General features: G+C 46.8%; 6 protein-coding genes, 1 long non-coding RNA gene and 2 pseudogenes across 7 annotated transcripts; 4 read left to right on the top strand and 5 right to left on the bottom strand.

Annotated features, from left to right (window-relative positions):
* Positions 1-982: 982 nt before the first annotated feature.
* Positions 983-6,313, bottom strand: LOC135375545 (uncharacterized; annotated as a pseudogene).
* Positions 6,314-29,492: 23,179 nt separating this feature from the next.
* Positions 29,493-30,560, bottom strand: LOC135375544 (uncharacterized). The gene has a single exon (XM_064608226.1). It carries the CDS (start codon positions 30,558-30,560, stop codon positions 29,493-29,495), a length of 1,068 nt encoding a protein of 355 aa, XP_064464296.1.
* Positions 30,561-52,744: 22,184 nt separating this feature from the next.
* LOC135375543 (uncharacterized) lies at positions 52,745-53,643 on the top strand. Its single transcript, XM_064608225.1, is given in 4 exon segments — positions 52,745-53,045; positions 53,048-53,265; positions 53,267-53,507; positions 53,510-53,643. Coding segments are annotated over 4 exon segments (894 nt in total).
* Positions 53,644-55,258: 1,615 nt separating this feature from the next.
* On the top strand, positions 55,259-56,670 carry LOC135375555 (uncharacterized; annotated as a pseudogene).
* A 2,854-nt stretch (positions 56,671-59,524) lies between these two features.
* On the top strand, positions 59,525-60,241 carry LOC135375542 (uncharacterized). The gene has a single exon (XM_064608224.1). The coding sequence runs from the start codon at positions 59,525-59,527 to the stop codon at positions 60,239-60,241; it is 717 nt and encodes a 238-aa protein (XP_064464294.1).
* Positions 60,242-62,081: 1,840 nt separating this feature from the next.
* LOC135375541 (tigger transposable element-derived protein 6-like) lies at positions 62,082-62,717 on the bottom strand. Its single transcript, XM_064608223.1, has one exon. It carries the CDS (start codon positions 62,715-62,717, stop codon positions 62,082-62,084), a length of 636 nt encoding a protein of 211 aa, XP_064464293.1.
* A 5,122-nt stretch (positions 62,718-67,839) lies between these two features.
* On the top strand, positions 67,840-71,663 carry LOC135375540 (piggyBac transposable element-derived protein 4-like). The gene is given in 3 exon segments (XM_064608222.1): positions 67,840-67,909; positions 71,264-71,533; positions 71,536-71,663. Coding segments are annotated over 3 exon segments (468 nt in total).
* Positions 71,664-76,460: 4,797 nt separating this feature from the next.
* On the bottom strand, positions 76,461-77,642 carry LOC135375539 (zinc finger BED domain-containing protein 4-like). The gene has a single exon (XM_064608220.1). The coding sequence runs from the start codon at positions 77,640-77,642 to the stop codon at positions 76,461-76,463; it is 1,182 nt and encodes a 393-aa protein (XP_064464290.1).
* Positions 77,643-84,735: 7,093 nt separating this feature from the next.
* On the bottom strand, positions 84,736-94,077 carry LOC135375534 (uncharacterized). The gene is made up of 5 exons (XR_010417272.1): positions 93,874-94,077; positions 93,032-93,069; positions 91,412-91,506; positions 88,560-88,698; positions 84,736-85,141 (listed from the first exon to the last, which is right to left on the bottom strand). It is a non-coding gene; the product is annotated as an uncharacterized LOC135375534 (long non-coding RNA).
* Positions 94,078-144,179: the final 50,102 nt, after the last annotated feature.

Below are 144,179 nucleotides of genomic sequence, written 5' to 3'. Positions count from 1 at the left end.
TATGAAGAGGGCTGGGTTTTCACTGCGTCGCCGAACGTCGGTTTGCCAGCGGCTGCCTGCCGACTTCGAGGAGAAGCTGGTGGCCTTTCAACGCTACGTGATTAAGCTTCGTCAGCAGCACGGGTACGTGCTCGGTCAAATAGGTCACGCAGACCAGACGCCCGTCTACTTCGACATGCCCATGAGCACCACAGTTGACTCTGTCGGTTCGAAGGAGGTGAAGGTGCGGACGACGGGCAACGAGAAACAGAGAATCACAGTGATGTTGGCGTGCACAGCGGACGGCAAACGGCTTCCCCCGTATGTCGTTTTCAACAGAAAGACTCTACCGAAGAACGAGCGTTTTCCAGCGGGGATGATCGTTCGCTGTAATGACAAAGGCTGGATGACTGCGGACATGTTCAATGAGTGGCTCCGACTAGTGTGGTTTTGGCGACCCGGTGCGCTGCTAAGCCCCCGCTCTATGCTCGTTGTGGACTCATTCAGGGGCCACACAACTGACACCAGCAAGGCACTGCTTGCCGCCAACAACTCCGACCTTGTTGTTATCCCGGGAGGGATGACATCCCAGCTGCAACCCCTCGACGTTTGCATCAACAAGCCTGTGAAGGACAGGATACGAAAGGCGTACACGGAATGGATGGCCGAGGGGGATCATGAACTCACGCCTACCGGACGGTTGAAACGTGCACCCCTTAGCCTTTTGGCCCAGTGGGTGATGGACGCTTGGAGGGATGTGCCGGACGACATCGTTGTGCGTGCGTTCAAGAAGTGCGCAATATCCAACGCACTGGATGGATCAGAGGATGAATTCCTCTGGGGCGACAGTGACAAGGAAAACAGCTGCCGTGAGTCTGACGATGATGAATAAACAGTTATCATTGTACTGTCAACTTGCTGGTCACGTGTTGCGTATTTTTATCCCTCTTGTACTGCTTTTTATTTTTTTCCAAATTTGCATGTCCTGAAGTGGTGGGTCGTCTTAGATTCGAGAAAATACGGTACATAAGCCTGCACACACAAACACAATTTTGCTGATCAGTTTCTTTGATTTGATGGGGAGAGGCTGCTGCAGGATGCGGTAGGTTTTGATACGATTAATGGCACGCTCGAGGTGGATCCGTACAGATGCAATCCTACGTGTGGAAGTAACATCCTTTTCGCTCAGCTGCTGTTTGCCTGCCAAAGAGAAAAGGTAACCAGTTTTAAAGTAGCCAACAGAAACCAAGCGCAGTTCAGTACATAATGTATTTGGCATGCTTTCTTACCTTTTGTAAACGCAGGCATATTGAGTTTCACACCAGCAACCTGCAAGTGAGCACTAAGGGAACAACCCGTCAGCCATAACTTGATCACCTGGTGAGAAATTGTCCTCTATCCACCAGTTCCTCATGATGTACTTGTCAGACGCTCGGCCTCCGTATGTCTGAGATACGAACATTATCAGTCCATTCGGAGCAATTGCTGTTAGGAATTTCACAGTGTTATGTGCCTTGTAGGCACTGTACGTCTGTGCCCTCGGCATGAGTTTCTTCGGCCGCTGCAGAGTTACCTCGGTGCAGTCAATTATGCAGGTGGTGGCTCCATGCCCGCTTTCCCTGAAACTGGCTGGCATACTTTTCTGTATGTATGAAGCTGGCAACCATTTCACGACGTGCTGCATCACCGTGTGAAGCACATCCATTATGTGAGTGATCGTAATGCTCACGCATGGCACAGACACTTTGAATATTCTGGAGAGGTGTCCAAGTAGCAACCCGAGTCGCAACCTCATGAGAGTCATCAACACTTGGTCTTCCAATGTGAGCTGCTTGCTTTTCTTCTTGTCAACTGTAGCAACAGCACGCAATAGTTGGTGGAAAGCATCGTAGGACAGTCCAGTGTAGAAGTGGATGTTGACTTCTGATAAGTTGTCAACCATAGCTGCTCTCTGGTGGTCACTTCGCAGGGCTGGCTTGGCATATGCGTGGTCTGGATCAAGTGCTCTCTCACAGGGTCCCTGTAATGACAATAACAGCATTTCATTATTTCCATGCAGAGTGACATGTTTGGCCTAAGCACGTGTCTATTCATGCCATGTGTATGAGAGTTCGCTGTAGTAGTAGTCATCTCTTTATCAAAGGTGAGTTACTTTTGTACATTTGCTTTACACACCTCACTCGACACACTGTTGGTGCTTTGGACGTCCTCTGCAAGAGGCAATGCTACTGTGTCCTGCTGGAGAAGGGTTGTTATTACAAGGTGCTAAGAGTACAGCAGTTACCAAACGAATGGACCTTGTGACCACTGGCAAACTTTCAGCTGAGTCAATGTGATATGAACCAGTTAGCTAGTACATATCCCATGCAGATGGCTACTGATTACACTGAATTGAACCCACCTCAGTGCCTTGACCAGAGGCACTAAGAGTAACATTTGCTCCCACTTGGCATTGTGATTCCAAGAATAGTGATGCTTGTGGAGGTACCTGAAGTGGAAAAACGGACACAGTGTGAAGGCTGCAGCAGACAGTGGGCACGCATTTCGTCAGTTAGAAACTATTGCATCCTCTGTACAGAAATCATATGTTGTCTCGCAATTATCTTGTCAGCAGTTAAAGACTGCTGCCCATTTTGCCAAGTGCTTTGTGTGTACCCCCTGCTGTAATATTCTAGAAAGTATTACTGACCTGTCATCCGAACTGTGCACGACACAAAAACACCTAAGGCAACTCGTACGTAGACAGCTGATCAAAACAAACCTCAGCGGTGGTAGGAACTTCCTGGAGCTCCTCAGCTGGCAGTCTGGGTAGTGGTTCCTCTGCTTGTCTCTGCACCGCACCGTACGGCTGTGACTATAATTTGTTTCAGACAAGTAATGGTGTGTTTACTCGGAAAGAAAATTTATAAAAATTGATAGAGACGACTGCTGACCTCCATGTTGCCGCTTTCAGCAGGCTCTCCAGCCTCACGTTCACCTTCCATCGACAGCGACGCATCTGCTGCAGCTTGGCTCACGTCTTCGTCCTTCTGTATGATTGTTATTAACCGGGGTGAGATATTAATGATGAACAGTAGAGTAGGGTAGAGCCTCAAGAGCAAAATTGAAAAATTACACACACCTTTTGCTTCCTTGGTGGCTCGGAGTCCATCCTAAGTAGACAGCGGCGGCCCACCAACACCTAGAAATCGTCAACATGTACGTGTGTATATTGTCATCAGGTAAGGAACCTGCCTAAACTAGAGGCAGGCCAGTATGTCTCCACCACCCGAACTTCAATATTAGCACATACACAAGCAAAAGAACACATACCTTTCTGGGGTATCCCATCTTGACCATGGGCACTGGATTTAGCGGTGTGCACTTTCCGTCCACGAAATGATCGGAGCATACCCGGGCCGCCGATGACGACGGTGAAAAGTCCTTGCGATTGATTGGTACCACCCACTGATGCTGTAGCTGTTTATCTGCAGGAAAACGGTGTAGCACAAACATGCCACAGCCGCACTCTTCCCGCCTAACGTCGTGCTCGGCACAGATTTCTTGAGAGAGGATTTTCCGTTTTCTTTGGTTGTTGGTGCATCCAAAAACAACACAGTGGTGCCCGGACGACCCGTCGTGAGTGTACGGCATCTTAGTTACACACGGGTTATGCGACTTGGCGCGATGAACTTACCGTATTTACTCGAATCTAGGCCGATACTTTTTTCAAAAATATGGGATGTTAAACTGGGGGGTCGGCTTAGATACGAGGATTCGGCGTATCCGGCTCTGACGCCGCCATTGTTGTTTACTCTTTTCACTGCCGCCATCGGGTCGGAGCGCCAGCGCCCCCAACGGTGCCATAAATAATCTCGTGCACGTCGGCGTCTTGCCGGCCAGTTCCGGTTCGCAACACATGGTTTCGACAACGTGCAGAAATGGCTCCAACAATCAAGCGATGCCACTACCCTGCAGCCTTCAAGCGAAAAGTCGTCCTGGCAGCAGAGCAGACATCGAATCTACAAGCCCAGCGGGACTTCGGAGTGGATGAAAAGAATGTGCGACGGTGGAGAAGGCAACGCGAAAAACTGTTCAGCTGCGCTGCATCGAGGATGGCGTTTACCGGACCGCAAAGAGACATCACGATATTGAAACTGAGGTTGCAGAGTTCATCAAGACACAAAGGGCAGCTGCACTTCCCGTGACCACTGAAACCATTCAAGCAAAGGCAAGGGAGATTGCAAAAGCACGAGCTGTGCCCAGTACCGTGTTTAAGGCCAGCAGAGGTTGGCTCCAGCGATTTATGAAACGCTTCGGATTCGCTTTACGACGACGCACATCGGTTTGCCAAAAACTGCCGTCAGACTTCGAGGAGCGGTTAGTCCAGTTCCAGAGGTTCATCATCAAGAAGAGGGAAGAAAAGGGATATCTTCTTGGGCACATCGGCAATGCTGATCAAACTCCCGTTTACTTCGACATGCCGATTGCGTGCACTGTCAACGAAAAGGGTGCCAGGGAGGTCAAGTTGCGGACAGCGGGTTATGAAAAACAGCGTTCGACGGTAATGTTGTGCTGCACAGCTGATGGACGCAAATTGCCGCCGTATATAATTTTCAAGCGAAAGACTCTTCCTGCCAGGGAAGTTTTCCCAAGAAATGTCATTGTGCGTGCGCAGGAAAATGGATGGATGACCAGTGCCATGGTTGAAGAGTGGGTGAGGCTCGTTTGGCAGCGTCGTCCGGGCGCCCTCCTGTGCAAAGACTCGCTTCTCGTCTTGGACTCTTATCGCAGTCACTTAACGGACGGCGTGAAAGCTACGTTGTCTCAGTGCGGAACTGATTTAGCTGTCATTCCTGGAGGAATGACGAGCCAACTGCAACCGTTAGACGTTTGCATCAACAAACCCTTCAAGGACAGGCTACGTAAATATTATACGGACTGGTTGACGGAAGAAGAACACCAGGTGACTCCCACTGGCCGGATCAAGCGTGCTTCTTTGGGACAGTTGGCAAGGTGGGTGGCAGCAGCATGGGAAGACATACCCGCCGAACTCGTGGCACGAGCGTTCCGCAAGTGCTGTATTTCGAACGCGCTCGACGGGACTGAGGACAGTGCTCTTTGGGAAGACGAGAGTGACAAAGACACGAGCGACGATAGCAGTGAAGACAGTGAGTCAGCATAGTTGAGAGCACAATAAATTGTCAGTTACACTCGGCCTGCACTTGAATCTTTTTTTTTTTTTTTTTTCCGCGATAAGATTTTCGGGGGGTCAGCCTAGATTCGAGGGCGGCCTAGAATCGAGTAAATACGGTACTTCAAACAGTTGAAAAGCACACGCACACAAGCAAACGCCATAAGAGATGCGCCAGCTTCACAGCCCGAAAGAAGGAAAGAAGCCTGCTAAGTCCCTGGTTCATGGATATTTTCTCTCTCCCCCGCTGACCCCAATAAAACGGTGTATAGGCGCCTGGTTGACCCTGGTTGACAAAGGAAATTGTGAAGCTGCTATGCCGAAAGATGATGATCCAACCACTCCATCCATCCAGTGGAGTGTCTTATCCATTCTACTGTATCCATGCAGATGCTATTCTGAAGCAGATATGAGTTGCGTGCTTATACCTGAACAAGAAAGATAGAGATCAGAAACGTGAAAAACAAAAATGTTACCTGTCAAAATGCTGCGTATATGCCACAGGTGCGGCGCTATGTTATGCTAAGCGGCAAAATTGAATAGGAACTGACTTACCTGTCATCGAGTGAGTAGCGGAAAAACACAGTATTCGTCCTTCTTGAATTGTTGTCGCACCAAGCAAGCGAAGCGGACCTTCCTTCCACTTATCTACCACTCAATTGACTTGCAGAAGTATCCATGAGGCATCGATAAAAGAGATAGGGCGCAGATTAACTGGTGCATGATGATGAAGGAACGAATAACCAGCTCGGTGTTATTAAATCATTACTGTGTCTGAGAACTCTTCTGCTTGTCTTCGTGTCCCATGTCTCTCGGGTATTCGTTCCTTCACCTTTATCCATGAGGCACCGAGTTTTTCAGAGTCGGTATCGACAACATGTTAGGGAAGGACACTAAAAACCATCCAAAGCGATACCGGCATAAATGCTTTGCTTGCGTCCCTGCTGCACCCAACACATTTCGAAACTTTGCGGCGAGTAGCTCCGGCACCGCCGACACGGTGTCGCCAGCTTGAGCGCGCCAAGGAAAGTTCAAAATTTCAAACCTACCAATGAGCGCTCGCATACCGGGGGAGCGGCCTCAGGAGCCAATGGGCTCGTGACGGTTGAGAACTCGCGCTTCGACGTAAAAATCCTTCGACGTAAAAAAATTCGACGTAAAAATGACATTTCATGACGTTTGATGACGCAAAAAGCTCGCAGCGCCTCACTTTAGTCCGCAAGTGAACTCGCGAGTTTCAACCCCTTGGTAATACCACGTGTTTATGACGTGCAAACATTTTTTTAGAGCCGCAAAGAGGGGGAGCTACGGGGGCCTGGTCAAACCAGTCTCCTGGTGCCGTCTCCCGCTAAGCTGCCCGCGCAACATTTCTCCAGCCGCCGGCTCTAAAGCGAAACGCACCGCCTCGAAAATATTGTCACCACTGGCGTACCAGCTCAGCTGCGCATTATATGTATAAATATTTGGATGCTCATTGGTCTCCAAGAACTGGCGTCAGTTTCCTTCACGCTGATTGGGCGAGAGTCATTTGATTGAGGCGCGCGTATCCAAACGGTCGGTTGAACGGAGGAGAAAGAAAAACGACAGAGGGGATATCGCGTCTGTCCGGCCACGCGTGTTTTCTCGGACTTCGGACTGCAAGCGTTGTGCACGCAGACGCTAGGGGTAGTTTGAGGGTTTTGAATGCTTTAGATTTAGATTGTGGCGAACTGCTAATGTGAGAACGGAATGGCACATCCACCTGATCATCACAACAGCGGGAAGACGAACATGACATGGAATCCCTGCACCTCCAAAGGACGCAGAAATCGTCAGAGAGGAAGTCTGCACTCTTTCCGACGTACTGCAGGTGAACGGTAAGACAAGTTTGATTACTTTTTTGTGACTGAAGGAAGTAATGCAGGTTTATCATGTTAAGTGTATTACGTACAACATTTACGAGTCACTCGGTACGTTAGCGGCGTTTCATTGTGCAGTGCATTGCCGTAGCTTGTACGTTCCGGATATGCCGCTAATCAAATTATGTGTGGTTATGCTAGTTGCTCCTCATGCACGTCACAGCCGTTCATTCACTGTGATCTACGAACATTCGTGACAAATGCGCTTTGGTGTTCAAATACGAAATCAAGATCGATTGCCTAGCAGTGATTTTCGTGCAGAGTTACGGATCAATAGATTTTTTTCTTTTGTTTTAGTTCTCCCGCAGCCATCGGCAACGACGATGCACAAAGCTCAGCATTGACTTCTGAACTGTCCTTCGATGTCGAAGCACCTAAAGCTCCAGTGAAGCCTGTTACAAGACGTAAAAAGATATGTGCTGTAGCTTTTTCGAGGCAGTTCCCCGAGGACAAATAAACTTGATTTGTCATACACCATCGCTTCTTGATTGTCTGCTTTGGGAGAGCATGATCGTTGCTCTACAGCAATCGCCGAAGACAAACAGACGAGGCTTGGGGGTAGGGGGGACGAGAGGAGAGACGAAAAAACAAGAGGAGAGAAGGGGGAGGAGGTTGAGAAAGGAGGTCGGTCTGCGCATGCGCACTGGGCCCCTGCTTTTTTCCCGCGCTGCAGCTCGGAGACGCTGTGAGTGGCTCCTGGAGATCACGTGGTTTGGGCGCCCGCCATTTTCTCTGGACCATTGCGTAAACAGGAGCTTCCGGCGGATGATTTCTCCCGCCAGGAGTGCTGTGTAAGTAGGGTAGAATGTATGGGAGAGCAAGCCAACGTTCACATTGGCAGTGGTTCTAGCGTGTTTATCGCCTTGCTTCTTGCCTTCTTCTTTTTGCACACGTATGAAGCTGGCCCTTAATGAAAAGCGTGAGGTAAGACTTTATTCCTTGCTTTTAGTGCATTAGCGAAATGTATATAGGCGTGGTGTTTAGCTACGAGAATGAATACACGCTTAGTCCTTCGAGCACCCATTTAAAAGAGCTTTATTCTTTCTCCTTTTAGGTAATGGCGTATTGTTGCATTCCACTCTGTCGATCGGACTCCAAGAAGAAGCTGCCCGGGGTGTCTTTGCACGAGATTCCCGCGGATATTGACACACGGGAGCAGTGGCTGAAGCGCGTCAAACGTGATAACTGGGAGCCGAACGCGACGTTTAACTACAGTAAAGTGTGCAGCCGGCATTTCACAAATGCAGATTTTGTGGAAGGTAAATGACGGAGGCTCAAAAAGAGTGCGCTACCTTCAGTGTTTCCGGACTATCCATTGCATCTTCAGCCACGACAAATTTCGAACCGCGGTGATAGCTCTATCAGGAAACGAAAGTTGGCCAATGACACACGCAGCACCATCGATTCAGCAAAAAGAATTAAGCTTGCCCAGAATGTTGTGTTGCCAGAGGAAGAAGTTGAAGTCGACCAGACTCTCAGCATGGACACTGACACTACGGTTGGGCCTGAAGAACGGCTGTCACAAGCTGTAACAGCGGATATGAGCAAAGCACCACAGCAAACACAACGACAGGACTAAGCAACCCAAGTGGACATCCTCAGGAAGAGGGACATCACTGCACTTGAAAGATCAAGATGGAACAGGAAGCTGAGGAACATGAGAAACGCTGCTGCTAACCTTCGTAGGACCGTTGACTCCTATAAGGATGAACTAAGGAAATTGAAAGAAGACGGTCTTTACAAAAGTATTCAATACATCAAAGAAAGGGCAGAAGAGAGCAACCCATCAGCACTGTTTCTCCTGGAACAGGTCAGTAATTTCCAGAAAAGCCGGCCATCCTGGTCGGAGGACACTATTCGTCATTCCGTGATACTCAGGCACCTATCGACAAAGATGTACGAACATCTACGAACAATTGGACTTTTGAAACTACCGTGCAGAAACACTCTAAATAACTACCTGGGGACAACAAGTGGTGAGACCAGCTTCAATAGCCTGACTGAAAGCCGCCTGCTGACAGAAGCCACAAACTATGAGACACCTCAGGCCAGGTCATGCTCGCTTATCTTTGATGAAATGTGCATCAAGCAGAAACTACAATACAACAAGCAGAAGGACTCTTTTGTAGGCCATGTTGACGTGTCTTCGGAAGCAACAGCTGACAATGAAACAGCGTTGGCAAATTCGCTGTTGTGCTTTGTGCTAAATGGTCTCACAGTGTCATTCCGCATCCCAGTCGTATACTATTTTACAAAGGGACTGACCGGAAACCAGTTGTCAGAGCTCATTCCTTTTGTCATCAAAAAGGTCGAAACGACAGGATTCACTGTTCACCAGAGGAACACACGAAACGGATATGTAACAGCGGAAATGAGCAAAGCACCACAGCAAACACAACGACAGGGCAAGATCATGGCACTCTGCACTGAAGATGTACTAAATGCGATTGCTGATGGACAAGCATCGAACATTGATCTGTTCGGTGATGAAACTGAGCAGTACAAGCCTCCGAGACCCTAAGACGAAACTGGTGCGTATCTGCTTCTTCCCTGGGGAAGTGATTCTGACCTCCTGCTTTTGCTCGACCCCCCCCTGATTAAAGAGTTAATTAATTTTAGGTAATTAGTCATCTTGTAGCTGCATGCTTTGTTCAAGGGGATATCAGCCTGGCCATAGAACTTCACTGCGAAACCGGCACTGATTTTGCTCTGCAAGTTTTTAAATAAAAATTCTGTAGTGAACAAAAAATGAACACCTTGTATGTGCAGCATGTGTATCAATTCGCTTTTATATTCTCAGAATGACGACACTGTCCCATTAAAGAGAGCCCAAACGCTGGCTGAGGAGAACGAGGTACTCAGGCGGGAAAATGAGAGCCTGAAAACAAAACTGGAGGCAGGTGAGAAAGCATCCACTAAGCTGCACTCATATCCTGAGGAGGACTTGGATTATTTGGAGCAGTACTGCCTAAATATGCACGTTCACATATTACGCACATATTACACTTCATCTCGACATCGAAATACTGCCGTTACACATTACAGCGTGCCATTACCGAAATTCAGGTTCAGTTCATCGCTTATTACTGGGTCAGCATCTGCACTATATTGTGACGACGATAACGACGACTCATGTCACGCGCATTCTCATTATGACCATTAAATCATTGCCATCGCCAAGCTGTGCTGCCCGTATCATTTGGTGGAGGTGCTGGCTTGCTTCCCCTCAAACACCCTCTACAAGACCATCTACGCAGCAAAACCGGTGCCCCCCTTCGTGTACTATTGCTGTACCTCTGGCCCCAACGCTGCTGTGATCTGAGCTGTGCAGCTGAGAGATCCATGTGAAAAGCAGCAAGTTCTCTGCAAGCGAACATGGTGTTGGCCGTGTAAACCTGGATCAGCTACTTCAGTGTTTCACCGCTGCAGGTCGTCGCTTTCATGAAATCCGCCAATATCAGGAAACATGCAGTTGTGATTCTCGCAGTTGCACGATGGTTCGCCAATCAGTTTGAATCTGTTTGGCAAACTGCTGTTGCCACAAAGGGCAAATGGATCAATCTGTGGTCGCACTACTAAGAGAAATACAGAAAGTCACAGCCAGTAAATGACCAGGTTGGAACCCAGTCCAAATCTACTGCCTCATGTGGCCACAGCTGGAGGGTTGGCAATTCATTGTTGCATGTTGCAAGCAGATGCTGAGCATCTGCAATTGGAACCCTGACCACCAAGCTGATTTTGCTCAGTGTGGGTTAGGAATTATTTATTATTTTGCTTCTGGGGAAGTTGCCAAAACTGGCTCTTTCTTTGGCCCCCATATTGCACTGCACAATGGATCATGCCAGTACTCTATGGCTGCATTCAACAGCTACCACCGGGAATAATCCTCCGGCCCACTGTGAAGAACAGATTACCAAAGAAGGCACAGTTCATGAGCAACAAAGAGCATGCCTGAAGAAGTTATGTTATGGTACAGCAAGCTTGCTTGCACGAAATGGGTAGACACACACACACACACACACACAAAAGTGATAATCTGTACTGCCTTTGGAGTTGAGCCAGAGGATGCCTGCAAACAGTGATGCAAGAAAGAGAAGAAATCCATGGATGTCCCGCACCCCTCAGTAATAAAAAACTACAACAAGAACGGCGAAGAACTGCGACAAGAACTACAGCGGAGTGGATTTAGCTGATCGAATGCTCTCGTTGTACGCTCAAAGAATCCAAACCAAACAGTAGACACTCAGCACAGTGCTACACATGTCGGACCTTGCTGGTGCCAATGGCTGGCTGCAGTACAGGGCAGACAAGAAAAATGCTGGCTGCAAGAGCTCTTCCTTCAGAAGTGTTCATGCGACAAAGGGCATTTCATTTACCATTGAAGGATGACCTTTCAGTAGAGAAAGGTGCCGGAACGTTGGGTGTAGCATGAAAACTTGCCATTGATGTGCACTGTGCAAAGTGTATCTCTGCATAAGGCGGAAGAAATTGCCCTTATATGTTCCATACTTCATTGTTGCAAAACACGTATTTGTGAATGTATTTTACTTTACTTTGTGTGTTGTGTTGCGCATCGGATTCACGTGACATGTCCTTGGATCATTCACAACAAATAATGAATCCGATCCTATGGAGGCTGTGACGTTGTAGAAGTCTTTGATCAGACTCCATTGGTGACATAAAAATTCAAACTACAGAAAAAAGATATGAAGATGAGCCTGATGTCCCTGGAAAGCGTCATGCATTTTGGTGTTCTTTCCATTACACACATTCAAGAGACTTTTTACTTGCATCCTGAGAAACTAAATGATAAGCAAAACGACTCAAACAAGGAAATTCATTCACAGCCTTATTTCAGGAAATACGCATGAATATTCTCAGCATATTTGGATTATTTGGTATTGTCGAAAAGTCATCTACTTTACGACCAAAATATTCAAACATCTTACAAGCAGAGACACAGGACAGAGTTGCATCAAGGGACAAAGTGTACCTGCACAACATGTTGCAGAGTGCCCTGTACATCGTGTGCCCCATCCATCAGTAGTTTGGATGATCGGTGATAAACAAACATCACATTGAGTCTTGTAGAATACAATGGAATTACTGCTCTGGAGAAGGGCCCTTTCAATACCTTGCATATTCTGAATTTCATGAATGGTGAATGAAACTCTCAATTTTTAGAATGGTTGTACTGTTACAAAGCTTAATCACTGAACAAGCAAAAGCTAGTTGACCTCATTTCCTTCATTCTGCATGAAAAGAAAACACAAGAAAGCCATAATTTTCTTTCACAAGGTCAAAATTACTGGGAATTCCGCTCACCACTCTGCTCAACAACTTCATGTGTTCGCTAGTTCTAGTCAAGTATCGTGTTAATGGCTAAACTGACTAAAACTTCTTTTCCTTTCTTCTTCCCCTTTCCAGAAGGCGACACTCCTCCTCTTCCTCCTCCGCATTCGTCTGAGTGTCTCAGTTTTGTTTCATTCTTCGCCAGCTTCTAACGTGATGGCTGAAGAATGCACATGCAACTCCCTGACTTTGCAGCATGAACTGTTTCGTTCATGAGGGTATCTCGTCCTCCACTGCCGTGCCGGAGCCAGCAGATGAGTTCAGTGGCTGTGATGAATTGTGCAACGACGTGACGCGCGGATCGCATGTTGCGAGGAGAGTGGCTTAGATGACTTGAACATCGAGGACTATGCACTTTACGACGGCAATGTTCCAGTAAGAGGTGAAATGAGCGACACTGTAATCGTCGAGAGTGCCCTTGGTAGTAACGTGGAGGGGGAGCATTCTCATATGTTGTGTTAAAGTGATTCAAGATGCTTTCTTGCTCCTAGACGCGAATGCCAAGGAGACTGCTATGGAGGTCTTCCCTGTCAGATCATGTCGAAAAAATAAATGGTTTCGAATTGTTAACAAGCCCAATTACTGTTGGAATGTTTTTGTTTGTTTCATAACGTAGTGCATTGTGGTAACATTGTGAAAACATAGTTTTCACCGTTCACTTAACACAAAACCCTGCTTATCTCAAAAAAGTTTTTCCGGTTTTTACGACTTCGACTTATCGGAGGTTTACTGCATTCCATATTTCTGCGCTAGACGAATAGAACCTATAATTTATATCACACTGATTTGTTCTCCAATAAATATAGGTTGTGTAAGAGCAACTCCCTTGTGAGCCTTTCCCACAGTTCATAATTTCCAAAAAAATTTTCATGCCTAGTCAGGACAAGAGCATATGGGACATCCCTCATATTTGCAACCTACCATTTCTACCAATGACACAGTTTACCCAGCAGTTCCAAAATGAATTCCTACCTCAGAACTATGCTATGCATATGTGAACAAGCTAGGCACTCTACCAGGCACAAGAGGTTCTTGTGGAAGAACTCACTATGTCCTTTTTGATGGGGTGGTTCCCATGGCAGGAGAAAGTGGTACAAAACTGTCATCATAAGAAAAGGAATAGGGTTTGGGAAATCTGGCTGATTTTATTTTATTTTATGTTGAATGGCACAAGAACAATGGAGGACATACCGTGCCATGACAGTGATAAAACATGGAGATAGTTATCTTTCTTGTTGCTTGTAATGTGAGTTCAACGCTTTGGTTTGTTTGTGTATTCTTACACTGGCAAAGCTAACACCCGAATGTGGGCTGCGTTTGTAGTAGAAGGGAGAGTAGTAGTCTGAGGGGCCAAAGCTACGACACTGAAGTGTCAGTGAGGACTGATTTGATTTAGGCTCCCACCACGACCAGCAGGCCATCCTCCAGTACGTGGCCTCGAAGTGAAATGTTGACGTGGCCTTGAATGCCGTCCCTGGTACTTTTAAGGTCAACACAAAACTAGATGGCTTCAGTCAGCTCACTCATATTACCTCATGCAGAGCCGCTACACGTTCCTGCTCAGCTGGATCGTAAGGAAATACGGATACTGCGATGCTTCTTGCGCTCTTCAGGCATCAACAAAACCGATTCGCTGAAAAACAGCAAGTCCTCATCGAGTTGGTTCGTAGCATGTCCGCCCAAGAGAGCCCATGTCGCCCTTTGTTAAGGCCTGATGAGTTCCACGGTAGCGGGAGCGCGGAGTCATGGATGACCGCCTACGAGCAAGCTTGCCAACACAACTTGTGTTGTGTAACCTTCTTGATGTTGCTTGCGATGGCTTCGTCGTATTCCTCCATGTTATGTATACACAAGAGACAGCAGAACAACATTCGAGCTATTCTCAAGGAATCCACTGCAAAGCAAGCTGCCTGAACTCTTAGTCAAGTTCTTCTTGGAAGACCAGAAACCAGAGATGCTACTCCCTGAGATGGTCAGTGAAACTGGCACCTGGCAAAAAACGGTTTCCAAATTTCTAGGACATGGACTGAAATCTCTAGCTTCTCAATTCTCTTTCCCTGCAAAGTTCTGAACTTGTCGAGTGCCTAGAGCCGTTACATGCTGCCGTGGTAAATATGTTCTTGCTAGATTTGTACAAAAATTTGTGACAAAAGGATTTGTACAACTCGATGAACACAATGCCTACACGGTCGTAACATGAAGTGTTATCGAAGATCAGCTAATTTTGTTTCAGTCCAAAGTTTGGCTATCCAGTAATGATTTTATCAGTATTATCAGTTGCGTTTGTGTACAGTATTTTGTACCACCAGGTTTGGGCAAGGTACGTGTGTGATACGCGTTTCTGGTGGAAGACATCTCTATGCAATACATAGTATACACTACAGTGGCTCCATCTATGCCACCCTTTTCAAACTTCTAGAAAGTAATGGCTTGCACATGCCAGTTGAAGTATGCCCACACTCCCTAGGTCAGGGTCCTACCAGACACGTCCAATTAAGTTGTTTTACTATTCATAAATGTCGAATGCATGGACATTTCGTGTGTTGTTGCATTATCTTAAAGGATCGTTGAATTGAACAGTATGGAACAGCAGCGGCTTTGAGGCGAACAGCTTGAACAAAAAAAAATATCAATTATGCATGTGCAACCTGTTGCATATAAGGCTTTAGAAGTTTTGAAAGGGCCAGAATGGCTCTGCTTTCACTTCGTCTTCCGAAGAGAGTTTCTCTCGCTGATGTATTCGTTTCTTTTTTTCTTTTTTTTTCAAAACAATGTTACCGAGAACCTTTGCATTATTTTCTGGTGCTCTAGGAGTTTGAATTAGTACAGCGACGGCAATACTGAATGAGATTGCTGATGGACAAGCATCTGACATCGATCTGTCCGGTGATGAAACTGAGCAGTACAAGCCTCAGAGACCCTAAGATGAAACTGGTGCGTACCTGCTTCTTCTCTGGTGTGATACTTCGTTGGATGAGACTAAAACATGAAAGGCATCCTGTTCTAGACTCTTCAACCGATGATTTACAAGATGAAAGGCCAACAAAGCGCGCAATGCTGCCTATCTGGCGAAAGGTAGACATATTCAGTTCAAGTCTTCTAGCAGTTCCTGATGAGCCTGATGTCTGCTGCGACGACCGTCATGAATAGACTCCAAGGATGTACTTTGGCAAGTACATGGATGACGACCTGTTTGAAATCCTTCAAAATGCAACAGCAGTGCCATACCTCCAGAGAACAGGCAATGTTCTCAGAACATGTGCAGTGGAACTTGCACAGTGCACTTCTTTGGTGCAACATTTCTCAGGAGTGTGCTGGGTACCCCAAGATTCGTATGTACTGTGCAAATGGAACCCATGTCCCAGCCACAGCAAATAAAATACCTGGCGACCTTCCTTTTATGCAACAATCTCAAGGCTGTTATTGGCAGTGGTGTGAAGGAGGAAGTTAGGAGTGATGATCGACTGTGGAAGGTCCGACCCTTCATCCAATCAATCCATAAGGCTTGCCTATTTTTTCCTCGTTCACCAACCGTCAGGATTGAGAAACAAATGACACCTTTCAGAGGGGTGTCAAATCTGCGGCAGTGCGTTTCAGGGAAGCCGCACCGCACAGGTCTCAAAAACTTTGTCTTGGCAAGCCCTTCTGGACTCGTATTTCATTTTGACATCTACCAAGGCAGAAGTCCCCTGCCCAAGACAAGCAGACACTAACATGGGATTTCGTCCTGCAGTTGTCATCCGTCTATGTGAAACAGTGTGTGCTGGAACTGCAGTGTTAAATAAAGCAAAAGAAAGAATAGGACTTCTTCAGCATCTCGCAATACTGCAAGTCGGCTTCACCGCACGTGCTGGAAAAGTTTGGGAAACACTGCCCTTGAAGACAATGACCACAATGAAACATTTTCTCTGAAAATTATATGTACTTTTTGTTCTCCTAAAGTTTAGGTCTCTGTTTAGGTCTTCAGCTGCAGCACATTCAGAGCGCCTATGTTGCAAAGTGCGAGGAAATGTAGATCACCAAAGAGCACAATAAAATTCTGCATGCAGAGTACCCACTTAAAAAGCAGCAGTGTGTAAAGCTTGAGGAGGAGCTGCAGAACTGCAGATTTGGACACAAGAAAATATTGTCTAGTGCATGCACTGGTTGGTAGTGGTTGCAACCAAGCAACAGTATTACACGGGACTGGATGCCGATGTGTTCCAGTTTGTGTGCTCACTCTATGAGAAACACTGAGTAACATCCATTTTGTCTGCTGAAGACGAACTGTTCCTGATAATAATGAGATTAGGAATTGGAAGTGATATCAAGGACCTTTCAATCCGATTTGACATTTGTGAAAGAACAGCAAGCCTTAATTTAATCAAGGCATAGTGTGACTAGCACATGAACTGAAGTTTCTAATCAAATGGCCAGAAAGAGAGGCACTTCTAAGGAACCGTCCAGATGTGTTCCGCAAGCTTTTTCTGGATGTTAAAGTGATAACTGATTACACAGAAGTGTTCACCGATAGACCAACCAGCGTACAAGCATGCGGACAGATGTTCTCAACGTATAAGCATCACTGCACTGTGAAATTCTTAGTTTGCATTACGCCACATGGACAAATCTGCTATGTGTCAAGCTGCTGGGGCGGTAGAGCAAGTGACAAACGGATAACACTGGACTCTGAGCTTCCAGACCTCCTCAGATATGGCGACCAAGTCTTGGCTGACAGCGATTTTACAGTCAGTAAAGAACTCGCTGTTTATGGGATACGAGTGCGGATGCCAGCATTTAACAAGGGAAGAGTGCAGCTGTCACAAGAAGAAACTGAAAGATCAAGACAAATGTCTCGTCTCAGGATACATGTTGAAAGGATCATTGGCAGGATGCAGAAGTATCGCGTCCTCAGGACAGTGCTTCCTATCACGTCGCTGAAAACCGTCGATGAAGCTGTGACAGTGATTGCTGCCCTATGCAACATCCAACTAAAAGTAATGTGAGCAAGATGGTGAGTTTGTCAAGCTGCGACTTAATACCAAGAATGGCACAGGATGTCAAACACAACTGCTCTTCTGAGTAGTATGCATGAAAAAAATGCATGCCACCAATAGGTGACACAAATTGTAAATCTAAATACAAAATGGCGGCAAGTGCACCACTGTGGACATGTCTATTGTTGTGTAATCTGCTCCTTAGCATGCTCTCCAAGAGAGGGAGCCTCGTGGAGCCACACAAGCTCCTCTCACTCTCCACTTTGACTTTTGCTTTCTACGGATGAGCAATGCAGCCCATGCCGCCAACATACTCGCGCTTCTGTAACCATCAATTAGTCAGCATGCTGTAATGCCCCATCTCAACCTCGATCGTCTTGCTAAGGCACAGGAAGGGGACCCTGCAAGTCAGCAGATCCGTCGCTTTCTCAAGTCAGGGTAGCCACACAGCAAATCATGTGTGCCAATAGCATGCCATAAGTACTAGCCGCTACGGAATGAGATATCGGTGTTCAATGAACTGCTAATGAGAGACACTCTGTTCATAATTCCTGATGCACTTCAGCAAGTGATCCTCATATCTTTCCATGAAGGACACGAGGGCATAGTGAAATGTCTTCGCAGAGCACGCGCTTCGTGTTTTTGACCGGGTATAACCAAAGACATTAAGGACACAGTGGAACAGTGTCAACAGTGTGTAGAGGAAAGACAGCAGGGGAATGAAGCTTTGATGCCAACACCATTCCCCGAAAGGCCCTGGCAAAGTGTGGTCATGGATTTGTTATCAGTAGGTGGTAAATGCTAACTCCTCATCACCGACTTATACACGCGCTATTTCGAAGTGGCACTGTTGGAAAACCAACAACCTGACGACAGTTCCGTGCCGAGTTTAAACAATTTGCAAAGGACTGGGGATTCATCCATGAGACATCAAGTCCGCGCTATGCGCAAAGTTTTAGAAAAAAAAGATTTGTGCAATTTGCGCACCCCTACTTTTGCAAGAACAGAAATCGCGGACGCTCCATCGTTCTTCCAACCTGTCCTTCCTCCCTTCATGGGGTTCGTGGGGTTCGCCACGCCCATTGCACGTGCCAACCTTACGGCCAATGACACGGTGCTCTCATTAGTCATCACAGGAACAGCGTTGGGGAGTCCGCGTTGGTGACTTAGGTCACGCAGTTGCTGGTTGTCATTTGATCTTGACTCAGTTGCACAACGTGTCGCTGGCAGTTCCTTCCAAGTTCCGTGATCGGAATGGGCTACGACAATTTTACGGCCAAGTTTAAGTTGCGGGTCAGAGAATCTGCAGAGCAACACGGCAACAGAGCAGCAGCACGGCAGTTTGAAGTCAAGGAAAGCCACGTGCGGTTTTGGTGCAAGCAAAAGGACCGCCTGCTGAGTGCCAAGCCAGGGAAGAAAGCTTTCCGTGGACCAAAGCAAGGCAAGTTCCCAGAAGTTGAGAAGGAGCTGCTAGTCTACATAGAGAAGCTAAGGAACAGTGGATGCGCAGTTTCGGGTGAAATGCTTCAGTTCGAAGCCCGGAAGATCGCCACAGCCAGGGATGTTCCCGTAACAACCTTTAAGGCAAGTAGGGGATGGATCACACGTTTCATGCGACGACATGATCTCAGTATCTGAAGGAGGACCACACTTTGCCAACGACTGCCGACGGACTACGAAGAAAGGTGGTTTCGTTTCACCGTCACGTGATAGAGAAGCGCAAGGCCATGTCGTACTTGTTGTCGCAAATAGGAGACGCTGATCAAACCCCTGTTAACTTTGACATGCCACCGAACTTGACTGTGGATAAGAAAGGGGCCAGAAGTGTGACGCACAGCCGGGTGTGAAAAGCAGCGGTGCACGGTAATGCTGGCTGTGACAGTGGATGGACAAAAACTTCCGCCGTACGTCATATTCAAGAGGAAAACTATGCCCAAAGGACAGTTTCCGAAAAAGGTCCATGTCCGGGTTCAAGAAAAGGGATGAATGGATGAAAGCCTCGTCCAAGATTGGATCAAGACCGTGTGGGGCTCCAGGCCGGGTGCCATGCTGAAGCTTCCGTCGCTTCTAGTCCTCGACAGCTTCAGAGGCCACCTTGTCAAGACAGTGAAGAGTCTGCTTGCAGAGATGAAGACCGACCTTGCAGTTATCCCCGGTGGCCTAATGTCGGTACTTCAACCGCTTGATGTCAGTATTAACAAGCCTTTCAAAGACAATCTGCGCAAACTCTATGTAGAGTGGATGGCATCCTGCGGACCATGCTTAACGCCAACTGGGCGCATTAAGCGGCCGTCGACTGAACAGATGTGCCAGTGGATCTGCGACGCGTGGGACATGGTCTCATTTGACGACGTCGTCTAAATCTTCAAGAAGACTGGTATTTCTAACGACCTCGACGGTACAGAAGACGACATGCTATGGGACGAGAGAGACCCCGATGTCGCCGATGGCTGTGATGTTATTTCTGGCTCGAGCAGCGACGACGAGTTTTAAAGTTACCAAGTAAGACAGGTAATTATTCACCTTAAAGCCCGTCTTTTGTTTTGGCTTATCAGGAACTGATTTTGCACCCGTTCTTCAAGTCGTCTTGAGAAAGTCCTGCTTAATTTGCGCACCCCTAACTTTTGCTCATTTTTTGGAGAAAAAAAGAGCACAAATTATGCGAGTAAATACGGTCACGGATTTTGTGGAGGCAGCAGTCAAGGTCGCAAAAACCAAACTCAAGAAATCTTCCGATCCATACCTTGCCCTGCTGTCATACTGGACAATCCCCCTCAGCAATGGTTTTAGCCCTGCGGAGCTCATGTTCAACCGCCGCCTCAGAACTTCACTTCCAGTGTGCCACAAGCTGTTTTCATACGTGCGAAACCCAGCGGAGGTGAGGGAGAAAGAAGAAAGCTCCAGGCGGTCATGGCAGCACCAGTTTAACAACCGTCATGGTGTAACGACCTTGCCAAAGCTAACTCAAGCACAGAGGGTGTGGATTACTGACATTCGTCATTATAGCACCATTCTGAATGAAGCAGATACACCACGGTCTTACTGGCTCAAGTGTAGCCAAAGCATCTTAAGACGGAACAGGAAGTTTTTAATTACGAGCAACAGAGACCTTCCTGAAGATGTTGCAGCCCCAGCTTTCCAGGGATTTCCAGTACAGCCACCATCAAGCAGCACCAGAAATCCGAGTGGTGGACAGCCAGATGACACAAGCGTTATGCAGCCAGCGGATTGTCGTCATTATACCACCTGTTCTGGAAGACTGGTGAAACCAAGAGAGTGTTCTTGCTGTACTGAACAAAGTGGGGGAGATGTTGTGTAATCTGCTCCTTAGCACGCTCTCCGAGAGAGGGAGCCTCGTGTTGTGTAATCTGCTCCTTAGCGCTCTCCGATAGAGGGAGCCTCATGGAGCCGCACAAGCCCTCTCACTCTCCACTTCGACTTTCGCTTTCTGCTGATGAGCAACGCAGCACTGCACTGCAAGTTTTCTGCACTGCAAGTTTGAGTGAAGACTACTCTGCACAGATATATACTGAACTCTTGCAGTAGCCTCTTTCTCTATTCCCCAAAGAAGGGCAGGAACTGTAGTTGTCTGTTTGTACTTTATGAGTGGGGCAGTAGCTATCTCACTTGCAACGTTGAAAGCAGCGGAGCTACTTTTGCATCTTATAACTTTGTGAAAATTTGACGCAGTTATTCGACCACAGCTCTGTTCATGCCACTGAAGACACGACCTTCGCGATGTAGTTGCAGAAGCAACTGCTTTAGCTTCCTCCTCTGAAATCCTCTGCTCAAGAAGTTGACAAGGAAATGTGCAGCACGTGGCAGAGAGGGCAGTTGCAAGACTATCTGGTCAGGTATTCCCCACATGACATCTTTAACGCGGACGAAACCGCTTTATTTTTCAAACTTCTGCTGAAAGGACAATCACGTACAAGGACGACCATGCAGGCGGCAAGAGGAGCAAGGAACGTGTGACCGTGCTGCTTGGAGCCAATATGAGCGGCACGGAAAAGCTTCCTCTGTTTGTGATTGGGAAGTCGTCGAAGCCACGGTGTTTTAAGAACATTCGCACCCTTCCTGCAGAATAGACATCCAACTCTAAGGCATGGATGACCAGTGACTTGTGTCGCAAGTGATTTGAGGCGCTCAATGCTGTGCGTCTATTTTTCTCTTGTGAAGAGAACGAACAAGGCCCACTGTGTCATGTTCACACGCTCGAACAAAGTTTGTCAGTGATTATGTTCAAGGAAAAGATGCAGAGAATGATCACAAAATTTTTTTTCGAAATAAACTGCCGATTTCGTTATTACCGGCGCTGGGTACGTCTCCATATTCTTGTACATTCGTTAATTCGAACTCAGGTTAATTCCAACTTTTTTTAGTCCTCGTGAAATTCGAATTAACGAGCTTTTACTGTAGCAGCTGTGGCGAACACTGTCTTTTCTTTTTCTAATGCTTTAAAACTAAGCTGTCTGTCTCTATTTAGTCTCAAAACAGAATCATGTGGCATCAAGAACAGAAAACCTTTGGTTTCTAATAAGCAGAATACAGTGTAGTCTATTCCTGAGTGCAGCTTGTATGCGTTGGACAAACACGTCTGTGCCTGATTGAATGGGCTAGGGAACACATGTCCAATATCAAGAAGACGTATGGCTGCTTAGAGCTCGTTGGTCACCTAAAAGAATGTCAAGGCTGCCAACCTTGTTTCGAGGACAAGGCTGTGCATGCATGGGAATCGTCCACCTACCAGAGATTGTTCTGAGAGCCCAAGAAATAGGAAATGTGGTCAGAAAGACCAGAGGACCAGGAAAAACCAGAGGGTTTGTAGGGATAAAAGTTGGAGTTGACCTCAAAACATTCTCTTGCGTGTCCAAGGATCCGTGTTGGTCCATTTTGTGTACGTACCAGCTCCCGTGGCATAGTGGTTAACATGATCGCTTTCCACGGGGAGACTGACAGGTAGGGTTGCCACCAGGCCGGTATTATACCGGCACGGCCGGTTATTTGCTCTCTCTGCCAGTTGCCAGTAGGAAGGTGATACCGGCAGCCTTTTGCCGGTATTTGTGGCTCAACACCTTTCACAGGGGCTTTCACGGGGTTTTCCTTTCAACATTGCACTGCAGCTTGAATAAATCTGGAGCACAGATCACAACTCCATAGTCACCAGTCGTTTTCTTAGTTATTCATTATTATTATTATCATTGCTGTCTTGAGCCAGTACGCTCGTTCTTTCTCTCTCTCTCTTTGTATACTGTCCACCCCTCACTTACGTTCCCTTTCCCGCGAACGTTTCCTCTTTTCCCTCTATTCCACCTCCTCTCCCTCAGCCGGTATTTTTCACTACGAAAGGTGGCAACCCTACTGACAGGTGACGCGGGTACAAATCCTGTCACCGGCTCTGCTGTCTGAGGTTTTCCCTGGGTTTTCTGAAGACATGTGCCTCCTTTTTTTTTTCCTGGCATAACAGCATCAGACACAGAAGGTAGTGAAACAATGTCACCTGACTCAAGTCCATGAGCTTTGTCCCAGAAGGAAGCTGCCAGCACTTTAGGCCATCAGACAGGCTTGATCACGTGACATTTCAATCCCAAATGGAAAGAGCCAGCACAAAACCATAAATGGGCCCTTAGCATGATTATAGCTGTAGGTTATATGGTAACGAGGCATTGTCCTATGCAGTTTAGCCCTTCTGTGTATTTCTGGAAAGCAACACACCACGTACCACCCAGAACCTCTCACAGTGAACGTCTTCTATGACAGTAATACCCTAGTTACACTAGCGCTCTCAACCAGGGTTGAGTCGACCACGGTTGAGTTCAACCGTGGTCGAGAGGGTTACACGGCAGCGCCAACCATGGTTGACTACACAACCATGGTTGAGTTTCGACTGAGCCCCACAACCATGGTTGAGTCAACCGAAAAGCAAGAGAGCCGCCTCCATGGAATCTTCGCAAACACCGCTCGCCGAGCAAAGTAAAAAAAAAAGAACGATTTGTTTGGTCGGAGGCTATGACGAGACATTTGATCAACCTGTAGGAGGACTGCATTTCCGACTTGCGCGGTCAAATGCGGAACGCCCCGCTGTACGATCGCATTGCAACGGCATTGACAGAAGGCAGCCATGGGGCTGTTTTCGCTGGAAGACAGGTTAGATTGAAAATCGAAAACCTGACCAAAGAATACAGGTAAGAAACACCCTGTGTGATTTTCTCTTATTTGCATGCCATAGTACGATTTCCTGCCGTTAACTGTCTCTGTAGGGTTCGTGAAATGCAAAACTTGTTTGGTAATTGCAGGGCCCTAACACGATACGGGACGGGCACAGCGTCAATTGCCTGGCCGTATTTCAGGCAAATACACAGGTTTTTGGGAACATTGCCCATTAAGGACATATCGTTGGTGGAGGAAAGCATCGAGGTAAAGGCCTTGCTTTGTTTTTCTTTGTTTTAAGTTTACTACTATTTGCTATGATTGGTGACATGTAACAATTTGTATTTCCAGCTGCATCTAAGAATTCTTCAGCTACACTACATCGTTTAAACACAGCTACAAAACGTCTACTTCGTTCATCATCAGGAACAGTGAAGTCATGATTGGTGTGCATAACCACAGTTGGAAGCAGAAGCTCTGTGCTGATATGCTGTGTGGAACTCTGCATCTGACTGAACTGCTTCAGGATGATGAGGGGACAGAGAAGTGGGGACTTTTTTATATACTTTGCCATAACACATATTGCAAAGGCATATATCACTACTATTTTGGTATTAGCTCACATGGATAAAGCATGTGTGTGTAAAAGAGAATGTCTTGTGGAGGATAAGAGGTGCAAAATAAAAGGGCAAGAAATGTTTAAAACTTAGCAATAAACATGTGTGTTTGTTAACATAGCAACAATACCTCCTGGAGGATTAAAGAAAAGTAACAGATGGTCATAGTTCTGAACGACTGGCCGAGAATAGGCTGTGTATCATTGTGATTCTTCGACAACTATACCAGGGTACATTTAAGCACAAGCCCATAATTGAAACTTGTGCAGCAGATATGACAAATGATTTAAGTAAAGTAAAGAAGCCCATAGCTTTTGTTCAAGTATATAATCAACAAAATATATTAACATATATTTTTTACATGTTGTTAATGCAGTTTACTACATATTTTTAAGGTTCCTGTCATTCACGAGGCACCAGAAGGTGCGGAGGAAATTGCTTTCGCACTCCAGGATGAGCTCCACCCTACAGGACCGCAGGAGGAACAACAGGAGAATGCAGAGCCTCGTGTAACCCCACCCAGAAAAAAACAAAGAAAAAACCAAACTGTACTGATGCAGCTCCTTGAGCTTGCAAAGTCGGCTCAAAGTAGAGCAGCAAAAGCCGATAAAAAAAGAAAGAAAGCTACACAAAAAAGCGTTGCGCCTCCAGCAGGAGGCGAATTAAATGCAGCGTGATATGCTGCAGGTGATAAGCAGTTATTTTAATTCGTCTGCAACATAAAGTGACAGCCTGCATGGTTTTGTAAATTGTAAGAATCAATAAGAATGTCATTTTGTTGTTCGCATTATTGTCTCGTCTCTGTTGTGTATATTTGTATATAATTTCAGAACATATTGTTAGGATTTTCACCTCATCAGGCGCTTTCTGTTCACATGCAGCATATTTGGCAAGTAGAACTAGTTTGGCGAATCAATCCCAATTTCACAAAACGAGCTGGAGTAAAAGCTACAGTTGGTAATGAAACAAGTATCTCGGTAACAAATTTTCAGCGTTGCGGGATTCTATCATGAATACTACTGATAATCTCACAGCTCATCATGGTGACAACTCGATTGGTTTCAACCATAACTCAAACACATTTCTTCTTCCCTGTGTCTACAATGTGCTCCGTACCATGGTTGGACCAGAATGAGTGCATAGCATACATTGACTGCAGAGAATGGAACTTTCTTGAGAATTCTCTGATTGTGATGTTGACTGCAAAGTGAGGTCATGGCCGGCAGATCGTACTCTGGATTTTGCTAGCTTGGGATGCAAAGTGCCCGATCGAAAAGTTGGTCTGTTCATCAAAGATGTCAGACTTCAAAAAGCATATAAGGTATGCCCAGTAGAGTCATGTTCAGCGTAAGCTGGGTTCTTCTATAGCAACGTTTTTCATTGTTCTTGGTACAAATGCAATGTACCAAATGCCAATTTTTGTTGAAAGTGAGTCTTATCAGGTTAGGTATGACAGAGTAAAATAAATGCACCTTTGTTCCACAGGACACAACAAATACTACTTTCGCGAGAGATATAAATCTTGGAGCTGAAGACTTCGCGTTCGTGATTCATAAAATAGCGTAAATGCAGGCTAGCTGGTGGCAAAACCCATGATGAAACAAGCCTGAGCATGAGCAATACTAACGTACATGTTTGCTCGTGTTTTTGGTGTTGCCCATGCTCGGGCTTGTTTTGTCATGGCTTTGCGTTCTACACTGCATCATGCCAATTAAAATGCAAATGCTGCCCATCTTTGTAGTGGTGGAGGCAGTGGAGTATGGAGTAGCCAGGGCTGAACTCCAAACCTCACCCCACCGAAACATGGCAAATGTTCTATTGAGACCAGAATTTTCCAAAAAGACGACCCAACACCATTTTGACACCAGCAAAAACATCCATGAAAAAAAAAAAAAGCTAAGTTCTCGCACCTCAAAACATGGCAAAATATGCATTTTTCATGTAAGATATGCCACCACATGCAAAATGGATAGAAAGGAGGAGAGCATAAGTGAGACCAAAGCTAATGGTAACTGGTTCGCTCCTGGTAGCGTGGATAACAAATGTTCTGGATACCTGAATTCCGGATAAGGGAAACATGACTGGCCACTTTTCAAACTGACAGTTGTTGAAAAAGCTAGACAGTGTTTGAGCCTCGAAAAAGTTACTTTCCATCATGATAACTTTCCAATTTTACTTCGTCCCTGTATAGCTAGCACCTATGGCATATCTACGGGAACATTTCACAGTGGTTTCCCTTCATATGTGCTCTTTAGCTGAGCTGTCCATCATTCAATTTCATGTTATTCCCAGATCGGTTGTAATTCGGGGTTCCAGTTTTCGGTAGTTACCGAAAAGCACCGATAAACGTACGCCGGTAAAATTTTCTCATGTTCAGTGGAAAAGAATTTTTCACCGATAGCCACCGTAAATGACCTTCTCAGGCTGCTCGGTTTTGCACCAAAGAAGGAAATCACTCAAGCAATTGATGAACTCCACTTCCCACAAAGGCATGAAAGCTGAGAAAATTGTGGAACCTGATGTTGGAAAACTCTGCAGTACTGTATGCTAAGTTGACCTTTCTGTCAGAAACCTCAAGCAGTATTGTTTAAATCATGAAACTGATTGAGTCAGGGTGTACAATAGTAACTGATGTTTTCTACATGCTTGTACTGCGATTGGAAGCGAAACTGCAGACGTGGTGTGAAGCAACACAGTGTTTCGATTTTGGAACCAGAACAACAACCCTTCTAGAGACAATGACGGAGTTACATCGGGGGCAGTGCGTGAGAGCATTCTGTAGATTTTATGACACTGTACGCACAAAGTGGTTCTCTACAAGGGAAAGGAACCTGCCTCTCAGAATGGACATTTCAGATGAATCTTTCTGGTACAAAGTCAGTGTTATTTATCTCACCAACATGTCCGAAGTAGGCGGTAGCGCTGAGCACATTCTTCACCTTTTAAGTGTTGTGTCATCCAGTGACCTACCACAATTCCAGGACGAGCTGGCTGAACATCTTTTGGTGACTGTGACCCCAAAAAGTAATTAACTTTTTTATTGCCGGCTTCTGGGCGGCGCACAAGGAACAGTGGCTAGTGCTATCGGCCGCAGAGTTGGGTTTGCATGTACTTCCGGTATCAAGTGCTCATGTGGAACGCGCGTTCTCACACCTAACATTTTTGCAGCAAAAAGAGCGGTATGCGATGTCTGCCAAGCCTCTTAACATGCACCTGGCTATCTATTACAATAAATTCAGGCCCGAGCCGTTACAACTCTTGTAAAATCTGAAAATAAAGTGCTTTGTTACTGTATGTATAGCTAGCGCCAGTATCTTTTCAAGCCGATTGTCACAGAGTGTCTTGATGTTTAAAGTATTTCCATCGAAAGCCACCGCATCGTGTCGAGCGGAATAACCACAGTTTTTTTTTCACCGTTTCTCTAAAAAAGTAAGCACCGAAAACCGGAAACCCTGGTTGTAATGAAATGCTGGGGCCTGGCCCCTTGGTGGACACACTTCAATGTGAGAGTCGCTGAAGACCCAAAGAAGCGGGGGCCCTAGGCTGCACTGTATATTACTGCATAACTTTATGTAATTAAAACATCTGTGGTCTTTCATATCCTTTATTTTGCATTTTCCTTTAGCTTGATTCATATTTGCTTATCAATGTGTATTTCAAATTTGCTTATCATGAGCAAGCAATGAGTTATGCAGTCCATTATTTTCCAAAACAGAAATGTGTTAGAAAATAAAAGTAATTTCTCTACCCCTGATATGAACAGGGTGTACTCCCATGCTGTCACACGACTGGTGCTTTGAAATACGGTCGCTTTCAACCCCTTTTATCCCGAAGACAATTCGCCATTGTTGTTTTCAAGTTTTCTTTTATGAAAAGTATTATACAGGGTGTCCACGCTAACTGTGAACATATTTTTAAAAAATATATATGTATAACACTTTTTCCAAGATGAAATCAATTGCAATATAGCATATGCTGAAAAGCACTCCCTAGGAGGGCATTAGCAAAGTCCAAAGGCAATGTCTTAATTAACTTTCATTAATTAACTTGTTAATTATAAAAGCGACAACGTTGTCCCAATGAGAACATCTGTTCCTTTCGGTCACCTGATATCGTAGCCGTTTTCAGAACAAAAATCCGTTCGATAGATCGCCCGCAAAAAATTCGTGAAGGAACGCCATTTTTTTCTTTATTTTGTTCATTGTGCATCTTAGCAGACGCGTATTTCCTTGATCCCCAACGTGAGAGGGGAAAGGAGTACAGGGCCGCCTGATGCGTCGAAGATGAGCTTTACTTGCGGAAACAAAACGAAAACAAATGTATCGGGTGACTCTATCAGAACTGGCCTTATCTTGGGTTGCATTTTCTGTTTCCTTTTAATCTTTTTCCAGGACGTGAGAGGCGATAGTGTGCTCTTTCTTCCTCTCACATTGGGGGTGAAGCAAAGACGCGTCTTCTACCAAGCGCAATGAACAAAATAAAGAAAAAAATGGCGTTCCTTCACGAATGTTTTGCGGGCGATCTATCGAACGAATTTTTGTTCTGAAAACGGCTACGATATCAGGTGACCGAAAGGAACAGATGTTCTCATTGGGACAACTTTGTAGCTTTTATCATTAAAAAGTTAATTAATGAAAGTTAATTGAGACATTGCCTTTGGACTTTGCTAATGCCCTCCTAGGGAGTGCCCTTCAGCATATGCTATATTGCAATTGATTTCATCTTGGGAAAAGTGTTATACATATATACATTAAAAATCTGTTCACGCTTAGCGTGGACACCCTATATATGATAACTTTTACTACCAGGAAATGTGACCGCAGTGCAAGAAGCTTACGCACATGCCACGTCAAGTAATTGTGTCAAAATCATTCTGTATAGAGTGTATTCACCACGTCACATGACATAGGTGCATACACTCTATACACAATTACTTTGCCTTGATAAAAGGTCTCACTAGTTGCACAACCTTATGTTGTGCTATTCTCTCGTACTGCCATGCCGGCATTTTAATTGTGTTTCCTTCATAAAATGTGAATGTTTGAGTAGGGTTTGTTCTACGCTGACGTCGTCTTTGGGCAGACATTTGTGGTGGCCCTGAAAGGGCCTTTTTTGAGGGGTGATGAGTAGCCAGATGTCGTGTTCATGAAGAGGTTGCAGTGTAGAGATGCGAGGCAATGGCATCACGCACACGTGCCCCACCTTTGGTGCAGACGGTCGTGGAATGTTGCGGCATTTCCCTGACGCGGTGGTGGTATTCATCCATCCAGCTGCTTTCTACACTGTCGTTCATATCTTCACAGATGTTATTCAGAACGCAGCAAGCTGTAATTACTGTTCCACAGTTCTAAATGTCGCATTCAAGTCCCTTCAGAAGTATCCGGAACCGTGCTTTCACTCTGCCGAAGGCATTTTCAACTATGCGTCTTGCACCTGACAGCCGAGCATTAAAGTTTTGTTTTTCAGTAGAGTCTGCTGCCCTGTCAGGGTATGGCTTCATTAGATGTTGCTGCAGGGGAAATGCTCGGACACAAAGAATGACCGGACCCACTCTGACACCTTGCATAGTCACTGCACATGTCTTGAATAGTTCACTGTTCAGCACAGTTGGCAACCCGGACCTCTGGAAGACGGCCGAGTCGTGGCTTCTCCCCGGTGATCCCACGTTCACATAGATAAACTTGTAGGTGTGATCCATGATGGCAAGGAGGATGACGCTGTACCACCCTTTGTAATTATAGTAATCAGAACCTTGGTCTTTTGGAGGACAAACCTCAATATGGCATCCATCCAAAGCTCCGAACCCTTGAGGGAATCCTGTGACAGCCTCAAACCGAAGTAGGTGCTCCGGAAGTTCCGCCTGTGTTGGGAGCTTCACAAACTTTGCTTCAAGTTTATCCACAATCACAGAGCAGAACTCTCTGTACACAAGGTTCACGAAGGACCTACTGACGCCAAAAAGATTGCCCACAGTCCTGTCTTCCGCAGACGACGACAGCTGATACAGAGCAATTGCGATGCGCTTTCGCAATGGCACGGCCTTCCTCAAGTTCGTGTCGCTCCTTGCCATGGTTTGACAGACCTCAACCAGGTAGCTGAACGTCGCAAGGGTCACACGAAAGTCGTGCTTAAAAAACTCGTCAGGGAGGTCGGGTAGTGTAGTTTCCCACCATGAAGCTGGCCGTCGATAATTCCATAGCTGCTTTTCTCTTGTGCATAGTATCAACGCAGCTGTTGTCAGGACTTGCATCTGTTGTTGCGCTCGCTTTCGCTTTCGACGCTGATGCTTGATCTGGCTGCGGACAGCATCAAGCTCGGCTTGCGTTCGTCGCAGCTGAGATTGGGAGTAGGCGAAAGACAGAAGGAACTTTCTGTCTCTCTCGCGTACACTACTGGCCGGTTTACTTAAAGACATTGCACAACCTTATGTTGTGCTTGTACACAAAGTACACTAGACAGTAGTAGAATAAATATGGACACAAAATATATACAACTTAGTAAGAATGACAATAATTACGCTGCAAAATAGAAGACAGATGAAAGCTGGCACGGCCAAGATCACAGAACACAGATGGATGGATGGATGGAGAGTAGGGGCACCCCTGGCGGGTCTCTTTGTAACGAGGGTCCAGCAAACAGCAAACTGTGTGGACATGCCAATAAGTTTCCTGCATTTCAATTTTAATGACTCAATGCTTTCAATTTTCAATGTTCCTTTTCATTTGCGTCCCTGTCTTTCTGTGGTTCATATTTGGCTTCCGGTTCATGTGGTGGCGCTGGCCTCTTCTCCGTTGACTTTGTTTGATACTTCGAACTGGTTTGAATCGTGTATGTGTAGGTTACAATTGCCTTCGTTGCCCGGTACTACTTCGTAGTTTGTTGTCGTTGAGCTGGGTCCTGTTTGTACTGGGGTATCCTCGTTGCTGCTCTCCTGTTTCTGTCATTCCTCTCTGTTCAGTGTCATCCATCATCTCAAACGGCGTTTCGTTGCTGTCACCTCTGCGTCCTCTCCGCTGGTCGTATAGAAGCCAAGTGCTTCTTCTATAGGGCATGTCCGTTTACCTCCCAGGGCGGCGCAGTCCAGTACAACATGCAGTATGTTCTCCACAGGTCCTTCCTTGCATAACTGGCAGTGAGCATCGATGGGCTCAAACTTGCTCCTCCACTCCCTTGTGCGCAGCACTCCACACCTTGCCTCAAACAGTCTTCCGCTTTCCTGGGAGTTATCGTAGAGCCCAATGACATTTGCTATACGTGTCTTCTCCATCCTCTAGATTTCCAACGCGTTTTTTTCCTCCATGCTTTTTCTCCATGTATCTGTTTCCGTTGCCGCAACTTGTTCTCGAATTTCTTTGTCCGACACTCCAGAATGGGTTGTGTGAAACAGTGTTGTAAACATCATTCTACGATCCGGTTGAAACCGAATGCGTAGAAGACGTAGCAACGAATGCGAATAGCAAAAACATCGAGTTGCATACGAAAGCGTTTCAAGACAGCATAGAAAAGCTTTCTACGGTATTGTACACCTCCGCGAAGTGTTAGAAACAGCAGATTGATTTAATCATCTATTATTCGAAATTCCAACACGTATAGGAGCCTGTCTGGGAACGCTGTCAGCGCTGCCCTCAACTGAACTTGCTGCCGCCCGTGTAACTGATTTCGCTCCACAGTTCACTCGACCGTGGTTGGGCCATTCGACTGCGGTTGACTCGACCGTGGTTGAGAAAGCTAGTGTAACTAGGGTATAAGAGTACTGCATAAATATATATATCAATAACATAAAGTTGCACTTGACATTTCCCATGTTTTGTACTTATTGTTAGTATTAAGCCAGTACTAGGCACAACTGACTTATGAATCATGAACATTGGCACTCATAAGTACATATAATGCTGTGGTTTTCATATGACTCATCTCAATTTTAATAAGTCTGCATTGACTGCTACCAGCTACTGATTGCTACCAGACACTTCCAGTTGTGCCACCAATATCAGAGGCGTCAAACTGGTGGCAAAAGCTGCGTGTCATCAACAAGCAAATTGGGGTACAACAGAATCGAAAGAAACAAATAAATTCTATTCACAACGACACAGAAAGAATGTTTCTCAAAATCGTCAGCTGTGGGAAAGTGATCTGCAATGTCGTATTCTGACTTCTGTTCTGTTGCATATTCCGTAAGAAGTGCACAGCCAGTGGCCACACAGAAAACACTGCAGAACAGATCTACTTCACTGGAACAGAAAGAGTATCTATGCCATCCGTGATGCCATAAGAGGATATATAAACACAACAAAAACAGGTGGGATCAAAAGAATGTTATGATCTCTAACGTCATACAACCTGGAAAATAAAAGTCCGCTTCTGTAAAGAATATTGAAATTCTGTTTAAGTGTCACTGTGAGGTGTGACAATCTTCTCTTCTATTGTTTGATCAGGGCCCACGAAAATATGCCCACTTGTTCACATTTTACGCTCATATTTGTTTGTCCAAGATGGCGCCTGCTACAGGAGTGTGTGCTTTCTGCTCTGAGAAGATAAGTGGCAAAAAGCAGTTCATTCGTTGTTGTAAGTGTTCTCATCAATTTCATGAAGTGTGTTGATGTATTAGCTTCCAAACTTGATAAATTGTGTTCTGGAATGGCTTCGTTCACATGTGATGACTGCTCTGCGCGTGCTGATGATGGTAGGGGCGGTAGGCCTAACGCTGCCGTGCATCCTCGTGGATCTTGCACCGACTGCGACCTTCTTTCCGCTGTGCTAGAGTTGCAAAAACAAGTATCGTTCCTCACGGAGGAAGTTATCACATTGCGCGAAGAAAACCGCAGCCTAAAGAAAATCGTGACAGCAGGCTTTGCGGGTAACACTATCCAAATGAATGGAATGCGCCGTGAAATCGGACATCTTAAACCCAACGTGTGTCCGGTTTCGTCTAGTGTTCCCACCAATGAATGTGTGCTGCCAAAACAACAGCCATCTTACCCTGAAAACATGCCCTCTGTGCCTGATGCCCCTGGCCAAGCCTGGAACGGACAACCATCAGCCATGCGCCCCACCTCAGCTCCCTTGGCTAGCCTGCCGCCATTGCAGCATCCTTCCCCGCCTACCTCAAATGATCCCCCAGCCCTCCATTTCGCAATGAACTCTTTACGCCGTCCAGAACGGAAAGAGGTCACCCGTGGAACTTCAACTGTGTCCCATCTCAAGGCTGTGTCATCCACTGTTGCCAAGAAGAGCAAGGCGCTCTTTGTGACACGCCTTTGTCCCTCTACCTGCCCCAAAGACATAATCTCTTTCTTGCGGGACAATGCCATTGAATTGCGGTATCTACTAAACTGGTAACTCAGAGCCCTGCCTATGCTTCCTTTTACATTTCTTGCCAAGACAGTGATTTTGGAAAATTGATGGACGCGAATCTGTGGCCTGAAGACTGTCTATTCCGTGAATTCATTGGTCCCTTGCGTCCCCATATGATCTTTGCAAGTGATGACGTAGGGCAACGTGTGGCCTCCGCACAATAGTTTGTTTGTGTCTTTCAGGTGAAAATGGGCTCACTTCCGCATAATCAGTTTGACGTTACTCGGTGTAGCGTTTATTATCAGAATGCACGGGGTCTTGGGACAAAAGATGTTGTGTGTTTTAATGAAGTGATTGAATGCTGTTTTGATGTCATATGCTTCACTGAAACATGGTTATGGCCAGGTATACCCAGTTCCTCTTTTTTTCCTTCGTCTCATACTGTTCATAGGTCCGGTCGCTGTCAAACTCGAAATGAGAGGGGTGGTGGTTCACTTATTGCTGTTCGGTCTCATTTCAATGTATCTCGTCGCTCTAATCTGGAACTTGTACCGGAATATGTTTGGCTTGAATGTTGCTTTCGTGATAACGACAGAATCTTAATAGGTGTGTATTATTTTTCTCCAGGTTCTAATGTAACTGTTATTGGAAACTATTTACTCGCAATAGGGCAGAAACTTATGAATGTGAATTCAAAAGTTCTAATTCTTGGTGACTTTAATGCTCCTGGTGTTGACTTCATTAATGACAGAGTGTCACGTAATTGTTCTGCGTTTCATCTGGGAAATGTTCTTCTTGATTTTGCGCGCTTTCATCAAATAGCTGAGTTGAACAACATACCTAACAAGGATGGTAATTTTCTAGACTTGTGTTTTTCAAACTTTGATGTTTCTTTGGAGTGTTCAGTTTCGCCCATTGTTCCGGTTGACACTTACCATCCTCCCATCTCTCTTCTGTTCTTGTGCACGCGTACATTAATTGTCATCTACCCCTCAACTGAACCTGCGTAAGGGAGATTATGTTGGTCTGTATCACCATTTTGCGGAAGAGGGTAGTCACAGAAGAGCCTAGGAAGCCTGTACAGTCAGGGACATGCCGTTAGAGCAGACGACACTGACAACAATGACTTGTGAAGTGCCTGTGTCGTCGACAACGACTGTCACAAATGATCAACGCCAGACTCTGCTAGCCGCTACTACATGTGCACAGATCTCTTCAGGGAAGCAACAATGGTCACTTCCCTTCCAAGATCTTCCCCATCGGCGGAGGAGCTGTTACGTTCCTACACTGTAGCAGAAAAGTGTACGTGTAACACGATCTGCCTGAGTTTTCGTGGAAGACGTTTCGGCACCGGGACGGGCTGCAGATGGGCCTCAGTTCCACGAAGGTGTCGCCTTTCCTTGTTTTGGGGGACCCGTCCGAGAGACATTATTCGCTCCAAGACACTGCCACAGTTTCTCGCACCCAACAAAGGATTCGGGGAATGCTTTCTCATGCCGACTGAAGAGATATAGGCGGAGACCAGAGTGACCCAGGCGTCTTTCTCTCAACCGATGATGAGCAGGCTGGACTGATCGCCGACAGTTCCTCTGTATCATCCAACTCTTTTACTTATGTAAATAGTTAACTTCATTTGCTCGTACCCTGAATTGGCTCATAGTCCTTTCATTGGTGTGTTGCCACGCTACCAAAGACGACACACGCAACCGCATACTGTAAAAGTGGTGAATTTTGCAGTCTTAATCCGCGTATTCGTGTTGGAGCACGTTTCGGGAATATTTCGTGGCACCTTAATTTCACGAATTCGCGTGGAAGCGGAAATTGAGGGATTGGGGAGTTTGGGGCTCAGTACATTGCAGACACTAAACAATGAGAATTAGCCTGTCTCTACATGCTAGCCTCTATATGACGGCTGGCTGATAGAGGCTTACCATGAACTCCAATCGCCTAACAATGGCATACGTGCTGGTTTTGTGAAAGCAGGTATCTGCCATGCCAAGTGATACACTATGCAAATAAACTACTGATGTTGAAGTGGCATTTCAGTTATAGGAATGTTGGACAACAACAAATTTGTGAGAATAACAGTCGTCAAATAAGTCGATTTGGTTTTGTGGAGCTCATAACGTCACGAATTCCAGTGCCCATACTTTTTCATCGCCGCTACCTATATATCCTGGATCCTTAAGTTCGCGGAAAAAGATTGGCCACAAAATTCACAAAAATGAGGTCTTCACAAAAATTTCTACTTTGACAGATTTTGATATTCAATTCGATATTTAAAGTCAAATATTAGCAATATTCGTATTTGATTTGTATATGCTCCGCAAGTCCGTGAGATCAATGCGCATCACGTCACAATGACGGTTCTAGGATGCTCCTGATTGTCTGGAAGAAAGATGTGCGTACTTCATAAAAAAAGAGAAGTGCATTCGATGTACATAGCGCCTCTGGGAGGGCTAAAACAGCTCCGATTTCTGCATCAGAGGGCCCACTTTTCGTTGGGGATGTTCTTGGTTTACCGCCGAAAGACAAACGGAAGTTTAACGCAATATGTTTGCTGAAGTTTGCACTATTCGGCTCTTGTACAAGTTTGTTTGTGTGAGCATCCTGCAAACATTTTTCTTATTGAGTTCAGATTACGATCTCGCTGGGTAGACAACTATATAGGGCAGCACGAGCCCGATACTGCGGCAGTGGCACCCGAATGGACAATGATGAGGTTCGTTCCTGATAAACTGTGAGACTCCACTGTTGTTAATGCATTAGAACTTCTATGGGGCCACTCAAAAGAGCCCATTAAACTGTGACCTACCTGGGCGCTCTTCGTTTTCGCCACAAAGATAGAGCCTTGGTTGTGTAGGGTTGCCACCAGGCCAGCATTATACCGCCAGGGCCGGTTATTTGCTCGCTCTGCTGCTTACCGGTAGAAAGGTGATACCGGCAGCCTTTTGCCAGTATTTGTGGCTCAAGACCTTTTACATGGGCTTTTTCGGGGTTTTCCCTTGAACATTCCACTACAGCTTGAATAAATCTGGAGCACAGACCCAGCTCCGCAGTCACCAGTCCTTTTCTTAGTTATTCATTACATTCTTGTGTTCGGACAGGACAAGAGCAGTGGCTGTGCAAAGCTGTTGATGGTTGTTTGAGTTTGATTTTCGATTTTCTGGCACAACTGTTGATGGTTGTGTCGAGCCAACTAGAACTTAGGCCGTGAGATGTCCGGCTGCAAAGACGACTTTGTCATCATCGATGCGTTTTTCAAAGTGAGTAGCAATCCAATCCGGTTGCTCCAATACAGTCCAATGTGCTGTTCAATCCCGTTTATAGCAATTTCTAACATCAATAATCCAGCCCCACACAGAAACATATGTTTCCTCATATTTGAGTGACGCTCGCTCTTTCCCTCTCTGTGCTCGTCCAGCCCTCACCCACTTGCACTTTCCCACTAGCCTTTCCCTCTATTTCACTTTCTCTCCCTCAGCCGGTATTCTTCACTGCAAAAGGTGGCCACCCTAGCAGTGCACCATGTTTGAACTGTTTCTGTAGCCACCATAAAACACAACACAACAAACAAACACTCCCCTAGCCGCAGAATGCCGTTTGGACCTGCCAGCAGCAGCAACAGTTAATCGCGTTTCCCCACCGTCGACGTAGCCGTGTGTGCTTAAGAAATAAAAAACAGTGACACTACATCCAAATGCAAAAAAGTACAGTCATAAATACCGCAGGTATTTAACACCGACTGTATCGCTCAACAAAATGGAAAACACACTAAATGTATGGCACGTTCCTTACTATTTACCTTTCTATCGTTTGCATGTGGAGCCGACAGTGGCGTTGGCGAATGGGAGCGCGGCACACCGCCACACACGTCATTTTACACCCTCGCCCTCTTCTGCTGCACTGTAACCTATTGGCGGAGCCTACTTTAGCTTTTAAGTTGAGATGAGACAGTAAATTATTGCAGTGTCTGAGAACTTGCCACTATCCACACAGCCTTACTTTTTTTTTCTTGTGGGTGACCTACCAGTACTTATCCCCTAAGGCACATACAGTGCTGACATACATGGGTGTATTTCTGGTAACGTGAGTGACCCATTCTTACATGTGTTACACGTGGTGACCTTTCTTTGTCTTCAGTGGAAACGTCACTTGAGGACTTCATAGTGAATGGAATTTCAGGAGAAATCTGGTTTAACCCGAACTGGTCGGAGGTCAGTTTGGGAGGAATAACTGGGTGGAATCAGGTTTAACCCGAAAAAGTCACTTTCTAAATATAAGCTATCTTGTTGGAATGTCAGTGTTAGTGGCACTGCAACTGATTGCTCCTTACACGTGAAAAAGACATGTCCTTTACGTGCACAACTGGTACAGCTGTCCAATGTTTTTTCATCACCTGTCAGAAGGAAACACTAGCGCCTGCAGAACCATCACAGCGTGCCAACATTCCAGAAGATGAAGTGGGATGAAGCTGAGTGCTATTATGACAAAAATGTGTGAGCACTCATTTGGAAAGATAGGAGTGATGTGCTCATCATCTCCACTTCAAGTAAGTGTTATGTCATCAAAATCCAAAATGTGATAGTTGAAGAGAAGAAAAAAAGGTCTGAACACATAGTGGACAACCAAAACATGGGTTCCTTGAACAAGGCCAACATGCAACTGTTGTTGACGGAGACGAGCAGAAAAACAATCAATTGGAGTAAAATGCATTCTTGGCGTTTACTGGATGTTGCTGTACTGAATGCCTATATCCAGTACAAGCTTTGTCTCTGCGAATATGAGACGACATGTTCTGCAGCATAAAGACAAGATGATGCACATCTCATGCGAAACTCTGCACACCCGTGTTTCAAGGAGCACTACTCTCTCGCAATCTTTTCAAGATGACCGAAAGAGTTCAATACATGTTATGTTACTATAAAAGTAGAAGGGCTAGGGTGCAGGCGACCTGGTACGTGGTAATAGAATGTTCATGATGATGATGATCATGAAGTAAGTTTTACAGGCGTATGAGCAATGACACAACTGAATGGTAACCTGAGACAGGGAAAAGGAACGAAAAGGACATGTTCTCAAACATAGCAATAAAGGGTGGTTGCCGTGTTTGAGAATGGGTTGTCTTTTTCGTCCCTTTTCGCTGCCTTGGGTTACAATTCCACTGTTATGTTACTATCACTACAGTGACCTAGATTAACCTAGCGTTTTTTTTATTCTCAAGGCTACACTCAGTGCGGCGCAAAGCCAATCGTGTGAATGACTGCGGTGACGTTGTCGTTGCCTTGCTTTTAAAGTTATTGCTAAGTTCTGTTTACATTCTTCCTTGCCCGACGTCGGGAAAGCCCGGCAGAGCCCCCATCGCCCGGCAGTGTTGCCGCAATAGCCCTCTCCCGTAATTACAGTAGGGTCACCGCGAGAGAGTTGACCCCCACGTATAGCTGTGTGTGGCTTTCCCGTGTCTGGGGAAGGGGGAATCCTGGCGGTTGAGCAGATCCGGACGTTGTTTTGGACCCTTATGGGCCCCTGCGGTGAAGCAATACACCGCTTTGGCCCCTGCTTCCCATAGACGGGTGGTCCTGGAATGCCCAGCCAGGACTATTCAGCTAGTTGCCATCTACCTCTTCGTGACTTTCTTCTCGTGCTCCTCTCCTTCTCTTCATCTTCTCCTTCACCTTCTTTGGCAGCCTGGGTCAGCCTTGGGCAGTCTTCTCACCCTTCGAAGCTGCACCAGGGTATAGTGCGCACAGATGTGTTGCTGTGGTGAGCGTGCTCCAGCGGTTGGGGTTGGGGATGGCCAACACACCTTCTGAACCGAAATTAAAGTCTTCTCTTCATGTATAAACGCGATCCTAAAAACCTGATCGGCGCCCCAATGGCATCGCACTGACGTATGCACAATCAACTTCCAGACAACCAGGAACAATGGTTCCCAAAGTTCCTTATTATTCACTCAGAGAGCGAGGCACTCCCACTTGCAAAGGTTTCCCCATTTCTTGTCACCAAAACCTTGGAGCAGGTCACTGGGAAATCTTACAATGCAAAAAAGTTGAATACTGGAGATTTACAAGTAGAGATCACCACGAAGCATCACAGCACAGTCCTTCAATCATTGAAGACAATCGGGGAAACACCTGTCAGTATTTCCGCACACCACCCGCTTAATATTCTGAAAGAAGTAATTTCAGTAGAAGAACTGCTATCATGCTCAGATTCTCAAATTGAAGAAGGCTTGAAAGATACAGGGGTTGTCGCGGCTCGACGAATTATGCTTCGTAGAGAAGGAAAAGAGATCCCCACCAGACATGTTGCCCTCTCCTTCAAACTTTGTTGACTTCCATCCAGCTTAAAAGCAGGGTACATCAACTGCCATGTACGACCCTATATCCCAAACCCGAGGCGTTGCTTCAAATGTCAGCCCTTCGGGCACAGTTCTCAGGCTTGCCGAGCTACAAAGCCTGTATGTCCAAAATGTGCCAGCACAGAGTACAGCCAGGAATCTTGCAGCACCAGTGACTTCAAATGTGCAAACTGCCAGGGGCCACACCCTGTATACTCTAGATCATGCCCACACAGGAAGAATGAAAAGGACATACTCAAGATTGAAACTGAACAAAACGTAAACTACACAGCAATGAAGCAAAACTGGAATTTATAAAGAAAGGCTCTTTTGCCGAGGCGGCGCACGAGGGGGGGCACCGCCGTGGCAATCCGTGGAGACCCAAACACCTTGGGCTCCACTCTACACCCCTTCCCTGAAAGGTAACGGCACGAAAGTGTCGTCCCGTGCCGTGGTCCGCCGGCCGGCTGACCCAGGCAAAAATGGGCAAAGCGTCCACAGACGTTGCTGACTCCAACTCAGTTTGGGAAGGGTTAACCTTGACCCACTCCCAAACCCCATCCCAACGCATAGAGGTTGATGACCATGACTGTGCCTTGCAGAAATCGTCGTCGAGCCTCCCATTTTCTGTAACAAGAGCTCTTGCGAGAAGATAAAACTCAGGAAGACTTAGAGGAAAGAGGTCTGCCGAGCTCAGACAACCTCCGCCTAGGGTACTTCCTCCTTAGCTCTCCAATGCACAGTCAACACAAACAGTAACAGCTCTCCAAAGACAGTACAAGTGGTGTTTTCCTCTAGCTCCTTACACCTTTCATGAGCCATAAAAGCCTCCTACACCCGGGGACTTCTTACAAATATTGACAACATCAGTTTGGAGTGGGCAGTGGATGAAGACCCACATGGGAGTGGTCCTAAAGTTTCACCAGATACCCAACACTCTGATAAGAAGTCCTCCCCCTTGGAAATTATCCCAGGCCGACTGGAGCTTGTTTGAAAAATTAGCCAGTCTCCAACTTCGATTTCCTGATGGTAGTGACGTTGACCAACTAAATGAATACATTACAGACACAATCATAAACGCAACCAACAAGTCCATCGCAGAAACATTAGGCCGTCTTCCGAAATGTCCGAAGCCCTGGTAGAACGAGGAATGTAAAAACACCAGAAAGGAACAAAACAGAGCTTGAGGCATATTTAGAAGATATCCAACCCCAACAAACTTACTGATTTTCAAGAAAGCAAGGGCAAAAGCCAAACGGACGAGACGGCAGTCGAAGAAAGTGTCACGGAGAAACTTTTTTCATCCCTAAATTGCAGAACACCAGCGATGTGTAAAAAGGTGTGGGAAAGACTTAAGAAGATAAAAGGTGAATATCCAAACCTCACTGTTCCCCTTCTACACATTAATGGTATTCCATGTCAGAGCTTACAGGAGCAGGCTGACACACTGGACAAACATTTCGAAACTATATCCAGCTCCACCCACTACAGCAGAGAGTTTCTTAAAATAAAGGAAACAGCCGGAAAGCAATGGATTTTAACCACTGGTGATGACGCTACATCATACAACCAACCTTTCAATATTACAGAATTCATGAGGGCATTGTCATGCCTCATGGTCACCGCCCCTGGTACAGATCGTGTGGCGTATAGTATGCTGCAACATCTATCTCCTACGTTGCAAAAGGTATTGCTTAACTTCTACAACATAGTTTGGGCAGCAGGAAGTCTTCCCTCATCTTGGAAGATGGCAACAGTGGTGTCAATCTTAAAACAAGGCAAAGATCCATCTAATCCCATAAGTTAGACCAATTGCACTCACCAGCCGTTTGGGGAAAACTTTCGAACGAATGGTGAACAATAGTCTCACATACTTTCTTGAAGTCAATAACATTTTCATACAGTATCAATGTGGCTTTAGAGTGGGCAGATCTACAGTTCACCATCTTGTCCGACTGGAATCACTTATTTGTGAGGCCTTTGTGAGGAGGCAACATTGCATGTCTGTGTTTTTTTACTTAGAAACAGCTTACGTCAGATGATTGCTTCCATGTTGAGAAAAGCAGGAACCGATGGGAAAGGCACAAGCCCAGGCGTAGCGCAGCGGCAGCGATGCCTGATCTGCAATAGGTTCAAGCACAAGGCCTCTAACTGGCACACAAATGTCATCTGTTGTACAATAGACGATTTCAGAAATTGCATGGATGGCCCACCAGAGAGCGCAGTGTTGCGAAAGCCCCGCTGCACCTTGGGATTTAGTTTTCATGAGTCAGAGAGAAGAAGAAGAGCGTAAACGGTTTCGGTTTTCTCTCTCCTTCACCTCCCGCACCTTCGAGCAACAGGCAGACAAGCACGAATGTAAACCATTTCCCACGACGCATTGCGCAATGAACGTGACTTGTGCGACGGAAGGCCCGCGTGCGGAGCACAAGGGCAATATCTGAAATCGCCTATTGTTGTGCTGCAACGAAGGATGGAACAAAAAATTTGGTATCCACATGCATTCAGGGAGGATATGTTGAGCTCAAGAGCGTGGTAGTTGTGAGCGTGGTAATAGCTGCGTCCTAGGATAAAAGTCCACTGGAGGAGAACAATTTGCCGGTTGTGGAAGGCATTATAGATGGGAAATGCGTGAAAATTATCTGAGATACAGGGTGCAACACTGTTATTGTTAACAAAGCACTGATTGCGCCTGAGCAGCTGATGGGAAAGACGAAGACTGTATTTCTACTTGATGGCAAGGTCAGAATGTTACCTGTTGCCACCATTCACATTCAGTCACCATACAACATCGGGGAGCTTGAGGCAGGGTGCATACATTTGATGTCATACTTGGGAATGTGGACGAGATGAGATGCGTTGATGAACAAGATCCAAACTGGGAAATAGATCCCCAAAATGGAAAAGACACTAGCTCAAAGGAATAAGACAAAGCACAAAGTACAGTAGCCTCAGGTGACGCATGAGTGGACGATGTCGTCCAAGTCACAACCCAGTTTTCAGGTGAATTCATTGTTAGTCATAGTTCTTGCATAGAATGCAGTATTAAAAGGGCAGTACCAATTTCTACTGGAAATAAATTGTAAATAAACAACTAAATCCTCTGCTTCTCAGAATGCACACACAGTGTGTGTGGGAGGGGGGAGAGGAACAATGTTTTCTGGGTGTTTCTCGTAAGTATGACAAATCATTTCATGACCAAAATATATGGGAATGGACTTGGTCATATTAACAAGTTTAGACTGTATACACAGGCACAAAAAGTCGACTTAGAGACTGCAAGGGGAGCCAGACAGTGGTGCTAGTGGAAGTGCAGTGGTGCAGATCAGCTGAAAAATTCAATACAGTCTTCCATGCAAGACTAGATTGTCCATTAAGTAATAGACTGATATTGTTATTATATTAGTGCACTGCAGGCACACTGTCCTCCTTACGTTCTAACAATTCTGTCTTTGCCCCATGGCGCTTACATCCACAATGTTGTTATTGGGTCATAGATAGAATATATTAGATCTGTACGTGGAAGTGCTATCGGCTTAGCTCCTGGTTTGAAGAAATGCAAATGATGCTGATTGAAATTTGCCTTCAGAAAGAGCTGGCGCCACCGCTCGGCTAACTGGCAAAGCACTAACTGGTTGTCAATCATGGCGTCAACTCAAACCATGTGCGTGTTGCCTCCGTTGGTCATAAAGGGTTGTATTGTTGATTGATTCGATGAGTCACTAAAGGGTTAATTGGACATAACCTGAAGTTCATGGACCATCCTGGTTCAACATTTTACCTGGGGGTACTTATCTGTCATCACAAGCTGGAATATGGTTATTACCGATGCCGTGTGCCCAAGTAGAGAGACAACAGTGGACTTCTTCTGCTGTGTGGTCAGTAGTTAGCACGGAAACCGAAAAATAGTCGTACTTATCCCCCTTGCTGTAGTTTGCTTCGCAACTGCTGAACAATCATGATGCTACCATCTTTATCAAACGGCCTTCTGCTCCATCAGTTCATGAAATGTTGCCTGCTCACCCATTTCACCCTTTCAGGCTCATCATCAATGAAAATGGCACTTGGCAAAAGGTCATCTCGTCATACATCAATAATGCCCTAAAATGCATATTCTTACCACACTCCCTTTCCCTCAGGAACTCGGAAGAGCTACTTACTTCCCTAACATCCCGTCACGGCAACAAAGTTTCCCTAATTTCCCTGGATATCAAGGATCTCTACTTCTCGCTTGATTCCTCTCTGCTCCTCACCAGACCCAAAGCTGCCATTGAAATGGACCTGATCGGCTTCCAGACTAATGCTGGCATTCCTGTGTCTTCATTCCTCGAACTAGTTTCCCTGTACTTGGGGCAATTAGGGGCAATTAGGAAGCAAGGAAAAACAGGGAAAATGATGGTACCACTGGGGGGACAAGTGGAGCTGCAAAAATATTATACACACGCGGGCACTGTGTGGGAATGTGATTGTACTGCACGTCAGTCAACGTTTTCTACATACATTTCTTGCTTTGTTCTGTAAATAAATTGCAGTGTCTGTTCAAACCAAAGAGCTGGCGTTTGTCATTTTCCTCCTCTCGAGAGAACGCACAAGTCGCGACAGCACAGAACACGTTCCAGTTCAACAGAGTGGAATTTCCACAAAACTGAAGACCTGCTCCTACGTTATGGTGAAATCGGACGCGAAATCTATGCTGTATAGTGATGACAGTGTTTTATTTTTTATTTTGTTGGTGGAGGAATTTCCTGCATTGTGGAATATTGCAGATGAAATGTGTCACAACGTGCAAATGAAGAAGTAGCTATGGGAGCGAATCACGAAGGAGATGAAAGTGAGATACCCCAGTCTTGGACCCTTCTTTGTTGGTAACTAAATAAGACATTAGTCTCAAATATCGACCATGAAATGCAGTACGAGCAATTTGCATTGATCATCTGAGCCTTGTTGTTGAGAAGTAAAGCACAGCTTGTTGCATGATGTGAAGTTCAATATTCCCAGAGCCTGTGCAATCGTGTATTAAACCTCATGCGGATCTAAAGTTGCTTTCCGTGTAGTCACACTTCGAGAAATGTGTATTAAATTCATTTAAAAGTAAGAGCTTGGCACGTAAATGATGACAACGTGAACATGGTTAGGCACGCATGATATTTCGAACTCTCTTCCTTTACTACAGATGACCTGAAAAAGCTCTTCATGCATAAGAGAATGTACAGGAAAGAGAAGGCGACAAAAACAGTGACAAAAAGTGAACAAGGCGCTGAAGAAGTTACTGAATACTATGTGGGAACATGGAAATTTTGCAGCGCCATTTCATTCCTCACGGCAGGCTGCAGCACAACACTGAGAGACATCAGTGACACATTGGATGATGTACTAACACAGGTAATTTGTAGTGGTATCTTCATACGCTCTGCAAGTAACCGAGCGTTCTGCGCATATCTTCTCTCCCGGTTACTCCACTCGGGAAGCCCCAATGGCTACGGCGGCGCCCTCCCTCTTCCCTCTCACTGCCTCCTCTCATGCGCAGAGATGCACTTGCACACCGTATTGCTATGTAGGAAGGTCCGAGCCTGTCGTTCAAACAAATGCAGTGCTCGAGCAACAAAACTGAGTCACATTGGAATACACACAAGAATTTTGGGAACTGCAGCTCTTTGAAATTTTAGCTGGCATTCTAAAATTTGTACGACAGCTTGCTGTGAACAAAAATAATCAGCCTTACGAAATGTGTCCTTAATAAAATAATTTTCACAAACCAGGATGATGCTACCTTAGCCCCAGCTACGGAGAATCATACAACTGAAAGCAGCCCCTGAACTAACGAAGGAGAAAGCTCTTGTGCCCTGCCAGAGGGTTCATCATCTTCAGTTGAGGGAGGAGCATCTTCATCTATGCAAGCACCAAGTACTCCAAATGTGCGGCAAGTCCGAAAGAGAAAGAGGACTGACGACTCTTTTGCTGAGAGAACAGCAGCGTTACATAAAATAGTCAAGTCAATGAGGCAGCCGGTGCAAGAAGACAGCTGCACAAGCTTTGGCAAAGTCATCGACGATTACTTGCGTAGCATGGATAATGCCGGTAGGCTGAAATGTCAAGCTGCAATATTGAATATCATCTCGGAATTTATTGAATAAAATTGTGTGCACCAGTTCTTGCAATACTTGTCTGAGGTGTCTCAATAATTTTATTTGTACAATTTCATTTTAAGCAGGCTTTTTATTCTCGTTTTTACGCACATGCCTTCTCTATCCATACGTTAATGAAGGCACTTTCATCCTGGTGGGGGATGGTACCCATTCCACACAAATACCGACAAAGTTGATCACGGTAATATGTAGCTCTGGCCGAAGGATGACTTCTGCTGGGGAGAAGGTCAGGAAGGTGTGTCTATGCTTCACTTGATACAGATGCCTAGACTTGACCTTGTGCATTACACAGATAATTGTGGAGCACACACACTGCTTTGACGTATGCCTTTGCTCTATCTGGCTCTGCTTGTAATGTTGTATGGAGAAACCTAAAGCGATTGGATAAGATTCCAAAAGCGCTCTCAACTATGCCCTGGACAACCTAGAGATAATTATGAAATAGTAAACACCATACACACAAGCATGGCGTGCACAAATGAAAACATTGTCACTGAACATCTGGAAGTATCACACAAATGCAGCCATTTGCGCTGTGATGATGTACGTGTAGTTGAAGATGCATTGATCATCGCTCAGGCTTGACCTTCCGTAGGGTTTCATAAGGTGTTCACCCAACGGGAAGGCGTCATCAGCTATGATGACAGGAGGCATATGTAGCTCACGCTGTCCTGGAAGTGGCGCACCTGCTGGAAGATGTGCTTTTCCTTGCCTAATGGCAGATGCCAGTGGCGTCGTCATCCATATACCTTCGTCACTTGACGAACCCTCTGCACCAACGTCGATGTACAGAAACTTGTACTGTGCATCAGTAAGTGCAAAAAGAAAGATGCTGAAGAATTTCTTATAGTTGAAGTACAAGGAACCAGATTTCGCTGGCTTCGTTATCACCAAGTGCTTAGCGTCAAGGGCTCCTATGCAGCCCAGAAATAGCCAAATAGTGTTGAATCTGTCTATTACACAGCGCCACTCCTCCTCCGTTCGTGGAATTTGCAGAAATTCTTTCTGCATTTCATCATAAATTGCCTGACAAATGTGAAAAAGAATGCCATTCACTGTGCTGGAGTCTTACAAGTCTTACCCGTCGCAAGGAATCGCAGCGTTATTGTTAGGCGATCAGCTGATGGAATCGGCCTCCGCATATTCGTTGTCTGTCGCTCGAGGCGATGTTTTACTCTAGATAGGATATCTTTGAATTGCTCCTGACTTAGCCGCATCATCCGTCGGTACTCGTTGGGGTCCTCTACCACAAGCTCCTTGTACAACAGGGAACTAGCGCTGTGGTTTTTTCTTGCCACCCAGCTTTTTGTCCAAAATGCACGTTTTTTCCGCTGTAAAAACTCATCATCATCAGCTACAGCTAAAGCTGCTGCCAAAGTGCAAGGACACCTTTCCCGTTGATTATCCATTTCAGCACAGAGCACGAAATCACAACTTTGTACGCTCACGCACAGCAATAAAAGCGCGGCTGCAGACGGACTTGTCCCCTCCCATCCATCGTCCCGTGTGAATGCTCGGCGGGGACTCTTTCGTCCACGTGATGTCACCGCCCTCTGCGGACTTTTCCCGGGGATGCGTCCCTCGTGTGAACCCACCCTTAAAAGACAAAGTTTCTCAGATCCCTTCCCACAAAGCTGACCTCACCAATTCTCGGCTTGTTGTTCTTCCCTTCTTTCACGCCGTTTCGCACGCCATTGGTAAATCCCTCACTTCCAACGGGATACGCGTCGTCTACACTGTAGAAAGCAAACTGGCCAGCCTGACTAATTTCATAAGCGATTCTCCGAAAGGTTGCACGGTTGAGCATTCCAAACCACTTGTTGACTGTAAACAACACATTGTGCACTCCATCCCCCTAACTTGTGGAAAATCCTATGTAGGCCAAAGCAAACGCTGTGTCAACGAATGTTTACTTGAGCGTTCTAGCGCTGTCAAAAATAAGAGCCAGTCCTCAGAATTAGCCAAACACGTGATCTTCTGCCAAGATTGTGCCCCGTTTTCTCGCGGACCAAGTGTCTTCACACTGTAAGTGATGATGCTAACCACGTCATTCTTGAAGCCGCTGTAATAGGCTCGGACAATGCTTGCGACAGCCAGCTTTCGGTCATCCTCCCTGAGGCCCTTTGTAACCTCCTCTCCCCCTCTTGACTCTTTTTTCTGATCAATAAACGTTTTCATTGCTGGTTCTGAGCCTCGTCCTGTCTACTTCTTCGTGTGTCTTCTCGTTCCCTCAAGCTCAAGGTATGCCACCATCGTGGAACATTTGTTCCCTGTGTATTCTGGCATGAAGTGCACCATACAAGGCAGAGGACAGTGTCAACCATTTCCACCGCGGTTACTAGGCTTGTGACAAAGTATATACAGTCATGTCTGGATTATCCAGACACCTCGGGAGTCGTCCCATTTCGTCCAGATAACAAATTTCCGCATAACTGAATCAAGCAAACTTCCAGGGAAGCCCAAATAATTTGCAAAATCTCTTTATAGCTCCACGAAAGGAAACCAGAAAGAGATCGTTACTTCAAAAATTCATACAAAGTGAGCTGCCTGAATTTACGAGGCACACATGTGACAGAATTTTAATCACAGTAACGCCACCCACTGTGTCACCCTGCTGTTCAAAGAAGGGTAATGTCTCAGAAAGTTGGTCCCGCACACATGTTTTGTTCCTTTATGCAAATGGTTTGGTTAAGGCTAAAAGAGAGGCAGTGGTTTTGGACGGCATGGACATGTGCATGTGAACATTTATTACACACAGTGGATACGGGGCACGTCTTCCTCTTATTGTTTATTATCTCTACTGTGTGCCTGCACACGCCAAAATTGAGTGACCTCTCGAGAAAGGGGAGTTGAACAGTACAAAATGCCCAGGTGAGATGTGACCCTTTTCCGAAATAATGTGAACACATCACACTTCTTAGAACACTATTAGAACAACACTTAGAACACACCACATGCCAGCGACAAGAACATTGACAGTTTTCCAGATTAGCGAATGACCTAGGTCCTGGAGGACTGGTCCCCGTACTTGCTGACCGGGTACGGATAATGAATTCCAAGTCACTGAGACAAAATGCAATGGTAGCAAGTTCGCCCTCGGTAATGTAGCCCAGATAACAAGTTTTCTGGATATCTGAACTCCGGATAAGCAAGACATGACTGTACCTTTTGTCCCTGCAAACTTGCTCGAATGGCATGTTCAATTTTAAACACATGCTCTAAAAAAAGTTGAAGCATGGGAAGTGCTGCCAGGTTGAACATGTGGAGTACACAGCACCCTGTAATGTTCCTTATTCAACGTTTGCAAGGTTCCAAAACTGAGGAATGTGGCACTATACTTGATTACATCTGTTGGGCCCATCAAAAAGGATACTTATACATCCTTTGAAGATACCATGCTTGACACAAAAGCAGTATGAGGAACCCTACATATTTATTGTGAATGGAATATGGCTTGTATGGGTAGAGCAATGTGCCCACTCAAGTAAACCTGCAAAAATTCATGAGGGCTCTTCATTAACATAGCATAACGCGCTAACAAGATCAGCACTTTTTGTGCAAGGCAACTCGACTGATAGCTCTACCAAGAGCATAGTCTTTATTACTTTCTGAGCGTAATCGTTGTCAGTCCGACGAAAGGAGGTGGCAAACCCAGCCCACGGAGTGATAGTGGAAAGAGATAACATGGTCATTGCATCACATCCGGCTTCCGCTGGGATCATGCCTTCCCTTCCCAATTTCAGGAACAGTTGCTTTTTTTAACTATCACTTTGTGTGCTGGGTTGGCAGTTTCTTTTCGTCGGACTGACAACGATTGCACTCAAAACGTCACCAAGCGCTATGCTCTTGGTGCCCCAAAAAAGTATGATGTTCAGCTATTTTTTCCAATGGGATAGCTCCTAAATATCCGTCAATTATCATGAATTTGAGTCCATTCGGCACGCTCTTCACATTAGGGGGTAAAAAAGTGACCTTTACTTGGCAAATTTCAAAGTTCATTTTGCAAAGATTGACATAATTACACTTATATTACAAGACGTTGACATCAGAAGGTGGCAAAAACCTAGTAAGAACAAATGCCATTGACCGCATGATTCTAGGTGGTGTAGTTTTTCTGGGACACGCTGTATGTATGTGTTACATGACGTAAATATTACTTTAATTCTATAATTATGGTATTGTGCTTGTACGTTGTATATTCTGTTTTTCTAAATAAGCTCGTGTAGGCCATCAATGCATAGCGGTACCATAAATTCATCTCTGTTTTTTTAGCAAATGTAGGATCGTACAGCTGTGTGAGATACACGAAACAATGCGTTTCATCTCACATGTGTTGAGCCAGTTCTCTTTAAAGTTGTTATCCACACTTCATAGGCAGCAAATTTCCAGCAGATTTTGTAACACGTACACTTCTAGTTAAGATAATTGAGTATGAGTACCGTACCTCTTTCTCCTGTTCCACCCTAAGAGGTCGCGTTTCCCAAAATTGCTTCGAAAATGGCACTCTTATTATCAAAGATGCCATAATTAGAGTTTCAGGCTAAATCAGGGGGTGTTTATGAACATTTAGCATCAAAAGCTTGCGAGCAGTGACAGTGTGCACAAACATAACCCGGGAGAGAGTCACGACACTCTGCTTCGGTGTCCATAGCTGTCAATACCTCTGTGTGACAGTAAACGCTGTACATGCAGAGAGGTCACTTAGCAAGTACAATTTGATAGTCAGTGACGAACGTCACTCCCTCTCAGAAGAAAGTACAATGTACCTTGTTATGCTAAGTCCCAAAAGTTTTTGGAGTTGTAACCGTGTTCCTCCACACTAAGAGCTAACAGAGAGTATTTTCCGTCTGAAGTAGGGCAATTTGCTTTTACCTCGGAAAAATGCAGAATTCATAGTTCCCTGCTGCGGAGTTCAGGATTTGCCGCAACAGAAAAAGAAGGGCCTCAGTGGTCACTAACATCGCCAGTACATCATCACCTCCTGGAGACGATGTTAGCCGGGCAACGTCAGGAGATGGGATATCCTGCTTACTGACTGAGGAAGGCAACATCCTCTTACTCCCAGCTTCCACTGGATGCTTGGTGAGACGACATAGCGGAGTCGTCATTGCAGGTTACTTGTTTTGCAGGTATTCTTCAAACACCGTAGCTACTGTGCCCAGTCTGAGAATTTGGTGCTTTGCGCCGATGCTAGAGTGAAATACAGAGAACACGCTGTTGAGTAGTATGTCGGAGGCCATGGTTCATTTGTTCTTTCAAAGAGATGCATAAAAAGTACGCAGCTATTAGATTAAATTATTTATGGTTCACACTGCCATCCATGAACTACACCGCATATGAAATATGAAACAATCGCAATGCAGTTACCATGATAGGCAAGCCTGCACCAGCTAGCCTGCATTTACGCTATTCTGGCAATGCAGTTACCTAGGTCAGGACCCCACGATATATTTCCAGCCACTTCTTTCGTAAGGCAGCATTTGAGAGGTACTCGTGGAAAGAAATACGTGGGTCCGACACTGCTTTCTTCGGCTTGCAAAGTTGGACAGTGCAGTACACCATGACGTCTCAAGTCTGACAAACCCAGCACTGAAGACAAACGCCGTCGACCACGCGTGAAAACCAGCCAAAACCAAACGCGGATGACGGCAGTGACGGTATCCGCACGGCATGTGTTGTCTGCCTAGGGGCCCGTATTCAGTGCAACGAACGTGCAGTGGCCGATTGCGCTTGTTTGACCGATCACGGTCAAACAAGCGCACGGAAGCGCACGGAAAGAACTAAAAATGGGATGCAGTACGTAGACTCACCAATAGAAACGCGCGCGGTGCACTGCGCTAAGGGGCCGACGAGGGACACATCACCCATGCGAAGTAATCGTCCAGCGGGCGGCGGAGTGCATACTTTACGCAGGCGGCGACAAAATGTGCTCGACATACATGACATTGTAGCCCCAGTGTCAACGAGTGCTAAGGTGTGGTGTCCATCGACTTGAACGGCAACGTAATTAGGGCAAGGCACATCGGAGCAAAGAACGCGGGGACGGGTTTGCGTCGAAATGGGAACTGCAGCCTGGTCCCCGACAGTATCGCAGGCTGCACAGGTTAGTTTGGGGTCGGAGTCACCAAGGGTGACGACGACCGTCGCCGACGGGGGTAGGGTGACGGCGACCGTGAGCGGCGGCGACCTTCGTCTTGGTCACGTTCGTAGTCATACCGGCGAGGGGCAGCGTAGCGGGTCTGATTCGACTGTGGAGAATAGTCCGGGCGACGACGGCAATACCTCAGGATATGGCCGGGTGAATGGCAGTAGTAGCAAATTGGACTACCGTCCGGAGCGCGCCAAACATCGGTGCGTGCGGGCGCGTCGTAAGGAACGCGGTAGCGCCGGTCAGGTTGGGCCCGAAAGGGCCGGAATGTATCCCGCGGCGGGTTGGGCTGCCGAGGCTGAGACGCGCAAATCGCAGCGTAGGCCTTGACCGATTCGCCGGCTTGTTTGACGGATTGACAGTGGCCGATTGACCTTGTCACTCGCGCAGCATGCCCCAACATGCGGGACGTGTCAACTTTCCATTGAAGGAGTGCGAGAGAAGCGAAGAGGGCCAGCGTCGTTGCTTGAGTTGCATTGCTGCAACGATGCATGTCCTGAATCGATACTTTCTTCATCATATTCCTCCAGTCGTGCCTCCATGGACAACATCGGAATAAAGACGAAAGCAGAAACTCTCGGGACAGTTGTTTGTTGTCGGGACAGTTGTTTGTTCTCGGGAATGTTTTTCCGTGAATGTAAAGGCAGAGGTTGCTTCACGTGCAATAAGAGATGGGCATGAGCAGCTCACACGTTTTTGTGCAATTCTTGGACTACCGCATCCAATGCTCCACAAAACACCTCTGCTTCACAACATTCCTCAGTGACAAGGACAGCAAAGCCCACATGGCAGTTTCAGCAGCTAAAATCTATGGGGAAACCCCTATCATGAAAGAAGACTGCACGAACCACGTGGCGAAGCGACTTAAAACTGCACTCTGTAAACTGAAGGTGCCACTTCCGCGTGGTGAAAAGGTAAAAGACAATGCCATCCACAGACTACAAACATACATTCAGGTTGCTATCACAAGCAACGAGGCAGCATACATGGAATGTTCTGCGCAGTATGAGCCTCCTTCCATTCTTGCTCCACTGATGCAGATAATAACCACAAGTATTGTCCAGAAGGAGCATACTCGTAGTGCAAGCATCAAAGAGCCCAAGCCTCAGGTGAGCCAGCAACAGCTCACACTCCCATCCTAACAAGTTCATAGGCCAAGGCGATACTCCCGACCTACCAGAGGCTCACAGATAAAAAAGCTGCTGTCCAGGTGTGTGCAAGGCAAGACACAGAATGCTGCTGAATCACTAAATAGCAAAATCTGGACACTTTGTCCAAAGACGAGGTTTGCTCCACAAACTGTTGTAGAGACGCCTACTGCAATTGCTGTGTTGCGGTTCAAACGGGGACACACTGAGTTTGAGCAGGTGCTGCAGGAGCTGGGTGTCCTTGCATCTGAGGACCTGATCAGACTGAGCGATGCACGTGACAAAAAGTGCAGAAAAGCATGTCACAAAAACAGACTGCAGAGTCAAGGTTCCATCGCTGCCACAGGGTAAAGAAAGCTCACACTGAGAACACTGCTCGGAGGCAACATGAGGGGCCAACATATGCCGCCTGAGAATTTTAAACCTCGTCACTGTGTAGCAACCAGGACTGCTTACTCACATAATGTTGAAAATTTTGGTCAATTTTCATGTTGTAAACACAAATTTGAAACTTTCATATGCACTTATAATTTTTCTGGCATTTGTGCAACTTCATAATTTGTGCATCGATGTTCTTGCACTTAACCTCTTCAATGTTTTGGATGAGCTACACTTGTCCTCGAAGTCCGCTGCCTCAAATGCCTGGATGAGTGTGACTCTTCCTCGTAAAAATATTTCTCCTGAGATTGCTTTGGACGATCCTGGCTCGTCCATGCAATGTTTTGCTTCCAGAAGGGTAGAGGGCAGCACGGCACAACCCGGAGCGAGCTTCGCACCACCAATTGCAGGCGAAGGAAGGGGGATACGCTGGCAACAAGGATTTTTAAACATGGCGTCCGGCAGCTCCTCCGCTGCACTGCGAGCTACGCATTTGTCGCGAAAAAGAAGTTGTCCTGATATTTCAGAGGACTCGGACAGTGACTCGAGTAATGTGTGCTTGGGAAGTGGCGATGACGACAGCGATTCAGCATCTTTGAGCTCTTCCAGCGAAGAGGATGGCGACGGCGCAGCTGTTTTAGGGAGCAGTCGTCAATGGTGTGTGATAAACAAAGATGTCTCACCGCCTTCACCTAACCCAATTCCCATTCACAGGGTCGCCTGGGAAGCAGGTCGACATTTCCGATGTCAATGAGGTTACAGAGTACTTTGAGGCATTTCTGACGGACGACATCATCGAACGAATAGCAAGTGAGACCAACTGGTACGTGAACCATAAATAAGGCCACCCGTTTTCCGCGATTCCGTGATTCCGCAAAAATGCGCGGAATTGCGACTTGGCCGCAGAATACAAGATTCCGTGTGGAATCCCGCAGAATTCCTCTTTTTTGCCGTAAATTCGATTTCAGCCGGATCGATTTCCCGCGTCCTGCGCCATTTTTTGTCTTAACTTCAGAAAATGAACGCCACAAATGTTCCCGGAATTCAAAACGCGTGCCTGCGCGCGCCCGCGGTGGCAAGGGGCAAGGAGCAACACCGGCGCCGCACGCGGCGCATCGACGGGACTTTACTTTCGTTTCTGCCATCTCGCTCTGTTGTTTTCGAGTGCGAAGTGTGGAAATGTCTAAGCGGTCCCATCTGGAAAACAAAGATGCCAAAGAACGGGTACGTGAGTACAGCACGGAGGACTTTTACGAAGACAGCGGTTTACTTTTCTGCCGGCCTTGCGCGAAAACTATTGACCACCAACGCAAGTCTACGATTGACGACCACATCAGAAGCAGCAGCCACCGGAAAAATGTCGGAAAAGCAAAAGTGGACCCAACGGCGCCTGGATCGGGGCTGCAAAAATGGACCAGACTGCAAACTTTAGAAACCGTTTTAACGGCAAAAGAGGCAAGGGAGGACCTGGTGCACGAATTCTTGGACATGCTTGTGTCGGCCAACATTCCAATAGAAAAGACTGACCATCCGAAAGTGCACACGTTCTTGCAGAAGCGGGTTACAAATGGGGGATCAGTCCCTTTGGCCAAAAATCTTCGGAACAGGCTTCCAGAACTTCACTACCTAACAGCTACTTCCAGAACAGCACTAAAAGGCATGTTCAGCGGTGCCACTGTATCGGTCGTCATCGACGAAACGACCGACGGTCGAGCGAAATCCGTTGTGAACGTACTGTTCGTTAAGGCGTCATCAACTGGCGACTCATTGCAACCAGTCCTTGTGGACGTGATGTTCACAAATGAGGTGAGCGCCGCAGTAATCGGCCGGATCGTCGTCAAGGCACTCACGACGTACGGTGTTGAGTTCGAAGACGTAACTGCGCTTGTCACCGACAGCGCGTCATATATGAAGAAAGCATTTCGCGAATGCATCCAACCACTGTGCTCCAACGCCGTCCACGTGACGTGTGTAGCGCATGGTGTCAATCTGATCGGCGCGACTATGTACAAATCATTTCCCCTCGTGCACAAGTACGTTGGGGAAATGAAGAAGGCTTTTCAACTTTCGAGCAGAAAGCGCGCACTGTTCAAGGCTCATCTGCAAGAATGTGGTGTGGAAAACCCCAGGGTGCCACCAGCCCCTGTGAAAACCAGATGGAATTCATGGATTGAGGCTGTGGAGCTCCACTCTGAGTACTTTGAGCACTACCCCTCTCTTTTGGAAAAAGTACAAGAAAGGTATGGAGATGCTGCTGGAGTAGACAGTTTAGTTTCCATGATGCAAGAAATATATACAGAGCTGAAGTACACCACTCGGTGTATTGCCATTTTTGGCAAAAAGGTGGCCAGCCTGTTGAAGGCTGCAGAAGGTCAGGAAGTGGCTGCACACAAGGTGTACAATGCCTTGTTTGCACTCTGGGGACACCTTAAAGCAGCATCTTTGGAAGATTACGTAGCCCTTATGAGGCAAGAGGGTGTGCAAGATGATGAAGCTGCTTATGTAGGAGAACAAATAAGAAGCAGAATGTGCCAGGCTGCCCTGCCCGCAAAGCACAAGAGCTCTTGCAAAAAAGTCACACCTGGAAATTTTTCAAGAGTATGAGGGCCCTAGACCCGCTGCAACTAAAGTCAATGTCATATGAACTTTGTGACTATGAGAACATCCCGGGTATAGGAAGAGATGCTGGAAACCTAGCAGCTGAGTGGTTGCTGTATATCAATACTGCAGAAAGACTGCAAGTCTTCTGACCGTGACCTGGCCCCATGTGTCTCGAAGCAAGTTGACCCACCGCCACAGCCCTTTGACATCATTGGCTTTTGGGATGGCATGAAAACACTGACGCCGGCACTGGCATCAATTGCAGTCAAGTACCTGTGTGTACCCATAAACTCTGTTGATGCAGAGAGATCATTCAGCAGATATAAGATGATTGTCAGTGATAAACGTCATTCTCTGTCAGATGAGAATACGAAGTACCATCTCATGCTTAGCCACAACAGCTTTTTAATGCTGTAGCTTCTTTCTGTATCTTGGGGGCCCAATAAAGATCTTTCTGTTTGAACTCAACACCGTTGAGCATGTGTCGCAGAAAAACGCAGAATTCACAATCCCCTGCCGCGGAATTCAGGATCTGCCGCAGCAGAAAATGGGTGGCCTTAACCATAAATTGCTCATAACTCCGATAGCGCACTCCCAGGTGACTAAGTGGGCTCCAGTGACGGCAAGTGAAATCAGAGTACAGTCAAAGTCATTTACAATGAACGCCTTTATAACGAAAAGACCGTTACAACGAAAGTTTTTCACGGTCCCGTCAGCGCCCCATAGGGCCCAATGTATATTTCCAACCTTTAGAACGAATTCCTTTACAACAAAACTACCGAAATAACAAAGTTATTTTTCGGTCCGATGGGCAAGGCGCACGACGCATACAACGAAGTTCAGGTGGTGATGAGACGTGTGCACAAGTCACGCCACGGTCCTCGTTTTCGGCATGTGCGCGGTTTTGTGAACGGATTAGCGGAAGACGCGGGCGGAGGTCATGTGCCCTTCTGAGTCACTATTGGAGATGACCGCATATGAATAGCAAAACGAAGAGTCCACAGAGGGTTTTGGAATTTTTACTGCTGGGGTACTGACTGGGCTGAATGGGGCATAACACGTGCTGGAGATGAAAGTTAATCACCCTTTCGGGCATGTTAAAAAGGGGGAGAAGCTGACCGGTGTTCATAAGGCTAGTCTGCCAGAGATCGCCGGTCGTCCGCGATGGCTACAAAGAAAGCGTCCATGACAAGAAAGCAGTTCTCCCTGGCGGAGAAAATGGCCGTTTTGAACGCGGTTGACACCGGAAGAAAGAAATGAGACGTAGCCAGGGAGTTCGGAATCAGCGTATCCACACTGTCAACGTTCCTAAAAGACCGGGCCAAGCTTGAAAGGGAATACGGCAACAGCGGAGGTGCACCATCACGGAAAAGAATTTGCAGTTTTCACAGTCGTAGGGATCGCTCTACCGTGCTTGGCATTCCGAAAACAGAACCTCATAACCCGCGACAATGGCGACACTGCTCATCGGTTCCCCGAAGCGTAACGTAAACAAACCTTTACGACATGTCCATCCTCGTGGTTCGTGATACGCCATGCTCCGGGTAGAACGTAAAGCTCGTGTTCAGAAATTCCGTTGATATATTGATGTGTTGTGAAGGAAGTTGTGAATGGAAGTAGTACACCTAAAGCTTCATTTTGGCGACGACCCTGTGTTCGTTCACGCCACTTCCGTCCACGTCCGTTTACACACATATATAATAGCATCGTGACTAGTGCGGACTATAATATTGATGCACATTCCTTTTTAACAAAGTCACCTTTACAATGAATATTTCCCGCGGCCCCGTGGAGTTCATTGTAAAGGACTTTGACTGTACTCATTGCCCTGCTGCAGCTTCAGGGGGTAATTCAAAAACCTCGTGAATGCTGGTACTGGTCGGAAGACCAACTTTTGTTTACGCCGGCATTTTCAAGTGTGATGTCCTACAACCGCTTCCAAGCCATTATGAGGATGCTGCATTTTGTGGACAATGAGGCTGACGATGACGAGCATCATCCGGCACCCAAGCCAGGCAAGATATGGCCTTTCTATTCCCAGCTTGTGGCCAGATACCGGAATACATACACGCCAGAGAGAGAGATGTATCTATTGATGAAAGTCTGATGTTGTTCAAGGGTCACCCGAGCTGGATTCAATAGATTCCTCTAAAAAGAGCGAGGTTCAGCATCAAATTTTTCTTCTTATGTGAGGCTCAGTCCAGCTACAGTATAACCTCGATAATTCGAACTCACTTAATTTGAAATCCCACTTAATTTGCTATGGTCCTGAGCTCACGCGTTGCAATCTGACCGCACTGTTCAAAGATCACCCGTCCCGCATCCCGCTTAATTTGTATGTTTTCCATGGCCCTCCGCAAGCCCTGACTGCACACAAACCGCGACCCGAATGCTCCCGACTGCTCTACGAGCGAGCGTAAGAACCGCGTGACATAGCAACCAATCACGTGCCGTGCTGCGCCACTTTCCTACCCCCCCCCCCCCCCCCCCCCCCCCCCGATGTTCATTTGCGCCATTGTTGCTCTGCTGCACGCTGGTTCACTGTGCTTTAGTTTCGCTTCATTTCGTGGGTGGTAGTCTCTGTCGACGTGCACGGATTGCTTCATAGTTTGCTCCCTGGCAGCTCGTGTCAAGGACAACATGCCCAAGTACAGGACACCGATGATGAAAGAAAAGGTAGCAATCATCGAGGCTGCAAGATCAACAGCGTGCTCAGGAACGCTTGCCCAGCAGTTCGGTGTTCCGCCCTCCACTCTATGGACTGTTTTAAAGAACAGTGAGAAGATTGTGACTGAGTATGGAAAGACATATTCATCAAAGCGGTCACGTGTACTGATTTCAGCCTTTTCGGAACTCGGAGACAGCCTCGGTCATGTGGCTCAACAAGATGACGGCAGCAAATCTTCCCGTGAATGGAACTATCTTGAGGAACAAGGCACGTGATCTTGCAGATCAACTGGGATGCGAGAACTTCAGCTGCAGCAACGGGTGGTTTTGTAGTTTTAAGACGCGCCACAATCTGACGTACCTTAAAGGGTGTGGGGAAAAGTGGGAGCGTGAATGAAGAAGTCGTAACCAACTGGAGGTCACATACGCTACAGCCACTTTTGGAAGAATACCACCCCGATGACGTTTTCAACTTGGACGAAGCCACACTCTTGTATAAGATGCTTCCAGCTCATACATTTACAGCCACGTCGAAAGCCACATGGGAAAAGCAGAAGAAAGATCGTATATCAGTCTTGTTTGGTGCAACTGCATCTGGTTCAGAGAAGCTGCCTGTTCTAATAATCGGCAAATACGCAAAACCCAGATGTTTCAAGAATGCACGCCTGCCGCAGCAACACCAAAGCCAGGGTAACATCTGCACTCATTGAACAGTACATCAGAGTTATGGACCGAAAGTTCAGTGCAAAGGGTCGCTGCGTCGTCTTCACTGTCAACAACTGTTCTACGCATGGTGCCATTCAGAACCTCCAGGCGATACGAATCGTATTTCTGCCTCCGAACACGACGTCGATTTCGCTGCCAATGGATCAGGGTGTTATTCTACAGACAGGAAAGATCTACAGCAGCCACGTTCTTAGAAGAATGCTCCTGTGTTATGAAAACGGCAAGGACTTGCTGGGAGCCATATCACTGATGGCGTATTCTTGGAAGCTGCTGAAGTCTTCCATGATCGAGCAGTGCTTCCGGCATGCTGGGTTCTTCTCACCAGACACAGCACTGGATTCTACGGAGGGAGTGACCTCGATCGACAGCGGGGAAGATGGCAACTTTTTAAGGCTTTGGGAGCAGGCGAACATGCAGTCTCCTGACGGAGCAGCGAGCTGTGGGAATGACGATGGTGGTGACGAGCCTCCGCGCGTGCCGTCGTTCTCCGAAGTGCTCGGTGCCGTTAGCATTGTGCGCGGCTTTGTGGAAACTAACGGTGCACATGGTGACATGATGGATTTAGTGACCTGTCTTGAAAGAACAGTGGCGTGCGAAGGCAGTTTTCGCACGGGACAGACGAAGATAAGTGACTTCTTTCTGTCTTAGCACCCTTACACTTAGAAGTTCCATCAATAAACTATGTTGGACTTATTTTTTGTCTGGGATCGCTTAATTCGAAAATTTTCTGCCATCCAGGAGACTTCGAATTAACGAGGTTCTACTGTATACAGTAAAATCTCATTCACTCAAACACCCACCATCCAGACCAGTTTGACTTGAGCAGTATTTTCACTTATCAAACAACTGAAAGGTCTGATAAAAATTGGCCCCTAAACAGCTGGCACTTAAGGGGGTACGCGGGGATCAACTCGCGAAAAATGACAAAAAAACGGATTTTTTGGAAATAGCACTTTTGGTGACAAAGATCTGTCTTCTATATAATCCCAGAGTATTTTTGCTCAAATCCGCCTCAAAGAGCCCCAAAACTCGTTTTTTCTCAGGCATGGTAGCAGGCAATATTGGAAAAATGACGAAAAATCATTGTTTTTCAAACAGCCATGTCTCGGGAACGACATCACCGAGCGACGTCATCTTTGCACCAATCGACGGTACTTTTAGCCCTCTTCAAAGTTCCCGCGTATCCGAACTTCTCCAGTGAGAAGCGCTCCGACGAAAAGGGAAAGTTCCAAGGCCCCGAAGCGAGAAATCCGTGCCACATGATTTGTGTGCGCGTTAAGATTGGCCGCTCCTCAGTTGCCCTTGGCATCCGGCTCCTATGGCCGCCGGAGTGTCTGCTCTTTCTCACGAGGGGATTGTGATCGCAACTTTTAGTTCCTATTTCTTGCTGTGTTTTCGAACGTGGACGATTCTTACGATGGACAAATGAGTTTTGAAATGAAAGTACGGCGCCGTCCAGCATTTCGGAAGCCGAAAGCGGAAGCTGTCGACGAGAAAGAAGAAAAAGGCTCCTGCGCCGGAATTCGAAAGCGAGCGCTTTGTTGACGTGTTTAGCGGTGGTGATGTCGTCGAAGCACGACGAAATACTTCTTTTGATGTTATTGTCGAAGCACTATCCAGTACTTCTTCCGATAATATTCTGGAGGCTGTGCCATTCACGAGCTCAGGTTGCACAGTCCAAGTTCATTTGGAGTCAGCGGTGGTGTGCCGCAGGAGTACAAGCGTCGTGGACTTCGGTGTCTGGCACTGAGCCAAAACTTAGGCTAATTCGTGATGATCTCGACCATTGGCATTCCCAAGGTTTTCTCCAAGGGGTTTGCCCAAGTAGAGCCTAGGTGGTTGGGTGGGGGCAAAGCTTGCAGCCCCCCTCTCCCGCGCTCGGTACGCCTATGATCCCAACCCTGAGGAACTGCAGAACCCTACGAGCATCTGTTATGCAAAGCTAACAAGAGCTAACGAGCTAACAACGGCATTGGGCACGAGTTTACTGCCTTGTCAGACTTTTGATCAAAGGCAAAAACAGTCAAAGTGCATCAAACAAAGCGCCAGAATGCAAGCGAACCTGTGCACAAAAGACTACACTGCTGGAGCGTTCTAATTTGCAGTAAAGAGAGCGTGAAACTTTGCGCTTCATTTTCTTAAAAAACTGTTCGCTCTACCTGCTTCGCTTGTGAAACTGATATCTCCGTAACGACTCTGTCTATATTGGTGCGGTCCGTTTTCTTACAATCACTGAACATTCCTACAGGTCGTGATATTCTTATTTTTGCAGGTAAATCAATTTACAATTTGCTATCGTCATACGTTTACAGTGAAACCCGCCTATAACGATATTCACGGTCATCGCGAATTCAATCGTTATACGGGGGACATCGCTACAGGAGGGTTGACCGTGGATAGCGTCACGCTGCGGAAATAGCAAACTGCGCGCCCTCTCACGCGCGATGCAAAAGAGACACGCAACGATAAAGGCTCGGGAAATTGTCTTTTATTGAAAATACGTCGTTATTTTCGATTGCACTTGGCCCTCATTGCAAAGGCGAACAACGTCACGTTCAACTGTGTCTAAGTGGGCGAAATATTGGGCCGGGAGCCCTCGTTTCACAATTAAATTTCGGAGGAAGTCGACAGCAAGGAGCGCGCTTCCACATGTTGTCGTTGACGAGGCGGTTTCATCCTCATCTGACGTGCTGTCTTCATCTGCGTCACGGGATTGTATTTCCTGGACAATTGTATCTTCCGTCACCGGCTCGGTCACCAAGACGTCATTGTCTACGCGGAGGTACTCGTCCAACGACGTGTCTTTCCCTACCAAGTTGGAGTTCCTGGCCTGTTCCCACATGCGTTCAGTGTCGGCGGCAGCAAAGTCTGCGTCGTCGTCATCATCGTTGATGATTGTTTCGAGATTGGGCGGAACGAAACCTCCTTTCAAAAAGAAGTTTCGTATCGTGGAGCGCCGCACCTCATACCACGCTGCACTCAGAAACTGAACAGCCATTGACGCCGTTACTTTCAGTTCCGGGACATGGTCCTGTCCCAGCGCTCTGCTCTGGTCAATGTTGAAGATAATTCTGTCGACCACACGTCGTCTGTAAAACAGCTTCACGTTGGCGATCACGCCCATGTCCATAGGTTGAAGCCCAGCAGTAGTATTCGGCGGCAGAAAAAGAACTTCCACTGACATTAGGTTCGCCTCAACATGGTGTGCCGTACAGTTATCAAGGAGCAATAGAACCTTCCGTTGCTTTCTTCGCATTTCAGCATCGAACTCTTCAAGTCACTCCTTGAAAAGCTCGCGGGTCATCCATGCTTTGGTATTGTTGCGGTACCGCACAGGCATCGCTGCGGCACTTGTAAAGCCACGCGGCCTCTTCGATTTCCCAATGACAAACAGCGTTCTGCGGTCGCTACCGTCCATATTTGCACAAAGGAACACTGTGAGTCGTACCTTCCTGTGTTTTCTACCTGCACAGTCTTCTCCCTTAAGAGCGTGTGTTCCTGAAGGTAGCAGCTGGTAAAACAGTCCACAGCTTCATCACCGTTGTAGATGTCTCTCTCTTCGTATCTATCAAAGATGTCCCGCAGATGCTGGTCCAACCATGCCGCCTTCCCGGCACTGTTCTTCCCGGCACCTTTGTTCTGTGCTGATGGTCCTCGATAATCGCCAGCTTGACACTCAAGTCAATCGCTTTTCGTTTTATTGGCTGAGACGCCATCGTTGACGACGCTACCGGTGATGCGCAAACGCAGGGGCCGGGAGCAGAATGTCACAAATCGCAACTTGCTGGAGTAGAGTGACCGTGGCGACCGGAACAAAAGAGGTCACGTAGTCGCACAAAAGGGGTTCGTGTGCAAAGGGTGCTATGACCTATGACTCAGGGCACAGCCCCGCGGCGTTCCGTTCCTGGTTCTTCCTCTGTCCTACAATTCGCGGAAGGGCATAGCACCCGACAGCGCACGTCATGCAAGAGCGTGCACGCGGGCGGCGGCCATCGTTGGACGAGTACTTGGAACGGCGATCTCTATCGTTACACGAGGGTCAATTGTCCATAGACATAATGTATTTTCTGACGATAAAAATAGAAACGATCGTTTTATTAGGTTTATCGTTGTGCGAGGGATCGTTATGCACGGGTTTGACTAGATGCGTCAGTTGCGACCGCATGCAGAGAAATGAAAACCAGAAATTGTCATAGTGGAAATTGAAAAAGCTAAGAATGTCACAACCTCAACCACACATTTGGGGATACACTCCAAGTTCAAGCTGTCTTCTGTCACATTTTTCAAACTCTGCAGGCCTTTCACAAAATTAAGATTTTGTAATTTGTAAAAATTTGTAAAAAAAAAGTTTTAGAGATGTCACAATATTTTTTCTGGTAAATTCACTTTGAGGGCATTATCAACGATGGTGCAAATTTTCATCATAATCTATTAAGAAACAAAAAAGTTTGTGTTGATCCCCACGTCCCTCCTTAAGGTGGTCGGGCACCCAAACTTTTGAAAAATTTCGAAAAGAAATCGAAAGTTGGATTGATTTCGAAACCGAAACTAGGACGTCTAGGGCACATTTTCGCGCAAAAAGTTTTTGATTGCGCCATATAGAACGGGAGATCCGAGGAATTTCTTAGAATTGGTCACGCCCCTCGTGAACCGAAAGTGTGACCGAAAGCAGGCATTTAAATTATTAAAAACGCAACGAAAAATTCTAAGCGGTATCTCACGCGTTTGGCTACACACCGGGCATCGTCTGGCAACCATTCTGTGATGGTTGGAAATTTCCACGTTGTTCTGTTCGCGCTTCGAAGAAATCGTTCTACAGTTTTCCTTTTCGTTATTCGTTTCGTTTTCAGTGTTTAGATAGTATATTTTTGACTGTGCCTGTGTGAAACTGATGTGCAATGGGCAAGGGTCGCGCGGTGAGAACGAAGAAGCGAAAATTCACTGGCAATCGTTACGTGACTCGCGACAAGGTGCGCAAGCTACAGCATGACGACGACACAGCCCCTTGTGATACCACAGCGAGCTCGTCAAAACTTCGAGGGATACCAGGTCCAGGCAATGTTCCATCAGGCTCAGCACTCTCTGGTTTCCGCTTGCTTGATGTCACGCTTTTGGAGAACGTATTTCAAGCCTTGGCATGTTCGAACTGTGGTGGAATTGGCCTTGAACTTAGTGAAACCACTGTCGAAGGACTGTCCTCAAAAATGTGCCTCACCTGTACGCATTGTGCCGAGGAAACTACTTTCCAGACATCTACAAAGAGTGGAAAGGCTGCTGACGTCAACACGCGATTTGTCTATGCTATGAGACAGATCGGCAAGGGCAGAAGCAGTGCAAGGCGGTTTTGTGCAACGATGAACATGCCGCCACCGCTAAGGAAAAAGTCATATGGATCACATGCGAAGAAGCTCAAAGCCGCTGCAATGCAGGCAGCAGAAGAGTCCATGTTGACGGCTTCCAAAGTTGTCAAATCATTGAAAGGGGTTGATGATGATGGTGTGGCAAAATGCGGGTACTCAGTTGACGGAACATGGCAGAAGCGAGGCTACAGTTCCCCCAATGGCTGCGTTAGCGTCATTTCTATCGAAGCAGGGAAGGTACTTGACGTTGAGGCCATGTCATCATTCTGCCAGGTGTGCCAAAAAATGGAGAAACTACAGAAAAGCTCAGTGGAGTACCTGCTCAAGGATCATGCGTGCTCATCCAACTATAAGGGCTCAGCACCAAACATGGAACCTGTCGGCGTGTACCGAATATTCGAAGGGTCAGTTCAGAATCGAGGACTGCTGTACAATGAATACTACGGTGATGGGGACTCAAAGAGTTTCCTAAAGGTCAAGGACATTTACGAAGGGGAGACTGTGAAGAAGTTCGAGTGCATTGGCCATGTCCAAAAGAGAGTTGGAACAAGACTTCGTAAATTGAAGAAAGCAGTGTCAGGACTAGGAGGAAAAGGAAAGCTGACAGACTCCTTCATCGACAGGCTGCAGAACTACTACGGCATTGCTATTCGGAGCAATCCAAACAATTTGACAGCCATGAAAAGTGCTGAATAGCATCATTTTTTCACTGTTGCTCATCAAAGGAGAAGCCAATGCATGGGCAATGCCCAAGAGGGCGGGACAGCTGGTACCGCGTCCAGAGGAATGCTGCTGAGGGACGACAGGGTCAGTTCAAGGAGAAGGGTGGACTGCCCCAAGACATCGTCAACAAGGTGAAGCCGACATACATGGAGTTGTGTCGGGATGAGCTGCTCTCAAAGTGTCTTCATGGCAAGACACAGAACAACAATGAGTGCTTCAATGGTGTGGTGTGGCAACGGGTACCAAAAAATACTTTTGTTGGGCGTGAAACTATGGAGTTTGGTTTAGCAGATGCTATAGTACAGTTCAACGATGGTTTCAGAGGCCTACTACGTGTGTTTGAACTGCTTGGAATAAGTGCAGGATATTATACGAGCACTGGGTATATGAAGCAAGATGAGGAAAGGATTTCCAAGAGCTTGCGCTGCACGACAACCTCTGCGAAACAAGGCAGGAAGGTGCTTCGGGCAAGACGGAAGAAGAAAATTCAGAAGGACGAGGTGAATGAAGGCCTGACGTACAAGCCTGGGGAGTTTTAGGAGCCTACGGACATCTTCTTATGAGATACTTGTAAATATGTCAGAAAAATCCAATTTTCTCAAATACGCATTTTTTGCTTATTTTCAAGACGGAAAACAGGATATCTCAAAAAGTATCCGCCACACATGCATGATTTTTTGCACACACACTGCCAGGGTACTTGGCTCTGTACTGAACTAGAATGGTGTCATTCTATCGGTAATCTTCTGTTTGGGAGCTTCTTACGTAAGACAACCCCCCATTTTTTTTCACCAAAAAATTTCAAAAAATCACCAAAAATTAGTTTCTTCAGAGAAGTAAGCGATTCTAGGTCATTTCACTTGGCAGGCTTCAATAAAGCAGCATGCCAAATGTCAGCAGCATTGAGGTACTGGTTGTCGTGTTATCACGTACGGGGAAAATGGCATTTTTTCAACGTTTTTGCAGATGTAACAAAAATCGAGTGCAAAAAATTCACAATTTTATGCCTGTAGCTGTGTCAACCCATCAGCAATCAGTCCACGAACTCCAAATATGTTATTACTCTGGGAGGAACACAAAAAAATTACGGCTAGGCTGAACAAATGTTTCGTCCCAGGCGACATTTTTCATCTGTTTAAGTCGAGTTTCACTTCGGATCGGTAACCACCACCTTTCTCGACTATGGATCGCCATGATCGGCCAAGTGCTTCAAGCCAGCCAACACAATCCAATCCAAGTTCGCGTGATCAAGAGTCGACAGGATCAAGACTTGCGTAATTCCAAAACTAGCGCGAGACGCTGTGCGCGGGCTAGGCTGTTCGGCGCCAAAGATGCTAGATGAGGATGCAGTGAAGTGGAAGTCAAGAACTGTGTGTACTGTGCGCACAATGTGATGTTTTGCACGACATGTCATAGTCGACGCTGAGGCAATGCAGGGCAAAGCCTGTCACGCTTGCAAAAAAGCGCGAGCTGATAGCAGCGGTTGAAGCCGGCACAAAATCAAAAGGTGAGATTGCCGCGGACTTCCGGATACCAAAGAGCACGTTGTCCACAATTTTGGTGAAGAAGTCGAAGATTTTGTTAAACGATTTCGACGAAAGCAGGTATTATTTACATTACTGGAATACAGGCCGTGCACGGGACATTGTGGGCGTTCAACTTAAGCCTAATTTTGTTCTTAACTGGCGTTTGACTTAATGAGATTTTAATGTACCACCACCTGGTATATGGAACAGTACCATATACACAGGAAACGGACCTGATCTCAGCTCGCCCTCTGTACCGACTGACCAAGAGTACGCCATGAGCACAAAGGTTGTGCTGAAATTCATGGATCCACTCCTAGACAAGGGGTATTGCCTGACTATTGACAATTTCTATACGTCCCCCACAGTAGTCGACATCCACATTGCTCGACACACCGACGTGTATGGAACCGTGCAATCAAACTGGAAAGACCTCCCAGACTCCTTCAAGTCTCCCAAGATAAAAAAGGGAGAGATTCAGGCCATCAAGAAAGGAATGGCCATCGCTCTCCAGTGGAAGGACAAAAAGGCGGTCACAGTGATGAGCACAGTGCACACAGCGACAATGGAAACGCTGCAAGACAGGCGAGGAAAAGATGTCATAAAACCAACTATAGTATGTGGCTACGACCACACTATGGGTGGCGTCGATAAGGCAGACCAGATGATGTCGAGCTATCCTGTCGCACGGAAGCGACAGAAAATACCGTATTTTCTCGAATCTAAGGACCTCGCGATTCTAAGGACCCGCCCCCCCCAAGTTTGGCCCACACCTCAGAATCGACCTCAGAATTCATCCTCAGAAGCGACCATATCACTGAGTGGAGGCTTTCTGCAGCGTTTTGGGTTTTCTTCCCTTGACACCTCTCGAGAAGCTGTGGATCAGACAAGCGCTGGTATATCGGCAGGACTGCCTCGGCAACATGACGTGCCAGCCGGTACTTGTGTGGCAGCTGAGGCTGGCCTCCTTCTTCAGCTACTCTGTGCCTACACCAGCTCGTGGGACCTGGTGGGCACAACTCATGATGAGGATCTTCATCTGTAGACGTAACGTGATAGTAGGTTGCCATGACGGCTCGCTGCATGTCATCTACTTCTTCGTTGTTTCGCAGTGCCAATCCATAGTAATTTGTTAGCTTTTTTATCAAGTCCTGGGTGAGGCCACCACGTCCCCCGAGGGGTTTGTCTTTTTTGCTCTTTGTAACAAGTGTGCGAAGTGCAGAACCCATGCGCTTTTGGACATGGTTCACACAGTCTTCTTTCTTCAATGCATGAAGCCGTATGTTTTGTCCTCGCACAGAGCCAAGAACGTCCTGCTGTCCCCGTCACACACGATACTTGTGTATCGTAGGTCGTTCTTTGCGAGAGAGCGCCTGAACATTTGGAGGGCGGCCTCTGCTTCCATACCAGAGGACTTTACATCTGTATTTTTTTGGCACACATGCGACTCTCTCCATTCTGTGTAACCGGAGTCTTCCTCCTTTGGGCCTTTTACGCAACCAAGGTACCAGTTGGAAAGCACTATGGAGTCAATTACCAGTCCGCTGTAGAAATCTATCACTGTGCCAACACCGATATGCGAAGTGTGGCCGCGCGTCATCCACGTGCCATCGTAGACAACAGTGATGTTTCTTGTGAATGTTCCGTCCATTTTTTGGTAGACCTCCTTCACTGCAGCTACAGCATCTTTGAACACACTTTCAGCTGCTGCCGAAGCAGCAGGTCGAAAAGTCCGCTTCAAGTGCTCTTGAAATGTTTTGTGGTGCAGGCCCCGGTGAGAGACATTCATGATAGACCAGAAGTCAGTGAGCGCAGAAGAGCCTTTTCCTATACTCTTTATAGCCTGCATGGCTCTCATGTTTACCTGAAAGGCTCCGCTGTCCTCCATACGCGGGGAGGACCACTCAGTCGCGATAGTTCCGCAGGATTCACAAGTCAGCTGCATTTTTGCCGCCAGCCCGTGCTTAGTGCCAAGCGCAACACTAACTCCGCGCTGCCCGCATTCCTCGCATAGTGTGTGGCCCAGCAGAGCGTTCATTGCCGCAATCTGGCAAATCAAAAATTCTTCCGACTCCGGTGGATCTGTAGAATCGCGACTGTCGCCTGTCAGGTCCATCTTGCGTTCAGTCGCCGACACGGCACGCAATGCGGCTTGAACTGTCTCGGACGCCCGACGTGATGCTTCGTGATCCACAAAAGTAGGCTCCAAATGCACCTGAATAGTCCTACCTGAGCTCGTGGACGGCATTTGGTCATCGTTAGAACCAACGTTCCGGTGAACATCATCGCCAGAACCCTCATGCGCAATAACATGAACGTTACTTTCGGTTTCCAATACAGGAGTCGACGTAGTCGTCTTTTTCTTCTTTACGTTGGGTGACTTTCGCTTACGGCTACCGAATTGATGTCTGGTAGTGCGCTTCTTTTTGAATGATCGTCGTTCCATATCTTCCGAAGGAATCGGACAATAAAGCACGCAAAAAACGAAACGGGAGTCTCAAGCAGTCGCCGACCATGCGAAAGGATAGAAGAATGGTGGCAGCAGCAGTCGTCACCATGGCAACCGCGGACGAGTCCAATGGCAAAGCGCACAGCGACCACGTGGGCCGAAGTAGCCAATGAGGGCTCACGCGGGTCCCTCTGAATTCCAGCAGTTTGCCACCTTGCTTCGCATTGGCGCAGATAGCCGAAGCGGGAACTTTGAACGCGAAAGATTTCTCTTTCCAGCGATACCAAGACAGCGCCGATCGGCGGTCCCGTTCCAGAGATAGAGGCATTCAAAAATAGCCGTTTTTTTCAGAATTTCTGGTGCGCATCGCAATTCCTTGACTTATGAAACTTTTTTTTTTTTGCATTTACGGTGCGTTTTCAGGGAAAATACTTTGGCACTGTGTAGAATAGGTATTATAGAGACCAGTCATGCCATTTTCAAAAAATCGATTTTTTGTATTTTTTTCGAAGTTGAAACCCGCGTCCCCCCTTAAAGTAGCACAGAAGTCATTTTTAACACCCAATTTTCTTCCTATAAAACTGTTAAGTAGGCCAGTAAGATTCACCATGCGAAGTAATTTACACCACGGAGTCATAATTATCGCAGAAATTGAATTTAAAATACGCCGCAAAAAGCGACCGTGCGTAACGGTGGTGAAGAGCAGTACCAGCCTGTGATCTGCCTGGAACCTCGCGCTGACGCTATAAGGAGAACGCTCGCTGATTGGCCTAGAGAAATGTTGTCTGCTACTCCGCTGTCGTCTGCTACTCGGCTGTTCGGGGTTCTGATAAAGCCTTTCTCCTTGCTCGGTAATGCTTCGGCCGCTCCTTCTCTCCCCAATTCTCCGGGAAAACTGGCAAAACAGGTTTACGGCGGCAAAGGGACAAGGCGCTGACCCCCACTGACCGGCAAACCAGAACGAGTCTCCTTATGCCGTCATCGGTGACGTGGCATCATACCTCCTCATCCTCGTTATAGCTGGAGTGGCGAGTTAAGGGTGAAGGCGCAGAGCTATGTTTATGAGAGTTTTTTTCTGGGAAACAAATTGCACACATCAAAACCTTTTGCGCTATTCGGTATAATGACACACGCACTTTCATCAGATGCCTTAATCTGAAATTTTTTTGGATGGCCCTCTGTACTCCTTTAAGGCGAATCTCCATGCGGAATACGAAGCGTGTATTCGGGATGGTGCCCACGAGCGGACGCCAGCTGGCAAGATACGGAAGGCGTCTCCGGCAACCATCGCGCAGTGGGTTTCCGGTGCGTGGAAAGCCATTCACCCAGAGATCGTTGAAAAGTCCTTCAAAAAGTGCTCGATAAGCAACGCCTTGGATGGCACAGAAGATGACATTTTGTGGGAGGATAACCTCGCCGGGAACTCTGATTCCGTTGTTTCAACCGACGGCGGTGACGACACGTCTTAGCGCAATAAAGGCCAGGATTTTCGCTTTTTTAAAGGCATTTGTATGTCTCGAAGTCATTGTACTCTAATGTAAGGACCCTCCCCTACTTTGGGCTGCCACATTTTGAAAAAAAAGAGGTCCTTAGAATCGCGTAAATACGGTATATTATAAGAAGATTTTTAGGCAGCTTCTGGATGAGACCGTCTTCAATTCTTTTTTCTTTTACAAAAATGATGGAGGGAGGTTGCAGCAGCTGGACTACCGTGTGGCTCTCATAAGAAAGATGTTAGAAAAATACCACGATCCAGCAGAAAGGCCAGCTGTGGGAAGACCGCCACCAGTGATGGACTCAGATTGCCTCACGGGGTGCCACTTTGTATCCTACATACCCCCTACAGAGAAAAGGGAACTGCCAACAAGAAAATCTACTTTGTGCTCCAGGAAAAAGGTAGTGACGGCAAAAAACTCAGAAAAGAGACAAGGTATTGGTGTGTAAAATGTAGAAAGGCCCTTTGTGTACTGCCATGCTTCGAGTAGTACTACACTCTGCGTGCACTACCATAGTTGGGCCAATAGGTGGCAAGAGTTGTCCAAAATAAAGATCTTCCTATGTTGGCATATTTATTTCAATTCCCTGCTGATCAGTATCTATGCCATTTCTTGAGATAGAGCTGAAATTTTTGTTTTAGCGTTCACGGGATGCCCCATACTACAGTAGAATCTCGATGATACAAATCCCACGGGGTAGCAGAAAAAATTCGTACCAAACGAATTAAACCAAAATACAAACTGAGGCAAGGAAATAGACAGTGACTGTTCATTTTTTATTACTGTCAATGAAAGATGTCGGTCATAACAATTTTGTGTCTCCGTTTTTGGCCAATACTGCCCAAATTCGCGAGATGATTCAAAAGACCCAGCACGTGCTTTCTACCCGAGAGTCGCGCGACAGTGTTCTACAGCGAGCTTCTCCTAAAGCACGCTGGCGTTAGGTGAAGCTGACTTGCGGAATGGTGATGCGTAATGTTCCCAGAAGTTGCCCTGATATGTTCCCTCCACGTGTTCTGGTAACTGTTTTCCACCAGTGCGATGTCACACAGCTTTGCCGTATATTGTTGCGAGGGGGGTAAAAAGGTCAAAACAGAGATAAGGTTCGGGGCCCTGTAATTCCTTTGACCTTATCTCCTCCACCATCACCAAAGGGAGAGTCATTGTTTGCATTGTGCAACATGATGTAAGGCAGTGGTGAGGATCTCCCTCGCTTTACGAAAGAAGGAGCAGCATGATTCGCGCGCTCTCGCATCACGGGGGAAGGACCTCTGTCGCATCCTCAGCTCGTTCGCATCATCTGCGGCTCCGCACTGTCTGCATGGCAATAGCGTCGCGTATCTCGTATCTCCTCGTGGTTTCCAAGTCGTTTCAGAATGTTAAGTCGGCGTATGCAGTATGACGCAGGTTTCAAAAGAAAGGTTATATTGGAAGCTGAAGTCGTCGGGAATTGTGCGGCGGGAAGGAAGTCCAACGTCCCCGAGAACAACGTGCGGCGATAGAGGAGACACGAGGAAGCCTTGTTTGCTTGTGCTGCGACCAGGAAGGCTTCTCGCGGTCCTCAAAAAGGAGTATTTCCCGACCTTGAAGCAAGTCTTACTGCGTTCGTGAAGGAGAGAAGGAGCAATTGCCTGGCAGTCACTACGGAGATGCGGCAAGTAAAAGCGAGGGAGCTTGCAAGGGCACGTGGCATTCCGGCGTGTGAGTTTAAGGCCAGTAGAGGATGGATACAAAGATACATGAAACGGGCTGGATTTTCCCTGCGGAGGCGAACATCAGTTGCCCAGAAGTTACCGCAGGATTACGAAGAGAAGCTAGTTTCTTTTCAAAAGATACGTCATCGGCCTCAGGAAGAAGTACAACTTTCTGTTCGGGCAGATTGGCAACGCGGACGAAACCCCCATCTTTTTTGACATGCATGTATCACGGTTATGCTGGCGTGCACTGACGATGGCCGGAAATTGCCCCCACATCTTGCTAAAGCGGAAGACCCTTCCCAAAAACGAAATTTTCCCAAGAGGCACGGTCGTTTGTTGTCAGGAAAAAGGTTGGATGACAGAAGAGCTGACGCTGGACTGGATAAGGACAGTTTGGTGTCGGCGACCAGGTGCCCTTTTGAGCCATGAGGCTATGCTGGTTCTTGACGCGTTCCGTGGACACCTAACGGAACCAGTGAAGAAAAAACTGGAAGGAGAACGGACGGAGCTGGTTGTCATCCCGGGGGGGATGACAAGTCAGCTCCAACCCCTGGATGTCTGCCTTAGGAAGCCGTTTAAGGACAATGTTCGGCGGCTATATAACGAATGGATGAGCGGGGACAACGCGGAGTTGATGCCGTCGGGACGGTTGAAGCGGTCGCCATCACTGACTGTTGTGCAGTGGGTCGTTGACGCCTGGGCCGCCATACCAGAGGGGGTGGTGGCAGCATCCTTCAGGAAGTGTTGTATATCAACCTCTTTGGATGGATTCGAAGGTGACAATTAGGGGTGTGCGAGTACTCGAATTTTCGAATACGAATCGAGTAATACGCTATATTCGGTTGATATTCGCAAAGGATATTCGCTATTCGCAATTTTCGAATATTTTTCGAGTATCTGCCCACCGGCAGAGATGCACGCGAAGACACCCGCGCGTGCTGCTAGGCTGGTAGCGCTGCCTGGTGACGTCACAGCGCGTGAGCTTCCTCCTCGCGCTTTTCGCCACTCCTCTCCCAAAGCGAAACCACGTGCAACTGATGAAACCGTTGAGACGCAGTCACGAGTCGCGCAGGGCATGGCAAGTTCGGCTGTGTGTACAACTGAAAAACTGCAGGATGATGGACACGATTGTGAAGTTGTGCAGGATAACGCGGCAGCGAAGCGAACAAACAGAAGCGCCGTGTGGGACTACTTCCAAAGAGAATCGGCAGTTTCTGCTAGTTGCAACCGGTGCTCTGCGCGCATCCAGACACCATCGGGGTCCACAACCAGCATCGTGAATCATTTGAAGCGACATCACCTACTTTATGCTGAGTTTAAGAAGAAACATGAGGCTAAGAAGGCGGAACAGCAAAGAATCGACAAGTTCGCCACAAAGAGACAGCTGCCACGTGCTCGTAAAGAAACATTGGATGTCAAAGTGGCACGCATGATAGCCCTAGACTACCAACCGTACCGTGTGGTCGAGGATCGCGGGTTTCGAGAACTTCTGGCCGAAGCGGTACCAGACTACTGCCCTCCTTCAAGAACGACGCTATCCCGGACGCTAGTACCGAAACTCTTTCACGACAGAAGGTGAGAAGTTCAAGCAGAACTCGAAACCGCCTTACAAAATGGTGTTGAGTCCATGTCATTCACGTCCGACATGTGGACGTCACGCTCGAACGCCAGCTTCATAAGCCTAACGTGCCACTTCGTCGATCACAGCTTTCAAGTGAAGCGGTACAACTTGGACACGCGTAGTTTTTTGGGAAGGCATACTGCGACGCAAATATCATCGGTTCTCCGCGACATGGTGAAAGGCTGGAACGTACCACTGGATAAATTTCCAATCTACATCCAGGCTAGCACGCAAGTACCTCGCCATTCCAGCAACGTCAGCTTCCAGTGAACGGGCATTCTCAGCAGCAGGAAATGTTGCTACACCATGCAGAGCTGCCTTACTCCCTGAGCATGTCAGGCAGCTGACATTTCTGCACGACAACCTGTGAACTGTTGAACAACAACTGAACAGAGTATTCCAGTGTGCTTAGACTGGACTAAGAAGTGTTGTGTTAAGTGTACCTCAGTGCACCAAGACTGCCTGAATTTGAAACCAAGTGAAGGTTCAACTATTTCAGTGTGTTTGAGAGTCTCCAAAATGTACATTTGTGGGAAGAAAATAAATAAGAAATGTGTGACGTGTTAGTTCTTATTACTCGAAAGTATTCGAAATCCTGATTCCAACTATTTGTACTCGATTCGCTATGAACTTTAGATATTCGAAAACTATTCGCAGTGAATTTTAAATATTCGAAAACTATTCGCAGTCTAGAATTTGGTACTCGCACACCCCTAGTGACAATCTTTGGCAGTGTGAGAGTGATAAGGAAAGCTCTAGCATCTCGGAATTAGATAGTGACTGAATATTGTGTCGATAGTTGTTTCCTGGTGCCCAGTTTGCGGAAGTTCTTCGAAGCAAGCAGGATTGAATAAAGTCTCCCGCCTTATATTCGCGTGTGTGCTTTTTTTCTTGTACTTCGGACCCGAAATATCCCCTCGCCTTATAATTGAGGTCGCCTTATATTCGAATAAATACGGTAGTCATGCAAGAGCGTACCATATTTACCGTATTTGCACGATTTTAACGCGCACTTTTTTTTTGGGGAAATTGGTGCTCAAAACCGCATGCGCCTTATAATCGGAGGCGTGTGATAAGAAAAACATGGAACTCGGTATGAGGCGGCCAATCGCATTGACATCACGAGTCACGTGGCCATGCATGTGGCATGCTTCATGCCTTTATAATAGAGGTGTGCGAATAGCAAAATCCCCATGTCGAATCGATTTCAAATATTTCATGTTCAATGCGAATCGAAGTCGAATAATTTGGCACCATTTCGAGTCGAATTCGAATATGTACGGAACATTCGAAACGAATACCTTTCGAATATCTCACCTTTATAGTTTGGAAATACTAAATCAAATAATTGGCTCACTCATAAGAATGGGTGGCCTGACAAGATCATGGCTGTCATCATATCTATGCAGACTTCCGCATCGCATGCCAAGACGTTGATTTCTGCAATCAGCCCTGAGTTTGTTTCGTGTGGCACATGTACATGTGGACGATTATGCACTTTACTCAGATGCAATCGATAGCTTTGGAATCTGAGGTGATCAGTTTTAATACAAGACTGGAAGCAAAGAAAACTTGATGAAGTTCACATTTCAAAGTAAGGTGGCACACATATGAAAGGGCTACAAATTATCATGCAAAAAAGCAAGATGTTCCACATGTCGTGGTGTAAGACGGGCCCTGCGTGTGCATGCAACATTGCCGGACAAAGAAAAAACACGTTCACTTGGCACTGATGTTGCCGGTATAGGTAGGTACCTCCGTGCAAGTCTTGCCAAGTGGGGAAATTTGTGTTGCCCCGTGGTGTACCACCACTGACATGGGTCAGCATCACGACTCACTGGTTTGTCACTAGTGTAGTTCTCCAGTTCTTTTTGTGGCTGGGAGGCAGAACACTCTTGATCCTTGACAAGCAGGTCAAAACTGTCCCAAAGTGTTGTGCTAGCTGACTGACACTGATGTTCTTGATGAGGAGTCAGTTCGACCGAGGAAGGCCATTCATCTGGTCCTAATTTCTCTAGCTCCTTGGATACGACATCCCTTAGCCATACTTCTTTTGCCGGCACACTCTTGTAGATGAGTCTTATACCTGGGATCAATAAACATTGCTAGACTGGCGGCCACATCAAGCTGGTAGTCAGAAAACCTCGTTTTTAGACTCTTGACCAGGTTTTGGGCAAACTCTGAGTCTTCTTTCTCTGAGGCACACCTCAAGTGTTCAAAAATACAATACAGGATTGGTATCTGGGATGACAAAGTTGGGTATTTGTCCCCTCCTGCAGTTGTCGTTGCATCTGCCAGGGGCTTAAGGGTGCCAACATATTCTTTCATTTGCCTCCAGTCGGAGGCCGTTAATCCATCCACAGGCATATCATGAGATGCAAAGTCCACACATATCGCCTCTTTTAACTCAAGCAGACGATCTAGCATCAGAAATTCGCTGTTCCATCTAGTCTCTACGTCTTGCTTGACGTGGAGTGGAGCCTTTCCAGACTTTCGCCGATATTCGTCCAGTCGTCCATGAGCTTGAGTGCTGTGCTTATAGTGTCCCACTACTGCCCTCGCCTTCTTACAGAGATCTTGTATGCCGCGTGTGCAGTCCTTTGCATCACTTATGACTAACTGCAGTGTATGCGCCATACACGACCTTTCACACCAACCTAGTTCTCTGATGGCTGCCTTCATGTTACGGGCGTTATCGGTGACGATATACACAGGGCACGCATGAGTGTCTATACTCCACTCCGCTACCAGTTCCTCTAGGGCTGACGCGATCTTAGCGGCGGTGTGCCTTCCCGAGAAATACGATGTATTTAGGTGATAGTGCTTCAAGCAATACGCTGAGTCCAAAAAGTGGCAAGTCAGGCTTATGTAGGCTTCGTTAGCACATGAAGTCCACATGTCCGATGTGAATGATATACTTTCCATACCGTTTTCAAAGGCTGCGCGAAGTTCTTCTTGCACCTTCCTTCTCGTGTCGTCATATAACTTAGGTATGATCGTCCGTGAAAGAGACGTTCTTGATGGTGGTGTGTAGCCCGGGACAGCCTCTGTCATCAGCTCCAGAAAACCACGATCGTTTATAATAGAGAACGGCTGAAGATCGACGGCAATCATTCTTGCCACCTTCGCGTCAAGAGCCTCCTTCCTTCGTGAGGATATGGTGTCCTGCCTTTTCATTGTGTCTGTTATCTTGCGTTGCGTACCGTCTTTCAGCTGCTGACACTCATTTTGATATTCCTTGAAGACCAACACGTGTCGTCTCAAGTGATTAGCAAGAGCCGTCGTCGTCCCCGTTGGCGTCTGAAGGGACGCGCCACAGGTCTTGCACTTCCCGCCTGTCGCAGATTCTTCGAAGTACAGTCAAACCTCCCTATAGCGAAATCTCCGTATAGCGAATTTCTCCGTATAACGAAGTTTTTCTAGGTCTTGGCATCGGTCCCATTAAAAGCCATGCATTTGGAGTTTCCGTACTGCGAAATATTTTTACAGCCACTTTCCCTACTACGAAGCACGCGCGCTCCGCGATGCCCCCAATTTCCCCCAAGAACCGCGCGTGCCAAGGTCACTCCTCACACATCGATGACAAGTGCCTCCCCTGAGTTCAGTGACCAGGTAGATTTCCGGGAGAGAATTCTTTCCTTCTCTCCTGCCGACCACGTGCGCGCATGTCAGACTGTCAGTCTCACTTGTGCTCCAAACCACCGAGCGTGCACGATGGCCTCTAATCATGCGCAAAAGCGCCGGTGCCTCTCGATTGACGACAAAGCGCAAATCATTGACGCTGTTGAGAAAGGCGAGAAGAAGAAGGACGTCGCTGCAAGGTTCGGCATCCCCGCAAGTTCCTTGTCAACAATCCTTAAGCGCAAAGACACCATCTTGGAAGCTGCTGCTGCGGGACCAAGCGCCACGCGAAAAAGGAACAGGACAGCCGTGTACGACGACGTCGACAAGGCTACCTTCGCTTGGTTTATGGAAATGTTATCGCAACGGGTCCCGCTTTCAGGTGCAGTGCTGCAGCGTCAGGCAATGAATTTTGCAAACATCCTGGGCTGTGACAGCTTCAAGGCAAGTAGCGGCTGGCTGGACAAATTCAAGAAGAGGCATGCCATCGTATCCAAAGTTCTGTGCGGAGAGAGCGCGTCTGCTGACATTGTAGGAGCTGCAACGTGGCAGGAGGAGGAGTTGAGGGGCATTTTAGAAAAGTACGCCGCTGAGGACATTTACAACACGGATGAAAGTGCGTTGTTTTTTCAAATGTTGCCGGGGCGTACGTTGGCTCTCAAAGGCCAGCGTTGCGAAGGTGGTAAGCAGAGCAAGCAACGTCTTTCCATCTTGTTTTGCGTCAACATGGACGGAAGCGACAAGCGTGTTCCCCTCGTGATAGGTAAAAGCAAGAACCCCCGTTGTTTCAAAGGAAAGAGGATCCCCGTGACATACAGGTCCAACGGGAAAGCATGGATGTCACGCGCTGTTTTTAAGGACTGGCTCGTCGACTTCGACCGGGAGATGTCCCGAAAGGACCGCCACGTGTGTCTCCTGCTGGATAACTGTTCGGCACATCACGTCGAGGATGCCAACCTGACAAATGTGGAAGTACGTTTCTTCCCGCCGAATTGCACCTCCCTAATTCAGCCACTGGATCAGGGGATCATACGGAGTGTCAAGAGTGCCTATCGTGCCCGTGTGATCGACAAACTTTTGGTAGATCTGCGGCTGAAGAGAGAAACTAAGGTCGATACCATACAAGCGGTGGAAATGCTGGCAGCAAGTTGGCAATCAACGGGACGTGATGTGGTTGTGAACTGTTTCAGAAAAGCAGGGTTCACTTCCAGAATCGGCAGCACCAGCGATGACTCCGAACCATGTGCTAACGACAACGTGGATGACGAATTCGCTCTGCCGGCAGTTGAACAACAGTGGGACACACTGAGAGTGGAGGGTGGCGTGCCCGATGACGTCGAACTGCAAGACTTCCTCTACGCCGATTCATGTGCCGCATGCACCGAAGAACTTCGTGAGGAAGACATCGTTGCAAGCCTGCAAGGAACCAACTGTAGCAGCGGTGACGAAAGTGACGACGCCGAGGAAGTTTGCGTGGTTCCGTCTGTTAATGAGGTGCTCGATGCGATCACTCTTCTCCGACGTTACGCTGCGTCCCAGGAAAACCAGGAAGCTGCGATTGCGGCCCTTGCTACATATGAAAGGCATGTAACCCCTACATTTTTTAGTACGATTCAGACGCGAGTGACCGACTTTTTTGTAAAGAAATAAAATGATTTCTTGCGGCTCTACCAGTGTCATTCGCGACTATTTCCGTGATTTCGAATACCGATGTGGATTACATCTTAATAACTGGAATAAATAGTCGGAATTACACAAGCTTTCTATACAGCGAAGTTTTCTGTATAACGAAGTTTCGCGCCGAATTCATCGACTTCGCTATAGGGAGGTGTAACTGTACTTCCACACTGCACTGCGCTTCTTTTTCTTTGTCGGGCATTCGTCAGGCGTTTCCATTGTGCCGGAGAACGGCGTAGCGGCGTGAAGACTGCGGCACCAGTTGCACTTCCAAAGTTTCGGTTTACAGCTCGACTCGCGCACGTGAGTAGCATGCGTCAACAGGAAGAAGAGGAGGAGAAGGAAGGACGGTGACGATGGCGATATGGTTGCACTAGGTTTGCGCTAAACACGCTTAACGAAGTGCAGGGGACTTCTAGGACTCATACCTGCGCGCATGGAGTACCAATTTTGCGGAATCCGGCCTCTTTTACGCGCATTTTTGGTTTTCTGTACACAATTCTATCTGCGGCCTCTCACGAATGGGCAGTCACGGCAATTTCCGGTAATATTCGAAAAATATTCGAAAAAATCGAATAGTTGTAACCATTTGCGAATACCATTCGAATAGCGCAAACTATTCGAATCGTATTCGAAACTTCGAATATTCGCACACCCCTACTTTATAACAGACGCCCTGTTCGGTCTGTAGGGTCTGGAGCTGTTTCGCACGTGGTATTATTGGGTTACAACCTTTTATGACTTACACGATGCAACGAAGACGCCATTATGAAGCCTCGTTCAAGCGGAAGGTAATCCTGTCAGCTGAGCAAGATGGAAACCGGGCGGCGGCGCGTGTTTTCGGCGTCCCGGAAACATGTGTGCGCGAGTGGCCAAAGCAGAAAGAAAACATCTCCTGTAAAGCATCGACGAAAAGGATTCGATGGACCACAGTCTGGACGTTTTCCCGCCCTGGAGGATTCACTGGCAGAATATGTCAAGGAATTGAGGCTGCGCCAGCTGCCAGTTTCAACAGACATCATCAAGGTAAAGGCACTGCAACTTGCAAGGATAGACAAGATCCGTTCATCAGAATTCAGAGCCAGCAGGAGCTGGATCACGAAATTTATGAAGAGGAAGGGATTTTCCTTGAGGAGGAGGACAAGCATCTGTCAGAAGCTTATGGAAGCCTACGAAGAGAAACTGATCGCGTTCCAGCAATTTGTGATTAGGCTTCGGAAGGCGAACGACTACATGTTAGGGCAAATCGGAAACGCCGATCAAACTCCCATATTTTTCGATATGCCATCGAATCACAGCGTAGATTCAACGGGTTGCAAGCAGGTGCGGATACTTTCTTCCGGCAACGAGAAGAACAGAGTGACGGCGATGCTCTGCTGTACGGCGGAGAGGCAGAAGTTGAAGCCGTTCATGATCTTCAAAAGAAAAACTATACCAACCGACGTGACTTTCCCTAAGGACGTAGAAGTCCGTGTGCACTCGAAAGGGTGGATGGATAATGACTTGATGGTGGACTGGATAGACTGTGTCTGGAGGAAGAGGCCTGGAGCAGAGCTCGGTGTTCGCGCAATGCTGGTTTTAGACTCTTTTCGGTGCCACATCAGTGAGCGTGTCAAGGAGAAGCTGGCGGCGTGCAACACCGATCTGGTAATCATTCCTGGTGGGATGACTTCTCAACTACAGTCGCTCAATGTGTGCTTAAACAAGCCAATCAAGGACCATGTGCGCGCTGCCTACAACGACTGGCTTGTTTCCAACGGACATGCACTGACACCAGCGGGACGGCTGAAGAGAGCAACACTTGAAGAGCTTGTTGATTGGGTGCGTGGCACCTGGAAAGCTCTCCCACAGTCGATGGTGGTACATTCGTTCAAGAAGTGCGGAATTTCTAACTCCCTAGACGGCAGCGAGGACGATTACAGTAGAACCTCGCTATAGTGAACCGGCATGTAGTGAAGAAACGGATGTAGTGAAGGGAAATCTCGGTCCCGATTGAATGCCCATAGACGCCCATGTATTTGCAACCCGTTCATAGTGAAGACTTTTCTGCCCGAGAACCGGGTATAGTGAAGAAAAGTCGGCCGAAACTCCGAAATTTCCCCGAAAAAATTGCTCGTTCCGCCATCGCGGTCGAAAACGGAACTCACGTAGCGCCGCCGCCGTGCTCCGGAAGTTGGGCGTGATCAATGACGTAGGATGAAAGGCGGGGTCATGAGTCATGACCCAACCAGCCAGGCATCCAGGCTCGCCATTTTGTTTGGTGTTGTCAGACGTGCCGTGCATTGCGGTGTATTTTGAGCTAGTGTAGCGTTGCAAGCATGTCAAAGAGAAAAGTTCTCACCATCATCGAAAGACCAGCTGCTTCACGACGTGGACGCCGGAACACTGAAGCGCAAAGATATTGAGAAGAAATTTGAAATTTCTGAAGCGGCAGTGTCCGGCATAGTGAAGAAGAGAGCAGCTATCGAAGACGCTGTTGCAGGTGGGTGCAATGGAAAGAGGCGTAGAATGAGGGCATCCCCCTACGAGGACATTGACACGGCGCTATTAAAGTGGTTTTGTCAGGCCCGCGCAATGAACATCCCCATGTGCGGCCCACTGATGAAAGAGAAGGCCTTGGAACTCGCGTTGAAGCTGGGGCATGAAGACTTCAAAGCTTCTAACGGATGGTTTGAACGATTCAAATTACGCAATGGAATATCGTTCCACAGAATATGCGGTGAAGAAAATGCAATTGACGATGCGACAGTCGCTGAGTGGAAAGAAGTGCTTCCAACCATTTTGGAAGGATATGCACCAAAGGATGTTTTCAATTGTGATGAAACGGCAGTCTTCTATAAGCAGCTGCCAAACAAGACTTACAACCTGCAAGGTAACAGAAGCGCTGGTGGAAAAGTCAGCAAAGACCGTGTCACGGTTCTGTTGTGCTGCAACGCGGATGGCAGCGAAAAGCTACCGGCCCTCGTGGTCGGCAGGTCCAAGAAACCGCGAGCTTTCAAGAACATAAAGTCCCTCCCAGTGCACTACAAGAGCTCAGCGAAAGCATGGATGACGTCGCAGATCTTCGTGGAATTTTTTCGTGCCTGGGACGTCAAGCTTCGGCTCAAGAACAGACACGTACTTCTGCTTCCCGATCGGTGCTCAGCACACCCTGCAACTTTATCACCACCACTAGCAAACATAAAGCTGCAACTGTTACCAGCGAACGCCACGAGTATGCTTCAACCACTGGACCAGGGAATTATTCGTTCAATGAAGGTTCATTTTCGGAGGAAGACGGTTCAGTACCTGCTCTTTCGTCTGGAGAACGTGGATTCTACAAAGCTGGCGACTGTTGACCTTCTCAAAGCCATGCACTACATCGCATCATCGTGGGACGCTGTGACCCAAGAGACGATTGCGGCATGCTTTTCGAAAGCGGGAGTAAACAATGATTGTGCAGCAGCACCTGTGTGTGATGTTACCATCAGTGATGACGAAGACTTTGTGCTGCTGGCCTCACGACTGCAACTGGATGCGCCTTGTACATTTGGAGACTTTGTGGATATTGACAAGGAAGTGCCAACATCAGGTCTTTTGTCAGACAGTGAGATCTGTGAGGAGGTATTAGATGCCTCAGAAGCTGAGGGTGAGGTGGAAGTGGAAGACAGTGAAGGGCCTCAAGAGCCCCCTAGTTACCATGAGGTTGTAGCAGCACTTGATGTGATTAGAAGAGCATTAAATGCTAAGGATGTTGGAGAGGATGAGTACAAAATGTTGGGCAGGACTGAAAGTTCCTTAACATTCTCCAGGCAAAATCTTGTGCAGACCACCTTACTGCAACATTTCAAATAGCTCCCGTGTATTTACTATCATGTGTTTTCATGTAAATAAAGTGTGTGTATTGCATTACAACCAATATCTCTGCTTACATGCATTCTGTGGGTCCTACATGCCAGAAAAAAGTGAACTACTGATATAGTGAAGACCCTGATATAGTGAAGATATTTCATGGTCCGGACGACTTCACTATAAAGGGGTTCTACCGTACCTGTGGTCGATCGAAAGCGACAAGGAACATTCGGACAGTGAAGCCGAATGAAGATGGAGTCTGCTGAACTAGTCATTAAATACATTGTCCTAGTCAACACAGTTATAAAAACGTGTTTGGTGTGCTGTTTCATAATCGCGCTTTAGAATCGGCAACTAAACTTTTTTGGCGATTTTTCCGTGCTAAATTCACTTGCGCGTTAGAATCGTGCAAATACGGTACTCATATGATTTGCGCTAACTATGCAGTGGTCTATATTATGCTCCAAAAAACTAAACATCAGCATTTCCTATCATGCTTCATGTAGGGTAGACTTTTACTGATACCGTATTTGCACGACTCTAACATGCACTTTTTTCTGGGGAAAACTGGCACTCAAATCTGCATGCCAGTTACAATCGGAGGCGTGTTGTGAGAAAAACACAAAAACTCGGTTTGAAGCAGCCGATAGTATTGGCATTGACATCGGGAGTCACGTGGCCCACTCCATGTGTTTTTTTTATGGATGCCTCATCGTGTGTGATGCACATGGTATTGCCAGTTTATGACTTGTATGTGCAATGCGGCGAAGACAGCATTATGAAGCATCTTTGAAGTGGAAGGCGATTCAATCAGCAGAGCAAGCTGCAAACCGAGCTGTCATCCCTGGAGGGATAACCTCTCATCTGCAGCTGCTCGATGTGTGCTTGAACAAGCCAACGAGGGACCATGTTCACGCTGCCTATGACGACTGATTTGTTTCCGACGAACATTCACTGACGCTGGTGGGACGTCTCAACAGGGCAACAACCTATCGACTGGGTGCATGGGGCCTGGAAAGCTCTCGCACAGTGGATGGTGGTCCGTTCATTCAAAACGTGTGAAGTTTTGAACTTCATGGACAGCGGCAAGGATGATTGCCTGTGGTCAATTGAACTGTGTGTTGTATGCTTCTAGTCATAAAGTACTTTGTTCTAGTCATAAAAACGTCCTCCTGTTTCGTACCCGCACGGTACAATTGGCATCCAACTTTTTTTTGTGGTTTTTCTTGCTAAATTCACCTGCGCATTAAAATAGTGCAAATATGGTATGCGCATATTAATTGTAGCTGGGAAAATCTTGGGTAAGGGCCTGTGCCTCCGAATAATTTCACCATGGAGCGAGATACCTGTGCAACCCATCTTTGTGTCTGTGAAAACTCAGCATTTACCTGAAATGTTTCTCTCATTCGCTTACCTTTCATTGCTTTGTTTTGAAGCACAATACCTGAAGGAGGTAACCCACTTCTACCTGAGCGACAGTTGTTGTTCCCACACACTTCGCATAGTTCAAACACAGAGCACTTGATGGGTCCTTCACCACACATACACTGAAAGTCAGGAAGAAAAACAAGTGAGATAGCACATGGAGTGAATGACATTTATGGAAAACAGATGGCACGCATGCCATTTTTATTCTGCAATGTCCAAATGAAGAACCACGAAAAAGGGCAACCTTTAATGTCTCTCATCTGTGAGATATCCTTCAGCAATTTGCTTAAAGCAAACCAATGTGAGGCTACTTTCTTGGTGTTCGCCTGAGTACTAGGACCGCCTCCTCAGTGATACGTTTTTTTTTACTTTCGTCCACTCTACACGCTTTTGGCCCTACCTTAAAGTGTATGCAAAGAAAATTCTGGCGTGCAACTTATCTTAGCAACTTGTGTCCATGCACGTTCTTCTAACAGAGCTTGTGCACGGTAGGTTCAGAGATTCTTGAACAATTCATTGTAAGCCTAGCTTCTCAGTGATTTATACAGGGTGTCCACGCTAAGTGTGAACAGATTTTTTTTTAAATATATATAACACTTTTTCCAAGATGAAATCAATTGCAATATAGCATATGCTGAAGGGCACTCCCTAGCAGGGCATTAGCAAAGTTCAAAGGCAATGTCTTAATTAACTTTCATTAATTAACTTTTTAATTATAAAAGCTACAAAATTGACCCAATGAGAAGATGTCGTCGAAGATGAGCTTTAACTTGCGGAAACAAAACAAAAACAAATGTATCGGGTGACTCTATCGGAACTGGCCTTATCTTGGGTTGCATTTTCTGTTTCCTTTTAATCTTTTTCCAGGACACGAGAGGCGATAGTGTGTGTTTTTCCCTCTCACATTGGGGGTGAAAGAAAGACGCGCCTTCTAAGAAGCGCAATGAACAAAATAAAGAAAAAAAATGGCGTTCCTTCACGAATTTTTTGCGGGCGATCTATCAAACGGATTTTTGTTCTGAAAACGGCTACGATATCAGGGACCGAAAGGAACAGATGTTCTCATTGGGACAACTTTGTAGCTTTTATAATTAAAAAGTTAATTAATGAAAGTTAATTAAGACATTGCCTTTGGACTTTGCTAATGCCCTGCTAGGGAGTGCCCTTTAGCATATGCTATATTGCAATTGATTTCATCTTGGAAAAAGTGTTACATATATTTTTAAAAAATCTGTTCACACTTAGCGTGGACACCCTGTATATAGTACCATCTCAAATACAGTTTAATAAAACGTGTGATAAAGCAACAAAATGCCAAGCTAGATACTCATTTACTTAACGCACGTTGAATACACACAATATTCATGGTCACAAATTAAGTAAACACAAAACACAGACGTAGCGAATGCAACAAAAATGACTAGACTTTACTATATTACTTTTTGCAATGCCCCCAGTTCTTGTGATTCCGCACCAACCACTAAGCTTTTTTGGTCCAGAGCATGGGTGAAGCATCCAGCAGTATTTTGATTCAACCCTTACTGATACTAATCTCTGCTTGGCGGTGCAAGGATTTGTCCTTAGTGTGGCATCAGTGTTTTTAACTATTAACTATTGATCTTGTTTTCGTCTATCATATTGGTCACTTTTGTATTAGAGTGAGTTGTCACCTATAAAACCTGGGTCTTCACCTTTCGAGCAAAACGTCACGGAAAGTCCACCAGTCACACATTGCAGCCGAACTTTAGGATACCTGTGAATACAACTTTGACTCGCCAGTACTAGTGTTAACAATACTAATGTCTTCTACGTTTGTAAGACCCTAAGTGGAACGTACCTCTCCTATTTGGGTCCCGTTTCAAAACTACCTACCACAATCAACCGAATCAGGATAATGCCGACCATTCGTCTTATAGTTAGTGATCATTCCCTACACAGCATCGTCTCGGTGCCTTGCTTTCTTGCTTCATCGTGTTAAGATGGGTTGTTTCATGTTGTTTCAAAACAGATACTACAACACTGAATTGCATGAAGATTTATTATGGAGTGCCAATCATTGCTTTTCATGTTGTAAATCTACTCCCAATTGTTATTACGGTAGACTTCCGTTAATACAGCTTGCGATAATTCGTTTTCCGCTTAATTCGATCGAATTCGAAGGTCCCGTCAAATGCCCACATGCTTCTATTGATAAAAAAGTTTGTTATTTTGAACGTGAAAGCAGCAAGCGTGCAACCCCCTTTCCTGCCTCCTCTTTTTCTGGAGCAGACCCTGCGGTCTCTGTGGGTTCAGACGTTCCTATTATGACATCTGACTATAATAATTACAACCTATGACTAAAGAGTGCACTATTTTCACAAGCAACCTTGGGGCTCTTGCTCTCCTCTTAGTACACCCATGCTACGTAACAAGTTCCCATTTCTGTGTCGACATTTTTCGATGAACCCACGCAATGCAACTGCTTTTGTACGCACCCTCACTAAACCACTTGGCAAGATGTACTTGCATTAGCAGCTGTCACGCACCCCAAATGGATGTGGGAACTTTCCTGAAAAAATTAATAAATAAATAAAGATGCTCTCGGGAGAAGCAAAGCAGCCTCACGCCGCATCAACTGCATGCCTCCAAACCAGCGCTCTCCAGGCACTCTCACAGAGGAGGCTGTTCGTAGGTGCTCAGGTGACTACCGAAAAGAGAGCCCCGACCAATGTTCCTTTCTTGTCTTTACCCCTGTCCCATGCCCATCAGCAAAGGAATGCCTGCTAATGCTTGTGTCACTCCAAAGTCAAAACAGAAGATGGCCTCACACTGACGACGCATACATCTGAACTTCCCACACAGTCCCATTAAACCCGGCACAATCTTGCAAAACATTCTGTCACTAAAGCTCACATATTACAAAACCTGTCAGACACGCGTTTCTTTGTTCATAATCACTTGATGCGAAGCAAACTTGCATGAAAACAGCCTCACAACAGAGGAAAATCAGGATAATGAACTGAGTGACCCAGTGTTTTTGGAGTAGATTCAGAGGGAGGCTGCTATCCCTGTATCGCAAGCTCTCACCGTGAGGTTGCTTACAGTTTTATAGTCATACAGTGAAAAAAAATTGGCGGCATCCTTGGGCACTATGCTAAATGCCTTTAAATGTGGTTGCTTGCGACGGCTGTAAATTTTTTTATGAAACCCTTTGAAATGCTATGCAATTAGTTCTTATTGAAATCCCTGTAACGTTTTGCGAAATTGTTTTTCCTGCCAGTTTTCTTTTATGCATTCAAACTGTGGCAGTTACACGGTTTCAGTATACCACAAACACAGTCTGCCTATCACATGGTATCTGGTACTATAAAGTAATGGACAGAGCAACACAGTGACTCCTGATAGACTGCTCGATTAATGAGACAGGATTTTGACAAATGCTGGATGTCACCTCAATCCTCATTTTTAAAAAATTTGGCATGTGAGCAGTGCTCATAAGTGCTCATCTATCTCAAAACATATCTGACAAGCATCCTTTATATTTACTTTGCATCTTACCAGTGCAGCAAGACAATCCGTTTAGGGCCACACGCATTCTGTCCCACATATGGTCGTCATCACCTGCAATGTCATTTCCAAACTTGTCAACTTCGAAAGCTTGGTCGAGGTGCAGTTATTTCTTCCTCTCTTCAAAAACCTGTTAAATGGTGGAGATCCATAATTAACAACTTGCAACTGCATGAAACGATCGACTATGCATGATTCTATAATGAGGCCACGCCAGAGGCCTTGACACTGGTCTCGATGGGGATGACACAGGCAGTTGAACAATTTTTACCACGTCTGTCGTCACAACTGCTGATATAACCCGGGAAATTTGAATAATGTAGCCTTGTACTGCTTGATTCAGGGTTGACTTAACGCAGCTTCACCGTAGGAAGCCAGAGTTGTTTATAGAGAGAGTTTGGCCATTAGGAGGAGTCTAACTTGACACGCGTCATGCGACGTCACTGCTGAACGACCTCGCTCGCCGTGCTTTATTCTCGTCCCATCGTCAGCCTGTCGCCGACGCCATATTGATGCCAATCGTTGTTTACAATGCAACGAGGGAAGACACTTGCGTACTTCGTCATTCGAAAGCCCTTCCTCCTTGAGCTCATTCAGTTTGGCAACAATGTCCCCTTATCACAGGCAGCTGTGGGTCATAAGCCAGTTATTCCTGTAGATTACATTCAGCATGACCAGCTGTCGACCAGCTGGTGGACAGCATCAACATGACATGCACGAAATGGCAGCGCAACAATTGCTAACGTCAAACCGGCTCGCAAAATCAGAGAATGGCCAAATTCTCCCTATAAATGCCTCCGGTGAGAAGCGGGAGGGGAGACAGCCTAGCGGCACTTAGAGGAAATAAGGGGAGAGAAGGTTTTGGGCTATCCCATTGTTATTACAGGGGTGCCTGCTGTTAGCAGGGAATGATGTTGCCTTCGGCAGTGGTTATCAACGTGGTGATTGTTGTGATTGTTAACAACGATAGCCAACCTAATGGGTGTTGAAACAATATTGTGCTTCTTGTGCCGCACCCTATCTTACGTTGCGTTCCCTAGGGCTTTCTGATCCTCAGTAGAACCTTGCGTGCAGGATAACTATTTGACCTCATGCTGGCATGTGACCTTAACCAGCACAACAATCCGGCGAGAAGGGAAACAGAAGCAGCTTGTAGCCGCGTTCAAGTCAACCCTGGACCAAGCGGTACTTCATATATCATCTCCCTGCAAGAGCTGCGTGCCTGACATGAGTGACACACAAAAATATGTTATCAAATATATACCACTTTCCAGTCAGTCTCACACCGAGCATTTTTGCAGCCACTGCTTAACGCCCAAGCCAGAAAGGACTATATGGGACTATATTGAAAGGCACACTTTTTCAAATTAGATGCCTTTCCCGAATTCGGGGGACATCGAGTAAGGGGGGAAACGAGTACTATTTTCAAATCTTACATTCAGGGTGAAATCTGGTGCAACGGATACAACTGGGTGTTATCAAGTCAGTTTTTCCCTCCCAGCAGGCAACCCTTAGTTGAAGTAGCACAGAGGTAATATTTAACACAGTGTTTTCTTCCTATAAAACTGTTAAGTGGGTCAGTAAGATGCACCATGCGAAGTAATTCACACCACAGAGTCATAATTATCGCAGAAATCAAATTTGAAGTTCGCCGCAAAAAGCAGTCGTGCGCAACGGTGGTGAAGAGCAGTACCAGCCTGTGATCTGCCCAGAACCTCGCTCTGACGCTATAAGGAGAACACTCGCTGATTGGTCTATAGAAATGTTGTCTGCTACTCGGCTGTTCGGGATTCTGAAAAAGCCTTTCTCCTGGCTCGGTAATGATTTGGCCGCTCCTTCTATCCCCAATTCTCCGGGAGAACTGGCAAACCTGTTTAACAGCAACAAAGGAACAAGGCGCTGACCCCCACTGACCGACGAACCAGAACGAGTTCTTTTCATAACGTCATCGGTGACGTGGCATCATACCTTCTCATCCTCATTATACCTGGAGTGGCGAGTGAAGGGTGAACGCGCGGAGTCATGTTTATGTGAGTTTTTTTTCCGGGAAACAAATTGCACACATCAAAACCTTCCGCGCTACTCGGTAAAATTACACACACACTTTCATCAGACGTCTTAATCTGAATTTTTTTTTATGGCCCTCTGTACTCCTTTAAAGGGCATATTAACATGCATTCCTCGTGAATTATTGTCTGTAACAGTGCATGTTGTAATATCAGCGTGCCTTGTATAGTTTATCGTCGCATGTGAATAATATGTTCACCACACGTGTGCACAGACTGCTACTAAATCATGTAAGTGATATGCGATACAACGTAATTCATGATTGGAATTCGGGTTGAACCTGAATCGGTCTGAAACCGATTCCTTGGTGAATAATTGGGCGGAATTCAGTTTAACCCGAAAAAGTCAGATCCTAAGTACATTCTGCCACGTCTGTACTATAATGAGGGCTTTCATGAACAACAGATAGATGTCCCATCCCAAGCAATTGTTTCTGCAGCCACTCATCATCACCACTCCCATCACCATTTCTACTGAAGCACTGTTTTTAACATTAAAAGAAAAGATAGCGTGGACTGGTCGGTATATCATACTTGGTAAAAAAAAATTCGTTTGGAAGGGATCATGATAAGCAGCGAAACCGTGGGACCGACAGATGCGTCAGGCGGCAGGGCTGTACCGACAGTGCAGTTAAGAACGAAATTTGCCAATAAACGTCATTTTGGGTACAGTCACTGTACTGGGATTTTATTATTATTTATTATTTATTATTATTTACCAGTTCATGCGTTTTGAAATGCCTTACAACCAAGGGAAAGTTAATATGCAGCACTTACCTGAACTTCCTTTAAAAGATGAAAATACATTGAGCCACCACCATATCTGCCTTGATTGTGACACAGCTTGAGGATAATGCATGTCCACAGATGCACTGAAAAAAAAAAAGAAGAGGAGGAGGCCTGTATGTTCATGCAGTGAAATGCAACAAGCAAGCGAGCTTCCCGAACAACAAAAAATGTTAAAAGATAAGGAACTACTCAGAGAAATACATAAGGATCACAGTACACAGAAACATACTTTAATTCTGTACAGTTTTCACACATACTGACCCTGTGAGTGCACAAGGTACTACAGAGTATATTCATTCGCATCGCCCCTCTAAAGAGGCTACAAAAAGGTGCAGCAGACACCATAACATAATGGGAATTGATGTTCTGAGGTTGGAACCAGGGCTGGGCATCTATGACAATACTTTGTATTATAATAGCATTACTGTAATACTTTTTGTATTTGTATTACCTATTATAATACAGGTTTCAGAAAAGTATCTGTATCACGTATTATAATACGCAAAAACGCGTATTACAAGTGTTATAATACTCCAGTAATACTCCTGAGATTTTGAAGTGTTTGTTCACACCGTACGCACTATCAGCACGGTGGTAACCCAGTCAGGTAGGTCAGAGCACCACATGTTTTAGGTAATCTGCTCTTTGAACACCTACTCCTCTGGGGATAGCCATAGGGTCATAAAGTTCCCGGAAAAGAAAGAAACAATCAGAAGTGTTTCTAGCTCTGTGTTCAGAGTTAATGTACGCATCGAGGCCGGCTTCTACTTCTGGTACGCCCCCTCTCCTAGGCTGGGAGGGGGGTCAGCTCAGGAGGGACAGTTGCCCTCAACCCTGGTCTTAGACGTCTTGTGGCATATTGAATATGCCACAAGACGTTACTGCTTCCACCATACAGGAAAGCAGTAGAAGCAGGGGTGGATCCATACCCTCCGTTTGGTGGTGGTGGATTTCTTTGTCGGAGTGCATAGTGGGGGAGGAGAGAGGGAAATTCAATGTATAAACTGACATTTTAGGGGGAGGGGGTGCCCCCCCCCCCCCCCCAGGAGCCACCGCTGACTCGAAGACTGAATTTTTGAGAAAATGTTATTATTAAAGCCGAACAGTCAGTAATGCATCTGTTGTTTAACAGAACAGGCACTGTAAATTGTGAAATAAATGTTGTGTACGCCAGGGGTGGGCAGTAATACTATATTTTCGTATCTGTATGCCCTGGGCTTTTCAAAAAGTATTTGTATTAGTATTATAATACGTATTTTTCTGGAGTATTATGTAGTAGTATTATAGTATGAGAAAATCGCATTACTGCTAACCCCTGGCAGGAATACATATAACGGACAAATACATACAAAGCCTCAGGTGCCGAAGAAATTAATGATGAAAGAGGGAAGTCACTGAAAAGGTACGCCAGCTGTAGGACCGTAACATAATTATGGTGAAGTTCTGCTTAGATTTTCGTTCTCTCCTGTATGCTATTGAGGAGAGTATATTAACGATGAAAACATAGATACCAGTGGAATATGGTGCAAAGAGTATTTGCACAGTACATGAACTTATAGATACCAAATGAACCTCAAATGCATGAATTGTCAGGACTTCAGTACCTACATCAAGGCGGCAAATCTGTCAGCGACTGTGGTGCTCCCCTGCAAGAGATGCCATGTGAAAAAAACTCGTAAAATTTAACGTTCTACTAATGAAACCTGAAGTCAGTACAGCTGCTTTGCAAGGAAGGAGCCTCACGCATTCTCAATGGCTTTGACTGGGCATTGAGCAGACACTCAACGTGTGTGCCAGCACTGCCAGGATAAAGTCTATGCAGTCCAGTCTGTGTGTCAACTTAAAATCAACGAGAAGCTCCAACACAGAAATCATTAATATGGTACAAAGTGGGCACTTTTATCTCGGTATAGCCCAGTAACTGTAAGCGCCTGGTTACGTTTACGCAGCATTACCGACTTCACAACTTGAGATGCTTAAATAGCATTACTGATGACACAATGCATCGTGAAAGGGCACTCTTCACAGCAACTTTTCGTTGTAAATGGGGTTCCAAAATTTCGTGCTGCTCTCATTTGTTTTTTCTTTGAAGCAAATACACACCTGCTTCAGTTTACTGACTTTTGGTGCAAGGTTCATGCGCCAATGAAGCTGAATCTATGCACAACACAGGCACGTTGACACAAGACAAGGAGTAATGAACTTCGGTAGTCAGCGGCGTAGCTGTCAAGTCCCCCATTACTTCCGGGTCCTGAGGCAACTCCCATCGTACTTCTCTACCGGTTCGCTGGATTTCTACCCATTTACGGGTAAATAGGAACTTTTTCATAATGGAAGTCGCACATAATGAATTTTTCATGGCATTGTATCAAAGAGGCATCGCCGCTCCGTTAAGAAAATAAGTTTTCTGTTTTTGGAGGTTGGTGAAAATAGCAAGATTTCGCACTCACCTTATTACGATTGCCATTGTCACACAAACAGACACGATATGAATGCCAGTCTCAAAGACTGCCTGTTGCGCCAAGCACACTTCGTGCCTTGGTGTTTGCATCACTCCCATGAGTGAATCACTGTAATATGTAATACCGTAGTCGATATATTACGTTGTATTTATCACGAAACAACCGCACAAAACTTCCCGCATTGAGAGCATGTGACAGCAAGTGACATAGTTGCCAACTGATTGAATCGACAAGTCGGCGATGTGAAAAGTATGCCGCTCTCGTAGTGTCCGAGAAAATTTTACAAAGTGTAGGGTACTCAGAATCCAAATGGACAAAGATGGACGATAATACGCGCCTCTAGCGGAACTATCAATATTTCTTAGAAAAGCGAGCATATGTGAAAATGCGCGTAAGAGAAATGCGAACTGCCCACACGGCGCCAAACCAGGGGTCGAAACCGGAACTGAACCGTAACCGAAAACCGCAAAAAAACGAAATTTTTTACCGAGCCGAACCCTAACCGAACCGTAAACATTTTTTCTCTCCCCTTGAACGAACCGGAACTGCACCGAAAAATTATGATGCGGTATAACCAGTTCGCCAGACGGTAAAAGCGCTCATACGTACCTTCCCACTCGACTGCCGCGCACTCCCTGCGTCGATCGAAATCTTGCCGAATTCATAGAGCGGCCAAATTGCACCGTCGGACCGTGCACCTCCTACAGCCTCACCGCAAAAGGTTCGTCGGTATCCCTATACACTTTTGTGACTCCAGGTGTAAAAAAAAGATGTGCTACACGACAGCTACACTTTACATTGTCGCCTCGGCTGCTTCCTTTCATTCACCGTTGCAGTGTAAATGCGACGTAAATTGTAATAGTTCACAGTGACATCCACAATCAACGCACACCTCTAGCGACCACGGGAAAGAGGTTGGCTTGTGGTCCCGAGCATGAAGGAAGGAAACACAGGAGCGGCCCTCATTTCAAGGGGAGCAGCGTGCCGACCTGCGCATGGGACTTTGGAATGCTCTTATCTACCACGTGACCGCTTTCTTCTATTTTTTTTTCCTTTAGAAATTGGCGATAGCCTTTTGCAATGGAGTTAAATGGTATGCTGTACGCCATTTCCCAGCACTTTTCGGTACAATAAAGGATGATCTGCTGTTCGCAGCATATGGTTCTTTGCACCTGTGAAATGTAAAGGCGAGAGAGTAAGAGGAAGGAAGGAGGAGCAAGCCATCGCCGGAACCTGATTAGCACAGCACACGTAAACCGGTTCGAACCGTTTAATATCGGTTCAAACCGTTATTTTGGTTGCGCTGAACCCGAACCGAACCGGTAACCATTGAACCGAAACTTGAACCGAGCCCAAAAAAATAACGGTTCCGAGCCCTGCGCAAAACTACAGAGCTGGACCTGGGGGAGATGCGCTCGATGTAGTCATAAAATCGTCGGCAAGAATGAGGAGAATATGCATAAGTTGGCAAGAAAACTCGAAGAGGCGCTCACGACAGGACCCCTGGACAACGGTACGTTCGTCCATGGAAAATTCGGCAACCGCAATAAAAACACGAGGATGTAAAAAAAAAAGAATAAGAAAAAAAGCCCAAAGGAGATAGTGGTGTGACGATAAGGAGTACACGATAGCCGAGAGCAAACCACAATGCATCCATGGCGGAAAGCGACCAAGAACAAGGTGGATATAGGCGGGCTGAAAAAGGAGCCTATGAAAACCAACATGCAAAAACCAAGCGAAGAAGCAAAGAAAGTGAAGTAGTATATTGCACGTCGTTAGAAGAGGGCTTCAGTCAATGGCGTAGCCAAAGGGGTTCCGAGGTTCAAGCGGTTCAACCCCCCCTCCTCGTAACCGTACCTTTGGTAGAAACGAGCGTAAAATCCTCCCCCCCCCCCCAAAAAAAAAAGAAGTCGCCGTAGAATCAGGGGATCTGAACCGTTTTTGTTTTATTGTTTCGGGTTTCGGTTCAAGCAAATGAATTCGGCTCGGGTTCAGCTCCGCAGCAGCGCAAAATATCGGTAATAGCTTTGAGCAGATTGTCATGCGTTAAACTCAAGCACGTCCTTAGGATTCTCAAATAACACAAATGTGCTTATGTTGTTGTTGCCGACACAACAGGGTTCACAGTAACACTGCGTATTACAGATCTGCATTTTAGGTGCAATATTACGGTCGCGTATGTTCACTCATCGTGCGCACCCTGTTATCCTGCTCGGGGACCGGCAGTTATTTTCACAGCCCAAAATGAAGGCTTGTGGTTGCTGGACGACAAAAGTAGCGCACAAGAAAGCTCACAGCTGTCAAAAGGGCGACCACAAAACTAACAGAACTGAATGAACGAATAGTTGCGAGCATAAATACCTCATGCTCTTGGGTTGCAGTTTTGTTTTGTTCAGTTTCGGTTTTGGCGACGCGGCTCCAATCCCGTGTGTAGTTGCGATCTCTCACAACGCGCGTTACGTCCGAGCCGTTTCGTGGACCATTAACCGCCTAAATTTATTTCTGTTCAGTTCCGGTTAGGTTCAAGGCGAGAGAAAAAATATTTTGGTTTGGTTCAATGAACAATACGGGATTTTACCGGTTTTCGGTTCGGGTTTAGTTTCGGTTCCAATCCCAGCGTAGAACGACTCCCGAAATATATTTCGGCTACGCCACTGACTTGAGCGCGGCGTGGGGGAAAAATGGCCAAAGTAAGCAATACTTAAAAGAACATCAATTCTCTAAAAGAAACGACTCGCTGCACGATAACGAAGGAAGAAATAAGCTTACAAGAAAAGAAGAAATCGCAGACTACATGGCGGGATAGCATACGCGTGCATTGAAGTGGGGAAATTTCTCCTCGTGGAATGAAAGATATCGTCACCAACGAATACGGTATGGGATTCATCCGTTGCGTCGTTCCCGACTGATGACGTGAACCAGAGAAGTCGCACCCCTCCTTCTCAACAAGACCGACAATGAGAAGAGAGCTTCTATTGTTCTCATCAAACCATTTGTCCAATGATCGCGAGGGACCGTCTCAGCAGCCAATTCGGTTCGTGGCCTCTCGACATTGTCGTGCATCTTGAGAAAGGGAAGGGGAGCCTGAACTGGGGTTTATTTGGCTCATGTCGTCAATCACGAAGGATGCAACGGGTGAAGAGTTGTGTCTAGGTAACGATATCTTTCAATCCACGATCCTTTCTTTTTTTTCTTAATAAACATATCCCCCCCCCCCCACGATGAGAAATTTCTGCACTCTAGTTCCTCTTCAGGAAACAACGAGAGGAGATGCACGTAAGGACAAATACAAGTGATTGCTCGACAGCATCCGAGTCACATCAGCATGAGAATGAGGTGGTGTTAGAAGAGGAACAACTATATCACCAAGCTATAATAAAAGCAAAAGCCACCGGCCCAGATGTGTGCCAGACGAGTTAGTCAAATCCCTGAGTGATCGCATTCCAAATGGAGTCAAAGAAACATATTTACACCATACGGGAAACAAAACAAATACCTAAAGAGTGGAAACCCAGCAATGTAAGGCCATTATGCGGGGCGTTTTTTTTTTCTTTTTTTTTGTGTGTCTGTTTTTTACAGGATTTTTATAAAATGTTAGGAGATCAGCATGGATGTCGTTTTTGCAGTTGAGTTACACGGCCTTGCAGCCATCGTCTCCAAGAAAGTATTGAATTATGGAATTTTGTGCAAGAGTGAGATAGCAGAATGCGAGACGATTCTCCTTGAAAGCAATCATAACTTTCCAAAATCCTGAAGCGAGCGCGTGTCATGAAATATCCATAGCTGAATTTCGCTATGCAAATGATTCAAAACCAAAACAGCGCGCTTCTGGAAGCATCACCTTCGCCGACAGAGGCTTATGGCAAATTCGGGTGGTCATTTCGTGGCAACATTTTTTGCCATATCCCGCCTTTCTTGCCAGTTTTGCCAGATCTCGCATGTTCGCCTGGTGCCCTCCGAGATCCAGGAATTTGCCAATTAGCACTTTTTTCGTTGGGCCTCGAAGCGACACGGCAGCGGATTGCCCAACTATATTCGGTGTCGTCACATCCACACAGGGCCGATGCTAGGGGTGTGCGGGGCCTGTTTCACACGATTAAGTGCATACTTGATATTAATGCACCGTGGTTCGACCCGCGGACTGGTTAGTTTTCTTTTCTTTTTGTAAAGAGAGTTATGACAGTAACTGCAGGTGCCGTACTGGCGCTGTCTGCATGGCTGTTCGCTTTGATTTGCTTGCGGCAATGCTTCGCCTGTGCGCCTAATATACGAATAGCAGACGACTTTCCATTGCACTCCGACTTATACTTCACCGTTACAGGAATCTCCGTTTTGCACAGTGCCACGCGTGTTTGTTGTAATGTAGATTCCTGGCTATCATTTACCATAGATTACAGTCATGCGGCTTAAACGTCCGTGTGGTTCCCTGTCAAGGCGAAACTCATCAAATTTTCATTCATCGAGATCGATGTGACGACGGAACCAATTATGCGGGAAAACTTTGACGCGCTCTAATGGTAAAGGGAATTAAGATGAACTAATTACCACGCGTGTTTCTTGCAGTGTAGATACATGTCAATTATTTAACATAAATTTCGGACCTGCGGCTTAAACTTCCTTTATTCCCTAACTCGTCAAATTTTCCGTTTTCAGCTATGCGCAAGGCCGTAATCCTTGCTACGTTTTTGCCGTAATCCTTACCGTAATCATTACGTAATCTCCTTACGGGTTAACACGCTCTAGTTACCAAAATAATGAACATGTTCAAAATACTGTGCTTATGTCATATATATATATATACAGGGTACGTGACGTAAGACTGACCAAAATTTTATGAAATCCGCGATTGATTTTGTTTCACTAAAGTCGTTGAATATATCTATTCCCGATGGGACCTACTCAAAGGTGGTGATGTATCAATAAATAGCGTAGCCGTTAATTAACTTTCACATTTAATCTTCTTAATTAGTGAAAATAAGTTGACTGAGTAAGCGCAAAGTTGTAGAGCACAACCCTGAGGAGCCTAACCGCAAGAATCGAAACCATAGCTTCTTTCTGTGCTCTAGTAAAAAATGTGCAAACATGCAAAACAATTTAGCTGCGCGGGTTTTGCGGCCTGTTGCGCTAGGCCAGGTGGCGCAGCAAACCTTGTGTGTAAGCCCGCTAGTGGCGACCTTTTCAACACAAGGCCGCTCCCTAGCAGACGACACTCAGTCTACGCTGGCTAGCTTGGTGTGGCGTTATCGTTTATCATCTGTTTTCCGGATAGAAAAAAGTCAAAAGGATCAACAAATTCTTTCTAAAAAAGTCGCTGAAACATGTGTACAGTGCTGGACAAAAGTTTACGGAACGCGCGAGCGATGTATTTTCTCCTTGGTGCGACACCATGGCGGCGGGCGGAAGCGGGCTCGTTCATTCGTTCAGAGGGAGGAGAGGAGTGCGCCGGTAGTGACACCAATCCAAAACACTTCGCCCGCACATTCAAGCGATTCTGAAACTACCTCAGTGTGTCGCAACCAGCGCACTCGCCCATCCCTGTGAACGAGTGAACTGGCCCGTTTCCGCTCGCCGCTAGGGTGTCGCACGGAGGAGAAAATACACCGCTCGCGCGTTCCGTAAACTTTTGTCCAGCACTGTACACTGGGCGGCACGATGTACACATGCAAAACGCGTGTATGTCGCGAATGACGCCGTTTGTTAGGGTGTTTAGTGTGCTTCTCTGGTGCACTGGGGGACTGCAATGGGGACTTAACAAAACGGTCGCCGTTATAATTGAAGATAGTTGAACAATATTAACGGGACATCTGAAAGAAACACAAACTGTTTTGTGGTTCAACACCCAAATAGTTGCTCTTTCCTGGGACCTTTGAGCGCACTTCTCGACTATTTAGATTTGGAATCAGCTATCATATGTCCGCCTCGTTCAAACAGACGTCTAACTTTTTGTTGATGCGTACGGAAACAAAGGTTGTGCACATATTCACGAGGCTATATATTGGATATGTATATGTCTGTAAGAGCTCCAAAGAGCTCCGGCTATATTTTTTCCTTGTATATGTATATATGGAGTTTCTGGTGACGACGACCCAGTGAAAGAATTGATAAAAACAAGTGAGCTGGTGAGTGTAATTCATGACAGTAAGACCCGGAGGATAGGGCCGACCGAAAACAGACACATACAGATGTCTCCAAACTCTGTCTGTGTGTGTCTGTTTTCGTCGTCCCTAGACTCGAGATCTTACTGTCACACAGCGACAATTATCCGGAGCATCGGCTGCACAGTCGACTTTTAATATAAAAAGCAGAAAGTATATCTGGTCAGTTTTTGTGTTCTATTTCATTAGAACGGATGCCGATATTTGCCTACTGCAATAATTATACCTGGATCTTACATAGCCGCAATGCATGTCTATGACTGAAAACGGTAAACGGCGGCAGCAGTCAGGAATAATTATTTCAGGGCTTCATATTTTAAGAATTAGCTAGTTCTGGAGTACAAAAGATAATACAGCCGCCTGCATATCTCCGGCAGCCGGAATAGCGCTGCCAGTCGGGGACATTTCTTTCGGGGACATCTTTTCCGGGGACTTTTCTTGGGCGGGCAAGTTTTGCCGTAGCCATCTTCTTGCTGCTATGCGTACGACACAACAGCAGTTTGCGATTTTTAGTAGAGTTCGATTCCATTCGAGTAAAGTACGATTTCGGAAAAAAAAAAAAAAAAAAGAAAAAGCGGCGCACTCTTTGACATGTCCTCCACCCGTTGCTATCAGTTATGCATATGGGGCGAGAGCGGCCGCGTGTCGTAGCATTCCGACGGTAGGGGACAGAGTGGCGCTCCAGTCGCCTTCCTCAAACTTTAGCGCAACAGCCCTCGCAAAAATTCCAGAAGAATGACAATTATCTGCGAGAAACATCAAGGACGTTTGCCGTGACTCTACTCTTGGTAGGATGAAAGGAATCTTTGACATGACATCTGTTATGTCCCTACCATCTTATCACCACAGTTTGCGATTACATTTTTCTTCCCTTTTGTCGGTTTCTCGGGTTATTTGCGCAGAGTTTACTCAACACCTCCAAGATAAGGAGAAGGCCTGCGCCCTACGTCACACAGGAAGGCCTGCTGTTACAATAGTGGATGCTGCTATGCAGTAAATGAAAGGGCGAACGAGAGGAAAGCTCCAAGCAGATCGCAAAGCCAGACAGGCCTACATAGGCGACGTAAGCGCATAAGCCTGATACTATCTAGGAGGTTCTGGTTTACCAACAACCTTTTGTGTCGAAGGTCACTCAGCTACCACCTCTAGATGTTCTGAAAATAAGCCCTCTTCCGCTCTCTGCTTGTTTATTTATTGATCATTTTTAGTTATTTTTATTTTATTTTTTGAGGGGAGGGGTGTTGGTAATTGACAACACTTCTTGATGGTCGCGGGAAGAGACTGTAACAGGCAAAATTTGGAATGAAGCATTGGAACGTCCTTCATTGGAATCGGAGGCCAAGAACAAACTGAAGTGTATTAGGGTTCCACGTTTTCAGTTTTTATTTTTGGGCGGATTCGGCGTATGTTTTTCGGTTTTATTGATTTTCACGGAATCTGCGTTTTTCGATGTTTTTCCTCGCGTGTACATGGCTTACCCAGCAGTTATAGGCGAATAGAAATCACAATGTAATTTCCGCACGATGCTCATTCAACATGGCGTTGTTCGCTGCGGTGGCATTTTACGGGCCTGTTCCTTTCTTCGCTCTGGTTGACTGAGGACGTGCTTTGCTTCTTCTCTGCCTTAGAGGCCCGCTTGAGCGCAAGCGGTCCCCATACCCGGTATAAACAGCCCTTCTCAGGGCTTCATTGATCTGTTTCCTGAGCTACTAGCCAGCCAGCGGAAAAGTATGGCTAGCGAAATGGTTCCTGAGCACTCTCGAAGACCAGGGACCCCTACTCGAGTGTTGGTACAAGAAGGCGACACTTCACCGACTCCCCAGAAGAAGAAGCGCAATGTGAGGAGCGAAAGTTCTTCATCGGAAGCCTCGTCACGCTCTGTCAGTCAGAACCTCGACAAGGAGAGCCAGCACGAGAACATGAGAGATGACGACGGCTTCGTCACTGTGATTCACAAGAAAAACCGAAAAGCCGGGACACCCCTCATACTCCGCCCGGTGAATCCGAGTGAGTCCATCCTGCACGCGAACCCCAACGTCATAGCAAAAGAGGTCCTCCAAGCCACAGAGGAGATGATCAAAAGCCACCGTATCGCCAAGGACGGAAGCCTCGTCGTATCCGTTGCCCGCTGCAAAAGCTCTCCTAGCACTCACAAGCCTAGCCGCCATTGCCGTGACTACCCGTGTCGCCGATTCCTACGCAGGGAATGTTGCAAGGTCATGGGCCTACACACCCGTTACACAGACGAGAAGCTCCTCGAGTCCCTGCGTCCCATCGGAGTGATTGACGTGCGATGCCAGAAAGCCTTCCGTGAACGTGACAGTGGTGAAATGCAAGTGAAGGACTCATCTAGCATAATCCTCACTTTCAAGTCCGACATCAAGATGCCCGAAACCACCACCCTTGGGTTTGACACCTACAGGGTTCACGAGTATTTTTCGCCGACACAGTGCCACAACTGTATATATATATATATATATATATATATAGAAGTTCAAAAAAAGACGCGGAAACAGATTTTAGGGAAGTTAAAAACACTAGTTTATTACATGGGGAGACGTTAAAAAGTAAAATGGGCAAGGGGTCGACGTTTCGACAGTGGCACTGTCTTCGTCAGGACAAAAGATGCGTAGCTGATTACACATTTCTTAAATAGGTTTGCTACATGACGTCATAATCGGTACGGGCACGCCACTGGCGTTTGTCAGTGAGTCAGATTCGGGAATATTCCAGAAGGTCAAGTCCGGGTGGTGATGTCATTCGCCGTAGGTCACTGTCCGCTTTGGGGAAAATTCCGGGAAGGGTGAGCGCTGCTTCAAACTTTGCTGAAAAAAAGAAAGAAAGAAAAACAGAAGGGAAACAAAAAGGAGGAAAGTGTAGCTCATCTAGGCGGCCAAATTTCTTACCGTTGAAAGTGCTCCCAGATCTTCGTTAATGGTTGATTGGAATTTGTAAATGAGATAAGATTCGCGTTGTTCCCTGCACCGATCTGAGCTAAAATTTGACTGGAGAATAAAAAGTGACACGTTATTTAGTGAATGACCTGGTTGTTTGAAATGGCGAGAGACCGGGAGGTTTGGCTTTTTGGTAACGTCAGATCGGTGGTTGTTGAACCTGATCCGAAATGATGTTTTAGTCTGACCTACGTATTGTGCTTGGCACATGCCGCACTGAATGACATAAATGACGTTAGATGAATTACAGTCGAAGTCACCATTAATTTTGACGGAAAAATTGGAATTAGTACTTTTAAGTACTTGGGTGCTTTGCATTAATTTGCATATTTGACACCTTCGACCATCGCACGGGTGACAGCCGTTTCCTGGATGCGCTGCTTTGCTAACTTTAGAGCTAACTAGATTATCGTGCAGGTTGCGCGCGCGCCTGTAGGTTACCCGCGGTGGCTGAGGGAAAATTTGTCCCATGCGCTCTGATTGGAGAAGGATACTATGATGACGGTTTAGTATATTGTTAACGCTTGGAATATTGCTGCTAAATGTTAAGATGAGGTTTACGGAACCATTATCTAACACGCGTTTGTGGTTTTCGAACAGGGATTTGCGATCTGCTTTGCGGGCTTTGTTTAGAGCGTCGTCAACTAAGCTAGGTGGAAATTGACGACCGATGAATGTTTCCCTAAGTTGAGCTAGATTTCTGTCCAAGTCATCGTCACTGGAACAGATGCGCCTGTATCGAAGTGCTTGGCTGTAAGGGATGGCAAGTTTAGTATGACGCGGGTGACAACTGTTAAATGCTAGATACTGTTGAGAGTCCGTAGGTTTACGGAACAGGTTTGTGGACAAGGCCCCGTTGGTTAACTTTACTTGGACATCGAGAAAGTTAACAGTTAAAGGGGAATAAGAATGGGTGAACTTGATGGCCGGATGTGCTTTGTTAAAGTCGCTGACAAATGTGATTAGGTCATCTTCTGAGTGTGGCCACACGATGAAGATGTCGTCGAGGAACCGCTTGTAAAGCGTGGGCTTCTTCAGGCGCTTAGACAGAAATTCTTCCTCTAGAGCTCCCATAAATATATTTGCATAGTTAGGTGCCATTTTTGTACCCATAGCCGTGCCATGAACTTGCAAGTAGTGCTTACCGTCAAATTCGAAGTTGTTATTTTTCAGAATAAGATTGAGAAATGTGCATAGGACACAAGGATCGTATGAGGTATCAGAATATTTTGAAAATGCCCTTTCAGCTGCAGCAATGCCATCCTCGTGGGGGATGTTAGTATATAGAGAGGAAACGTCTAGCGTGACTAGCAAACTGGAAGAAGGAGGCTGACATTCGCTTAGAACTTGAAGAAAGTGATTGGTGTCCTTAATGTAGGATGGTAGTTTAGGAGGTATATCTTTAAGAAGGTGGTCAACAAAGCTTGAAATGTTCTCGGTAGCTGTACCGTTGCATGAAACTATTGGGCGCCCTGGATTTCCAGGTTTATGGATTTTAGGGAGCATATAAAACCTGCCCGCTGCGGGGTCTTTGGGGAGTAGATAATCGTATAGGGTGGAATCTATCTTTTTACTTGCTTTTAGATCTTTTAGACTGCGGATAATATAAGCCGTAATTTCCTCTGTAGGGTCAGCCTCGAGGAGTTTGTAGAACGATGCGCACGATAACTGCCGGATACCTTCGTTAATGTAGTTTTCTTTGTCCATTACTACGATTGCACCACCTTTATCAGCTTTTTTAATGACTATGTCACTGCGGTCCCGAAGTTCAGAAAGGCTGCGCTGCTCAGCCGGCGTTAGATTTGGCTTCGATTTGCTGTTGTATGATTTATTGTAAGCGTTAATGATATCTTTTTGAACTGCACGGATGTACATGTCCAGAGCCTTTTCACGGTTAGCCTCTGGCGTAAAGTTGGATAGCGGTTTAAATGGGTTGGAATCTGACTTAGGTTTGTCATGAAAGTATTCCTTCAGGCGTAGACGGCGGGCGAAATTATCTAAGTCCAGATAAAGTTGGTATTCATCTAGCTTCTTGTTACTGGGGCAGAATGAGAGGCCACGACTGAGTAGTGATATTTCCGAATCGGTAAGTTCGTGGGACGATAAATTAACGACGTTATGGGACTTCTGAGGTAGCATCTCTGCAGATGAGGCTGCTGGGGTGGGACCTGTTTTTCTAGCAAGCGGTTGACGATTTTGCGACGGCGTATTGGTTGTACATGCATTACTTATATGATCGCAGTCCTGAGCTGGCACACTGGGTTCAAGCGTAGCTGGAGTACTAACGTTGTCCCTGACTAGCTTCCTCCGCTTAGCATTGCGAATTGCCTCTTCCCTTTCTTTTGCGTATTGTGCTAATTCTAACTGGTGGTTGTCTGTTAACTTCGGGACCGCAGTGACATAGTCATTAAAAAAGCTGATAAAGGTGGTGCAATCGTAGTAATGGACAAAGAAAACTACATTAACGAAGGTATCCGGCAATTATCGTGCGCATCGTTCTACAAACTCCTCGAGGCTGACCCTACAGAGGAAATTACGGCTTATATTATCCGCAGTCTAAAAGATCTAAAAGCAAGTAAAAAGATAGATTCCACCCTATACGATTATCTACTCCCCAAAGACCCCGCAGCGGGCAGGTTTTATATGCTCCCTAAAATCCATAAACCTGGAAATCCAGGGCGCCCAATAGTTTCATGCAACGGTACAGCTACCGAGAACATTTCAAGCTTTGTTGACCACCTTCTTAAAGATATACCTCCTAAACTACCATCCTACATTAAGGACACCAATCACTTTCTTCAAGTTCTAAGCGAATGTCAGCCTCCTTCTTCCAGTTTGCTAGTCACGCTAGACGTTTCCTCTCTATATACTAACATCCCCCACGAGGATGGCATTGCTGCAGCTGAAAGGGCATTTTCAAAATATTCTGATACCTCATACGATCCTTGTGTCCTATGCACATTTCTCAATCTTATTCTGAAAAATAACAACTTCGAATTTGACGGTAAGCACTACTTGCAAGTTCATGGCACGGCTATGGGTACAAAAATGGCACCTAACTATGCAAATATATTTATGGGAGCTCTAGAGGAAGAATTTCTGTCTAAGCGCCTGAAGAAGCCCACGCTTTACAAGCGGTTCCTCGACGACATCTTCATCGTGTGGCCACACTCAGAAGATGACCTAATCACATTTGTCAGCGACTTTAACAAAGCACATCCGGCCATCAAGTTCACCCATTCTTATTCCCCTTTAACTGTTAACTTTCTCGATGTCCAAGTAAAGTTAACCAACGGGGCCTTGTCCACAAACCTGTTCCGTAAACCTACGGACTCTCAACAGTATCTAGCATTTAACAGTTGTCACCCGCGTCATACTAAACTTGCCATCCCTTACAGCCAAGCACTTCGATACAGGCGCATCTGTTCCAGTGACGATGACTTGGACAGAAATCTAGCTCAACTTAGGGAAACATTCATCGGTCGTCAATTTCCACCTAGCTTAGTTGACGACGCTCTAAACAAAGCCCACAAAGCAGATCGCAAATCCCTGTTCGAAAACCACAAACGCGTGTTAGATAATGGTTCCGTAAACCTCATCTTAACATTTAGCAGCAATATTCCAAGCGTTAACAATATACTAAACCGTCATCATAGTATCCTTCTCCAATCAGAGCGCATGGGACAAATTTTCCCTCAGCCACCGCGGGTAACCTACAGGCGCGCGCGCAACCTGCACGATAATCTAGTTAGCTCTAAAGTTAGCAAAGCAGCGCATCCAGGAAACGGCTGTCACCCGTGCGATGGTCGAAGGTGTCAAATATGCAAATTAATGCAAAGCACCCAAGTACTTAAAAGTACTAATTCCAATTTTTCCGTCAAAATTAATGGTGACTTCGACTGTAATTCATCTAACGTCATTTATGTCATTCAGTGCGGCATGTGCCAAGCACAATACGTAGGTCAGACTAAAACATCATTTCGGATCAGGTTCAACAACCACCGATCTGACGTTACCAAAAAGCCAAACCTCCCGGTCTCTCGCCATTTCAAACAACCAGGTCATTCACTAAATAACGTGTCACTTTTTATTCTCCAGTCAAATTTTAGCTCAGATCGGTGCAGGGAACAACGCGAATCTTATCTCATTTACAAATTCCAATCAACCATTAACGAAGATCTGGGAGCACTTTCAACGGTAAGAAATTTGGCCGCCTAGATGAGCTACACTTTCCTCCTTTTTGTTTCCCTTCTGTTTTTCTTTCTTTCTTTTTTTCAGCAAAGTTTGAAGCAGCGCTCACCCTTCCCGGAATTTTCCCCAAAGCGGACAGTGACCTACGGCGAATGACATCACCACCCGGACTTGACCTTCTGGAATATTCCCGAATCTGACTCACTGACAAACGCCAGTGGGGTGCCCGTACCGATTATGACGTCATGTAGCAAACCTATTTAAGAAATGTGTAATCAGCTACGCATCTTTTGTCCTGACGAAGACAGTGCCACTGTCGAAACGTCGACCCCTTGCCCATTTTACTTTTTAACGTCTCCCCATGTAATAAACTAGTGTTTTTAACTTCCCTAAAATCTGTTTCTGCGTCTTTTTTTGAACTTCTGTAAAACTTCGTGGCCGTTTGATAATCCTTTTACCTCACCCTATATATATATATATATATATATATATATATATATATATATGCGATTCGGCCACGTCGCCAGGAACTCCAGAGGTTCAACCCGATGCAAAATTTGCGCCGAACCCCACAACCACCGTGAATGCACCTCACGACGGGAAAAGAAGTGCGCCAACTGCCACGGACCTCACGCTGCCACGTACGGCGGCTGTCTGCGCAGTAAAGCTGCAGTCGCAGCCGTGAAAGCTGAAGCCTATGGCGAGCCTACACCCAAGCAGCAGATGGGACGTGGAAAGGCCACAGCAGCGGCACAACACAAAGCCATCGCAAACAAGCAACAAGCAAAGAACCTGGATCTGCCGTCAAGTTCCCAGAACGCACATGAACAATCTCCTCCGTTCCCGCGAAGGCCGCCGAAGGTGAATCGTCAAAAAAAGTCTTCTGGGAAAAGCTCCTCATCCCAACCAGCTGCACCGCCACTGAGAAGTGTGTGGGATGTTCCGCAGCCTGCAGAGCACCGACAGCATCCCGCACCTGTAACAGCAAGTAGACGCGGCACACGCACCAACAACGCACAAGACGCTCCAGCTGAGTCTTCCCTAGTGCTGCAGACCATCCCCTTTTTGTTAGCAGCCCTCAAAGCAGTGGTTGCAAGTCTGCCCAGTGCCAAGGAACTTCCCGAGGTGAAACAAGTCCTGGCTTTCGAGCCACATCTCCTACGAATCATCACTCAGATCAGTCATGGATAAAGTGTACAAGCGTGCTACCATAATGCAGCGGAACTGCAACAGTTTCCAGGCCCGAGCAAGTGACGTGCACAACTTCCTACATCGCTATCCAATACCTGTGCTTGCGTTTCTGGAAGCCGGCGTTCCTGTCTCCCTCAGGATAGCCAATTGTGTAATATATCCTCTGTTCTCATAGTTATTATTCGGTTACCTTTCTACGTGTTTTGCTTGCGTACAGTACCTCTTAACATACTATTAACGTATATCACATGATCCATTTTTCATTGTAGCTTATGATGTTGTTGTTTCTTCGTGCATAAACTTCGTTGTATGTCATATTATTATCTCACATTACCGCGGCGTTGTATTTTCACTATTTTTCTGTACTAAATGTGAGTTACATATACTCGTGATGCTGTTTGTTATTGTAACCCACTCCCCCATGTAATGTCCCCAAGGGACCTTTGAGGTATTCTGAAATAAATAAATAAATATCCCTATTGAAAAATCCTACAGGAATTCTCGCAAGAAACATCTCACAGAATCGTAAGATAAATTCTATGGGATTGTTGGCCAAATTCTTAGAAGTTGCATAGAATTTCTCACCGGATCTCTATGAGATCTCATAAAGCTTCTCTTAAGGGTTTCTCATAGACATTCTTATAGCTTGTTTGTCACAGGATGCAGTCCAAATGTTCTTATAAGATTTGCAGGAGAAAAGAAATGATGTTCTACACCAAGTGACGATCTAGTGTCACCTGTTCACTCTTTATTTAGAAGAACAAAAGAAGCAGCCTTGCAGCCTTCGGTGGATCTGGGGGCCTTAACATTAAGATATCGTTGATATGCATCTGAAAGAAAAGAAAAGAAAGCAAGAACGTCATAATGTCAATTGTGACATTATGATACAGATGATATTGTTTCGAAAAGCAGGCAAAGCATGTGTGTGGAGAAACTGGATGAAGGAGCACATATTTTAGAATACAGGCATGGTGTATTCTAAAATACTGCTCCTTCATCCAGTTTCTCCACACACATGCTTTGCCTGCTTATCCCGCACAGGTAATGGTGAGTACTGTGCGGGATAAGTTGTTTTAGTGATGATAAGGCATGGCGTTGTGAAGAGATCATTATTGCTAGTCATATAGCATTCCAATAGGAGAACAAACCCTGTTTTTCATTTTCATGCTCTTTTTATGGACGTAACACATTCTGCTTTATGCACACTCCGTAGTCTGCACCTTCTGTTCCAAACGTAAGACCGCAAACACATCTACATGGTGTTTATACGGTCTTACGTTTGGTACAGAATACAGAAGGTGCCGAGGGCAGAATGTCCTAAGTCCGTAAAAAGAGCATAAATATCGTCTACAAATAAAGATGTATACTAGTCGTGCATCCAGAGTAGTCATGCATTTTGGCTCGCTATACAAACGCGATTTTCTAAGAGTATAAAGCACAACTTATCTTGCAATGCAACAAAAATGTAAAAAAAAAAAGCAATACAAATATACAATCAAGCAAGACCTAAACAAATACAGCATGAATTCATAAAAACCATGCATAGCACATATATCGCAAGATAAGAAATGTCATTCTGTATAACGTGTAAGTGTTTGTCGTACTTTCCTCATCTCCCACCCCTACCAAAATATGAAGAGACGAGGAGGATACTACAACTAGTGAACAAATACGACATTTGATGGTTTGCTGGGGGAGGTATAATTTTCTCTAGTGGGAGATCAACAATATTCTAAATACACAATTTTGGCAGCTTCAGTACAGTACTTCCGATATTAGCGTACCTTTAGCGTTAGTTTATACACCTCAATCACTTTAAAATTTTGGACGTTAGACCGAGCACCTGACGCAAACAGTACATGGAACTGACTGCAGTTGACGCGATGCATGGACGGCCAGTTGAAACAATGGGAGGAATTAAGTGGCATTCTGAAATAAATTTTCGCATTTCAAAGCACGAGGGATGGGCATATTTCCTTCCAGTCGTAATAAGATCACTCTCGGTTTCTGCACAAAAACAGATAAAGCTGTAAACCTCTCCAAGTAGGATTGCCACCAGGCCGGTATACCGGCAGGGCCGGTTATTTGCTCGCTCTGCCGGTTGCCGGTAGGAAGGGGATACCGGCAGCCTTCTGCCGGAATCTGTGGTTCAAGATCTTGCATAGGGGCTTTTACGGGGTTTTCCCTTCAACATTCCACTATAGCGTGAATAAATCTGGAGCACAGAACAACTCCGCAGTCACCAGTCTTTTTCTTAGCTATTCATTATTATTATTATCATCATTGTTATTCACTATGTGTTGTGCTCTGAGTGGACCAGATTAGTGGTTGTGCAAAGCTGTTGGTGGTTGTGTCGACTGCCAGCTAGAACTCGGCCGTATCTACAACCATCATGAGATCTCCGCGTACAAAGCAAGTAGTGGTGGTAGTGCTGAGAGGGCTCGCCGTTGTCGGCCTCACAGAGGTGAGTAACGTCACGACTGACGCCCTGGGGGAATGCGCGTCCTGGGCCGACTTCTAAGGGAACTGTACCGACATATGTCACCTACAAAGAAGGGTTTGTCCGCGTCGATGCGTTTTTCAAAGTAAGTGGCAGTCCAATCCGGTTGCTCCAATGCGATCCAGTTCATGCCTGTTTATAGCAATTTCTAACATCAATGATCCAGCTACACACAGGGACATATGTTTTCTCGTATTATGTTGAGCGAGAACTCTCACTCTTTTCTCTCTCTCTCTCTCTCTCTCTCTCTCTCTCTCTCTCTCTCTCTGTGGTCGTCCACCCCTCACCCACTTTCCCTTTCCCGCGAGCCTTTCATCCTTGCCCTCTATTCCACCTCCTCTCCCTCAGCCGGTATTTTTCACTACGAAAGGTGGCAACCCTATCTCCAACACGCTTGTACTCAATTACACAAATGCAATGCCCTCTAGAGATAGCTATTCCTGAGGAGCAGTCACCACGTTGAATGAGATGACTGAGCTTACCTCCACGAATTTTTAATTCTGCCCGGTTGAATCCAGGCACGCTGCCGTCCTCAGCATATCAAAACGCCAGTTTAATGGTCTTGTTGAAGCCTTCCTATGTCGTTGTCTCAGACTCCGTGATAAACTTGCGGGAAGTGGAAGTACCGCTTCCATGCCGTATTCAATGTAGTTTACGTGGACGCATATTGAGTACTTGCAACAGACTGCTGCACCATTCACTACATGTGTTTGAATGGAGGCGTCAAACGGTTAAACCAACGTGGGGACATTCCCATAGACTCCAATGGGGACGTTTTTCGGGCAGCAGCAGCGCCAAATACGACCCCAGGTCTCTGAAGGAGGCGCCCCCTCAAAAGAATCCTCTCGCGGCCTTGGCTATCGTTCAGCGTGTAGACGAGAACACGCTTGCGACGGACTTCTGTGTGGTACTAACGACTCCGGCGGCTGCCTCGACCACGCCCCTACACCGCAGTTTTGTCCACAGTTTGACGGCTGAACTTCACCACGACTGGCCCCGTCCCCCGGAAGTTATGGACCGCGACTTCACACTAATCGAGCTAAAGGCAGCGTTGAAGCTTGTGAACGCCAGCTCGTCCCCTGGGCCCGATAAAATCACCTATGCCGCCCTACGAAACCTTGACGGGCGGTCACTCCAAGCTCTCCTTCATGTCTATAATACGTCTTGGCAACAAGGATCTTTACCACATACATGGAAGGAGGCCTTGGTTGTTCCCATCCTGAAACCAGGCAAGCCCCCAAATGCCCTATCCTCCTTCCGCCCGGTGAGCCTGACAAGCTGTGTGGGGAAACTGATGGAGAGAATGGTTTTGCATCGCCTCGACTGGTGGCTCGAAAAACGACGTGCGTTCCCTCACGAAATGGCTGGATTTCGTCGCCACCGAAGCTCCATGGATCCAGTTCTCGACCTAGTCTCTACAGTTCAACATGCTCGAGCCCATCGACGGATCGTCCGATCGGTCTTCCTCGACATCAAGCGCGCCTATGATACCGTCTCGCACATTTGTGTGCTGCATGCCTTGCGCTCGTTTGGAGTATCCGGTCGGCTCTTCATCTGGCTCCAAGACTTCCTTACGGACCGAACTGTCGCTGTCCGTACGTCCCAAGGCCAAAGCCCTCAGCATCCTGTTCCCCAAGGAGTCCCCCAAGGAAGCATTCTCAGCCCGACACTCTTTAACGTGGTGATGGCCGGCCTACAATCAGTAATTCCTCGCAAAGTGTCGTTCTCCGTGTATGCAGATGACGTCGCCCTTTGGACAGTAGGAAAATCACGCCCGGCTCTCCAGTGCCGCCTGCAGCTCGTTTTAAACAATATCCATGCGTACCTGACGCACCTCGGGATGGACCTTTCACCCGACAAGTGTGTCGAGCTCCCTTTCACGCGTAAAGCTATGGCCAATTTCCCACTTTGGCTTGGTTTAAAGAAGCTAGAACCAGTACGCTTTCACCGCTTCCTTGGCGTGGTAATCGACTCGGACTTGCGCTGGGCTCGGCACATTAAACACCTTGAAACTAAAGTGCAGCGATGGCTCCCCGCAATCCAACATCTTTCTGGCCCAGGATGGGGCTGTGATCAGCGTTCCCTGCTCGCGGTTCACGCGGCATTGGTGAGGGCAACTGTGCTTTACAGCCTTCCTATTCTGCACAGGATATCAACAACTTCATTAAATACGCTTCGGTCCCTGTTTGCTCGAAGCCTTCGTCGATGCCTCGGAGTTCCAAGAATGGCTGAAACACGACAAGTACTGGCTGAAGCTGGTGAGCTCCCGATTGAAGTTCTCCGTGAACGGGAAACGGCTCGGCACTACCTCCGTTTGCGTGCTCACATTCCCCGCCACCCGCTACTCAGGAAAATTCGATACCGCCCTGGAAGCGACTTCTATCGAGTAGCGCAGAGGACACGCCAGACTCTCACTGGTTTCATAACTAAGGACACTATACCGCCGGAAGCCCCCTGGTCTCTACCGGTACCGCCCACTTTTGTACGCCTCCCAAACCTTCTGCAAAGAAGAGATCAGGTCCCCCCTCAAGTCCTCCGAGCCCATTTTCATGCTCTGGTAGACGAGAAGTTTTCTACGTTTACGGCAGCATATACTGATGGCGCATCCCGAAACAACAAGTCCGCCTCAGCCTTCGTCATTCCATCCGAAGGCGTCGTGCACGGAAGATGCCTTTCACATCCAACCTCCTCCACAGCTGCGGAACTATATGCCATCCTTTTCTTTCTACAACACATCGCTGATTTTCCACCCCGGGAATGGGCAGTCTTTACAGACTCCAAATCTGCACTTCAAGCAATTGAAGCTTCCGGCATACGAGGCCCATCCGCACCCCTAGTCACAGACGTGTTAATGGCTTACCACACTATCTACGCCGCAGGCCACAGGCTAGTTCTCCAGTGGGTTCCAGCCCATTGTGGTGTCGTGGGGAACGAGCAGGCCGACAGCGCCGCAGAAGCAGCACTCTCGTCTCGGAACCGGACCCGTATTGTTCTGCTCAGAGGAGACCGCCGTTCAATTCTGCGACGTCTAGTGACACCCCTGGCTTCCCGCCAACGGACAACCGACATTCTTCCCCCCTCTATGCTGAACAGAGTTGATCCCACGCTCTCTTTCCGCATGCCACGAAACACATCTCGTCAGGATGCTGCATTAATCCACCGCATGCGCCTCGATGTGGCCTTTACAGCTCAGTGGCGTTACCGCTTGAGACAAATTGATTCTCCCACCTGCTGCCACTGTGGTGCTCTTGAGGATCTGGAGCACATTCTTCTTCATTGCCCTCACAACGAACCTTCCAGAACCACACTCTCCGAGTCTCTTCGTCAGCTGGACTCTCGCCCTCTCTCCCTACCGAAATTGCTTGGTCCCTGGCCCAATCCAGCCCAGCAACGCTCAGCGCTCAAAGCTCTTCTGACATTTCTGGACACCATCGGACTTCGATCGTTATTGTAAAGGGGCTCGTTATTTTATTTCCCCCATTCCACCAAGCACTGGGGTAGAGTATCGCCTGTTGCGATGAAACTCCCCACCCTCCAAGACCGAAAATAAAGTTGTTGTTGTTACGACCCCAGTGGTTGCAAGACCAATTCTGCGCATGCGCATACGCTATGATTTCGGATAGTGCGGCGGGTATAGCATTCGTCTGAGGGCGTTGTTTTTCATGCTTATCCAACATGGCGGAGCGCTCAGCAGTCAGCTGCGGTTCTGTGTCTTTCATTAATTCTACTGGTTTACGAGGCGGATGTCAGAAAGTGACACGCACAGGTATTGGTACGGAAATACTGTATTCATCAAGCTTATTCATAGATATACAAATATGATGTCACCACTTCTCTCGCAATCGCTGCACAAGCGTTGCAAAAAATATATGGCATCCCTTTCCAAACCGAGGGAACACATGGTAGTCTACTAGACGTCCAGACCTGTTCTAACCCTAGACTTTAGGGATAGTGCCCAAACTAGACGTTGACTAGACGTCTAAAAGTCTTACCATTATTTAGACGTCTAAAATTAGTGATTTACTAGACATCTGGTAGACATTTAGTAACTGACGTCTAATTGTAGACGTCTTGTAGCTGGCCTTGTATATACCACATATAAGAAATCATTAAGATTTTGTCTTATTAGGTTTTTAAGAGGTGTGAACACATTCACACATCAAAAAGAGTCACTAAAATATGAGAGGTGGTTCTAAGCTTAGCCTTCAGGCTTATGAAACTGAAGTTCAATTGTTACAAAACATATGCAGGAAACTGAATTACTTGATGGCAGAGTTCACATAATTCTGTTATTCAAGTTGTCCGTGAACCGGCCTTGGTGGCTGAGTCTGTAGTGTGTTCATCTTCTGATCCCGAGATCGCCGGTTCGAACCCGGCCGAAAACACCAGCAACTTAGTGCCAGGATACAAGTTGCTTAGACATGCCATCTTCCGCAAGGGACATTAAATACGGTGTGTTGTGTGGTGAGCTTTCATTGCACATTTAAGGACACTCAGGTGGGCAATCCACAGACCCACTGCTGTGGCGTCGCTATGATCTCAGTTGTCTCGCAATGTAAACCCCAATTATTCTTAAGACTTCCATGCTGGTATCTGTCCACAATAGTCACCACAAGAAATCTAAAAAATGTAGCCAAATGCAGAAAGAGAACTGGAATTAGGAGGGTCGTCCAAAAATAACTTTCCCGATATTTGTTATTCCAAGGAAACAACACTAGGACAAACTGAATGGTGTAGTAGTTGGGTGTGACATCCCAGCACTGCAGACGTTAGTTAATGGAGTGCCGTACACCTATGTGTCAGGCATTCAAGCATGGATGTAATACTTCCGAGTACGTCTGACTATCCTAGTAAGTAAGAGCTGTCCTACTTTTCGTTAAAGAAAAAGAGTGCTTTAGAGAATATCCACTGACAGCTAACACCTGTTTATACTGTAGAGCGAGAAATGAGGCGACCAGGCTCTACTGAGGTTGATGGGTTTAATGACGGTTAATGGCGATGAACCGAAAACGAAAGCTCGGGTCACGCGCAGTGCTGCGCGTAACCGATGGCGGTGCTGGTGATGATTATGACGCTGCTGCTACAGGGCTCCCCCCCGTGGCGGATGACAAGGCTGGCGAGGAGGGCCGAGGTTGGCGGAAAGGTCGGGCGCCGAGGCCAAGGAGTGCAGGAGCCGGACCCGAGGCGGCGGGCGGCTCGTAGTGTGCGAGCTGCGGCGCCCAATGCACTCGACGTGGAGGGGGAGGAATGCTGGAGACAGGAGGTGAGGACGGACGTAGGGAGGGCGGGTCGGGCGATACCAGAGGTGCCGACTCCAGGAATGCGGGCTTGAGCCTGTCGATGGCCACAGTGTCAGGTCCCCGCGGAAGATCGAGGTGGAAAAACTTCGCGGCTCGTGAGATGACCCTGTAGGGGCCGTCATAGGGAGGCTGCAAGCTGGAGCGCACAGAGTCCCGGCGGACGAAGACGTGGGTGGCTTGATTAAGGTCGGGGCTCACGAACACGCGTGTTGCGGGAGCGGAGCGGGTAGGCGTGGGCTTGAGGTCCCGGAAGAGCTGGCGGAGACGGTCGATGTAGGAGGAAGGGTCGTGCACGAGCGGGGCCGAGGGGGTGAAGAATGATCCGGGAAGGCGGAGCGGGCAGCCGTAGACCATGTGGGCCGCGCTGCAGTCATCCTGGCGGATCGCGGCGCGAAGGCCAAGCAGGACGAAGGGTAGACGCTCGGGCCAGGTTGTGTCGCCGTGGTCAGTGGCGCGTAGGGACGCCTTGAGCTGCCGATGAAGGCGCTCGACCAGGCCGTTGGCAGCCGGATGGTAGGCCGTGGTTCGGATGTGATGGGTTCCGAGGGCGCTGCACAGGTGACGGAAGAGGGCCGATTCAAACTGGCATCCTCTGTCCGTGGTTACAGTGGACGGGACGCCGAATCGGGAAACCCAGGAGAAGAGGAATGCGTGGGCCACCGTCTCTGCCGTGATGTCAGGAATCGGCGTTACCTCCGGCCAGCGGGTAAAGCGGTCGATGCACGAGAGCAGGTAGCGGTAGCCTTTGGCCAGAGGAAGCGGGCCGACCAAGTCGATGTGGACCTGGTCGAAACGTGCATCTGGCGGAAGGAACCGCGATGGAGGCGAGATGGTGTGGCGGTAGATTTTGGACCGCTGGCAGGCCAGGCAGGCCCGCGCCCAGTCACGGACATCGGCATTCATGCGAGGCCATATGTAGCGCTCTGCGACGATCTTTTGCGTGCCGCGCACGCCAGGGTGGGACAGCGAGTGGAGGGCGTTGAAAACATGCCGGCGGAAGGCCAGGGGAACGAAAGGGCGCGGGGTACCAGTAGAGGTGTCGCACCATAGACTTGCCGTGGAACCGGGGAGCGAGATCTCCCGAAAAGTGGTGGATGAGGCGGGGGATGAACGAAGGGCGGCGAGCTCTTCATCTGCCTGTTGCGCCTGGGCGATGCCGTCCAAATCGACCGCGGGGGGCGGATGGAGAGCATTGACGTCCGGCCGCGAGAGTGCGTCGGCAGCGGCATTGTCTTCGCCTGCGACGTGTCGCACATCGGTCGTGAACTCCAAGAGGTAGCACATGTGGCGGGTTTCACGAGGCGAGTGGTTGAGGGAGGCCGATCGCAGGGCGAACATGAGAGGCTTGTGGTCGGTGTACAGCACAAACGGACGGCCCTCGAGAAAATGGCGGTAGTGTCTGCATGCCAGGTAGGCGGCGAGGAGCTCACGCCCGAAGGTGCTGTAGCGTGTTTCGGCTGGCGAGAGACGTTGGGAAAAGAAACCGAGAGGTTTCCAGTGGCCATCCTGACGCTGCTGCAAGACTGCGCCGACAGCAGCAGTGGAGGCGTCGACGAACAAAGCTGTCTCGGCGTCAGGACGAGGATGGTGGAGCAGCACAGCATCTGCCAGGGCCTGCTTGACCTCTTCGAACGCGCGTTCTGCTGCCGGTGTCCACTCCAGAGTGGCAGCACGGGCCTCTTTCGGATGGTCAGCGCCGAGAGCTGCGTAGAGAGGCTGGAGCAAGGCAGCACAGCGAGGCACAAAACGTCGGTAGAAAGTCACGAGGCCGAGGAATGAACGAAGTCCTTTGCGAGAAGTGGGGGCAGGAAAGTCTCGGATGGTCTGGACCTTGGATGCGAGTGGCCGGATGCCTTGCGGGGTGATGGTGTGTCCCAGGAAGGTAAGGGTGGTAACGCCAAACTCGCACTTCGCGGCATTGATGGAGACTCCGTAGTCCTCCAGGCGCGAGAACAGGGCGCGCAGATGGGCGCGATGAGCCTCCGGAGATGGACTTGCGACGAGGATGTCATCCATGTATGCGAATGCGAAGTCCAGGCCGCGGAGCACTTCGTTGATGAATCGTTGGAATGTCTGCGCAGCATTACGCAGGCCAAAGGGCATCCGCACGTATTCAAAGAGGCCAAAAGGGGTGGTTATAGCAGTCTTCGAGATGTCAGGGGGATGGACGGGAATTTGGTGATAGGCTTTGATGAGGTCTATCTTGGAGAAGATGGTCGCTCCGTCAAGATTCGCGGTGAAGTCCTGAATATGGGGAAGGGGGTATCTGTCCGGTACCGTGACGATGTTGAGTGCACGGTAGTCCCCACATGGGCGCCAATCACCAGGTGTTGCTTTGGGCACCATGTGGAGAGCGGAAGACCACGGGCTGGAGGAAGGCCGAATGATCCCCAGTTCGAGCATGTGCTCAAATTCCCTCTTGGCAATGACGAGGCGCTCTGGAGCTAGCCGTCTGGGGCGAGCGAAGACAGGGGGGCCCCGTGTCACGATGTGGTGAGTGACGCTGTGGCGAGGTGGGCAAGAGGCGTGCGATTGGCGCAGGACAGCGGGGAACTCCGTGACATTGTCGGCGAAAGCAGTGGGCAACGGTAGCCGAATGGTGGGACTAATGGCGGCTATATGCGCTGGGGCTCCATAAACGTGCAAAGAAGTAGTGTTGTCGACGAGGCGCTGGCGTCTAATATCCACAAGAAGGTCGAAATGGTGGAGGAAGTCGGCGCCAAGGATTGCGAAGGGGAGGTCGGCGATGGTAAAAACCCAACGAAATACTCTGCGCAGGCCGAGGTCAAGGGTGACGGAGCGTTGACCGTAAGTTGAGATGGTGGACTTGTTGACGGCCTGCAAAGCCAAGTCTGGTTGTCGGTGTCGTTTTTCTGCGGGGGTTGGTGGAACGACGCTCACGTCAGCCCCGGTGTCCACCAGGAAGCGACAGCCGGACACGCGGTCCGTGATCCGGAAGAGCCGGCTGTTGTCGCCCCCAGCCATGCCAGCCGTTAATGGTTGGGGGGAGCGCTTCCCGGCCACGAGCAAGGGGCCTGGCAGTTCCTTGCGGCATCGCCGAATTTTCGATGATACCAGCAGAAGTGGTGCTGAGAGGGCGAAGGAGACCGTTGACGGGATGGCGAGCAGCGACGGCAAAACGGGCGCCGAGGGGAACGTGGTCGCTGCGGGGGAATGGCGTCCACCCGGTTCACCAGGGCCGCCACCGTAGTCTGGAGTTGCTGGAGCGACGTGCTGATGGCATTGATTGCAACGTCCACCGGTGGAGGGGAGGTGCGGGGGGCCAGGGCGGCAACGGCTCCTGGAGATGGAAGGCCAGCAAAATCCATAATACGGTCCGCCATCTTCGCCAAGTCATCCAGGCGGGAATTTTCGCCGGCGGCCAGGATCATGCGGACATTGTGGGGCAAACGTTGTAGGAAGAGTTCGCGTAGTAGTGAGTCGTCCGTGGTAGGGTTGCCGGCGAGGTCGCGCATGCGGCGTAGTAGCTGTGTGGGCCGTCGATCGCCGAGCTCTTCCCTGTTCAGAAGCTGCTGCAATCGCCGCTCCTCCGAAGCAGACGTGCGGCGGATTAACTCGTCCCTTAAGGTGTCGTAGGGTAATTCGGGGTGAGGGTGGATGATTAGGTCGCGGACTTCCGCCGCAGCTTCGGGAGGAAGGTTTGCGATGGCGTGGCCAAACCTTGAGGCTTGAGAAGTGACGCGGCGTCCGTCGAAGAGAACCTCCGCCTGCGCAAACCACAGCTGAGGGTCGGAGATGGAGAAAAGCGGCAGGCGGAGCGGTGCCACAGAAGCCTCAAGCGGTGGAAGTGGCGGTGGCCGGCTGGGAGGCGAAGAGCTGGTGGAGTGCTGGTCGCCGTTCATGATGGTGGAACGTTGGATCACGTCCGGGTCACCAGTTGTAGAGCGAGAAATGAGGCGACCAGGCTCTACTGAGGTTGATGGGTTTAATGACGGTTAATGGCGATGAACCGAAAACGAAAGCTCGGGTCACGCGCAGTGCTGCGCGTAACCGATGGCGGTGCTGGTGATGATTATGACGCTGCTGCTACAATACAAAACACTTTACAGGCATTGAAATGGTGTGTCCTCTATGCAGGGTCGTGAAAATCTGCACAATGAACAGTACAGTGAGAGATCAGCTATAACACCACGAAACAACGTTTGTTTTCTGAAATTCCGAGAATTGTAAGCGGAGACTGGCGGGTCACTGGTACTGCACTCTGATACTCATGGGAGCAAATTTCCTTCAGCTTGGTCAACGATAGTTATGCGAGATGGGGGCCACATTTGCTCGGTAACGTTCGTAAAGAGCAACGAATGAACGCAGCTTGCATTTTCCTGCAATGCTATCAAGACGGTCAAAACGAATTTCTTGGAACCATTATTATTAATGAAACGTGGGTGCATTATGCAAGTGCTGAGACAAAATACCATAGGAAGTCATGGTGGGTGCCCGGTGAAAGCATTCTGAAGGAAGTCAAACTCGCGTTTTCGTCTGGAAAGGCTATGGCGACAGTGTTTTAGGACTATCGTTGTGTGCAAATTGTAGGTTATCTCACACGCACAATCACAGTAAAGGCAGATGTACTGCGAGATCCTGGGTAAGCTTCAAATTACAATGAAACAAAAACGCACAGGCCTTGGAAGGGTGTAGCGTACCACGTGAACGCTGTCTGCACTCGTCTTCGAAGTCTCGGGATTTGTTACAGAAATTCATCTGGAAATTTGCCAAAGAGAGAAAAAGTACACAATTGAGCTGGTGCAACGTTGAAGTAGGAAGCATCACCTTGAGCATGAGGAGAATGAAGTATACAGGAGACCCACAAACGTGAGTTTCCTTTTCGTGAGCTTCCTGTATACTTCGTTCTCCTCGTGCTCAAGGTGATGATTCTTGCTTCAATGAAAATTTGCCCAATTTCCTGTTCCATCTTCCTCTCAAAGCGCCCCTCGTCAGTCACCAATTCGCAAGTGATCATGAAACACAAATTGATCAGATGAAATGCAAAGTGAATGCCTCACTTTGTAAACAGGACATAGCATGGCACAGACAATGTATTGAATACTTGGTATCACAGTATCAAAAATGTTCAGCTAAATAAAGTGACTATATTAGGAAGTAACGTTGAGCTCTAATCTGTACATAAAGTATGTAGCGTTCCTATACTAATGAAGGAACTCCGACAAGTGTTAACCATCCGTTCCCGATGAGAACGTCCTAAAAAAGCAGCTTTATTCCACTTCCTCTTCCTCCGTTTTTCCTTCGCTCTCTCCTCGTCTACATTACTCCCGGCTTTCATATCCATCCCTCCGTGGATGGTAACGGACGATATTTCTTATGGACGCTCTCTCTTCTGTACCATGGGGCCCAGTATAGCTAACGGCCTTCAAAACTCCCATATGATTATTTAGCCTGGTCACTTGGTATGGGCCACCATATGAAGTTCGGCTGCCAGGCATCCCGGACCGCACCAACACGAAGTCCCCTATGTACAGCTTCGGCATCTTTGTATTCTGACGCCTGTCGAAACACCTCTTCATGCATCGCCTATATCGATCTCTCGCCTCTGCTGCCAAAGGTTTTTCTTCCAACATTAGTTGCTGCGTGATGCCTAGCTCCTGGTCTGCATGCAGGATCGGGGCTGTGCCATAAACCGCGAAGTGGGGACTGCAACCTAGAGCCCTAGTATGTGATCGGTTATGATGTCGTACCGCTCCGTCCAAGGCACACTTCCATCCCCCAGGGTACTCTGGGTACGCGGTGATGTAGTTCTTTACATCCCTAATCGCCCTTTCCGCCATCCCATTTCCTGCTGGATGATACGGGGTGGTTGTTCGCAGCGTGATCCCCCTTTGCTGTGCCCAGCTCTTCAACTTCCTACTTCTAAAAGCCGGTCCGTTATCGGATATGATCACTTTCGTGTCCTTGAACATCTCCCTTTCGAAAAGGCTGATGACCGACTGGAAGGCTGATGACCTTGGGTTCCGACAACCTGAGGAGGTAAGATAGGGCCTGGTTGTCCGTGAATAGTTCGAATCTCCGTCCTTCCAAATATGGGCGGAAATATTCCGCTGCCAGGAGAACTGCGAGGGCTTCTTTCTCCATAGTACTGTAGTTGAGCTCCGGTTGTGAGAATGTGTGTGAATGGTAACCGACTACGCTGAGTTGTCGACCCCCGGGGGCTTCTTTTCGCCTTTGGTAGAGTACTGCCCCTGTCCCATAGTGTGACGCATCCGTCTTCAACTCAAACGGTAGTGTGAAGTCCGGTAGGGTAAGTACCGGATCAGACGATATTTTCAGTACGAGAAATTGATAAGCGGCCTCGCATTCTTCTGTCCACTTGAATGGGATGTCCTTCTTGGTCAGCTGTGTGAGACACTTGGTTTTTGCAGCGTAGTCTTTTATAAATGCTCGGAAGTGTCCCGCGAGCCCCAAGAACACACGAAGCGAATGCACGTCGTATGGCTTCTTTAGCCGAGATATGCGGGCTACCGACTCTTGTTTGGTGGTTTTCGTGTTGCCGTCTAGGACTCTGCCCAGGAAGGTCACCTTCTGCTGGAAAAACTTACTCTTCTTGAAGTTGACCCTCACGCCAGCCTTGCTTAAAGCTGCAAGCACTTGTGCCAAGTGGTCACTGTGGTCCTCTGGCGTACGAGAATATACAATAATGTCGTCAATGTATACATCACAAAACCTTCCCTTGAATGCCTTAAGGATGTTGTCCATGATTTTCTGGAACCAGGCCCCAGAATTCTTCCATCCAAAGGGAAGGCGATTATATTCGTACACGTCAAACGGAGTTGTGAATGCCGTATACTGTTTGTACGCTTCCTCCAACGGAACTTGCCAATATCCTTTGGTGAGGTCTATGCACGAGAATACCCGACAACCCCCCGTTTCATTGATTATATCCTCGATCCGAGGCATTGGGTATGGGAAGAGGTCGGTTTGTTGATTTACCAAGCGATAGTCCGTGCATAGCCTAAGCGTGCCATCTTCCTTGGGTGCGATAGTTATCGGTGATGCAAATGTTGATGTCGAGGGTCGTATGACGCCGCTATCGAGCATCCCCTGCAATTCCTTTTGAAGCCAGGCCTTTTTGTCTCTCGAAAGGGGGTATGGCCTTTTGCGGACAGGTGTGGTGTCTGTCAACTTAAACGGCACGGCGTAGCCCTTTATAGCTGGTGGACACTGCGCCACGCACTTCAGTTCAGGGTACATGACGATGATATCATCAGCCTTGGTTGGGCGCCTACGGAGTGCGACTTGCAGTTCCGCGCCACAGGCACTGTCCTCCACGTCCACAGTGTCATCCCAAAATAGATTCATTTGCAACGCCTTCATGGTGGGCCGTGACAACAGGAAGCTGTATACGACCTCGTCCATGACCAACGCCTCAGTGGTTAAGGTGTGGTTCTGGTACGATAATTCCACGGTTGCCCAGTCATGTAGTTTGCGGCGAGAACCATCATAGCTCTGTACGAAGATTGTTCTCCCCGTGGAAACCTCCTCCGCCTTAGTCATCTTCCTGTTGACGATATTGATGGTCGCACCGCTATCCACGAGAGCTTGCATAGGCCTGCCATTTACTTCCATCGTCACATACACCAGATTTTGATTAATAAGGTACACAGTCTCGTTATTGATCGTCGGGCTAGACTGCAAGCCCTTGTTTATTAGTTTTTTGGCGTGACAGTACCGGAAGCTGTGAGAGTCTCTTCGGCCCTCACCTCCTCGGCTTGGTTTACATGTCTAAATCCCTGATTTTGGGTACCTGTCTGGTCTTGTCTCCGTTGTCTCCAGGATGGTTGGTCTCCGGGACGATAGCCTTGAAACGAGGCTTGGTTCGATGGACCCGATGGTGCGTGCAGCGCTGATCGGTGGTCGACGCACAGTTCCTTGCAACAGAGGAGAAGGTCTTCCACCGTTGCCGGGCTCTTCACCTGCAGCTGCCTTTGCAAATCTCGAGACATTCCGTGTATCACCAACGGCACAATGGAAGAGTCAGGTAGATTGGGATCTGCCATCTGTAACAACTTCCTCTTCTCAAAGAAATACTCTAAGGGGCTTCCGGATTGATACTTCAAGGAAATAGCCCGGTCCCACCTGCCGACAGCGTTTTCTTGAAAAGATACCAAAAAGCTCTCCCGCCATGACTTCCATGTATCTGTGGCATGGTCCATGATCCGGAGTTCGTACCATGACTTAGCCATCTTTGTGAGGAAAAGTCGGAGGTTCTTGATCTTGTCCTCCTCTTCGGACCACCGGTTCTTTTCACAGGCGTACTCGTAGAAATTGATCCACGCTTGGGGACTGGAGGAAGTTCCATCAAACAAATCAGGTTTTACCAGTTCGAACCGCGGTCGTGGGTTTATGGATTGGGTCATCACCTGAAGGAATTCTTGCTGCTGCCGTGTCTGCTGACTCTGCAGTAGTACCAGCTGGGCCATCATCTCTTGAATCCCTTTTGATGCCCCTGAGTCACCTGCGTCCTGGAAAGAATCCGTGTGTGCCCTCGGCAAAAAGCGAGCCTGGAACTCTGCTCTTTTGAAATTCATCTTAATGCTACCTCGCTTCAATAGGTCCTCTTGGGTGATTTTGGCCTTTTCCAGTACGTAGGCTACGGTCTCGGGCGTACTTGCTGATTCTGGCAATAGAACTGCATCTTCACCTTCCTCCTCATATCGCTCAAAGATTAAGCGCTCTTCAATAGCTGGTTTGATAAAGAGTTGGACCCACATCGTGATGTTCTGGATCCTGTCGACCGCGCCAAAAATGTAGCGTTCCTATACTAATGAAGGAACTCCGACAAGTGTTAACCATCCGTTCCCGATGAGAACGTCCTAAAAAAGCAGCTTTATTCCACTTCCTCTTCCTCCGTTTTTCCTTCGCTCTCTCCTCGTCTACAAAGTTTTTCAATGTTATGCTGTAGATTTATTATTTTGTTCACAGCAGAGGAACTTTTGTTGGATGATCCTCATACATGAAGGAAATTCCTTATTCTCTGACTTTCCATCACACGTGTGTGAAGCAGCAAGTACAATCTGTTTGAAAATGACCATACTGAGGTAATAAAACCGGACTCTGTAACAACTTTCAGAAACTATGGATGAATGGACCACATTAACTTTGTCAAATTATATTATGACCAAATGGATAGTATGTAGTCTTTCATGCTATGTGGGTTGTATGCCCATATATTGTAACAAAAGATCAGTCAGATGAAGGCAGTCTGACTGAGGTACGTAGATAATTTAAATAATGTCCATACATATGATGATCCGAGTTATTTTGTGTCACTGACATGCATATATATAGCGTCCACAACTAGAATACATTACCAGAATCTAAGTGCTGTGAAGTAATATTTTATTTTACTGAATATATATCTTTTTTCTTAACGAAAGCCCGCATTTGTTCGGGGCAATGTTTCTTGAACTAGCGCTCCTGATGGCGTTCCCGTTGCTGGTAAATGTAAATTATGTACGTCAGTAACTCCCCTGCAGAATGCTACGCTACACCAACTTAAAGAAATCAGCAACTAAATTATTGAATCACTGAAACGTCAATAAAAAAGTCGACGACTCCGACAAATCGTTCAGCGCAGCACTATAAACAACTGCTCCACAAACACAGAAGCACTTTGCACGTACTGTGGGCAGCAGATGGCAGATGTTTGTTTACTGCATATAACATTTTCCCATAAGCTACACAGCTGCAGCAGTAAAATGGAATCTGACGAGACTCAGGGATTTCAGGACCCTTAAAAAAATCTTGAAACTGCCCATGGTATCTCTTTGAAACCGCTGAACAGGCAATACGCTACATATTAGGCACACCTGTAGCTCAGTAGCAAAGGCCCTGATAAAATGTTTGCAAAAAGAACAGCGATTTTCAACACACACAGCACCAAAATACGACATTCCTCACTCCTCGCTGCAACGACGATGGCGATGGCATAATGATGATGACGTTGGTGTCACTTCCGCTGGATTGGCATATGTGTTATTTAACATTTAACCTCCGCCACCCAGTTATAATGAACGTCCACGGAAATTAAAGAATATTACAAAAAATAAGTACTCAATAAGCACGAGCTTAAAGGGACTCTGACCAGAAACTGTGGGAGCTCTTTCGTACTTGCAGTCGATAAAGCGCCCAACAAGGATTCTCCATGCGAAAATTCATGCATTAAAACCCCACGGTTTCTCTAAACTCGAATATTAAACATTCGACTTCATCCGAGTGCAGCACGCCTAGCGTCAAACCGAGAAAACATACGTTTATATAGAATATCCACCCCGGCCCACCATCAAGATGACGTCAACACGAGGGCCACTGCCAACACCCATAATTGGCTCAAACGCGTCACGTGCTCACGCAATACCTGTCAGTTTCCTTCATGAAATGGAATTTATATGTTAATGTTTTTGATACAGAGCCTCAAAAAGAAAAATATACCCTACATTTATCACCTGCAATAGGTTCTACGATTTTCTTTTCAATCTGTGCACGGCGTTCCATATGCTTCCGTACTTCCGTATCCGGTCAGCTGTAATGGATGCCGTATGACGACGAGCTTGCGGACTGCGAACTTGTGTGACTCCCGGCTCTTCCTGCTTTTTTCGGGTCATTGGGTTGGTGTTGGAGTTGTTCGCCATAATCTGAACATTTCACCTATCATTGCGGTCTACTGTTCTTGATCTGCTGCGATGCAACGAACCGCAACGGCAGTCACTCGCCTCAGCGAAATTCTGTCTGCTGCATCTCAAAGGAGCATCGGGACCTCATGATACCGTCACCTAAGCCTTCATCTAAAGAAACCAAGTGTGTTCTCGTGTGGTCCTGACGGAAAAGTAGTTTCAACAAGGTTAGCACATTTATTTTTCAGTTCCAAGTCTACGCACTGAAAACCATGCAAGTGCAGCCGATCATTCTCGTAGCTGTTGTGTAACGCGTATGCTTTCTTACGCATCCCACAGAACCCTCCGCTTTTTCAACCCAGTTATCCTTAACAAAACAGGGACATCTAAGTGAACTGGTGAACGAGTACGATCGATAATAGTGAATGAGTTCATTCAGTTTGTGCCCGGGATTCGTTCATTCCGAACTGTTCATTCTCGAACGACACATCACTACTTCAAACTTTCCGGACGCGCAACGGGTAGCAGTTGGGTCTTGGCGGCTGCACGCTGCACTCCACTGGTTGTTATACGAAACTCTTTCGAAGTTCTAATCTCCCGCACGTTTTGTCTTGCAATTTTTGAGCATAGCGAGAACGTACGATGTGCTGTCCAGTGATGAAAACTGTTGAGCGCAGCAGAGCCGCAGAGCTCCCAGAGTACACTGTGGTGGACAGCGTTTTTTTGTTCTCTGGCTTTCAAGTTTAAGGGGTGAGTTCACTCTTCATTAAAGTATGTGCCTCTTTCTGTGCACCAAATCGCATGTAGTAGAGATGCGTGGCATAATATCGGAATATCGTTTCCTTTATCTATTTCGGCTTCGTATCACCGATTGAAGCACATTGGAAGTGTGGGTTGACCTGACTGCACTTGCATTCAAAGTAGTGATTAACGTTGTATGTTCGGCAGTACAATGTTTCAGTAAGTGTCTTGGTGTTAAAACAAATACGGTATCACTAATTAACCTTCCAGATTCACGAGTTTTCGATGACTGTTCAAGTCTTGAGTAAACGAAAGTCGACAGTTACGGTTTGCAGGGCGGACACGCCGGAACATAAATGCTGGTTAGTTCATTGTCATATCAGCCCGACTTCGGTTGTTGCATTTTTCGCCGGTAGTGAAACCACACACTGAAAATTTTGCGCAAGTACTTTTGTTTGCATATCATGGTTTCATAGCAACTGCATTTTTCTTTTTATAGGTGCTTGGACGAGCTTGCATCGGTGGATATGAAAATAGTGGTAACCTACCCTACGAAACATCTATTTGCACATAAGCTTAACAGTTCCCTGTGAGATAAGGGGAAGCAGTTGTCTCTGACGTGTGACTGTGTTGTCCTCCAATGTTCCTGGTGTTCGATGTGCCCCCTAATCATACTCTAGAGGGAGCCTCTTTAAATTTTTTGTCAACAAAGTATTGCAAATACCGTTGGTGGAAGGCTCTAACTGCTTTCCATTTACATGGTTGTCGAGTAGTTAACGAAATCGAACTTTTTTTTCAGATGCTGTGAAAGTCAGTAGGGAAATGCGATGTAGAAGAAAGGACTGCAAGAAGCTTGCTAAATAACCGCACAACATGTATGGGCAGCAGACAAAATATTCATCATACGGTACAAAACTAGTATTTCTGTGCTTCGTCGTTTTGAAACATCCTTGGTATTGTATGGAGAACAGCGTGACTATGTCATTCCGTCTTACTTCATCCAAACAACTGGCAGTAGTGCAAGATTTGAGTTCCTCTAAAGACTTTATTCACTGAAGTCACCTCAGCGCCATACTATAGGTCCCTCAATGTTACGTCCCTGCATTTGTTCGCTGCATTATGCTTTTTAGGTGACTATCAACACCGAAAACATGGAAATTGCTTGGATATTCTACGAATCACAGAGCGACAAGTTTGAAACACCAGATATACGGTGAGTATAATATGGGTAACAGCTTGACTGAGATCTACAATATGGTGGCTGATGGCAGCAAATCTGCCTGCTAGCGACAGTGGCGGTCTCCTGTGGATGACGTCATGTGAATAAACCTTACAATATTTGACGTGGTGATACAGCTCTTGCTTTGTATCTTTTCTTTTATAATATGCACAGTGTTTATTTTTATCCTGTACAGAATTTTTGCACCAAAGTTATGAGAGCAGCACAGTTGTTGTTTTAGCGTATTGCAGTGATGGAAGTGCTGCGCTAATCATGGATTGCTTCGCAGTCGCCTGCTCGACCAGGTAAGGTCGTGCATCACGAGAAAACACATTCATGTACATTGATGTCACATTGATGTACTTTCACGAGGTGTCTTTCACAGCGACATCCTCGTTTCCCTGAGATCCTGGCAGCGTCCACATCAGGTAGTCACGCACAAACAGATTTTCAGCGGTTGCTGCAATTCGTGTTGTGTAGCTGTAACAGTCCTGTGATTTTTGTACGTGCAGCTTCTTTTGTTTATGTGTCTCTCAGATCAGTGTTGATACAGTTTTTGCTCTTATGTGGCCAGACAAGCATACACAGTAAATTCAAAAACACCCTTTTGGGTATAAACCGCTTACACCTTTTTGTCCTATGGCTGGCACCCTTTTTTACACCGCATCAACTGTAACACCCTTTCAAAAAGGTGTATTGTGCAAAAAACACCTGTTTAAACACCCTTTCGAAAGGGTGTAAGCTCCCGCGGCAGCATGCCGAGCCATGCAGTCCGACGTTTTTCCTTGTATGGCAACAACCACCCTAGCGACGGCACAGTTCCAGCCGTGGTTCCACAGCAGAACCTAAACTGGAGCGCAGCGCGTCACTGGCAACCCTCACCGTCCTAGCAACACTGTGAGTGAGCAAAAGAAAAAAAGAACAATTCAAATAAAATGAAAACAAAACAGTTGGACATATGTAAGGGAAGAGGTAAAGATCGCAACATCGTAACGCCGTCCGTGCTCGTGAAGTGAGCGGCGTTACGATGCTGCCATCTTCAGACGATGCCAGTAATGAGCCCGAGCACTCTCGGTAGCCTAAATTGGCGTACCAGATTGATCATATACTGAAATGCAGTTCGTTGGAGTATGTTCGCTAAGCTTAGTGCGGTAAAACTCGTCTGTAACGGTGACGAACTTGTGTCTTTGCAATTAACACGTACGCCTGTAACGCGTTAAGATATCAGCGAGCTTCCTGACATCCCTCCCTGTCAAATATTGTGTTTTCAACTCAAGCTATCGTCTATACTGTGATTACCTAATGAGCGGAGCTGTCAAGCCAATGTAATTTTTCTCTCACGAATGAAAACACCGTTTTCAACACCAGTGTAGAAAGGGTGTATATAACGTAAACACCTTTTTCGACACCAGTGTTACTTGAAGGGTGTAAAGACAGGTGTAAACGTAAAAACACCCTTTTTGATACAGCACTTGGTGTAATAAAGAGTGTATTTTCTCATACACCTTTTTTAGCACCCTTTTTGCGGCCTTTGGTTATCTTTGTGGAATTAAAAAAGGTGTATTTGCTTAAAAACACCTTTTTTTACCCAGAAAGGGTGTTTTTGAATTTACTGTGTACCGTGAAAGAGTGTGCGTAGCCACTAAACAAACTAGTTAGAACTAGCAGGCTACATAATGCTTTCTGACATGTTTTATTCTATTTTCTAGCCACAGTGAGTCATTGGAGGCAGTGCTGCAGCACCAACAATCACTCATTGGAAGAAAGGAATGAGGTGGCCTTCAACGCCCTGCTGCCAGTTCAACACTCATCAGTCAAAACACAAGACGCCTGCTTGGCAGCAAAGTCAATCCAGTTTTAGACTGAGTTTTGTACCATAGACTTCGTGTGTGGTTTACTGTGAATAAATGTTCATGCTGAGACCCATGTTGCTATCAATTATATCACATTTCTGCATGAATGCATGCCAGGACAGTAGCAGGACTAGCCATGGTCTAAAGTACGTCTAAAGGTGGCCAGAGTAAGGTACAGGAAATGTATAATCCTAGACCTGTCGCCTGCATGGAGGGATAAATTTGGTCTAGCTGTAGACTTCATGTCTAGTACATGGTTAAGTGTCTGACCCTGTTCCAGACATCAGGTCAAAAGAATGTCTAAATCTCGGCTAGGTACATAGACATCGGATGTCTAGGGCTAGATGGCTAGGTGGCGTAACGTTACACATGTTATTTGACGTCGACGGATACTTGACATTTGGTCTAGTGCCTAGACATTCTATAGACATTCCTTATCTCTTTTTTAGACGTCATTTAGACGTCTACTAGCACGTCTACTAGACGTCTACTGGAAAGTATAATTACATAGCTATAACAAACACATCACAGGGTTTCTTCGCAACAAGCCTCTTCTGGAGGAGGCATGTTTTGTGACTTGCTTTCCAGTATCATGACCGGCTTTCAGGCGGTCTTTATATCAGAGAGTCGAACCGAAACGTTTAACGGTTCGAATCGGGTTTAGGTTCGGCGATAAGGGTTCGGTTTCGGTTCAGCTCCAGAAACAATTCTCATGGTTGAAACCGGTTGTCTCGAAACGGTTCGGTTCACGAACCGGTTTAGGAGCCACGGGTGCGAATGAAGAACAACAGGCTGGTTAAAACAAACTTCCGTGTGTATGTACAGTGCTTGAAGTGGACAGGAAGACGTCAGTGGTCGTTCAGGATTTTGAAAGAGTTTGTGCGATATGAAAGACAAGATTAGTAGCGGTTACAAGAGGAGCACAGCCATGAACTTTTGGCTTGGGTTGACTTTCCCCGCACGTAGCTCATGCCGCGGGGGTTAACTCACCCACCGGGTTGTCCGCAGAATTTCACCAGGAATGACAGTCACCTGCTACCTTGGCCTAAGTCACTACTAGTCAGAGTCGCGAATACACTTTAATCAGCTAACTGCGCTTCATGATAGTTGGACTGGAATGGTGCGATTGTGAGCTCCGGGTGTCTATGTGTAAAATGCACATTATTGTGTCTGTGGAACAAAGCCAGAGCAAGTGCAAACTGAGAATTCGACTCATTTTCGATCCATTGGCGATTTTTAAATACGATGTCAGTATGGTTGTTTTTGCTTCTTTTATTTCAAATCCACACAGAAGCCCGGCTTGGCATGTTCTTTTCATTTTGACCAGCGTGAGGGTGGCTGGTGCTTTACTTTCTAGTACCCTAGGCACGCGGCAATCAGAATGGTAGTAAGTCCACCTCCTCACCAACCATCATCCCGAATGACACCATTTTTTCGACACGCCCCTGTTTTCAACAAGTCAGGGAAGAGAACAATGCCACGCAATATGATGGTTAGTGAGGAGGTGAAGTTACCGGCATTCCGCTTGATGCAGTAAGTTTGCAGTGTGGCTAGCGTATAAGGGGCTATGTAAGTTCACACACTCCCGTTGGGAATTATGCTGCACCGTTGTACACACGAATACGTGCTGGAGCTGAGCTCAGGTAGTTTGCTGTCGCAATGCATTACACATAACAGAACAGAAGAAGAAAAAGCAAATCGAAGAAGAGAAAATTTGAAAGGCCGATGGTCGCACATGCAGCCGACGACATATACGTCGGTTGGTTCGCGTATTCGCATTTACATATAGGATATAGATAAAGATATAGGATAAAGAGCTGTATGTCAGTGATCATTTCAGAAGCTAGGGTGGCCACCGTGCGCCATTTCAGCAGCAGGGTGGCTGATTAGTAAATTATTATGAAACATGTTACTTCATGAATGCTACCAAAAACTGTCGTTGATGCCTAATCCTTATATATATTCACATGGATGTATCAGTATATTATGAACGCCTATGCTACTAATACGAGGGGTGTTCAAGTCAAACCGGGGCTTTCTGTCTCCTGAGTGTACAAATGGCTCGCGCTACTTCTTTTTCGTCATTTTCACACGCAACAGCCCTCCGCGCTCACCACGTGGTGGTCTTATGTTTCGGGCAAAACAGAAGACATATGCTGGACAAGATGGCCGACAACGAGGTGAGCGCGCACATCGAACAGCGAATTGTCATGATGTTTCTCGTGAATGAAGGCGCAAAGTCATCTGAAATTTAAAGAAGACTTCAGGCTCGGTATGGCCACAATATACTTAGCCGCAGCAAAGCGTTTGAGTGGTGCAAACTGTCACGAGACGGCCGTACATCACTGCAGGACGATCCCTGCCGGGGCGGCTCAGAGCCCAGTGTCAGAGTCCCTGAGAGCATCGAAGTTGTGGAGCGCTTGATCCTCAAGGACCGACGGATAACATGTATCGATATCAATAGTGCATATAGTGCGATAAATAGTGCATATTACTGCCAGGTTCTCAGGGATGAGCATAAGGCGCTGAAGCAAAAGCGGCCGGGCCTCATCACCAGAGATGGGCAAATGCCCTCACGATCTTTGCCCTCACCTCAATTTTCACCCCCCTTGTTTTACCTCACCTCATCTCACCTTATTTTTTTGAGGGATTTCGTTCCTCACCTCACCTCAACCTGCTTTCTGAAGTATTTTCCTCACCTCACCTCACCTCAACCTGCTTTCTGAAGTATCTTCGTCACCTCACCTCAACATTCTCTCTAAAATATATTCACTTGTTATAATTTTTGCCGTTTTCACTTCACAATTGCTTTTTCAATTAGGAGTGGCGTCGCTCATAGCCACAGTTGTTTCGCGGCGCTAACACGGAATAAAAAAACAGTATTAGCAGCGGGTAGGTGCATACGTTGGAGTTGGCTTTTTACGTTGGTTGATTCGTTTCGTTTATTTATTCCTGACAACAAGTTACAAGTACCCACAACTAAGATTCATTACCTTGCTTGGCTCGTCCTTCTTGCAACAAGTATCCGCTACATGTACGATCAGTAAAAATTGGACGTAGGGTACATGGGTAGAGAAGTTGCACAAACCGAGCAATTTTGAGTTGTTTGTTTTTCATACTGGCAAGGCAGGAATGGCCTTTATCGAGTATCTCTCGAGCGAGAATGATAATGGTGTTGCGGAAGTCGTTTTCGGGTTGATATGCAGCTATACTTCGAATTACTTGTACATTTTTGTCTATTATGACTTGATGTTATCGATCAATATTATTTAAATAGCAGACGTATTCATTTGTAGCCGGAATTCAGGGATCTTTTCTTCAAGACCCTTGTTTTGAAGCAATCAGGTCGACGTGCTGTACGGATTACTAGTGACTTATATGTTGACTTACTAATTAAATTACTTTATGTAGACACAGTCCTCTTGTGCCTTTTCACCTAACTTCATTGCCGTACTAAAAGCTCAATGGCTCAACTTGTTGCAATACGGAATATATGCCAGTATTTGCGCTTATTGCACTTCAAGCGCGTGTTGTTGCCTCCATTTCTTACATCAGTCTCTGATAAGGTCATTGGTTGTCATGTACTATCGTTCCAAATAATACCTGAAAGACATCTACTTACAGACTGACTAGTTTGATTGTATTGAAATCTAAGCTAAATACATAAGACACACATAAGCTATATTCACTTGTACGTGCAACTGACCTGAAACGTCTATCATGTATCTGACTCAACTGAAAGTCCGAAACTAACGGGCTTACAGCGAACACATTTTAGTAATAATAATTAATAATTGGGTGTTTACGTCGCGAGACAACTGTGATCACACATTTTAATGTAGAGAGCCTATGCTCACAGTACAAAAACATTTCTGATACATTGGTAATAGAAAAAGCTGGCTCCCCGGTGCCCTTTTAAGAGATCGCTTAATTGAAAATAGCCGCTCCACATCTCCTCAACCTCCCTCTCAAAATTTTTTCGTCACCTCACCTCACCTCAACGTCCTTGTAAAAAAATTCACCTCACCTCACCTCAACCTCCTTCTCAAAAATTTTCCTCGCCTCACCTCACCCCAATTTCCCTCTTAGAAGTCATTCCTCACCTCACCTCACCTCGATGTGCGTGAAGTGAAGGTGATGTGAGGGTGAAGGCACTCACCCTCATTTGCCCTCGTGAGGATGCCCACCTCTGCTCATCACCAAAGGAGTCCTCCTCCTACGGGACAATGCACGCCCGCGTACCGCGCATCTCACGACACGCACCTTACAGGAACTTCGGTGAAAGTTTCTGCCAGATCCCCCTCACAGTCCAGACCTCGCCCCCAGCGATTTCCATCTCTTCGGGCCACTGAAGGCGTTCCTTGGGGGCCGCCACTTCAGCTGCGACAACGAGGTCAAGAATGCGGTCCGATCATGGCTGCTACACGCCGGTAAGGATTTATACGCTTCTGGAATTCAAGCCCTCGTGAAACGCCGGGACAAGTGCATTAGTGCAGCTGGAGATTACGTTGAAAAATAAAACAAATTTCTCGCCTGTAAGTTCATTTTACTTTTGCGAAAAATGAAAAGTGCCGGTTTGACTTGAACGCCCCTCGTATATAAGTTATATATTAGTAGCATGGGCGTTCATAGGACTTTTTTCAGGGGAGGGGGGGGGGGGCAAAGCCCATCTAGGAGGCAGGAGTGCAAAGCACATAACGGTGCTCATACTGCCCATAACGTTGCTCATCCAAAGCGTTGCTGATACTGCTCATTGCTTTTCTCATATTGCTCATTGGCTTTCTCATATTGCTCATTTCTGTACACATAGAGAATTCTATGATATTTGTCAACAATGTGCGCTTTGTATCAAGCTTTTGAAAGTATATACTTTCAAAAGGTTGATACAAAGCGCACTCCGCTGCTGCCACTCCAACGGTCAACGGTTCAAAGCTCGCGCTCGTGCCCAAAGTTTCGGATTGCTTGCTGGCGGTTGAGGGAATGTGACCACGTGACACACACACACATTCTAAATCAAAGAGAACGAGTTTACTCAAAGCAACGCAGGCTAGCACTCTGTCCAGTTTTTGTAGAAGAAGTACACCTATTAAGTCGGGATTTGTCTTCGTGATGAAAAAGTCTTGCGAAGTGATGGCGCCCCAATCGATACTACCGTGGCGACGCACTACCGTGGCGCGGACGTGAAGCTCTCGCAGTGACCCCCCGTTGGTCAAACGTCAAACCACGAACGCCACGGTCTACTAGACAGTGCTGTGCCCGCTACCAAAACTAAGTGGCGAAATACCGCTACCCGCTACTCCATAGAAAAGTAACGCAATACTAGCGTCGTTTCAAATTTGAAAAAGTAACGAAATACCGCTACTGCTACCGAATAAAAGTAGCGTAAATACTAAGCCGCTACTTATCCGCTACTGTACCCTTATCTACGCAACACCTTACCGTAAGTATCTCTTTGTCGAATGTGTCTAAAAACGGAGCAGTATTTAAGTTCCCTCACATGGCTGACATGTAGTATAAAGCATACCACAACCTATACCAGCCAATATATATTATTTCACATTGATTTCGACCTTGAGGTGATGCATATTTAAGATATAAATTTTTGCACATAGCGCTTGTGTGCACTTAACGAATTTCCTGTCAGAGTGTTTGAAGCAAGTGACGATTTTTCTACAGTGATAGTATTTTGTCCGAGATATCCGCGGATCCCAACCTCCAACTCTTCCGTCTGCTTCCTGTAGACTGATTGATCAGCGTGATCAAGTGGCGCCACTGACATGTTAAGCGACCACTCATCGAGTTATTTAAGTGCCTACCATGAGATGAAAACATCAAACGAATGGCATAATGTTTGCAAAACAGGAGAAAAAAAATATTTGAATTGATTGTATTAAAAAAGCGTGGTGGGAATGATACTTGGTCGGCCTTTGTGTCATTTAGTTATCGAAAGCAGATTATTCTTACTGCCGCCTCTCACTCTTTCTTGAATGGATTGTATTACAAAAGCATAGTGGGAATGATACTTGCATGGTCGTCCTTTGTGTCATTTAGCTACCGAAAGCAGATTATTCTTACTGGCGCCTATCGCTCGTTTTTGGGTGGATTGTATTACAAATGAATGGTGGGAATGATACTTGGTCGTCGTTTGTGTCATTTAGCTATTTTTTAATCACTTCCCTCTTCACGGAAGAGGTACCGTCCCCCCGCCACCCCATACTCCACGTCACGAGGACGACAGGGCTCCCTTCAGCGGTGGTTCATCACAAACGACGTCATGTGGCCGAAGAGTCGATATGTCCGAAAGCCCCCTGAAGTCCAATGATTGAGACCATTTTAACATCGTTCTTCTTTAAGCCCATAGCTAAGAGCTGGTCCGAACTCTCCTTTTCACAAATACCCTTGAATGACATTGTGACGCTCCCAAGCTCCAGGTCGCTTTCAGGACTGTCACCTCTCACTACCGCAGCAACGTCGACTCTTGAATACTTCAAGACCTTGTGAGCGTTTTTGTGGGCATTTCAGACCCAACCGCCTGGGCGTCAAGTATCCTGACTAAGTGACCCTTTCGCGCCACAAGATGAGGCTTCAGTACTCTTTCTGGCACATGGTATCGCATTTCTCGTTCAACCGTTCACCCGACATCCTTGGGGCGGCTTTTAACAAAACGGACTAGGGAGACTCTTTTCGGCTGTAGTTCGAGTCACACGGGCTCCGCCTCTCTGCGAACGTCATACGTCACGCGAGAAGGTCGCTTTTGCCCGCGTGCTGGCCGCTGGGGATTCTTCTAGCTGCGGAGAGATGGGGTATATGGACATGTGCTCGTAGCCTGGTAAATGCGTTTTACGCGTAGAACTGCATAGCCTAGCTGGATGGACATGAGATGAATTTCTGTAAAACCGACAGAGGTTCGCTACGCTGAGTGCATTGGTGGTTCTTCCTCCCGAGCGAAACTGGGAAGTGTTTGAAGTTTCACCGCTTCCCCGGGCCAGAGCCGTAATACACGGCACTGGCGCTGCCCCGGCCAAAATAGGGACGCCGATCGGCGACACCGCTGGGTAGCTTTCACTCAATATAATTCATACGGCAAGGAAAGCTTTGGTTCGTTTGTTACTTTGTTACACCAAGCATATCATTCCAGATTGCAAGAAGAAGAGAAACTCGTTCACTAGTCCTTTCTTCGCAGGCAAGATGGGGTGTGTGTCTGTGTGTGTGTGGGGGGTGGGTGGGATGTATTTATTAAACCAAGGAAAAAAAGGGGGAGAAAACGCTAGATGCGAATAAGGGTTTGCCGAACGGCAACACAAGTGCCTGCTGCTGAACTTCGGAAAAGTTTGCAATCAACAACTACAAATCGCAAGAGGACTGTTCTGAACTCCCTGAACTTTCGTCTTCTGTCACGTCACCTTACCACCCGGACAACTGCAGCATAATACAATTTAGACTAAGTGCGACACATAATTTGCATAATTTGCCTTACTTGCAAACAGTTGTGCCGCCGGGCACATACTACCAATCTGACCTTTCCTGTTTTGGTCTTCCCGTCATTCCCGCCCCATCCCTTGCTGTCGCTTTCCCTCCTCACGTGACATATGACGCGCGCCATGAGGCGGAACCTGTGTGCCTCGAACTACACCCGAAAAGAGTCTCCCGCTTATTGTCGTGCACCTGGTGCGGGCACCATGCATCCGATGGCACACTTGCGATATATGGGCTAGCGTTTCCTGGCTGCGGCATCCGGCGCGGCAAGACTTCTCCACCTCTCTTCCACGTCTGGATCGTGTCGGGCACGGGAGAGCATTTGCTCTAATCTTCGAATTTGCTTCCAATCAAAGCAGATTATTTTTACTGCCGCCTATCACTTGTGTTTGAAGGAGTATATTAAAAAAAAAAAAAAACACATCGTGGGTATGATACTTGGCCGTCCTTTCTATCATTTAGCTATGTTTGTCTGGCGCAGAGTGCCCCCATTCGTAGTACAGGTCACGGTGTAAGAAGAGAGAGGTGCCCGAGCGCAGCCGCTCCGTCGGTCGAATTTGCGCTCAGGCTTCCTCATTGCGCCGCTAGAGGCGCTGAGCGGAGGGAGGCCGCCTACGCCACCGCGCTCAGTACACTACGTCTGCCTGTGCGCAAAGATTTTAAAGCAAACATAGTGATAGGCGCAATATTTATTATACAGAGGTGTAGATTTTGTTACAATGTCAGTCAACACTTCTGCGAGCGACGCGGGAACGACTGTTGTTGGAGGAATATTCTGCAATCGTGCTCGGTTCTCCACTGGTGGTTTTCCGCTGCGAATATATCAATGCAAAGAAGGCGGGGATACCACAGGTCTTGAGATTCTTTTCAAAGCCAAGCATTGCACAATAAGAGAGGTAATTCTCAAAAATAAATCTGTTTATTGCACACGTTCACAAAACATAGTACAAGACCACGGAATAACAGGGGTGGGCAGTAATACTATTTTGTCGTATTATAGTACTAATACATAATACTCCAGAAAAACGCGTATTATAATACTAATACAAATACTTTGTATTATAATACATGATGGTAATAAAGGAACACAAAGCTTTTTGAAAAGCCCGGGGCGTACCCGTACACAACATTTATTTCACAATTTACAGTGCCTGTTGTGTTAAACAACAGGTGCATTACTGACTGTTTGGCTTTGGGCCATTCCAGCCAAACCCCCTCTTCCCAAAATCTCAGTTTATGCATTGAATTTCCCTCTCTCCTCGCGTTACTCGAAAAAAGTAATTGATCACAGTTACTGTTACTGCTGCACGAAAAGTAATTCTTTACCGTTACAAATTACTTCATCAAAAATGTAATACGTTACCGACTAAAAATGTAACGCGTTACTTTTCCCGTTACTTTTAAATTGTGGGCCATAGGAAAGCCAACAAACCTGCAGTTAATAAAACCATGCAGCTCTTGTTGCAAATTCTAATATGAGACACCAACATACATGATAAGTGAAATTCACAAATACATTTGAAAGCAACATACAAAACACATGCACGCGTTTATTACAGATTTATACATACATTTCAAACAACATCGAAACTTCCGCTTCGTTTTGTTACTGTTGTTATGTTCAGACCCCACAATTTATCAATACAGTCACCTATTTTACTATTGCTCTAGTAGGTCGCGGTTGTAATATTATCATATCATCATATTATCGCGGTTTTATCATATTACTTTGGTAATAACGCGTGTGTATAACAGATTAGAGACGGCCGTCACAGTGACCTCTGCGTCATTGCTTCGGTCGAACTGGTGGTGGAACAGAAGAACAGCTTGGCTTGCTGAAAAGGGTTGCCATTGTTGACAGAAGGTTAAAGAAGTAATCAATTACTCAGTAATTGATTACCGTAAATTGTAATCGTATTACTTGCAAAATTACTTGCTCACAAAATTAATTGATTACGTTAAAAAATACTGAAAAAGTAATTGATTACAAGTAACGCAATTACTAGTAACGCGTTACGTACAACTGCGTTCCTCCCCAACCTATGTAACGTCTTGTGGCATATTCAGTATGCTACAAGACGTCTAAGACCAGGGTTGAGGGCAACTGTTCCTCCTTAGCTGACCCCCCTCCCAGCCTAGGAGAGGGGGCGTACCAGAAGTAGAAGGCGGCCTCGGTGCGTACATTAACCCTGAACACAGAGCTAGAAACACTTCTGATTGTTTCTTTCTCTCCCGGGAACTTTATGACCCTATGGCTAATCCCCAGAGAAGTAGGTGTTCAAAGAGTAGATTACCTAAAACATGTGGTGCTCTGGCGTACCTGACCGGGTTTCCACCGTGCTGATAGCGAGTACGGTGTGACCAAACCTCAAAATTTCAGAAGTAATAGTGGAGTATTATAATACTTGTAATGCACGTTTTTGCGTATTATAATACGTAATACAGATACTTTTCTGAAACCTGTATTATAATACGTAGTACAAATACAAAAAGGATTAGAGTAATGCTATTATAATACAAAGTATTGTAATACATGCCGAGCCCTGCACGGAAATAACCTACTTGACAAGCTTGCAAAGCTTTCGTGTTTTTTTGTTTTTGTCTCATCTTGGATGCCACGGTTCCTTTGCTTGCAGTAGTGATGCATCCTCATCGACACATAGCAACGAAACAACTGTGCAATGATGTCTACTTTGTGGCTTTGGCACGGGATTGCAAAGTCATAGTTCTCGATCATATGGTTGATGGTCAAGTCGTAGGCTGATTCGTTGTCCATATGTCGCTGAAACTGAATTTCAGCTGCTTGCAACATACGAAATATGTTTCGAGTGAGGTGCTTCAGACCCCTCGTGTTTTGCAATTCACCAGGGCCGCTTCAGGAGCTTCGGAGTGCACTGCAGACAATGTAAGACCATCGTGGCATGCCGTGCATGCTGATAATTTTGTGAGCTTTTTGCACACGAAGCCAGACACGTAATAGATTATGCAGTCTGCCACTTGAGAATAATAATACGAATGGTCGTGGGCAATGTCGGTTTCAACTACGTCGTCTACCAACCCACTCAATTGGTTCATCAGCTTGGAAAGCATTTTGTCATGTTGTCCACCACTGGAAAACGCGGATGTCACATCTTCTAAGGTGAGACACGGCAATGGGTCTGTGCGTTGTCCACTTTCCACCGTACAGTTCCCATACTTGGGGGCTTAATGAGACTGTATATAGAAAGGTTGTAAAGTTGCAAAAACGTGGGGGTGCTGGGATGCTCGTTCTGTCCACCCACATGGCGTATAATGCCAAAGAAGCGTTCAAAAACGTCTTGGATGAACTTCCTGGTTAACACGTACTTGAAATTGCACTTTTGCAGGAGGTACGTGGACTGATCAATAGCAGACTGAATGCTGACACGCAAGCCTTCTGCTGTAGATTCCGTTAGAAAGCTGTGTCGGCCAATTCTTCCCGACACTAATTCTCTCTCCCACGTGTTTAGCCACTCTAATGCGGACTTCAGTACTTCGAAGTCTCGTGAGCCAGGTCCTTTCTGCGGGGTGCCTGCGATTTAGTGCGTCAAACAGATATTTCGTACGAACTGTAAGCTTGACGGTGGCAGTGACATCTTCGAGGCCGTCTTCTTTTGTGTTGGAATAAAACTCGAGACCTTTAGCAACACGCCTGCTTAACAACTGTGTGGCATGCTTAACCTTCATCTGTGTTGGAAGGATTTAAGTGAGCATATGTTAACTTAGAGCACACTCGAAGGCATCCTGCAACACGCGAGTCATGAACATAAAATTTGCTGTAGTATCTCCATAGAACACTCTCTCCAGTAATGCTGAAAAGTTTCTGGCTGTGTTGTGCAATCTGTTGCGAACGCATTTGATCAGGTGTGGTGCGTCTGAAAATGCGTAAACCATTCGCTCGTCATCAACAGGGTGTACAAAAGAGCTTCTGGTGTTGTCGAGCGTTCCACTGATGGTAAACTCTTTCCACATGGCTCTATTTGTCACGGCACCATCACAAACGATTGCATCAACAAATGCCCATGCGTCTTCAAGCAGGAGAATTGCTTTCAATACTAGTTGTGACAACACAACACTTTTGGTAGAGTTTTTCCCCTGCAAAGACGGCAATGGGCTGTGAGTAACTATCACCAAATGATTGAAATGTAAATACCAGCCCATGGTCCGCAAGTTCTTCGGCGCTCTCTACCTCTTCACCAAAGTCAGAAAATCATGTGTGTGTCATCGTCTTTGCGTTCACCTTGATCTCCTTTCATACATATATTTCGTCAAACACCAAAATGCCGTGTTTCTGAAATATGTCTTTTTGTGACATCTTCTTTTTGAAGGCGCCGAAAAACCGGCGATCAAATCCACAGTTCACACGAACTGTGGATGATACAGTTCACACTAACTGTGGAAGTGATAAATTCTTGCGCACAGTCGAAACATACGGTAGAGGCAAAACTCTCCCGCAGAAATCTGTACGGGGTGGGGCTCCGAATATGCAAGAGAAAGCAAAGTAAAAGAAAACTTTCTGTGTATCGCCTGTTCTTCTTATTCGTGCACTTTGATGCAGAAATGCATTGCTCAATGGGTGTCCGCTGAGCCTGTGGCAGTCGAAGCTCGTTTAGTCTCTTATCTAGCGTTTCAATGCACACCTTTTGCAAATCATTTTGATTTTTCCCCAGTTCCTCAGATAGGATTTGAACTTTTTCCGTCAGAGGGTCTTTCTATCTTTTCAATGCGTACTTTGCTTGCCTAAGAAGTGCCACTTTCTCCTTTGACATAGTAGATGAAAATCGATAACCCCCGAGCGACTTCTGCTCACTTTTCCTCCTGAGAACCCTGTGTTCATGAATCATCAGTGTGTCCCACAAGCTACAACAATGCTCGCTCTCAGAGTTGGTTTTGGAAATGACAAGTGAGCACTTCTTGTGCCTTCATGCCCTGTTGAGGTCAGTTGAAGCGCTCTCTGGGTGAGCGTGAGGATACATGCTCATGGCGGGACTCCCTTTACACAACCGGCAACTCATTGGCATATGCGAGTACATTTTCGACAACTTCAAAGCACGATAACTTGTTCGTATAGCAGCCAAGTTCTTCAAAGGAAAATCGTCTTCCCATCAGGGTCACTGACACGTCAGTTTTCTCGGTAATGTCAACAATTTTAGTAGTTACAGCCTGTGTTGTGTGGCTGCTATTGTCATCAGCGCTGTACAGTTTCATAGCTGTACCTCACAAAAGACGACGTCCTGTACACTTTCCAGGTCGATTTTGTGGTATGTGGTATGCTGGAGAAGGCAGTGTTACCCCGGCAGGTTCTTTAAACAGTCTTTCAAAAACTGAAGCTGCGATGCTACCAGTTTCATGGCTATCTTGAACGTGATCCTCGGAGGGACTCTCGCTGATGTCAGATGGTTGTTCACTGACGTGCAACTGTAATAATATTTTGTTAAAAATTCTTTGTGCGCTATACTTCTACCGCACCAGGAAACATACCAATGCTCCTGTCGCTCGTCTTTCTGAAGGCACGTCGACAAAGTCTTGGTGTCCGGGCCGTTCCTTTTCTTGGTTGCCTCGCTAAGATACGCAGGGCAGTTTGGGAAAATGTTAGGCACTGCATCTTCTGACAGCTTAGCTTGTCGTGCAGTGCTTGCGATCATGACTTCGTTGTGGACTGTGGTTTTCGTAACATAGCGCTCTTCAAAGTGTTTCTCGCAAACCTTGTCCTTTGCGCTCAGAACGCGGTCCTTGCGGGGTATAGCTGGTCTCCACTCGTTCAGTCGCTCGACATCTTTAGGAACGGAAAACAGCGACATTTTCTCTTTGCACGACTTGTAGCCGCTGTGACAGCCGGGAGCAACACACTTCTTGCCCATTATTATGCTCTACCTCGTCTCAGATCACGTACAACACGTGGAACCACGTAGAACGCCTCGATACAGAACCGCTTCCGCTATGCAAACGCTGCGAGATGGAGGCCAGCGGAGGTCCCTCTTACGCGTGCTGCCCCTTGCGGCGCCTCCTCGAACCACGAGCACAGTTTCGACACCTCCGACGCAGAGCGCGTG

The sequence above is a fragment of the Ornithodoros turicata genome, unplaced genomic scaffold, assembly GCF_037126465.1.
Source record: "Ornithodoros turicata isolate Travis unplaced genomic scaffold, ASM3712646v1 ctg00000887.1, whole genome shotgun sequence".
NCBI lineage: Eukaryota > Metazoa > Arthropoda > Arachnida > Ixodida > Argasidae > Ornithodoros > Ornithodoros turicata.
This window is presented reverse-complemented; position numbering and strand designations above follow the sequence as displayed.

What these genes read in the sequence shown, in the direction of transcription:
- LOC135375544 (XM_064608226.1), bottom strand. Translation starts at nt 30,560, where the DNA reads ATGTCTTTAAGTAAACCGGCCAGTAGTGTACGCGAGAGAGACAGAAAG.
- LOC135375542 (XM_064608224.1), top strand. Translation starts at nt 59,525, where the DNA reads ATGCACGCCTGCCGCAGCAACACCAAAGCCAGGGTAACATCTGCACTC.
- LOC135375541 (XM_064608223.1), bottom strand. Translation starts at nt 62,717, where the DNA reads ATGGGCGTGATCGCCAACGTGAAGCTGTTTTACAGACGACGTGTGGTC.
- LOC135375539 (XM_064608220.1), bottom strand. Translation starts at nt 77,642, where the DNA reads ATGAAAAGGCAGGACACCATATCCTCACGAAGGAAGGAGGCTCTTGAC.